Consider the following 144,179-nt stretch of genomic DNA (forward strand, 5'->3'; position numbering starts at 1 on the left):
ACCCGCATGCAGGCCGCTTGAGCCTATTACAGGTGTCGCTCCTTCTTGGCGGCTCCAGGCTCTGGGATGCTGCTGTGCCGCTGGGTGTCAGTTGGGCCAGGAGACCTGCAGTCTCCTGCCCTCCGGATTTAGCTGCCGGGACTTCAGTATCCGGGCAACCACGGACTCTGGTGTCTGGTTTTTAGTGCTCAGCTCTGGGTTGAGCTTGGTTACAGCTCCACTCCCCAGGTTCTCATCGACTTCTCTCCTCTCCTCTCCCAGACTCAGACTGACTAACTCTGCCTCCAGGCCAGAACTTATAGGGAAGCTCCCCTGAAACCGGGTGTTAGAGCTCCCCCTTCTGGTCTGGAGTAAGGAAAAGTGTTGGATGCTGGAATTACCTGGTAAAGGGAACCCTTCTTGCTTCCAGGCATGACATCACCCCCTGTGAGGGAGGCAATGCCACTGTGGCAACCGGACTCCTGGGGTGCCACAAGCACATCTCCACAGACTAACATTGGTCTTAGTTAAATCTAGACCTGTTTTGTCCTCAATAGAACAACTTGAAGTCAGGTGTCCACTGATCTTATAACTCAGTTTGAAAGTCTGACATTTCCATTAAGGTAAAGTCAAAATATTTTTCCATGACTGACAAAGTAAAAGCCTTCTTTCCAAACTAGTTCTTATTTGGAAAGTGAAAATTTCACAGCAAATAAGCAGCTGCATTCCATTGAACAAACACTATGGGTCTTTTGATAATTTTGTTCTTTTTAATTCTTATGTGCATCTCAGACTCAGAATGCTTGAGTAAAACAAACTCATAAATCTAAATTTGCATCCACTTCTGACAGACTTTTATGCTGTGATACAAAATTGCATGCAAGTACTAATGAGTATACAGCAATGGGTGGCTTCTTCACAATATGCCTGGTATTAACATTTTTAGAAAATAAATGGTTATGGAAGAATTATATGATATCTTTCTTTTGGCATTAGAAATACTGGCATCAAACAATCCCTGGTATCTTAGCGAAGGTAGAATAGAAGAGCTGTTACTGGTACTTTTTACAAGGTAGAGACATGGATCTAGAGCAGGAATAGGAAATTTCTGGGAACGTCCTATTCTCCATCTCCCAGGCAGATTCCTGGGGAGAGCAATACTTGGGCCAACCCGTTAATTGCTCCTGACACTGTGTGTCACTACTGTACTCTGCGGCTTGTGGAATGAAGGATTACATCTTGACGCTTCCATGTACCCCTGTGCTCTCCATTCCCTCTGACAAGAGCAGCGGCAGCCCCAGACCCTACTGTAATGTGTATATGCCCCAGCATCTCCTCTAATATATACTTGCATCCAGTCCCCTGTTGTGAACTCTGCTCTTGGGTTCCCTCCGGTGGTTGTTGGTAGTAATGCAGTTGTCCCTGGGTTGCAATCCTGGGCAGGTGTCCCTGCTGATTGCAGCTCTGACTGGGATATTTAGGTGTGCAGGATTCACTAGCCCTTGCCAGTTGTCCATTGTTCTTGGAGGTTTTGCATCTCTGTCTGGTTCCTCCTGCCCTGCTGCCAAATCAGCAAAGATAAGTGTCTGGTTTTGTTTCTACAGCACACATGCTGTGTGCTTTACAATTCAGTACTATTCAATGTTTTTTCTTGTCCAGCTTAGACTATGTTTGGATATTTAAGTCAAGTTGGATTCTCAGGAGATGCAGATATACATTCCATGTCTTTAGTTAGATGATGGAATTTTTGTATTATCTGCTGTGGAGATTTTTAGGGTTTTAATACTGACCGCTTAGTATTCTGTCCTATCCTTTCCTATTTAGCTAGCGTGGCCTCTTTTGCTAATCCTGATTTCTGCCTGCGTGTGTCTTTCCTCTAATACTCACAGTCAATATTTGTGGGGGGCTGCCTATCCTTTGGGGTTCTGCTCTGAGGCAAGATAGAATTCCCATTTCCATCTTTAGGGGTATTTAGTCCTCCGGCTGTGTCGAGGTGTCTAGGATGTGTTAGGTACACCCCACGGCTACTTCTAGTTGCGGTGACAGTTTAGGGTTTGCGGTCAGTACAGGTTCCACCTACTCCTGAGAAAGTCTCATGCGGCTCCAAGGTCACCGGATTATAACAGTACAACTGGCCAACAATGAGTTAAATGCATCTCAGAAGAAGGGAAGAAAGAGCCATTTTTTTTCTGTAGCCTGCTTTGTCTTTTCTTCCCTCTTTTCCTCTGGGTGGCTGAGGAGCCTTGTGCTAGCATGGATGTTCAGGAATTAGCTTCTCGTGTAGACCAGCTTGCTGCTAGGGTACAGGGTATTTCTGATTATATTGTTCAGACTCCTGCTTTAGAGCCGAAGATTCCTACTCCTGATTTGTTTTTTGGTGACAGGTCCAAATTTTTGAGTTTTAAAAACAACTGTAAACTGTTTTTTGCTCTGAGACCTCGATCCTCTGGTGATTCCATTCAGCAGGTTAAAATTGTCATCTCCCTGCTGCGTGGCGATCTTCAGGATTGGGCATTTTCCCTGGAATCTGGGAATCCGGCCTTGCTTAATGTAGACGCCTTTTTTCAGGCTTTAGGATTATTATATGATGAACCAAATTCTGTGGATCAAGCGGAGAAGACCTTGTTGGTCCTGTCTCAGGGTCAAGAAGCAGCAGAATTGTATTGTCAGAAATTTAGAAAATGGTCTGTGTTGACTAAATGGAATGATGATGCTTTGGCGGCAATTTTCAGAAAGGGTCTTTCTGAATCCGTTAAAGATGTTATGGTGGGGTTTCCCACACCTTTCGGTCTGAGTGATTCTATGTCTCTGGCCATTCAGATTGATCGGCGCTTGCGGGAGCGCAGAACTGTGCGCGTTGTGGCGTTGTCCTCAGAGCAGATGCCTGAGTCAATGCAGTGTGATAGGATTCTGTCTAGAACGGAACAACAGGGATTCAGACGTCAGAATAGGTTGTGTTTTTATTGTGGCGATGCTTCTCATGTCATTTCAGTCTGCCCTAAGCGTACACAGAAGATCGCTGGTTCATTTACCATCAGTACTGTACAACCTAAATTTTTATTATCTGTATCCTTGATCTGCTCATTGTCATCATTTTCTGTCATGGCGTTTGTGGATTCAGGCGCCGCCTTGAACTTAATGGACTTTGAGTTTGCCAGGCGTTGTGGTTTTCCCTTGCAGTCTTTGCAGAACCCTATTCCGTTAAGGGGCATTGATGCTACACCTTTGGCTAAAAATAAGCCCCAGTTCTGGACACAGGTGACCATGTGCATGGCACCAGCCCATCAGGAAGATTGTCGATTTCTGGTGTTGCATAATTTACATGATGCTATCGTGCTGGGTTTTCCGTGGTTGCAGGCACATAATCCTGTGTTGGATTGGAAGTCTATGTCTGTGACTAGTTGGGGATGTCAGGGGGTTCATAATGACGTTCCTTTGATGTCAATCTCCTCTTCTTCCACTTCTGAAATTCCAGAGTTTTTGTCTGATTTTCAGGATGTATTCGATGAGCCCAAGTCCAGTTCCCTTCCACCGCATAGGGACTGTGATTGTGCGATTGACTTGATTCCAGGCTGTAAGTTTCCTAAGGGCCGACTTTTCAACCTGTCTGTGCCTGAACATACCGCCATGCGGAGTTATGTTAAGGAGTCTTTGGAGAAAGGACATATTCGGCCATCTTCTTCACCATTGGGAGCGGGATTTTTTTTGTTGCTAAGAAGGATGGCTCCTTGAGACCCTGTATTGATTATCGCCTCTTGAATAAGATCACGGTCAAGATTCAATACCCTTTACCTCTGCTTTCCAATTTGTTTGCTAGGATTAGGGGGCTAGTTGGTTTACGAAGATTGACCTTCGGGGGGCATATAATCTTGTTCGTATTAAGCAGTGTGATGAATGGAAAACTGTGTTTAATACGCCCGAAGGCCATTTTGAATACCTTGTGATGCCATTCGGGCTCTCTAATGCTCCATCTGTTTTTCAGTCCTTCATGCACGATATCTTCCGGACTTATCTTGATAAATTCATGATTGTATATTTGGATGACATTTTAATTTTTTCCGATGATTGGGAGTCTCATGTGAAACAGGTCAGGATGGTATTTCAGATCCTTCGTGATAATGCTTTGTTTGTGAAGGGGTCTAAGTGTCTCTTTGGAGTGCAGAAGGTTTCTTTTTTGGGCTTCATTTTTTCTCCCTCATCTATAGAGATGGATCCGGTTAAGGTTCAGGCCATTCATGATTGGATTCAACCCACATCTGTGAAGAGCCTTCAGAAATTTTTGGGCTTTGCTAATTTTTATCGCCGTTTCATTGCTAACTTCTCCAGTGTGGTTAAACCCTTGACCGATTTGACGAAGAAAGGCGCTGATGTGACGAATTGGTCCTCTGCGGCTGTCTCTGCCTTTCAGGAGCCTAAACGCCGATTTACTTCTGCCCCGGTGTTGCGTCAACCGGATGTTTCTCTTCCGTTTCAGGTTGAGGTTGACGCTTCTGAGATTGGGGCAGGGGCAGTTTTGTCTCAGAGGGATCCTGTTGGTTCCTTGATGAAACCGTGTGCTTTTTTTCCCATAAGTTTTCGACCGCTGAACGCAATTATGATGTCGGCAATCGGGAGTAGTGTTGAGCATTCCGATACCGCAAGTATCGGGTATCGGCCGATACTTGCGGGTATCGGAATTCCGATACCGAGATCCGATACTTTTGTGGTATCGGGTATCGGTATCGAAACAACATTAATGTGTAAAATAAAGAATTAAAATAAAAAATATTGCTATACTCACCTCTCCGACGCAGCCTGGACCTCACCGAGGGAACCGGCAGCGTTGTTTGCTTAAAATGCGCGCTTTTACTTCCTTCCGTGACGTCACGGCTTGTGATTGGTCGCGTGCCGCCCATGTGGCCGCGACGCGACCAATCACAGCAAGCCGTGATGTAATTTCAGGTCCTGATGCCTATTTCTGCATTCAGGACCTGAAATTACGTCACGGCTTGCTGTGATTGGTCGCGTCGCGGTCACATGGGCGGCACGCAACCAATCACAAGCCGTGACGTAATTTAAAAAATGCGCGCGTCTCCTGCCTCCCGTGACGTCATGGCTTGTGATTGGTCGCGTCGCCCATGTGACCGCGACGCGACCAATCACAAGCCGGAACGTAATTTTAAAATCATGAATGCCTAGAATTAGGCATTGAGGACCTGAAAATTACGTCACGGCTTGCTGTGATTGGTCGCGTCGCGGCCACATGGGCGGCACGCGACCAATCACAAGCCGTGACGTCACGGAAGGAAGTAAAAGCGCGCATTTTAAGCAAACAACGCTGCCGGTTCCCTCGGTGAGGTCCAGGCTGCGTCGGAGAGGTGAGTATAGCAATATTTTTTATTTTAATTCTTTATTTTACACATTAATATGGATCCCAGGGCCTGAAGGAGAGTTTCCTCTCCTTCAGACCCTGGGAACCATCAGGAATACCGTCCGATACTTGAGTCCCATTGACTTGTATTGGTATCGGGTATCAGTATCGGATTAGATCCAATACTTTGCCGGTATCGGCCGATACTTTCCGATACCGATACTTTCAAGTATCGGACGGTATCGCTCAACACTAATCGGGAGTTGTTGGCTATGAAGTGGGCGTTTCAGGAGTGGTGACATTGGCTCGAGGGAGCTAAGAACCGTATTGTGGTCTTGACCGATCATAAAAATCTGATTTACCTCGAGTCTGCCAAGTGGCTGAATCCTAGACAGGCTCGATGGTCTTTGTTTTTTTCCCGTTTTGATTTCGTGGTCTCGTATCTTCCGGGTTCTAAGAATATTAAGGCTGATGCCCTCTCTAGGAGTTTTTTGCCTGATTCTCCTGAGGTCCTTGAACCGGTCGGCATTCTGAAAGAAGGGGTGGTCCTTTCTGCCATTTCCCCTGATTTACGACGGGTTCTTCAGGAATTTCAGGCTGACAAACCTGACCGCTGTCCAGTGGGGAAACTGTTTGTTCCTGATAGATGGACTAGTAGAGTGATTTCTGAGGTTCATTGTTCTGTGTTGGCTGGCCATCCTGGTATTTTTGGTACCAAAGATTTGGTTGGTAGGTCCTTTTGGTGGCCTTCTTTGTGACGTGATGTGCGTTCTTTTGTGCAGTCCTGTGGGACTTGTGCGCGGGCCAAGCCTTGTTGTTCCCGTGCTAGTTGGTTGCTTTTGCCTTTGCCGGTCCCTGAGAGGCCCTGGACGCATATTTCTATGGATTTTATTTCTGATCTTCCGGTTTCCCAGAAGATGTCTGTCATCTGGGTTGTTTGTGACCGGTTCTCTTAGATGGTCCATTTGGTGCCTTTGCCTAAATTGTCTTCCTCTTCTGATTTGGTTCTGTTGTTTTTTCAGCATGTGGTTCGTTTGCATGGTATTCCGGAGAATATTGTGTCCGACAGAGGTTCTCAGTTTGTTTCTCGGTTTTGGCGGGCCTTTTGTGCTAGGCTGGGCATTGATTTGTCTTTTTCTTCCGCATTTCATCCTCAGACAAATGGCCAGACCGAGCGAACTAATCAGACTTTAGAAACTTATCTGAGATGCTTTGTGTCTGCTGATCAGGATGATTGGGTGGCTTTATTGCCATTGGCCGAGTTTGCCCTTAATAATCGGGCTAGTTTGGCTACCTTGGTTTCACCCTTCTTTTGTAATTTTGGTTTTCATCCTCGTTTTTCTTCGGGGCAGGTTGAGCCTTCTGACTGTCCTGGTGTGGATTCTGTGGTTGACAGGTTGCAGCAGATTTGGGCTCATGTGGTGGACAATTTGGTATTGTCTCAGGAGGAGGCTCAACGTTTTGCTAACTGTCATCGGTGTGTTGGTTCCCGGCTTCGGGTTGGGGATCTAGTCTGGTTGTCTTCCCGTCATGTTCCTATGAAGGTTTCTTCCCCTAAGTTTAAGCCTCGCGTTATTGGTCCTCATAGGATTTCTGAGATTATTAATCCGGTGTCTTTTCAATTGGCCCTTCCGGCTTCTTTTGCTATCCATAATGTCTTCCATAGATTTTTTTGCGGAAATATGTGGTGCCCGTTGTTCCCTCTGTTGATCCTCTGGCCCCTGTGTTGGTTGATGGGGAGTTGGAGTTTGTGGTTGAGAAGATTTTGGATTCTCGCTTTTTGAGGCGGAGGCTTCAGTACCTTGTCAAATGGAAGGGTTATGGCCAGGAGGATAATTCTTGGGTTTTTGCCTCTGATGTCCATGCTGCTGATTTGGTCCGTGCCTTTCATCTGGCTCGTCCTGATCGGCCTGGGGGCTCTGGTGAGGGTTCGGTGACCCCTCCTCAAGGGGGGGTACTGTTGTGAATTCTGCTCTTGGGTTCCCTCCGGTGGTTGTTGGTAGTAATGCAGTTGTCCCTGGGTTGCAATCCTGGGCAGGTGTCCCTGCTGATTGCAGCTCTGACTGGGATATTTAGGTGTGCAGGATTCACTAGCCCTTGCCAGTTGTCCATTGTTCTTGGAGGTTTTGCATCTCTGTCTGGTTCCTCCTGCCCTGCTGCCAAATCAGCAAAGATAAGTGTCTGGTTTTGTTTTTGTAGCACACATGCTGTGTGCTTTACAATTCAGTACTATTCAATGTTTTTTCTTGTCCAGCTTAGACTGTGTTTGGATATTTCAGTCTAGTTGGATTCTCAGGAGATGCAGATATACATTCCATGTATTATCTGCTGTGGATATTTTTAGGGTTTTAATACTGACCGCTTAGTATTCTGTCCTATCCTTTCCTATTTAGCTAGCGTGGCCTCTTTTGCTAATCCTGATTTCTGCCTGCGTGTGTCTTTCCTCTAATACTCAAAGTCAATATTTGTGGGGGGCTGCCTATCCTTTGGGGTTCTGCTCTGAGGCAAGATAGAATTCCCATTTCCATCTATAGGGGTATTTAGTCCTCCGGCTGTGTCGAGGTGTCTAGGATGTGTTAGGTACACCCCACGGCTACTTCTAGTTGCGGTGACAGTTTAGGGTTTGCGGTCAGTACAGGTTCCACCTACTCCTGAGAAAGTCTCATGCGGCTCCAAGGTCACCGGATTATAACAGTCCCCACTGTAACGTATATATTTCCCCAGCTCCGCCTGTGGTGCATATGGCCCCAACCACTCATGTAATGTATGTGCCCTCAGCATCTCATGTGATGTATATGCCCCAATGTATCCTGTGATGTATATGCTAGCAGCACCAGTGTCTCCTATGACACAAAGTTAGGAGGGATAGCTCATACTAGAGAAGAGAGAGAGAGGATTCACAAATATATAAATAAACTGGAGCAGTGGGCCGAAACTAACAGAATGGTCTTTAACAAGGAAAAATGCAAAGTACTACATCTGGGCAATAAAAATGAAAAAAGCATATACAGAATGGGAGGACTAGGGCTAAACAACAGCACATGTGAAAAAGACTTGGGTATACTAATAGATCACAGACTGAACATGAGTCAACAGTGATGCAGCAACAAAAAAAAGCAAATGCATTTCTGGGTTGTATTAACAGAAGTGCAGCGCCCCAGAGTCCTGGTCGTTGCAGTAGCATGGTTCAGCCACTAAGGGGGGCCATGCTGCGTTCGATGGCACTGAAGGAGTTCTCTGAGCAGGTATCACAGTCACCAATACATTTCACAGCTGGGCCTCCGGGGGGAGCTAAGGGTGCTATTCATTAGGCCACTCCCCACCATAGTGGGTAAACTGGGGGTCAGGCAGGAAGTTAGAAAGAACGCTGACGGGATTGAACGGAGCAACACCCTGTGGCAGGGGGTGTTGTGAAGGGAGAGACTGTAGGGTCTCTGCCAGGGGTGGGATCCTGGCAGAGGCTTGGCATGGAAAGAACGTAAAGGGACCGTGCCTGCTCAGCATAGCGGCGGTGCCCAAGAAAGGACTAAGAAGCGAGATAGATGGTGCTGAGTGAGAAACGAGATCAAGCAGAAGGAGAATACCAGCAGGGGTTGTGCTGAAAGAGGCAGCACCTTGCTGAGGCGCAATACCGGTGGCCGGAACGCCGAGGGAGTGGATTAGAATACAGCTTCAAGCCATACTCCAAACAGCGGCAGGACAGTCGGTCTTAGGCGGGCTGTCTACCACATATCACCTATGAAGTCTTGGGGGGCAATTGCGGGAGAGGGGCGTCTCTAGGGTCCCGGAAGAACTCCAGGCCTACCTGACAAACGGGTGCCATTCCAACCTGAATACAGGGAAGGGGTGGATTACAGAGGAACATCAAATCGAGTTGTGAGGGAACTTAAGAAACAGACACAACCGTTGTGGGGTCACTTTCCGTGAGCACAGCAGGGAAGGACTACAACACATAGCGCTAAGAAGGAAGGCACAGATTTCCACCTGAGAGGAGAACTCTGGAGGTGCCATTGGACCGGCCGAACTTGCGTAGCCTGGTGAACCGTACTCTGGACTGAGGACTCAGAGATCTCCAGTAAAGAGGTAAAGAGACTGCAACCTGGTGTCCTCGTTATTTACCGCGACCTGTACCTCACAACTACACCGCTACATCGCTACCATTACTACCACCCCTTACACCGGACGTCCCCCACTGACGGACAGGGCCACGGACCGGGTCTAGCCACCGTGACAACCCCAGGACTGAGACCTAGAGGCCCGGCTCCGGGTACCCCTCGGCCCTGCGGCGGTGTGGGGGCGCTCCAACTTGGCGTCACGAACAGGATCTACTTAAGCCTGAAGAATCAGGTCATGTGTGCCTTGGAACTGTGATTTATCGTGCTTGGACTGTGCTTTATTACAAGGACTGTATGTTGCCACTTGCCGCCAGAAGTTCCCGCCAAAACCGCCGCCATTACAGCGCTAAGGAGAGCGCAGGAGAAGAAGAAGGGCGTGAAAGTGGGCGTGAACAAGCTGAAGAGCGCGAAAGACAATGGCCGCCCAGTCTAAATATCCCGGCCCCCTGAGGACGTGTCCGTCAGCAGCCGAGATCCGCCTCCTGATCCTTAATGGTGGGCAGAGACAGAGAAAGCGGAACCGCCCACGAAGGAGAGAGCGGGAAAAGGACCAGGAAGAAGAAGCGAGCAACATGGAGGACGCCATGGCCAGCCGCCCGGAGCCGGAACGTGGGGTCGGAGCTGAGGACTCCCCCAGTTACCCGGAGAGGCACCGCAGCCAGACCTCCACAGTTGACGCTGACCTCCTGCAGACCGAAGCGGACGAGCTGATCCACCAACCCCGGCGGATGCAGCCGAGCACTGAGGCCGGGTGGAAGAAGACCATCATCGGGAGCCTTGTCAGACGTCTGTCGGCAGCCTCGCTTGGTCCGGAGCAGGGCAGAAGGACCGGAGCTCCGAAGCTGGAAAGCAAGGCCCTGCCGGAAAGTGAGGTGCTGCAAGCGGAGATGACAGCGTCGCAGCACAAGGCCCCGCAACCAGCGTTCCAGACCCCAGCGGAGACGGAGCAGACCGGCACCGGAGGAACCGCATCTGAAGCAGGTAGGAAGAACGACCCTGCCCTGATGATTGACACCACTCCGGTGACTGCTAGTGCTACCGCTACTGACTCCGTTCCAGTGACTGAACTTGCAGCAGCGCTACCTGCTGCCCTGATTAAGACTACCTCTGAACCGACGAGTCCCAGCACTACTACTACAGAGTGCATTATCTCTATCACTGAATTTACTACCAAAATTGACATTCGAACCCAGATTATACCTGAAAGACTGATTAGTGACATTGATACCGCATCGGATGAGAAGTTGAACGCAGATCTTCCCAGGCCAGGAAGTGTTCACTACCAACTGATGCCTTGCAACCTACTACAAGAATAAACCTCGGAAACCTGAAACTGTAAATAGTTAACTGTTTATTTCCTTGCTGTTTTGCTGCTAAAACCCGTCCTGGGTTAACTCTTAAAGGGATCCCTTTGTTTACCCGGGATCCCTATTGCTTTTTATTTTTGCTTTCACTTTCATTTTTGCTTTTTTGTTTCCTGTTGAAAAGAACTGCAGTAATCATGGACTGTGCATGATTTGAACTTCCTTGTAAATAGTTTGCACTTTCTTAAAGGTGCTCCCTACTGGTTTTAGCCAAGGACACTTTGCGAAGATATTGGCCCTATTTGTTTGAGCCAAAGACACTTTGTGAAGATACCTTTCCTACCGGTTCTAGTTAAAGACACTTTGCGAAGATACCATGCCGGAACCTTTGCATGGACTGGTAGGCTGAGAAGACGAGCTACCTTAGAAAGACTTGGTCTCCTCTTAAAGGGGATGTGAGAAATTGAACTTGAGAGAGATACTGTTGCAGAACAGTAATGCCATAATGATGCCTTGAAAAGAAATGTAACTGTTTTACATGCTAAGTTATATGTGTTGAATTTGTTGAAATGTCTAAATAATGTTTTGCAGAAAGAAAAGATGCAGAGAGCCCGTAGGGGTAGAGATAGAGGTCTGCATAGTTGAAAGTAAGCAAAGTAATAATGAAGGTGAGGATAGAAGGTAAACCCTGCGTCCCCATTGAAAAGTTACTTTATTGCTAAGGACAGAGAGTGAACCCGTAGGGGTTAGAGAGTGAGTCCTTAAAGGAGCCGAGTAGAGCTGGCTCAGAGTTCTTCAACCGAAAGGAATGTTATGTCTATACTGTGTATAGTAGCGAAAGGCAGTAGGCCCTGGCTGAACGGGGCGGTCCTGTAAAAGAAAGGAGAGGCAGTAGGTCTGGTGCCATAGGGACAGGCGGTCCTGCAGGTTCACAAGAAGGAGAATGTAAAGTTGAAATGCCTTATAATGTGATTATAGGAAGGCCTTTGATAGACTAAGAGTGTGAGTTTCTTAAAGGCAATGTTAAGTTATTATTTAAAAATTTGCACTAAGTAGAATACCCGGTTGGGTAACAGGAGTTATGCATAGCCTGTAATTTATAATGTTGACCATGTTTGTAACGTTACAAGTGTCCTCACCTCCCATAAAGGGAAGCCTACTTAAGTATACTTATTGTTAATTGCACTCAACAAAATTGTATGTCTTTTTGCTAACCTGTATTGTTGTTTTTCTTCCCAGTCCCGGAGTACTGTGTTTAACCAGGGGGGAGTGCAGCGCCCCAGAGTCCTGGTCGTTGCAGTAGCATGGTTCAGCCACTAAGGGGGGCCATGCTGCGTTCGATGGCACTGAAGGAGTTCTCTGAGCAGGTATCACAGTCACCAATACATTTCACAGCTGGGCCTCCGGGGGGAGCTAAGGGTGCTATTCATTAGGCCACTCCCCACCATAGTGGGTAAACTGGGGGTCAGGCAGGAAGTTAGAAAGAACGCTGACGGGATTGAACGGAGCAACACCCTGTGGCAGGGGGTGTTGTGAAGGGAGAGACTGTAGGGTCTCTGCCAGGGGTGGGATCCTGGCAGAGGCTTGGCATGGAAAGAACGTAAAGGGACCGTGCCTGCTCAGCATAGCGGCGGTGCCCAAGAAAGGACTAAGAAGCGAGATAGATGGTGCTGAGTGAGAAACGAGATCAAGCAGAAGGAGAATACCAGCAGGGGTTGTGCTGAAAGAGGCAGCACCTTGCTGAGGCGCAATACCGGTGGCCGGAACGCCGAGGGAGTGGATTAGAATACAGCTTCAAGCCATACTCCAAACAGCGGCAGGACAGTCGGTCTTAGGCGGGCTGTCTACCACATATCACCTATGAAGTCTTGGGGGGCAATTGCGGGAGAGGGGCGTCTCTAGGGTCCCGGAAGAACTCCAGGCCTACCTGACAAACGGGTGCCATTCCAACCTGAATACAGGGAAGGGGTGGATTACAGAGGAACATCAAATCGAGTTGTGAGGGAACTTAAGAAACAGACACAACCGTTGTGGGGTCACTTTCCGTGAGCACAGCAGGGAAGGACTACAACACATAGCGCTAAGAAGGAAGGCACAGATTTCCACCTGAGAGGAGAACTCTGGAGGTGCCATTGGACCGGCCGAACTTGCGTAGCCTGGTGAACCGTACTCTGGACTGAGGACTCAGAGATCTCCAGTAAAGAGGTAAAGAGACTGCAACCTGGTGTCCTCGTTATTTACCGCGACCTGTACCTCACAACTACACCGCTACATCGCTACCATTACTACCACCCCTTACACCGGACGTCCCCCACTGACGGACAGGGCCACGGACCGGGTCTAGCCACCGTGACAACCCCAGGACTGAGACCTAGAGGCCCGGCTCCGGGTACCCCTCGGCCCTGCGGCGGTGTGGGGGCGCTCCAGAAGCATACAGTCTAGATCACGTGATGTCATTATTGCCCTCTACTCCTCTTTGGTCAGACCTCATCTGGAATACTGTGTCCAGTTTTGGACACCACATTTTAAAAAAGACATCAACAAACTGGAGCAAGTTCAGAGAAGAGCGACCAGAATGGTGACCGGTCTGCACACCATGTCCTATGAGGAATGGTTACAGGATTTGGGAATGTTTAGCTTGCAAAAAAGAAGACTGAGAGGAAACTTAATAGCTGTCTACAAATATCTCAAGGGCTGTCACATTGTAGAAGGATCATCTCTATTCTCATTTGCACAAGGAAAGACTAGAAGCAATGGAATGAAACTGAACTGGAGGAGACACAGATTAGATATTAGAAAAACCTTTTTGACAGTGAGGGTGATCAATGAGTGGAACAGGCTGCCACGAGAGGTGGTGAGTTCTCCTTCAATGGAGGTCTTCAAACAGAGGCTGGACATCTGTCTGGGAAGATTTAATGAATCCTGCTTTGAGCAAGGGGTTGGACCAGATGACCCAGGAGGTCTCTTCCAACTCTACCATTCTGTGATTCTATGATTCTATGTAATATATCTACAGCAGACCCCACTGCTTGAGTTCTAGAAATGTGAATGAGCAGTGATTCAGTGTAATGTGCATCTGTGTTGACAGCTTACTGCTGCAAGTTCTTTTCAAAATTCAGTGCAGAGTCGCCTGCGTTCCAGACAGATGCAACCTGGAAAACCAATTGCGAGTGACATTATGACCCATACCACATCACATCATCTCACCAAAGATGCAGTTCCAGCCGTCACATTAGGGGGTTCAGGGAGGGAGTTAATTAGACATTTGACTAAGTATAGCAGGATAATTTTTCAAGTTAATAATTTTTCCTTGGTCCCAAAGTGGTGCTATTAAATATCCAAATGGCCTCTAGCACAAAAAGGTTCCCCACCCCTGATCTAGAGTCTCTGGCTCCATATTATGGAGCAGAGTACACAGTGTCGGACTGGGGTGCCAAGGGCCCACCAGTAATATTGACTTTGGGGGGCTCACTTTTCACCTGCATACAAATATTACATGACCCTGGATCACAAATTTATCTATGTCTCTATATAATAATACACTGGGTAGTTCGGTTAATGAATGATGAGATGCTGCTTTTTTCTGAACAGAGTGAATAAAGTGAATTATGACAAATACTGCCCATACAATAAGGTTGGAGGCCCAGATCTGCACAGGGGCCCACCAGGGGATTCTCCTGTTCCCCGACGGGCCAGTCTGACCCTGAGTGTACATCATATGGTATTCTACATCTGTGCGGGGCATTGTATTGTGGGGAAATCCTGCATAGAAAAACTGTAATGTCATATTGCATCCAACACAGCATGTAACTATATTAGGATACTGATACGTAACATAGAGCTCCGCATGCTGTAACGATTCAGAAGTCTATATTCGCATAGAGTTACTGCAGACTTTGCTCTCATACTTTGAAAACCTCTATAAAGTAAAATCTTATAAAAAAATTTGATTTGTGTCTACATATTTTGAGATAACTGACATATCCATGACCATGTTTTGTGCACGTATATGTAAACTTATTTTTTCAGGGTCAGCTTTAGTTTTTATTGATATCATTTTATGGTACATATCTATTTTGATAATATTTTGTAATTGACTTATTTATTTTTCCCAATCACAGAACATCATTTTTGTCAATTTTCTTCTGACATTCATAGCACTGGATGAATAAACAGTTTGGACTTTTGAATTCGCTTTGATGGCACTTTTACTCACTTGTCCTAGAACTGGGCTTTGCTTCTTTCTTTCTTTGCAGCCGGCTCCCTCTGTGCTACTGCACATCAGGTGTCTTTGGTAACCCACAGGCACCTATAATGTCAACATCTACAGAGCTCTTCTTCGGCGCAATTCACAAACCCAGCTCTGCTATAACAAGGTACCTGACTGTCTATTCAGAGCTGCTTCTCTTGAGTGCTATCTGCACACCCAGCTTAGCTACAACAAAGTGCCTGATGCTTTATTCAGCTCTGCTGTTCCTGAGTGCTATTGACGCGCCTGCCAGGGCCATGGGGTACCCGAAATCGGATCTGACAGTTCTATGAGGGAGGTCACAGGGCCGTGATCTGTTTCCGTGGCCCTGGCCGTGTCATAAAATGGAGGATAATTATGTGGTGTTTGGTCGTGACGCCACCCGTGGTGTTCGGCAATGGGTGGCCGACGCTGTGGTTTAGGTCCACTGGGGCTGATAGTGACGTAGCAAAGATGGTACAGATGGTGGTGAACGTTAGGGTGCAGAGAATAAGTGAAGGACACAGAGAGGTGCAGTTTTCTTTACCTTCTTTACTTGAAAGTAGATGCAATCTGGGGTACCAATTACGGATGACGGATTGAGTCTGGCTTGCCTTTAGGCTTCCAGGGGATCCACCCTGCCAGGTGGGGTTGGAAACTTTCCTTCTGCGCTCTCTTTTAGGTTCTCTGCTGCTTGTAGCTAGGCTGCGGCCCTCTCCTGCGTGATAATTTCTAACCTGTATGGCAGACAGGGTGAGAGTATTTCATGGGCACTGTCCTTTTCACTGTCAGCTCCGGGCTCTTGGTCTGCTACCTTGCCTTCAGGTGTTTGGTGTGGCCAGAGAACTTGCAGTCCTCTGCCCTCCATATTCGGCTGTCAGGCTGTACAGCACCCACCTAGAGAAGGACTCTGGCGACTCTTTTTATCAGCGCTCTGCTCTGGTCAGCTATACGCAGTTTTTATTCCCCTGAGCTCTTGTCTCTGCTCCTTTCCCTCCCCTCTCCACAGACCAACTACCAACTCTCCTCTCTCACTGTCCGCTCAGGAGCTCCAGCTGGCTCCCGTTTCCATGACAACTCCCCTGCTTACTCTCAGTTGACTTCTTTCTAGCTCTCTAACCTCACCTGCTGGCCAGAATTTATAAGGAAGCTCCCCTTTCTGGCCTGGAGCAGGAATTGACATATACACTGTGTTACCTGGCATGGGGACCTTCCTTCTTGCCTCCAGGCATGACATCACCCCTTATAGGGAGGCAATGTCACCGTGGCAACCGTACTCTGGGGTGCCACATTATAAATACATCCTGCTTTCCAACTACAAAGTACCTGATTATCTAGTCAGTTCTCTTGCTCCTTAGAGCTATCCACACATATAACTCTGCTACATCAGGGTACTTGATTTCATATTAATCTCTGGTGATTCAAGGTGCCATATGCACACTCAATGCTACTACATCAAGGTATCTGCCTGCCTGTAGATCTCTAATGATTCAAGATGTGGCCTTCAAACTTAAAGGGGTATTATCATGCCATTAAATTTCTTTTGTTAATTAGATAGCTTGAAAATAAGCAAGTTTGCAATTGACTTGCTTTTTCTATCTGCCGTTGTTCCTCTTCTGTGATGAATTTTGGCTTACAGGTATTCAGCTAGTTTCCTTTGAGTTCAGCCATTAGCATCTGCTCAGACCCTTGTCAAGTGTGCACATTAGTTACATTTCACGAAAGGAGTTAAAGGGAATCTGTCACCAGTTTTATGGCATAGCAGCTAAAAATGTCGCCTTATTAAGCATCTGCTATGCATTCCCTACATCGTTACAGAACCTCCTGTGAAGCTGTGGCCTCTGATACAGCTAGGGGGTGCTGTTTGTTCTCCCCAGAATGTGCATGCAGACGGATGAAGACCATAGGTGTGCATGAGAGTCACGGATTTCCGGTCCGGGTTTTCCATGTGGCTGAAGGCCACAGGTTTGTGTGTGTTTAAAAACCCTGCAGTAAGGGGTGTGGGTGTCAGGTCAGGTCAGGTGTGCGAGGTGCACATCAGTGTCAGTCTGGTGTGTGCTGGTCTGCAGAGTGCATGGAGGCACAGGCCAGCAGAGCCAGCACCCAGGGCAGCTGAATAGCCTGGCACCCGCAGCGTACACAGTGATGCAAGTCGTCCATGGTACTGGTCTCGGATGTGGACAGTCCTGTGCCTGGAGGTAGATGTCCTGTGCCCAAAAGAGTCGGTTGTGGACAGTCCTGTGCCCGGAGGTGGATGTCCTGTGCCCGAAAGAGGACTAGCATGTGCAACGATTGCAAACAAGTGGATATGGTGCCCGGCTGCTATCCGGAGGATATCCTGAACTGTGTACGACTGTGTGAGTAAAGAGTCTGTAAGGAGACAGTGATACAGCGATGCAGGGCACCCATGAGAACTAATCAGAGGAGGGCTGGCATGTGCAGTGTCTGCAACATATGAGGCTGTGTGTATGGAGATGTATAGAGACTGTGAGATGGTGTGCGGTCGCCCAGAGAAACTGGACAAGAGAAGTCTGGACTGTTTAGGGACCGCAAATCTAAAGCCATGTGATATGTATTGCTTTGAACTGGTGTAAACTGGTCACTGATAATATCCACTGAAGTTATATGCATTTATGTGAATTGGAGTTTAATGCTGTGAAGAAACACATTAAAAGAGACTTTTGTGTTTGAATTTGTGGGTCACTGCTTCTTCAGTGCGTACGATGCTACTGCAGCTTTACACCCCTGATTCCCCTTGTATACTCACAAAAATGTTTTTTAATGTGTCCCGCACTGTATGTTAATTTATCAGTCCGGTGCAATGGGCATGGTTTCGGGTTTCTACATCACACCCATCGGCTGTTGGTCGCCGTCATACATCATAGATAACGCCTCTTGCCCCGTGCAACATCTTGCAGATCATCCCACAAGCACACCATCACAGCAGCAATGGCCACCACACAACACCAACATCAAGTGAATAGATCTGATAACCTCACCTTCCACTTGTTCTCAGACTGTCTTCTGAGAACAAAAGATAGGTGGAATCCCTGTATACTTTTTATGTCCTCCATGTAACTGCTGCTTATGAACATGTCCTACAGAAATACTGAGGAATAGGAATCCCTTATGACCCAGTTGCATTGTGTATGGAAGTCATCAAAACAGCTAGTATTCTCTCCACTAAGGCTACGTTCACATTTGCGTTGTTGGGCGCAGTGTCATCGACGGATACCGACACATGCGTCATGCGCTCCTATCTTTAACATGGGGGGTGCATGGACATGCGCCGGTATGCGTTGTAATGCGTTTTACGACGCATGCGTCATATTGACGCAGAAGACAGGGTGCAGAGGATGCTACTTGTAGCGTTTTCCCTGCGCCAAAACTCCTGATCTTTACTATCTTATGACAACGCATGCGTCGTAAAATGCTGCGTTGTGTACATGCGTTGTTGGTTGCGTCGCCGATGCTGTGCCCAACAACGCAAATGTGAACGTAGCGTAACTTAGAAACAACTGAAAATTAAAGTTTAAGCATTCAGAGAGCTAAATGGGTGACAAATTGAGGATGTAAACTGTATTTTAAGCATTTTTCTACATATTTATAGACTCCTTAGAAAATTTGATACTGAGATCTCTTGGTTTTTAGTACAACATAATACAAAACTTCTGTTTTGCAGTGTATTGTGTTTATCATAATGTCCTGCTAAGCCTGGCCACAGCAGACATTAATAGTTCCAACATGGCAGGTCTGGGACCTTAATTAAGACCGCTTCTGATAACCCATTGACAGTCAAGAATTCACTCGAGTAGGGGGTGATGAGTAGTGATAAGCGAGTATACACGTTCCTCGGGTGGTCTCCGAGTATTTGTTAGTGCTCGGAGATTTAGTTTCCTTGCCACAGCTGCATGATTTACTGCTGCTAGATAGGCTGAATACATGTGAGGAATGTCTGTTTGCTAGGGAATTCCCACAAGTGATCAGGCTGTCCAGACGTAAATCATGTAGCTGAGGCAACGAAAACCAAATCTCCGAGCACTAACAAATACTCGGAGATCACCCGAGCGTGCTCGGGAAAACCCGAGCAACGAGTATACTCACTCATCACTAGTGATGAGTGAACAGGTGTAAAGAAGGGGCTGTTGAATGTGCAGGTTACCGATAGCTGGTTTTACACAGCTGAGACCTATGTCCAATGTGTATGTATCAGGCTTAGAAACTACACCTGCTCCACACAATACCTCCTGCAAACAGGATGTTTTCTTCACATTCTTTTGTGGGAAGGGGAGTTAACAATAGGTAATGGAATTTTATGCAGTGAATCTGCAGAAATAAATGAAGAGTGCAATAGGCACATTAATCAGTTCATAGGCACTGCAAACACTATTCATTTTTCAAATGTACTGGTGTAGGGAATGCTCTGAAATGATTACCAAATCCAAAATACACGGATAACAAAGTCCAGAGATTGCCTTGTGCTTTCTTATATTGTTTTCTTTGGTGGTAGCATTATAAATGTCGTCAGTTTTATTTCTTATCTTTCTTTCATTAAAGAAACTACTCATTGGACAGATGCCATCTCTCAAGTAGATTTAACCTGTACTACCTTTTCCAGATATTAATTATATCAATCAAACACTAGATATAAAACTGTCTTATGTGATGCACAATCAAGTACAAGAAAAAGAACTGCTTTTGATGTTAAAATTGAAATCCTTTAGGACTTGATGAAAGAGCAGCAGAAATGAAGCTCTCAACAGGAGTGAGGATGACTTTTCAGGATGCATAGCACTTTATTTTTTTGTCTATGATACTGTCAGCTTCATTCATACTGCAGTGCAATAATAACAGCACTTCAATCCCGACTGTTAAAGAGATCATTCTCATTATGAAATATGACCTTGAGTGTATACGGTAAATCATTTTAGTTATACTGCACATTCCTCTGTATCATAATCAGAAGGTAATTCCACAAAATACTCTTGGCTAGATTTCTTTTTAATGATTGTATGTTAATTTAAATTACTAATTTGGTCTCGTATTTCAACATGACATATTGTTTTTACCATTATCAAACATTAGACTTTCGAAAGATGTAATCAAAAGTTTTTGTTGTAAGGGTGTGTTACAGTTGCAATTTTTTGATGTTTTTTTAATGCATTTTTTAAGCATTTTTTATGCATTCAAAAGTAAAGGAAGAATCTGCTCCAGTAAGGGGGAAATTACTGCATGGCAGGCCAGACAAGTGCTGGTAGTTTGGAAAACACACAAACAGTGCAATCGGTTTGGCACATTATTGTTCAGTTTGACAAATTACTGGAAGAGGTTAGTGAGGATCCAGTGGTCACAGTGAACATCGACAGCAATGAATAAGTTAAAGGTAGATGGAAGGTCCTTTAAAAATTATTTTATTTTTCAGATTATAAGATGCACTTTTTTCCCCAAAATTTTGGGGGAAAATGGGGGTGCGTCTTATAATGTGGATATACCTTACCGGTTGTGGTGGAGCAGGGTCCCAGGGTCGCTGTTGGAGGAGGCAAGAGTGGAGAGTTGCTGCAGGCCGCAGGCTGGGATGAAGGGGTGTTCGAATGTGTGGTGCGCCGCTGTGGGTGTTCAGTGCTGGGGGGACTCTGACGACATTTTGTGAAAGGTCAGAGCCCCCCACAGTTACATGGTTTCCTATGCAGTGGACTCTGGGAAAATGGCTGCCAGGGGCGGCGCATGCGCAGATGGAGAGCTCGACACCAAGATCTCAGCACAATTTTCCTCCTGTGGCCACCTCCAGGGAGGTTGGCTACAGTCCCATGGCTTTTAAATTTCTGAATAATATGTGCAACTGTAGTCACAGGAACATCAAGCTGGTTGGAGATGGTCTTATAACTTTTACCTTTAATGTTTGTCTATAATTTTCTTTCTAATCTCCTGAGACAACTCTTTCCTTCGCTTCCTCTGGTCCATGTTGACTGTGATACACACCATGTCACCAAGCAGCACAGTGAGTATCTGTAGCCCTATATACAGGCCCACTCACTGATTACAAGATTGTAGACACCTGTGATGCTAGTTAGTGGACACACTATGATTTAACACGTCCCTTTTGTCACATTATTTTCAGGGGTACCATCATTTCTGTCCTGTCCAGGTCTATTTCATGAGTTTTTTTTTAAATTCCGTGGAAGCATGGTTGAAAAGCAATGTCTGACTTTCAATTGTTCATTTTCATAGATTATTTATTTCTTATTACTTTGGTTAGATTCAAGTTATTTCTGTGACCATTGTGGGTTTTCCTGTCATCAAATGAGGGGTACCAACAATTTTGACCACGTGTGTACCCTGAATGTCCTTAGCAGCTGCAACAAATGCAATCTACAGCACAGTGAATTAATTCAGCAAAGTGTATCACCAGCAGGAAACACCAGTAGGAGAAGGTATTTAAAGCAGCACCGAACGGTGATAGGGCAGACAAAAAGAATAAATGAAAAACACCTGTTACCCCAAACCGACAGAAACAAAGACAACAGAAAAAAAACATGGTGAGGACATTGTACACAAGAATTGCCTTTGCCATCTGACAGATTTGGAGCACTATTGCAGGGAAGAGTGATCAATTCTTGATGTGTTATGCTGATTGACTCCTACCCAAAAAGAAAACTAAAGAGCTGTTAAAAAGTTACATGCTCAGATTCAGATCTCATCCCGAGATCTCGGGAGACGAGATCTGAATCTGAGCATGTGCCGCCCCCAGCGGCCATTTTCCCGGAGGCCACCGCATCGCAGCAATGGAGCTGCCGGTGCCTCCGGGCTTTGAAAAGATGCCGGAGGAGCCCCGACTCTGCACTAAGATCCGCCGCCGCCCCACAGCACAGAGGCCTGACGCTGCGCGAAGAAGAGCCGCCGCCCCACAGCACCCACGCGGCACAAAGAGGAGCAGCCGCCGCCGCTCCCCAGCACCCCAAGCTGACACTGCAGCTACAATGAGGTAATGGGGCATACTCCACTCACACTTTCCTGTGATACGCCCCCTCTTCGTCATCGGGACCACTCCCCCCCACCCACCCACCATATACACCCGGCATACAAGACGATACCCGGCGTATAAGACGACCCCCGACTTAAGAAGATTTTCAGGGGTTAAAAAGTTGTCTTATATGCCGGAAAATACGGTATCTATCTTACCTTGTGTATATTACCATCGGGACCACTACCCCCCCAAAAGGCACATTAGTCACCGGCCCTATAAGACGACATACAGCGTATAAGACCACCCCGACTTTTAAGAAGATTTTATATTTTAACTGGAAAAGTTGGGGGGTCGTCTTATACGCCGGAAAATACTGTAAATATAATGCACATATATAGCTAAAAAGTACGTTGATGCTGATATTTATATCAATTGACTACAACTTCTACAATAATTAATAGCGTCATTATAAAATACAATGGGGAGCAATCAAAGTACGAATAGAGGCATCATTAATTTGTGCATACCAATTTAATACAAGAGGTGCTGCTGATGGTGTGGCGCCGAACCCCAGGCAAGGTCTGAAACTTACGTTGGGGTTCGACACCACACCATCAGCTGCTTTTTAGACTCTCTTCCAGTCACATTATTCAGGAAGTGGATTTCACAATGAAAGCCTATGGAGCGACAGAATGAGGCTTCATAAACGTACATTATAAAAGAGACTTCCGGCTCATACATAAAGCATAGAGTTAGTCTGAAGAGCCATGCTGTCACTCAGAACAGGACCAAAATGGAGTTGAATATTGTAAAAGGTAGGTAGATATATTAACATACTGACAATACACTACATGCACAGATTTAGAGAAAACAAGTTTCATAGGAGGCCTTCTTTACATTGCATGCTGCTCCATCGACATTGCATATAGACCTTTGAGCTTGCCATTATCTTGATTTCAAAATTATAACAAATTCAAAGTCATATTGAGAGTCATGATGTATTGCTCACACATCATCCATTATCCAGTCAATTTAGATTTCTCCTATCGTTAAGCTTTATTTTTTTATGCCTGCATGTGTTTTAAAGCAACAAAAGAATACTCAGCACTTCTTTCCCGCAAGTCCAGCTTTGATTCTTCTATTGTTCTCCTAGTCTTTGTTTACAAGTGTCTGCCATTTGATCACTGTAGTTAAAGGGAATCTGTCACGTGAAAAAAGCGCTATTAACCTACAGATATGGGGTTTACCTGCTGGTAAATAGTGTTTTGAACCTGCCCTATGCCTGCCATTAGACCCCCTCTACTGGGAGGAAATTAACTTTATTCCTCACGGCAGCATTCCAGTTTCAGTCACGGGGGTGGCACTGGCGTGGGTTCAGTCGCTGCTCTGTGTATAGAGATTGGTGGCTGTAATCACACCCCCAGCACTGACTGAAAGCAGATTATAATTAGAGCCAGCTGTCAGTCAATGTCGAGGGAGTCGTTACAGCCAACGCTCACTAGGGCGTAGAGTGAACTTGTACCGGCACCACCCTCGTAACTGAAACCAGAACGCTACACGGAGGAATAAAGAAAATTTCCTCCCATTATCAGGGGTTTAAGTGCAGATACTGGATAGGTTCAAAACACTGTTAACCTGCAGATTAACCCCATATCTGAAGGTTAATAGTGTTTTTCATGTGACAGGTTCACTTTAAACAGTGGCATCATTGCCAATAGTGCTGAGAATGTCATAATGCTGATAATAATGCCAATAATTCAGCCCATGCGTGGTTGCAGTGGTCATGAGCTGAACATTTCTAAACAAAATATGGGAGGACTCCAGGTGTAGCAGTGATGGATAGACAGTCAAAAAAAGATGTGAGTGTAGTTCCTTATATTTTATAACATTTGCACCTGTTTTTGAAAATTTGTTGACTAATCCTTCACCATTTGAAACTGCTTTTGCATGGATCAGTACACAAGTTATGAATTTTTATAATTTTATTGCCATAGTTAAGATACTAACTACCATATTTACATTTTATTCCCCATTTTCTGCATTAATGTAAAATCACAATGAACTGTTATTGGATTGATCCGTCAGTCTATGAAATGTGTACTTTAAAGCATCTGCCTGAGTTTCTTTCAGTCACAGGGCCTTATTGATTTTTTTTACACAATGTATTCACTCAATTTCCACATTTGTAACACTTATGTCATAAAGACACATTTCTTTCTAAGCTCACAATCCAGACAAACTTATCATCTTAGGATCAAAGCAAAAATGAATATACAAATCTATTTCTCTTAAATAAACATTTCACCATGGTTTTTTTTAAATGACATATTGATATTCATTTTTTTCACATTTTTGAAAACTTTCAAAGCCAACTAGTTCGTTGACTAAGGAAGAGAAACGAATTACTGTAAATTCCACTATTAAAATGGTTGTACAGTAACAACACTTTGATTATCTAGCCATTGGATTGGTCTTTAGTATCAGATCAGTGGTGATCCAACACCTAGGACCACTAAAACTTGATTGTTATTTGCTCTAGAGGCCCTGGATTTAAACACTGTAAATGGAGCTGTACTGTGCAGCTCCAATGAATGTGCAATGGCTGCTACTGGGCTCTGTAGCATAGCTTGCTGTCTACAAATGGTCACATGCCAGGGACCTGTAAACAAAGAGAAGTTCTGCAGTACCCAGCAGTGGTAACTACACATTAAATGGAGCTGCACACTTCATCTGTGTTCAAACAGTTTACATCCGATGGTCACCAGAGCAAATATTAGATGATCTTTAAGGGTGCCGGATGTTAGGCACCCACTGATCTGATAATGTTGACCTATCCTATGTTTAGGTAAACAATTTGTTGTGATCAGACAAACCCATTAACATCATTAAATTATTTTCATGTTTCTTTGCATATGTCATTGTTAAAAGCAGATGCGCTAATGTAGGGACAATGTAGTGACATGATTACGTCAAATGACTACATGGACATGGTTTACTTAAAAGAGTTGTCCGCTACTATGACAACCCCTTTTTGATCTGAATATTTGGCCCCCTGCAAATAAAACCACTTATACTCACCTCCAGCCGGCACTGGAATGTCAACACTCATGTTCCCGGCTCACGTATGGTTGTTATGTCAGATCAGCGCTGGCATCACTGTTCCTGCCTTCTGATGTATAACTAATCAAGAGGAAGTTAGTGCTGTGGATTGCCACTTACTGCCTCTTGATTACTTACGCCTCTAAAGACTGGGACAGTGAAACTAATGCTGATTGGGTGCAGGGCTCACACGTCATAACATCTGCACATAACCAGATGCTCCTGATTCATTCAAGGGTGCATGTTTGACCAGTGGAGTGTGCCTCCATGCACCACAAATCTTACTCCCATCCCTAACAGGACTTCTGACATAAGGAAACCACAGCTCATCATGGATTAGGCTACGTTCACATTTGCGTTGTGCGCCGCAGCGTCGGCGCCGCAACGCACAACGCAAACAAAAACGCGGCAAAACGCATGCACAACGCTGCGTTTTGCGCCGCATGCGTCCTTTTTTCTATTGATTTTGGACGCAGCAAAAATGCAACTTGCTGCGTCCTCTGCGCCCGGACGCGGGCGCCGCAGTGACGCATGCGGCGCAAAACGCAAGTGCACCGCATGTCCATGCGCCCCCATGTTAAATATAGGGGCGCATGACGCATGCGGCGACGCTGCGGCACCCGACGCTGCGGCGCACACCGCAAATGTGAACGTAGCCTTAGACGAGCTGTGGCATCATGCTGCCGATGTACCCTGTTCCTTAAGCTGCACTCGTTCTGGCAGACCTGGGAAAAACGCCAAAAGTGGGAACACTTTTGTGAAACAAAAAATTTGGTGATTTTTCAACGTTCACATTTGCGTTGTTGGGCGCAGTGTCATCGACGGATACCGACACATGCGTCATGCGCCCCTATATTTAACATGGGGGCGCATGGACATGCGTTGTGCTGCGTTTTGCGCCGCATGGCCGCAAGCGTTGGACGCAAGAAACGCATCAAGTTGCATTTTTTTTGCGTCCAACTTTCGGCCAAAAACTACGCATGCGGCGCAAAACGCAGCGTTTTAGCGTGCGTTTTGCCGCGTTTTTGTTTGCGTTGTGCGCTGCGGCGCCGACGCTGCGGCGCACAACGCAAATGTGAACGTAGCCTTAGGTTTAGTTTTCAGTCCAGCATAATTGAGTTGTCCTGCATCTGGATACATCAGCATTCTAATAAATACATACTCCGAAAGTGTATTTCATGCTGTTCAAATATTGGTGGGATAGTAAATGAGGCACTGTGCCTGATAATTTGATTAAAGTCACAGCAGCAATTAGCATTTATCCTCAGCACTGCCACATTCACCGTGTGGTTTCTCCTCATGGCAGGCCATGCCGCTGAACTTGTTTCTCCCTGTACTCCTCTGTGTTGCTGCTTTTGCATGCGGTAACCACCTAATCTTAAAGGGGCATGGCTAGTCTCTGCAAGAATTTAACCCTACTGTGTCCTACAGATTTGGTTCCCTGGCCTCTCTCTTGCCAACAGGTCCTATTTTAGGCAGCTCCACACACTGCTCTTTGCTCGAACACAGTTCCTGCTGTTAGCCCATGTGCATGCATCCTTCTGTATTGAACTGTCCCTTAATGAATTGGCTTGTTTACCCGTCCTGTCTGACCTCTTTATTCCTGACATCCTGACCATGTATCTATGGCTCTGACCCTTCGGTCAGCTGCTGCATTCCCAGAGAATGTTCTAGAGTGGTACCTGCCTGGCTACTACCCAACCTCACCACCAAAGGCTCTAGTGAACCCCAGGTAGTCATTTACTAAAGCCCATCCAGGATAAGTCTGGTTTCACACCCATCAGCATTACAATAACTGATACAAATCTTCAAATCCATTGAAAAGACATAGATTTACAAAGTAACATGCTGACTGTTTATAGGTGATATTAGAGAGAGTTTATAAAACAAACTGTTAAAAGGGTTTCCCACTACTTAGATAACCCCTTCTTAAATGCTATACTTCCTAGCGCTGCAGAAAATCATTGGCCGCTAACGGGCTGAAGTTCTCACATTTCCCTTCCACGGGTTGTTTTTTTCCGGGAGGTATGAGCTAAGCAACCCATTAGCGATTGCTGATTGGTAGAAGCACTCATGTGGCATAACAAAATCAAGTAAGCATTGGGGACCCGAAGCCGAGATTGCTGAAGCGGTGATGTTGCGGGATCTGTTTGTTTTGGAATTTTGCAATGAGGAATTTAAGAAGGGGTTGTCGAGTAGTAGACAGCCCCTTTAATCGCTAGTCCTTGTTCTAAGACAGTAGGCAGTCTGTTCAAGTGCTTCCTCTAGTTGTGGCTGCAGAATGCTACAATTTTATAATTTATATACCGTATATACTCGAGTATAAGGCGACTGACTATAAGCCGAGACCCCTAATTTTGCCACAAAAAAATGGGAAAAGTTATTGACTCGAGTAAAAGCCTAGGGTGGAAAATTCAGCAGCTTCTGGTATATTTCAAAAATAAAAATAGATGCGGTACCAATAAAAGTAAAATTAATTGAGACATCAGTAGGTAAAATGTTTTGGAATATCCATATTGAATCAGGAGCCCCTTAAGATGTTCCATACAAAAATATGCCCCATATAATGCTGCACAAAGGTTAATGATGGCCCCATAAGATGCTCCATATTAAAATATGCCCCATATAATCTATATATATAATTGTCTAAGGGTTTTTCCGTCTGTCTGTCTGTCTGTCTGTCCTGGAAATCCCGCGTCTCTGATTGGTCAGCGACGGGCACAGTATGGCGACGATGATGTCATAAAGGTTGCCTCGACCAATCAGCGACAGGCACAGTCTGCCGCAAATTCGCCTTGACCAATCAGCGACGGGCACATGGTTGCCATGGCGACGATGATGTCATAAAGGTTGCCTCGACCAATCAGCGACGGGCACAGTCTGCCGCGAATTCTGGAATCATCATTGTCCATATACTACGGGGACATGCATATTCTAGAATACCCGATGCATCAGAATCGGGCCACAGTCTAGTACTGCATAAAAGGTTAATGATGGCCCATAAGATGCTCCATAGAATAATATGCCCCATATGCTGCTCCATAAAGGTTGATGGCCCCACAAGATGCTCCACAGAATAATATGCCCCATATGTTGCTCCACAAAAGTTGATAGCCCCATAAGATGCTCCATGGAATAATATGCCCCATATGCTGCTGCGATTAAAAAAAAATACATATTCACCTCCGCCGTTGGGTGCCAGGTGCCGATGTCCTGAGCAGGCGGGGACACTGGCACAGGAAGAGCTGCAGGCACCAGAGACCATCTGAGAAGCAGGGACATGCAGAGAATGCATCGGGAGGGGGTGAGTATGATGTGACAGCCGCCACTCCTGCCGCTTCCTCTCCCCCACCGACTCCCTGGGTCAATGACTCAAGTATAAGCCGAGAGGGGCACTTTCAGCCTAAAAACATATAGAGTATATATGGTAGCTGTTTAGGCAGAGGATTTTGAGCCTGAGAAAAATATGGATATGACTATTATAAAAATATATTAAAAAATAATCAACAGCAAATTTGAGACCTAAAATGACAGGACGTGAAAAAGCAGGTGATTTATTTTAAGATCATATCATTCAAGTGCAATTATCTATCCACTACCGGCAGGAGAACTGATTATTTAATGAGGATTTTGTGGTCCCCGATCAATCTACTGGCTGATCATGGCAGATGTCGTCTGTTATAACGGAGCATGTAATTTTAGTTACTTGAAATCCTATAATATTATTGTCATTTTATTATACACTAGTGCTGCTTTTTATGCTTAACCTTATGTCCTAACAAGTTAAATAAAGGATAATTAAAATAAACAGATTTAAATGGATTGGATGGAAAATAGTTAGTCATCTATATTATGAGCTGTTGTCATTATTGTCCATGTTGTTTATAATTTTATAACCCATTTCTAAAGTTGCTGACATTAAGTGCTCCTGTATTTACTAATTATGATAAAAAAATTCTGTCTTTGACAATAAAAGAATGAACTGATACAAACACTTTGAGTTCATTTATTTTTATTTTCATGGTGCACAGAAATTGTTACATTAATGTTGAATATATCTCTTTTAAAATACAAAATCCTAAAAGTAAATATCTTACTGGTGTTAACTTCTTCCTGACTCTTAAAGAAACACACTGGACAAATCTGATGCAGGGCCTTAGGGACCGGGTGCACAAATGAATTTTATGTCTTTTGGATTAGGTCCTGGCCTGAAAAGTTCATTAGCTTTTCCTTAGGATATTAGGATGGCAAAGAAATATCTTCAAAGAAAAGAAGGAAGAATAGGTCCCTATCCATGAAATAAAATCTTTATTCGATCATGTTAAAATCTTGAAATACATCCAAATAATATCCATAGATAAAACACCTTACTTTCACCTATTTTATACCTGTTTCATTTAATTGTTAATTTGATCCTACCCTGCCTCACAGTGCTATACCATATACCTTATATACTTGAGCATAAGCTGGCCCGAGAACAAGCCAAGGCACCTAATTTTGTCACGAAAAACTGGGTAAGCTTATTGACTCGAGTATAAGCCGGGTATACATTGTCCCCCTCATACCTGTCCTGGTATGCATGGCTCCCCCAGCCGCTGTCCTGGTATGCATGGCTCCTCCCGTCACTGTCTTTGCCAATGGTAGAAAAAACGCCAAAGCACTCACCGATCTTGCAGTTGCAGAAATGCTTTATTACTTCATACAAAAATCATCTTCACGGCATACGGGAGGACGGGCAAAGTGCAGGAGTGCAGCGGACGAGACAACGGCCGTTTCGCGCCCAATAGCGGCGCTTCAACGGGTCTCGTATGTCTTTGTATGTATGACTCCCCCCATCACTGTCCTGGTTTGCATGGCTCCCCCAGTCACTGTCTTGGTATGCATGGCTCCCCCAGTCACTGTCCTGGTATGCATGGCTCCCCTATTGCTGTCCTGGTATGCATGGCTCCCCCATCGCTGTCCTGGTATGCATGATTTCCCCATCACTGTCCTGGTATTCATGGCTCCCCCGTCGCTGTCCTGGTATACGTGACTCCACCATCACTGTCCTGGTATGCATGGCTCCCCCAGTCACTGTCTTGGTATGCATGACTCCACCATCACTGTCCTGGTATGCATGGCTCCCCTATTGCTGTCCTGGTATACATGGCTCCCCCATCGCTGTCCTGGTATGCATGATTTCCCCATCACTGTCCTGGTATTCATGGCTCCCCCATCGCTGTCCTGGTATACGTGACTCCACCATCACTGTCCTGGTATGCATGGCTCCCCCAGTTGCTGTCCTGGTATGCATGACTCCCCAAGTCGCTGCTGGTATGCATGGCTCCCATTCCCCCCCAAAAAAACAAAACATCCTACTCACTTCCCTGCGTGCCCTGCATCTCGTTGGTTCTGGCATCCAGCAGCTTTCCCTGTGCAGAGTGATCACGTGGCATGCCTATGGGAGTGCATATTCATTACCTTAATGAGCAGGGCCACATGATTGCTCGGGACAGGAAGAGCTGCTGGATGCCGGAACCATCGAAATGCAGGGCATGCAGGGAGGCGAGTAGGATGTCTTCTGGAAGCTGGCGGCTGCGGGTGCCACTGTGCACATTATAAGAGAAATGAATGTTAATTTCTCTTTTGCAGTGGGCACAGTTACGGGCGCAGCCGCCGGCTCCTGCCTCAGTCACCCGCTGCTCCACCGCTCCCCCTCCCCCGCCGACTTTCCGAGACAATTGACTCGTGTAAAAGCCGAAGGGGGGCGTTTTCAGCAAAAAATTAAGAGACCACTACAAAATGTTCAGTTTGTCTGATTTTTCTCTTTATAGGTAAATTTTTTAGTAAAATGTAAATTGTTGATTTATTCTATAAACTTCTGACAACTAGTGTTGAGCGATACCTTCCGTTATCCAGAAGTATCGGTATTGGATTGGATCGGCCGATATCCCAAAAATATCGGATATCGCCGATACCGATAGCTGATACCAATGCAAGTCAATGGGACACAAATATCGGAATGTAAATAAGCCCTTTCTGTGCTTCTACATCCTGTTCCGGAAGGGGGAGAGTGTGGGCGGTGCATGGGTGGACACTGTGTGTGTCTGTGTGCGGGCGGGGTCAGTGCGGGCCTGCCGGGGATCTGTACGGGCGTCTTGGGGCTATGTGCGGGCTGCCGGGGCTCTGTATGGGCCTGCCGGGCCTCTGTGCTGCCTGCCGGGGCTATGTGCGGGCTGCCGGGGCCCTGTGTGTACCTGCCGGGGCTATGTGCGGGCTGCCGGGGCTCTATGCGAGCCTGCTGGGGCTCTGTGCTGCCTGCCGGGGCTCTGTGCTGGCTGCCGGGGCTCTGTGCGGGCCTGCCGGGGCTCTGTGCTGCCTGCCGGGGCTCTGTGCGGGCTGCCGGGGCTCTGTGCGTGTGTGCAGGCATCGTCCAATGGGACTACAAGTCCCATCAGACTATGTCTGCTACAGTGACAGTGATTGACACATTAGCAAATGATGGGACAGTAGTAGTCCCATTATCCGGCTAATGTGTTAAATGTAAAAAAAAATACTACATACATACTACATACATACATACTACATACCACATACATACTACATACATACATTCATACATACTACATACAACATACTACATACATATATACATACTACATACGTACTACATACATACATACTACATACATACTACATACATACTACATACATGCTACATACATACATACATGGGAACTCATGCAAATGAAAAGCACCATGAATACCAATAAGATACAAAAGTTTATTGAAATATTAAAAACAAGAGGAGTACAACAACGTATAATAGGGATGTGAGACGGTCAACCAATAGTAGATGGCACCACAGGCAAGAACAGAGCAACAACCAGGCATATATTAAAGATACAAAGTGCATGCTCACATAGTAGACAAACCAGCAGGTGTGCAACCAAGCATAGAGAGCAAGTAAAAGGTAGAGGAGCTGTATACCCCCCTGCCCGTTATGAGCAAGCAGAGCAGTAAAGTGACTAAATGCAAAGTAGTAATATAATGGTATACCTGAATGTGCTCTGGAGCTCTGAGGTGCCACCGTCCCCAACGCGCGTTTCGGCGCTTAAGCCTTCTTCCGGGGGATGGCACCTTAGCAGAACCAGAGTCTTTAAATAAAAAACCATACCCAATCAGAGGGATCCAGCTGTCCATGACGCTGTATTGTAGTGGCGCATGTGAACGCCGAATCACCGGAAGTGGAGGCGAGCGAGGGCGTCAGCAGGCGTGCCCGCCCAGTCGCGAAGTCCCGCCCACATGAACCACGTGAGCGGAGACCCGCGCCCAGGACAGAGCAAGCCGGGAGGGACGCCATCGCCTGCGTCCAGTTGCCAGGACACAGCGCACATGCGCACAACAGCGAAAGGCAGATAGTACACATGGTAGGAAAATGTTGTGCTGAAAGCTTTATGCTAAGTGCTGTATATAAAAGGTGTAAAGTGCGGTGCATATATTACACAATAAGTAATGATACAAAGCATCAAAATACAAATAATAATATGAGTATATAACCATAATAAGTAAGACATATTAATATTTATAATCATAAATATGGATTAACAATTATCCACTTAAAAAGTGCATAAGAAAAACAAAGAACAGACACCACAATTATAAAATATACAAAAACAAAATTGCGCAGGTGAGTCCATAGTGAATCCATTCGGACAGCTGAAAGATTTCCTCCAAAACTAGATTTAGGGCTGGTATTGATGGGAAAACTAAAACATATAAGGTAAAAAAGAAACATTTAAGACACTAGATAAAAAGATACCATAAAAACAATCAAAGTAGATCAGGGGGTTTGCAAAAAAGGAACAAAACTTAGGACCTCATTAAGTCCCTGTGGATGGACAGTACGGAGTTTCCAAATCCAGAAAGCTTCTTTTTGCGCCAATAGGCGACTCAGGTTACCCCCGCGGAGGCTGGTAACAATGCGGTCTATGCCCTTTACAACAAAGCCGGAAGGGTCACAGTCATGAAATTTTCTGAAATGGCGCGGAATGGTTTTTAAGGCCTCAATGTTTTCTTCTTTGGCCGCAGCTAAAATGTCCCGAACATGCTCCCTTGTCCTCACTTTGAGAGCTCGTGTGGTAAGACCCACATATATTTTATTACACGGGCACGAAGCATGGTACACCACCATTGTGGTTGTACAAGTAATCGTTTGCGTGATGGTAAAAGAACGGCCATCTGAAGAGGAAAAATCACGGGCCGTGGTAATGTTGGGACACGCCACACATCTACCACAAGGTTGGCAGCCCCACGGTTTTATCCGAGGAGGTGGGCATGAAGGAAATAATGGAGGAGTAGGACTGGGGGCTAAATAACTCCTAACTAGGTGGTCACCCAAATTCTGGGACCTACGAGCCGTAACAGACGGTTTGGATGGTAAATACTACTTTAAGACTGGGTCTGCCAGAAGAATTGGCCAATATTTAGAGACTGCATTAAGCATGTGTCCCCACTGAGAATGATATTGTGTGACCAATCTTACCTGTGAACCCTCAGCCTTTGTACCAGAAGAATAGAGAAGTTGGTGCCTCCCCGTATTCCTAGCTCTATTGTAAGCTCTTTTGAGACATCTCCTACTATAGCCTCTTTCCAGGAAGCGGTCCGTCATTTCCCGAGCCTGTACCTCGAAATCTTCATTAGTCGAGCATATCCTCCTAATTCGAAGGTACTGGCCTACAGGAACAGAATTAATCACATGGGGTGGATGGGAAGATGTAGCATGCAGTACAGAATTGACTGCTGTATCCTTACGGAAAGCATCGGCGATAAGGATCCCATCCCTACCCCTCCTCACAGTGACATCTAAAAAATCAATAGAGTTTAAATCAAATTTATAAGTTAGATGAATATTCAACTCATTATTATTTAAAACAGAAAAGAAAGTCTGTAACTCAAAAGAAGTACCGCGCCAGATCAGAAAAATATCGTCAATGTAGCGGGCCCAAAAAATGACCCGCTCCATTGACGAACCCTGATCTGACGAGAATAGGTCCCTCTCCCACAGCCCCAGGAACAAATTAGCGTAAGCCGGCGCACAAGCCGCGCCCATCGCGGTTCCTTGGAGCTGCAGGTAGAAGGACCCATTAAATAAGAAAAAATTATGAGTAAGTAGGAATTGTAAAAGAACAAGCAAAAAGTCATTGTCACTGGAGGAGAAGCTAGTCATGGAAAGAAAGTATTGGACTGCCCTCAAGCCATCCTGGTGGCGGATATTGGTGTACAAAGACTCTACGTCACATGTCACGAGGATCATGTCCTCATCAATGTGAACGGAGTCTATTTTCCTAAGAAAGTCAGAAGTATCCTTCAAATAGGAAGGAATAGTCTCCACCAGGGGCTTGAGGAACGAGTCAATATACCTACCGATGCCCTCCGTAAGTCCACCCACCCCAGAAATGATAGGCCTACCTGGAGGGTTGCGGATGTTTTTGTGCACCTTCGGTAGAAGATACAGTGTAGATATTCGAGGGTCCTTAACCAGAAGAGCATCACGTACTTGTATGGTAATGGTACCATCATCCAAGGCCCTCTGTACAATTTTAGACAATTCCCCTTTATAAGAAGCAAGAGGGTTAAAGGTTAATTTCTTATAGCACGAGGCATCCCTCAACATGCGGTGAGCCTCTGCAAGGTACATTTTAATAGGCCAAATCACAACATTCCCGCCCTTGTCAGCCGGCTTGAAGACTACATCTCTGAGTTTTTTGAGTCTATTCAAGCCCATGTTTTCAGCCCTAGTAAGATTATTACCATGGATAGAAGAAGGGATCATGTCAAACTCATTAGAAACAAGCCCTACAAAAATATCCACATTTGGGCATAGTGACAAGGGCGGGAATTTAGTGGACCTAGGGCGTAAGGATGACGGTAACCTACCCAGAACTGGACCGACGTGCTCCTGTGCCAACTCCTCCAACATTCTCAAAGTTGCCTGCTCCTCTGGTAACGGAAAGGCCTGTTGGATTTCCTCGCTATGGTGCCACTTCTTGAAGATTAGGGACCTAGCAAACATGTGCAGGTCCTTCAGTGCTACAAAAGGATCAAATCGCATGCTAGGAGAAAATGAGAGACCTTTAGCAAGTAGGCTAATCTCATCCTGACTCAAAATGTGTTCGGACAGGTTAATTACCTTAAGAGCATCCTTTTTACCATTAGGACGCTCAGGGCCACGTTTATTGCTGTTAATTTTTTGGTCCCACTTTCTCTTACCAGAATTGCCAAAACGGGTTTGCATAGACCGTTGAGATGTGTCCGATGCCTCCCCAATAGATGAAATAGAAGACGCAGAGGGGGATCTCTGACCCCTATTAGTAGACACAATTCTTCTCCATCTATAAACTGTTTTATGTTGGAAGTTGGTGCTATCCCGGAGTAATTTTTTAGCATGTGTAGTTCTAATCTGAGTTTCCCAATCAACTGAATTTTTCTCCAAGATGTCATTAAATGCCGAGATATTCTCCATTGTTGCCACCTTTCTATACTCCACAAAAAGGCCATCAATCTCAGTCTCCAATAGGGAAACAGATTTTTTATTATACCAGCAGTTCCATAAATTGTACAGAGGCCTTGGTGCAAACCTCCTCCCATTTAGTAGTAAAAGTGTCATCAGTAACCGGAAAAGAGGGAAACACCTGAATACGTAACCCTCGTGGTATTAGGTTCTTCTTGAGGTAATTTTCTAAAAAAGCCCTATTCCACCATATTTTGGTCCGTTTATGCAAAAGTTTTTTAATTTGCACTTGAAGTGCTAAAATATCCCCTTGATCACCAGATGTATTACTAATGGGACCTTTGTCAAAAACCTGTGCAACTTGTGTTTGCCAGGCAACATCCCTGGATTTGTAATCCATTAGACCTAGAGAAAATCTGTGAAAATACACAGGGTAAGTATAAATCAAAATAAACAAGGCCTGCACCCACAACCACAATAGGAATGGTGCAAAAATAAAGGTAAAGTGCCAATGATAATGGGAACATGGGATCATGCAAATGAAAAGCACCATGAATACCAATAAGATACAAAAGTTTATTGAAATATTAAAAACAAGAGGAGTACAACAACGTATAATAGGGATGTGAGACGGTCAACCAATAGTAGATGGCACCACAGGCAAGAACAGAGCAACAACCAGGCATATATTAAAGATACAAAGTGCATGCTCACATAGTAGACAAACCAGCAGGTGTGCAACCAAGCATAGAGAGCAAGTAAAAGGTAGAGGAGCTGTATACCCCCCTGCCCGTTATGAGCAAGCAGAGCAGTAAAGTGACTAAATGCAAAGTAGTAATATAATGGTATACCTGAATGTGCTCTGGAGCTCTGAGGTGCCACCGTCCCCAACGCGCGTTTCGGCGCTTAAGCCTTCTTCCGGGGGATGGCACCTTAGCAGAACCAGAGTCTTTAAATAAAAAACCATACCCAATCAGAGGGATCCAGCTGTCCATGACGCTGTATTGTAGTGGCGCATGTGAACGCCGAATCACCGGAAGTGGAGGCGAGCGAGGGCGCTATGTGCGGGCTGCCGGGGCTCTGTATGGGCCTGCCGGGCCTCTGTGCTGCCTGCCGGGGCTATGTGCGGGCTGCCGGGGCCCTGTGTGTACCTGCCGGGGCTCTGTGTTGCCTGCCGGGGCTATGTGCGGGCTGCCGGGGCTCTATGCGAGCCTGCTGGGGCTCTGTGCTGCCTGCCGGGGCTCTGTGCTGGCTGCCGGGGCTCTGTGCGGGCCTGCCGGGGCTCTGTGCTGCCTGCCGGGGCTCTGTGCGGGCTGCCGGGGCTCTGTGCGTGTGTGCAGGCATCGTCCAATGGGACTACAAGTCCCATCAGACTATGTCTGCTACAGTGACAGTGATTGACACATTAGCAAATGATGGGACAGTAGTAGTCCCATTATCCGGCTAATGTGTTAAATGTAAAAAAAAATACTACATACATACTACATACATACATACTACATACCACATACATACTACATACATACATTCATACATACTACATACAACATACTACATACATATATACATACTACATACGTACTACATACATACATACTACATACATACTACATACATACTACATACATGCTACATACATACATACATACTGCATTCTTACTACATACATACATACATACTACATACTACATACATACTACATACATACTACATAAATACATACTACATACATACTACATACAATACATTCATACATTACATACAATACATACATATAGACATATAGTACATTAAACATAGATTACATACTCATCATTACTTGTCATTTTGATCCCCGAAGCCAGTGTCATTGCAAAAAAGATTAAAATAACAAACAACCAATATACTCCCTGATCCGCAGAAATCCATGAGTGTCCCACGATGATCTCCCATGGAGAACGGCAGCATCAGCTGATGCGACCGCTCTCCAGGGGCACCAGGAACACAATGACGGGAGGAAGGTATCCTTCCGCACTGTATTCCTCTGCCGCTGTAAAAAAAATAGTCCCTAGTCTTACTTTATGCCATTGCTGTGTGAGAAATTTTCCCACGCAGCAATTGCCATAAAGTGAGACTCAGAGGTTACTATAGTTCAGTGATGCACTGCAGGAGCCATTGTCTCCTGTCAGTGTGTCACTGAAGGTCCTATAGAGCAGTGACATCACCCGATGTCACTGTTCTATAGGGGAGTTCGTCGTGGGACACTCGTTATTAATTGGACTATGGCGGATAGGTAGTATACGGTTTATTATTTTACGTTTTTTGCAGGTGCTGAAGTTTGGTAAGTATGGTGAAAAGAAGAATATTAAAATACTTTTTTCCTAATGTGTGTGTTTTATTAACCCTTTACTAGTATTGGATTAATAATGGATAGGCGTCTTATTGACGCCTCTCTGTTATTAACCCGGCTTAATGTCACCTTACGATAGCAAGGTGACATTAACCCCTTATTACTAGGGTTGAGCGACTTTCATTTTTTTAAGATCGAGTCTGGTTTTGTGAAACCCGATTTAGTCCAGAGTCGAGTCGAGTGAAGTCGGCCGATTATCGCTAAAAGTCGGGGATCGACCGAAACACGAAACCCAATGCAAGTCAATGGGGAAGCATAGCCGACAGTGAGTGGAGGCCAGGAAAGCACCTACAGTGCCCATTTTACTGCCAAAAACATCCATTCTTGTTTTCTGAAGCTTGTCAATCTTAATTAACTTTATAATAATAGTTGGGCACTGGAAATTGGGGGTCATTTGGCAAAAGTTGTGGGGGGTAGGGCTGGTTCAAGGTTTTAGTGGGCCCAGGAAACGTGGACTACGTCATGGCGGTGGAGCAGGGAGAGGTAAGTATTTCAACGTTGCAAGTGCTGTGATCCTGAGCAAGCAGGGGGGGCCCACTCGTTCGCATTGGCACTGGCACAGGGCCCCTCAAAGTACGGCGGTGTGTTTGCATGGCGGGGGCGCCTCCCACCAGCAGCGACACTTTTGCGTACTCTGAATGGCCCTGTGCCAGTGACGTCGCCAACGAGTATGCCCCCCCCACCTGATGAAGGAACCTGCACTTTCATCTGCACCTTCCTCTTTGTCCCTGTGTAAGGTGGTATAATATGCGGGAAGGGGAACCTTACTTTCAGCAGGGTCAGATTCTGGCTGTGTAGAGTACAAGGGGAATGTAGTGGTCTAGGTCAATGTACCAGCAGACTCATCTAGCAGTGGCTGGGCAATGGGCAGGATGAGGAGGAAACAGATATAGGGCCAAAGAATAAAGTAGGCTAAATGCAGATCAAAATTGGTAACAGGACTAAACAGGCGGCATTGCTTTGTTCAGTGGAGTAGCAAACCCAAGAGCAGCAGACACTGTTTCAAGGGCCTAACCACACTAGTAGGCCAAATGCAGTTTAATATCTGATAGTATAGGCCGAAAGCCAGAATGTGGAAGCTCAGCTTTGTTCAGTTGAGGACAACACCAGGGAGGGGCAGAAACCGTTAGTAGGTCCTAACCACCATTTTGTTTTTTAAAAAACACTTAATGAGAGCCAGAAGGTTGAAGCTCAGCTTTATTCAGTTGAGGGCAACACCAGGGAGGGGCAGAAACCGTTAGTAGGCCCTAAACACCATTTTGTTTTTTAAAAAACACTTAATAAGAGCCAGAAGGTTGAAGCTCAGCTGTATTCAGTTGAGGACAACACCAGGGAGGGGCAGAAGCCGTTAGTAGGCCCTAAACACCATTTTGTTTTTTAAAAAACACTTAATGAGAGCCAGAAGGTTGAAGCTCAGCTTTATTCAGTTGAGGGCAACACCAGGGAGGGGCAGACACCGTTAGTAGGCCGTAACCAAAGTTGAAGGCCAAATGCAGTTTAATATCTGATACTATAGGCTGAAAGCCAGAAGGTTGAAGCACAGCTTTATTCAGTTGAGGGCAACACCAGGGAGGGGCAGACACCGTTAGTAGGCCCTAACCACCATTTTGTTTTTTAAAAAACACTTAATGACAGCCAGAAGGTTGAAGCTCAGCTTTATTCAGTTGAGGGCAACACCAGGGAGGGGCAGACACCGTTAGTAGGCCGTAACCAAAGTTGAAGGCCAAATGCAGTTTAATATCTGATACTATAGGCTGAAAGCCAGAAGGTTGAAGCACAGCTTTATTCAGTTGAGGGCAACACCAGGGAGGGGCAGACACCGTTAGTAGGCCCTAACCACCATTTTGTTTTTTAAAAAACACTTAATGAGAGCCAGAAGGTTGAAGCTCAGCTTTATTCAGTTGAGGGCAACACCAGGGAGGGGCAGACACCGTTAGTAGGCCGTAACCAAAGTTGAAGGCCAAATGCAGTTTAATATCTGATACTATAGGCTGAAAGCCAGAAGGTTGAAGCACAGCTTTATTCAGTTGAGGGCAACACCAGGGAGGGGCAGACACCGTTAGTAGGCCCTAACCACCATTTTGTTTTTTAAAAAACACTTACTGAGAGGCAGAAGGTTGAAGCTCAGCTTTATTCAGTTGAGGCCAACACCAGGGAGGGGCAGAAACCGTTAGTAGGCCCTAAACACCATTTTGTTTTTTAAAAAACACTTAATGAGAGCCAGAAGGTTGAAGCTCAGCTTTATTCAGTTGAGGGCAACACCAGGGAGGGGCAAACACCGTTAGTAGGCCGTAACCAAAGTTGAAGGCCAAATGCAGTTTAATATCTGATACTATAGGCTGAAAGCCAGAAGGTTGAAGCACAGCTTTATTCAGTTGAGGGCAACACCAGGGAGGGGCAGACACCGTTAGTAGGCCCTAACCACCATTTTGTTTTTTAAAAAACACTTAATGAGAGCCAGAAGGTTGAAGCTCAGCTTTATTCAGTTGAGGGCAACACCAGGGAGGGGCAGAAACCGTTAGTAGGCCCTAAACACCATTTTGTTTTTTAAAAAACACTTAATGAGAGCCAGAAGGTTGAAGCTCAGCTGTATTCAGTTGAGGACAACACCAGGGAGGGGAAGAAGCCGTTAGTAGGCCGTAACCAAAGTTGAAGGCCAAATGCAGTTTAATATCTGATACTATAGGCTGAAAGCCAGAAGGTTGAAGCACAGCTTTATTCAGTTGAGGGCAACACCAGGGAGGGGCAGACACCGTTAGTAGGCCCTAACCACCATTTTGATTTTTAAAAAACACTTACTGAGAGGCAGAAGGTTGAAGCTCAGCTTTATTCAGTTGAGGCCAACACCAGGGAGGGGCAGAAACCGTTAGTAGGCCCTAAACACCATTTTGTTTTTTAAAAAACACTTAATGAGAGCCAGAAGGTTGAAGCTCAGCTTTATTCAGTTGAGGGCAACACCAGGGAGGGGCAAACACCGTTAGTAGGCCGTAACCAAAGTTGAAGGCCAAATGCAGTTTAATATCTGATACTATAGGCTGAAAGCCAGAAGGTTGAAGCACAGCTTTATTCAGTTGAGGGCAACACCAGGGAGGGGCAGACACCGTTAGTAGGCCCTAACCACCATTTTGTTTTTTAAAAAACACTTAATGAGAGCCAGAAGGTTGAAGCTCAGCTTTATTCAGTTGAGGGCAACACCAGGGAGGGGCAGACACCGTTCGTAGGCCGTAACCAAAGTTGAAGGCCAAATGCAGTTTAATATCTGATACTATAGGCTGAAAGCCAGAAGGTTGAAGCACAGCTTTATTCAGTTGAGGGCAACACCAGGGAGGGGCAGACACCGTTAGTAGGCCCTAACCACCATTTTGTTTTTTAAAAAGCACTTACTGAGAGGCAGAAGGTTGAAGCTCAGCTTTATTCAGTTGAGGCCAACACCAGGGAGGGGCAGAAACCGTTAGTAGGCCCTAAACACCATTTTGTTTTTTAAAAAACACTTAATGAGAGCCAGAAGGTTGAAGCTCAGCTTTATTCAGTTGAGGGCAACACCAGGGAGGGGCAAACACTGTTAGTAGGCCGTAACCAAAGTTGAAGGCCAAATGCAGTTTAATATCTGATACTATAGGCTGAAAGCCAGAAGGTTGAAGCACAGCTTTATTCAGTTGAGGGCAACACCAGGGAGGGGCAGACACCGTTAGTAGGCCCTAACCACCATTTTGTTTTTTAAAAAACACTTAATGAGAGCCAGAAGGTTGAAGCTCAGCTTTATTCAGTTGAGGCCAACACCAGGGAGGGGCAGAAACCGTTAGTAGGCCCTAAACACCATTTTGTTTTTTAAAAAACACTTAATGAGAGCCAGAAGGTTGAAGCTCAGCTTTATTCAGTTGAGGGCAACACCAGGGAGGGGCAGACACCGTTAGTAGGCCGTAACCAAAGTTGAAGGCCAAATGCAGTTTAATATCTGATACTATAGGCTGAAAGCCAGAAGGTTGAAGCACAGCTTTATTCAGTTGAGGGCAACACCAGGGAGGGGCAGAAACCGTTAGTAGGCCCTAACCACCATTTTGTTTTTTTAAAAACACTTAATGAGAGCCAGAAGGTTGAAGCTCAGCTTTATTCAGTTGAGGGCAACACCAGGGAGGGGCAAACACCGTTAGTAGGCCGTAACCAAAGTTGAAGGCCAAATGCAGTTTAATATCTGATACTATAGGCTGAAAGCCAGAAGGTTGAAGCACAGCTTTATTCAGTTGAGGGCAACACCAGGGAGGGGCAGACACCGTTAGTAGGCCCTAACCACCATTTTGTTTTTTAAAATACACTTAATGAGAGCCAGAAGGTTGAAGCTCAGCTTTATTCAGTTGAGGACAACACCAGGGAGGGGCAGAAGCCGTTAGTAGGCCCTAAACACCATTATGTTTTTTAAAAAACACTTAATGAGAGCCAGAAGGTTGAAGCCCAGCTTTATTCAGTTGAGGGCAACACCAGGGAGGGGCAGACACCGTTAGTAGGCCCTAACCACCATTTTGTTTTTTAAAAAACACTTAATGAGAGCCAGAAGGTTGAAGCTCAGCTTTATTCAGTTGAGGGCAACACCAGGGAGGGGCAGACACCGTTAGTAGGCCGTAACCAAAGTTGAAGGCCAAATGCAGTTTAATATCTGATACTATAGGCTGAAAGCCAGAAGGTTGAAGCACAGCTTTATTCAGTTGAGGGCAACACCAGGGAGGGGCAGACACCGTTAGTAGGCCCTAACCACCATTTTGTTTTTTAAAAAACACTTAATGAGAGCCAGAAGGTTGAAGCTCAGCTTTATTCAGTTGAGGGCAACACCAGGGAGGGGCAGACACCGTTAGTAGGCCGTAACCAAAGTTGAAGGCCAAATGCAGTTTAATATCTGATACTATAGGCTGAAAGCCAGAAGGTTGAAGCACAGCTTTATTCAGTTGAGGGCAACACCAGGGAGGGGCAGACACCGTTAGTAGGCCCTAACCACCATTTTGTTTTTTAAAAAACACTTAATGAGAGCCAGAAGGTTGAAGCTCAGCTTTATTCAGTTGAGGACAACACCAGGGAGGGGCAGAAGCCGTTAGTAGGCCCTAAACACCATTTTGTTTTTTAAAAAACACTTAATGAGAGCCAGAAGGTTGAAGCCCAGCTTTATTCAGTTGAGGGCAACACCAGGGAGGGGCAGACACCGTTAGTAGGCCCTAACCACCATTTTGTTTTTTAAAAAACACTTAATGAGAGCCAGAAGGTTGAAGCTCAGCTTTATTCAGTTGAGGGCAACACCAGGGAGGGGCAGACACCGTTAGTAGGCCGTAACCAAAGTTGAAGGCCAAATGCAGTTTAATATCTGATACTATAGGCTGAAAGCCAGAAGGTTGAAGCACAGCTTTATTCAGTTGAGGGCAACACCAGGGAGGGGCAGACACCGTTAGTACGCCGTAACCAAAGTTGAAGGCCAAATGCAGTTTAATATCTGATACTATAGGCTGAAAGCCAGAAGGTTGAAGCACAGCTTTATTCAGTTGAGGGCAACACCAGGGAGGGGCAGACACCGTTAGTAGGCCCTAACCACCATTTTGTTTTTTAAAAAACACTTAATGAGAGCCAGAAGGTTGAAGCTCAGCTTTATTCAGTTGAGGGCAACACCAGGGAGGGGCAGACACCGTTAGTAGGCCGTAACCAAAGTTGAAGGCCAAATGCAGTTTAATATCTGATACTATAGGCTGAAAGCCAGAAGGTTGAAGCTCAGCTGTATTCAGTTGAGGACAACACCAGGCAGGGGCAGACACCGTTAGTAGGCCGGAACCACCAATGTGTTTAAAAACAGCAGTTAATCAGAGCCGGAAGGTAGAAGCTCAGCTTTATTCAGTTGAGGACAACTTGAATTAGGGACTGCAGACAGACTGAGCAGGCTGTCCCCTGTGTGGACCATGCATCCAATACATTAACCCATTGAGCCACAAAGGACACGTAACCTTCCGTGGCCATGCCTACAGGTCCATGTGTCTGTTGTCAGGTGTACCTTTGTCAGTGTAGGCCTAGTGGAAGGAGGGACCGCAGACAGGCTTCGAAGGCCTAACACAATAAAATGGGCTGGCTGTAGGCACTTTAAATTTGGTTCCAGGGGTACACGGGCAGCAGTGGTCAGGTCAGTGGAGGCCTAGTGGAAGGAGGGACCGCAGACAGGCTTCCAAGGCCTAACATAATAAAATGGGCTGGCTGTAGGCACTTTATAATTGGTTCCAGGGGTACACGGGCAGCAGTGGTCTGGTCATTGGAGGCCTAGTGGAAGGAGGGACCGCAGACAGGCTTCGAAGGCCTAACATAATAAAATAGGCTGGCTGTAGGCACTTTATAATTGGTTCCAGGGGTACACGGGCAGCAGTGGTCAGGTCAGTGGAGGCCTAGTGGAAGGAGGGACCGCAGACAGGCTTCCAAGGCCTAACATAATAAAATGGGCTGGCTGTAGGCACTTTAAAATTGGTTCCAGGGGTACACGGGCAGCAGTGGTCTGGTCAGTGTAGGCCTAGTGGAAGGAGGGACCACAGACAGGCTTCGAAGGCCTAACATAATAAAATAGGCTGGCTGTAGGCACTTTATAATTGGTTCCAGGGGTACACGGGCAGCAGTGGTCAGATCAGTGGAGGCCTAGTGGAAGGAGGGACCGCAGACAGGCTTCGAAGGCCTAACACAATAAAATGGGCTGGCTGTAGGCACTTTAAAATTGGTTCCAGGGGTACACGGGCAGCAGTGGTCTGGTCAGTGTAGGCCTAGTGGAAGGAGGGACCGCAGACAGGCTTCGAAGGCCTAACACAATAAAATGGGCTGGCTGTAGGCACTTTATAATTGGTTCCAGGGGTACACGGGCAGCAGTGGTCTGGTCATTGGAGGCCTAGTGGAAGGAGGGACCGCAGACAGGCTTCGAAGGCCTAACATAATAAAATAGGCTGGCTGTAGGCACTTTATAATTGGTTCCAGGGGTACACGGGCAGCAGTGGTCAGGTCAGTGGAGGCCTAGTGGAAGGAGGGACCGCAGACAGGCTTCCAAGGCCTAACATAATAAAATGGGCTGGCTGTAGGCACTTTAAAATTGGTTCCAGGGGTACACGGGCAGCAGTGGTCTGGTCAGTGTAGGCCTAGTGGAAGGAGGGACCGCAGACAGGCTTCGAAGGCCTAACATAATAAAATAGGCTGGCTGTAGGCACTTTATAATTGGTTCCAGGGGTACACGGGCAGCAGTGGTCAGATCAGTGGAGGCCTAGTGGAAGGAGGGACCGCAGACAGGCTTCGAAGGCCTAACACAATAAAATGGGCTGGCTGTAGGCACTTTAAAATTGGTTCCAGGGGTACACGGGCAGCAGTGGTCTGGTCAGTGTAGGCCTAGTGGAAGGAGGGACCGCAGACAGGCTTCGAAGGCCTAACACAATAAAATGGGCTGGCTGTAGGCACTTTAAAATTGGTTCCAGGGGTACACGGGCAGCAGTGGTCAGGTCAGTGGAGGCCTAGTGGAAGGAGGGACCGCAGACAGGCTTCCAAGGCCTAACATAATAAAATGGGCTGGCTGTAGGCACTTTATAATTGGTTCCAGGGGTACACGGGCAGCAGTGGTCTGGTCAGTGTAGGCCTAGTGGAAGGAGGGACCGCAGACAGGCTTCGAAGGCCTAACACAATAAAATGGGCTGGCTGTAGGCACTTTAAAATTGGTTCCAGGGGTACACGGGCAGCAGTGGTCAGGTCAGTGGAGGCCTAGTGGAAGGAGGGACCGCAGACAGGCTTCCAAGGCCTAAAATAACAAACAATAGGCTCATGGCAGTTTTACAGCGGTTACATGGATACACGGCAGGCAGCTTGGTGGTCAGTGGTGGAGTATTTAAAGTAGGGACCGCAGACAGGCTATCAAAGGCCTAAAATAACAAACAATAGGCTCATGGCAGTTTTACATCGGTTACATGGATACACAGGCAGCTTGGTGGTCAGTGGAGGAGTATTGCAAGGAGTGTCTGTCCCAGTACTCCCAAAATATAAATAGATGTTAATGTCTCGCAAAACAACCAAAACAAAAAAAAAGGTGGCATACTTAGGTACAGGGGTGGGCTCATCTGCTGAGTTTCTGACATAGTAATTTGGCGGTAACTATTTAATGGTGCCAATATAGGACACAGACACAGACTACTTTAAGTTGCATCATAGATGTCTACAAATTTGTATTGTCAGTGCCAGACATTGAATCATGTCAGCGAATAGACTAAAGATTGGTGGAGCTGTGCGACATAATTTTGCACGTGGTACAGCACATTTTGAGCTGGGGGAGGGGGGAACTCTCTTGAGGCCGGCGGGACCGCCCCAGGGCCCCTCATGTTACAACGGTGTGTCTGACGTTGGGTGCGCACCACCACCGCCAGAGACACTACATTGTACTATGAGGGACCCAGTAGCAATGCCGTCAACCAAAAGTGAGCACACCCACCTCTTCAGACAAACAGCAGTCTCACGGGTGCTTGCGCCAAGTCGCGATACCACGGCCCCGTGTGGGGAGTTTGGCCATTTAGGGAGGTGTAAACATGTCGTATGCTGTACAATCAGCTGCAGCAAATTAGACATTAGAAAAGTAATTCACAGGCAAGAGCTTTTCATAGGAAAGCTAGGTGTCGGCCGGGCAAGGTGGGGCAAAAGATTTCGAAATCCAGTTGTGGTTCATTTTAATGAATGTTAGATCGTCAACATTTTGGGTAGCCAGACGAGTCCTTTTTTCGGTTAATATTGAACCTGCAGCACTGAATACTCTTTCTGATAGGACACTTGCTGCCGGGCAAGCAAGCTCCTGCAATGCATATTCTGCCAATTCTGGCCAGGTGTCTAATTTGGAGGCCCAGTAATCAAATGGGAATGACGGTTGAGGGAGAACATCGATAAGGGATGAAAAATAGTTAGTAACCATACTGGACAAATGTTGTCTCCTGTCACTTTCAATTGATGCAGCAGTACCTGTCCTGTCTGCGGTCATAGCAAAATCACTCCACAACCTGGTCAGAAAACCCCTCTGTCCAACGCCACTTCTGATGTGTGCACCCCTAACACTCCTAGTCTGCTGCCCCCTGGAGCTCGTGTGAGAAAGATCACGTGCGCTGTGTGCTGGGAATGCCTGAAGCAAACGGTCAACAAGAGTTGATTGTTTGGTTGCTAATATTAGTTCCAAGTTCTCATGTGGCATAATATTTTGCAATTTGCCTTTATAGCGTGGATCAAGGAGGCAGGCCAACCAGTAATCGTCATCGTTCATCATTTTCGTAATGCGTGTGTCCCTTTTTAGGATACGTAAGGCATAATCCGCCATGTGGGCCAAAGTTCCAGTTGTCAAATCTCCGGTTGTGATTGGTTGAGGGGCAGTTGCAGGCAAATCTACGTCACTTGTGTCCCTCAAAAAACCAGAACCCGGCCGTGACACGCAACCAATTTCCAGTGCCCCCGGGAAAGGTTCCGCATTAAAAATATACTCATCCCCATCATCCTCCTCGTCCTCCACCTCCTCTTCGCCCGCTACCTCGTCCTGTACACTGCCCTGACCAGACAATGGCTGACTGTCATCAAGGCTTTCCTCTTCCTCTGGTGCAGACGCCTGCTCCTTTATGTGCGTCAAACTTTGCATCAGCAGACGCATTAGGGGGATGCTCATGCTTATTACGGCGTTGTCTGCACTAACCAGCCGTGTGCATTCCTCAAAACACTGAAGGACTTGACACATGTCTTGTATCTTAGACAACTGCACACCTGACAACTCCATGTCTGCCATCCTACTGCCTGCCCGTGTATCCTCCCACAAATAAATAACAGCACGCCTCTGTTCGCACAGTCTCTGAAGCATGTGCAGTGTTGAGTTCCACCTTGTTGCAACGTCTATGATTAGGCGATGCTGGGGAAGGTTCAAAGACCACTGATAGGTCTGCATGCGGCTGGCGTGTACAGGCGAACGTCGGATATGTGAGCAAAGTGCACGCACTTTGAGGAGCAGGTCGGAGAACCCAGGATAAGTTTTCAATAAGCACTGCACCACCAGGTTTAAGGTGTGAGCCAGACAAGGAATGTGTTTCAGTTGGGAAAGGGAGATGGCAGCCATGAAATTCCTTCCGTTATCACTCACTACCTTGCCTGCCTCAAGATCTACTGTGCCCAGCCACGACTGCGTTTCTTGTTGCAAGAACTCGGACAGAACTTCCGCGGTGTGTCTGTTGTCGCCCAAACACTTCATAGCCAATACAGCCTGCTGACGCTTGCCAGTAGCTGGCCCATAATGGGACAACTGGTGTGCAACAGTGTCATCTGCTGATGGAGTGGTTGGCCGACTGCGTTCTGTGGAAGAGCTGTAGCTTCTGCAGGAGGACGAGGAGGAGGGGGTGCGAACGCCTACAGCCAACTGTTTCCTAGACCGTGGGCTAGGCACAACTGTCCCTAAATTGATGTCGCCTGTGGACCCTGCATCCACCACATTCACCCAGTGTGCCGTGATGGACACATAACGTCCCTGGCCATGCCTACTGGTCCATGCATCTGTAGTCAGGTGCACCTTTGTACTCACAGATTGCCTGAGTGCATGGACGATGCGCTGTTTAACATGCTGGTGCAGGGCTGGGATGGCTTTTCTTGAAAAAAAGTGTCGACTGGGTAGCTCGTATCGTGGTTCAGCGTACTCCATCAGGGCTTTGAAAGCTTCGCTTTCAACTAACCGGTAGGGCATCATCTCTAACGAGATTAGTCTAGCTATGTGGGCGTTAAAACCCTGTGTACGCGGATGCGAGGATAAGTACTTCCTTTTTCTAACCAGAGTCTCATGTAGGGTGAGCTGGACTGGAGAGCTGGAGATCGTGGAACTTTCGGGTGTGCCGGTGTACATGGCAGACTGAGAGACGGTTGGAGACGGTATTGTTTCCGCCGGTGCCCTAGATGCAATATTTCCTCCTACAAAACTGGTGATTCCCTGACCCTGAATGCTTTTGGCTGGCAAAGAAACCTGCACAGAATCTGCCGGTGGTGCGGAAAATGGTGGCCTTACAGTGACGGAAGGGATGTTGCGTTGCTGACTAGCTTCATTGGCCGAGGGTGCTACAACCTTAAGGGATGTTTGGTAGTTAGTCCAGGCTTGAAAATGCATGGTGGTTAAGTGTCTATGCATGCAACTAGTATTTAGACTTTTCAGATTCTGACCTCTGCTTAAGCTAGTTGAACATTTTTGACAGATGACTTTGCGCTGATCAGTTGGATGTTGTTTAAAAAAATGCCAGACTGCACTCTTCCTAGCATCGGATCCCTTTTCAGGGATTGCAGACTGAGCTTTAACCGGATGGCCACGCTGTCCTCCAACAGGTTTTGGCTTTGACACGCGTTTTGGGCCAGATACGGGCCCGGCTGATGGAACCTGTTGCGATGTTGATGCCTGCTGTGGCCCCTCCTCCACCTCCGCTTCTGAACTACTGCCGCCTGCACCCTGTTCCCCCAATGGCTGCCAATCGGGGTCAATAACTGGGTCATCTATTACCTCCTCTTCGAGCTCGTGTGCAACTTCGTCTGTGTCACTGTGTCGGTCGGTGGTATAGCGTTCGTGGCGGGGCAACATAGTCTCATCAGGGTCTGATTGTGGATCTGTACCCTGAGAGGGCAATGTGGTGGTCTGAGTCAAAGGAGCAGCATAGTACTCTGGCTGTGGCTGTGCATCAGTGCACTCCATGTCAGAATCTACTTGTAATGGGCATGGCCTGTTAAATGTTTCACTTTCTAAGCCAGGGACGGTATGTGTAAAGAGCTCCATGGAGTGACCCGTTGTGTCGCCTGCTGCATCCTTCTCTCTTGTTGTAGTTTTTGCTGAGGAGGACAAGGAAGCGACTTGTCCCTGACCGTGAACATCCACAAGCGACGCGCTGCTTTTACATTTACCAGTTTCTGAAGAGGAGGCAAAAGAGCTAGAGGCTGAGTCTGCAATGTAAGCCAAAACTTGCTGTTGCTGCTCCGCCTTTAAAAGCGGTTTTCCTACTCCCAGAAAAGAGAGCGTTCGAGGCCTTGTGTAGCCTGATGACGAAACTGGCTCCACAGCTCCAGACTTAGGTGGAATATTTTTATCCCCACGACCACCTGATGCTCCACTACCACTACCATCATTACCAGCTGACAATGAACGCCCACGACGACCTCTTGCACCAGACTTCCTCATTGTTTTAAAATCTTAACCAAAGTAACTTTATTTGTTGCTGTCAAACAACTTACACGGTGAGCTATAACTTCAGTATGATTTCAATATCCCTTAACAGGTTGGTGAGACCACAAGGAAAATCAGGCACAATGTTACACACTCTGTTTTCTGTGGCACCAAATCACAGAGATGACACACAAGCAGGACTGTCACTCAAGCACTAATGTCAATATTAATCTCCCACCTAATTTATATATTTTTTTTTTTCAGGGAGACTTTAGAAACCAAATAATATTTAAAAAAAAAAAAAAAGGCTTTCTATGGCCCACTGAATGAGAGATGGCACGCACAGGAGTGGCACACAAGCCCTGACTGAGGCCAATATTTTTCTCCCACTGATTGATGTAGTGTTTTTGTGTTGAGGTAGATTTTAAAACACAAATGAAGGAAAAAAATAAATAGGCTTTCTATGGCCCACAATTAGAGAGAGAGAGGTGGCACACCCAGGAGTCAAGACTGGCGCACAAGCTGAAAGGGCAATATTACTCTCCCACTGTTTTTTTAAGTTTTTTTTTTTTTTTTTTCAGGGAGACTTTAGAAACCAAATAATATTAAAAAAAAAACAAAAAAAAAGGCTTTCTATGGCCCACTGAATGAGAGATGACACGCACAGGAGTGGCACACAAGCCCTGACTGAGGCCAATATTTTTCTCCCACTGATTGATGTAGTGTTTTTGTGTTGAGGTAGATTTTAAAACACAAATGAAGGAAAAAAATAAATAGGCTTTCTATGGCCCACAATTACAGAGAGAGAGGTGGCACACCCAGGAGTCAAGACTGGCGCACAAGCTGAAAGGGCAATATTAATCTCCCACTGTTTTTTTTTTATGTTTTAATTTTTCAGGGAGACTTTAGAAACCAAATAATTAAATAAAATAAAAAAAAGGCTTTCTATGGCCCACTGAATGAGAGATGGCACACACAGGAGTGGCACACAAGCCCTGACTGAGGCCAATATTTTTCTCCCACTGACTGATGTAGTGTTTTTTTATTAAGGTAGATTTTAAAACCCAAATCAAGGAAAAAAATAAATAGGCTTTCTATGGCCCACAATTAGAGAGAGAGAGGTGGCACACCCAGGAGTCAAGACTGGCGCACAAGCTGAAAGGGCAATATTAATCCCAAATCAAGGAAAAAAATAAATAGGCTTTCTATGGCCCACAATTAGAGAGAGAGAGGTGGCACACCCAGGAGTCAAGACTGGCGCACAAGCTGAAAGGGCAATATTACTCTCCCACTGTTTTTTTAAGTTTTTTTTTTTTTATTTTCAGGGAGACTTTAGAAACCAAATAATATTAAAAAAAAACAAAAAAAAAGGCTTTCTATGGCCCACTGAATGAGAGATGACACGCACAGGAGTGGCACACAAGCCCTGACTGAGGCCAATATTTTTCTCCCACTGATTGATGTAGTGTTTTTGTGTTGAGGTAGATTTTAAAACACAAATGAAGGAAAAAAATAAATAGGCTTTCTATGGCCCACAATTACAGAGAGAGAGGTGGCACACCCAGGAGTCAAGACTGGCGCACAAGCTGAAAGGGCAATATTACTCTCCCACTGTTTTTTTAAGTTTTTTTTTTTTTATTTTCAGGGAGACTTTAGAAACCAAATAATATTAAAAAAAAACAAAAAAAAAAGGCTTTCTATGGCCCACTGAATGAGAGATGGCACGCTCAGGAGTGGCACACAAGCCCTGACTGAGGCCAATATTTTTCTCCCACTGATTGATGTAGTGTTTTTGTGTTGAGGTAGATTTTAGAACACAAATCAAGGACAAAAATAAATAGGCTTTCTATGGCCCACTCAGTGAGAGATGGCACACACAGGGATGGCACTGTAGCAGAAATGCCAATCTTAATCTCCCACAAAAAAAAAAAAAAAAAAACAGGGACTGTCCTACAATTACTATCTCCCTGCAGTAATCTCAGCCAGGTATGGCAGGCAGCAATAGGAGTGGACTGATGCACAAATTAAATAAAAAGTGTGGACAAACAAAAAAGATAGCTGTGCAGAAAGGAAGGAACAAGAGGATATGTGCTTTGAAAAAAGCAGTTGGTTTCCACAGTGGCGTACACACAGCAATACAGCTATCAGGGAGCCTTCTAGGGCAGCCCAATGAGCTACAGCGCTGAGGGAAAAAAAAAACAAAAAATTGCTTTCACTGTCCCTGCACACCGAAGGTGGTGTTGGACAGTGGAAATCGCTACAGCACAAGCGGTTTGGTGGTTAGTGGACCCTGCCTAACGCTCTCCCTGCTTCTGACGAAGCGGCAGCAACCTCTCCCTAAGCTCAGAGCAGCAGCAGTAACATGGCGGTCGGCGGGAACGCCCCTTTATAGCCCCTGTGACGCCGCAGACAGCAAGCCAATCACTGCAATGCCCTTCTCTAAGATGGTGGGGACCAGGACCTATGTCATCACGCTGCCCACACTCTGCATTCACCTTCATTGGCTGAGAAATGGCGCTTTTCGCGTCATTGAAACGCGACTTTGGCGCGAAAGTCGCGTACCGCATGGCCGACAAGCACAGGAGTCGGATCGGGTTTCATGAGACGCCGACTTAGCCAAAAGTCGGCGACTTTTGAAAATGAACGACCCGTTTCGCTCAACCCTACTTATTACCCCATATCCCACCGCTACACCTGAGTGGGAAGAGAGGGGCTAAGTGCCGGAATTGGCACATCTTACAGATGTGCCATTTCCAGGGCAGCTGCAGACTGGTATTTGTAGCCGGGGGGCCAATATCCATGGCCCCTCTCTAGGCTATGAATATCATCCCGCAGCTGTCTGCGTAGCTTTTCTGGGTATAAAATATAGGGGGACCCCACATCATTTTTTTTGGCCCCCGGCCGTCGGCTTTCCCCCTCTGGTGCAGAAAATTGCACAGGAGCCCACGTCGTTTTTTTCCGGGTTTTTTTGGGATGGGATGAGGAGGTAGTGTGGGAGTGGGTGACGCTGAATGTGCAGTTGGAAAGGTATGAGGAGATCCAGGATAGGGTGAGGTCTTTGATGCCAAAGGAGGAGAGGATCTGTAGTAGAAGGCAATGGGCAACTGTGTCGAAAGCAGAGGACAGGTCTAGAAGGAGGAGTATAGAGTATTAGAGTATATAAGTAATCAAGTATTGTGGGTGCTCAGGCAGCATGCTTCCATATTTTGCAGCTGTTAGACAGCCAATAAACATGCAGGGATTGCCTGCCATAGATGGTAATGCCATAGCATTCCTGGCTACTGGCATTACTGTGATTGACCATGTGCATCGAGTCATCAGGTGTTATAGAACACTTGATGATGTGATGCTCAGCACACTCTCCTCTATAAGGAAAGGAAAATCACTTCTTAGCACCTGTAAAGAGTTTTACTATTACTTACCTGGCGCCCAGAGCAATAAATGTTACATATCATAAAGGAGCTAGGGCAGCCCTATTTCAGGATGCCAGTAGATTAGTACAAAAAAATCACATGACCGATTTCTTTTAACATATTCAATAAACAAATAAATAGATTAAAAAAATGACGTGGGGTCCCCTATCAGGTAGAGAAGGTCCATAGTTAAAAAAATCACTTACCGACAATTTCCCTCTTTCACCAATTTATTAAAATAAAAAATTCCAGTGACTGCCAAGTCTCAAGTTGCACTCCTCAATACACGGTGGCTGCTATGAGCGGTGACACCAGTAAGATTACTGCAGCCATCGGGTCACACAGAGGGAAGTGCGAGAGCCAGCCCGGAATGATAACATTTCATCACCGCTCGTCACAGCTGCCAGCTTTCTCACTGCCCTCTGTGTGATCCAGCGATGCTGATAAACTTTACGTTGGGCGGGATTATGGGCGTGGTGAGCAGGGAATATTCATTTTGAATTTACATCTGCTTGACTGGCCAGTGCATCATTGAGGTCTGTTTCCAACCATTTCAGTGATTTCCCCCCAGCCCTCTGGGTAGTGTCTGCCAGAAAAATGCTTGAGTTTCCCATTGACTTCCATTATGCTCGATTCTCAAGTCTATCTCATCTGAGCGTTTGACCTGCTCGATTCGACTACCGAGCACTCAAGCATTTTATTGCTTGCTCCTCACTAGTAGCAATGTCTTCAGAGGGTGTCAGCCATCATCTCACTCCTTTACAATCAGATATGAAATTTTAGAAATCCCACTGTATATTTTACTGGTTACACTGTATACATTCCTGTTCTAATTTCAGGTAATAGCAGTTACTTGTCTGTGTCCCTCAAAACAGTACAGGGCTCATATACTTCTAATTTAAAATTTGTATGTGATGTGTGTGTTTCCACTTTCATTTACTTTTTAGTTGCCAAAAAAGCCCAAAGCGGTTTTGCTGACAGCTGAGGTAATATGAAGAGTGATTGTTCAGTTCAATACCATGGAGGAGAGAACATTTACAACTTGCACAAGCTAATTGAATCTGAATACAAACGCTAATGCTGTCAGCAGCTTCATTTGAAGCCATGCAACATCTTTTTCTAACACTTTACTGCACATATTTCATGTTTTATGGTAGAACGTCTATATATAAAATGATGAAACAGCATTATAACAACAAAGGTGGACTGCATTATCCTTCAAGATTAGATCCAATTCAGGATTAAAAAGGATGTTCTAAACAGAAGCATTTATCACCTACACAGTCCACTAATAAATGCTAGTTTGGCTGGAGTTAACTGCTAGGGGAAATATGCTGACTCTTTCTATCAATACCATAGACTTTGGGATTGTTCACAAGACTGTATTATCGGTCCAAGTGCTGTCCATGAAAAAATGGAAAACACTTAGAGCAATATTATTTAATGGGGCAGTGTAGATGACCGATTTTTTTTCAGGGACCGAATCTGTGATGTCATCGCTCATCATTTCACCTCTTGTGCTGTCCTCATGACATCTGGTGTCTGTGAACTGAGGTAACATTTCAAACATCACCTCAGTTCACAATGGTGGGGTCTTGCGGAGTACAGCGTGAGACCTGTCAGTGGTTGCTGCTCCAGTCTATGGAGCTTTGTTCTTTGAATGTATGAATGAATATCCATGCCCCTTCCCAACCTATTAATATCAGTGCCCAACTGTCTGCTTTGCTTTAGCTGGCTATTAAAAATAGGGGGGACCATGCATAATGTTTTTTTAATATCCATAAAAGGCAAAGCAGGCAGCTGTGGGATGATATTATTAAGCTTGGAAAGGTCCATGAAAATTGTCACGTTCCCAGCATAAAAAGACCAGCTCACAGCTGTCTGCTTTTCTTTGGCTGGTTATAAAAATATGGGGGTTCTCATGTCTTTTAAAAAAAATGTTATTTATTTATTTTACACTGTCAGGATGGGTCACGCGGTGCACCTGCCAATCACAGCCATGCCATTACTTAGCATGGCAGTGATGGGACCAGAAGTGCCCACCCACAGCCTTAAAGTTTGTTGTTTGGCTGCAGTGCAGCCTTTCAACAAGCTTTGGTAGGCTGCTGAACCAGAACAGTAACGTGGACGTGCACTAAGAAGTCCATGTTCGGGGTTCAGTACCAAACACTGGGTATCCGATACGAATCCCGAACTTTACAGTTCAGGTTCGCGCAGTCATAGTTTGATTAATAAGTAGACTCAAAGTGAACCTGGCAGTTGATACATGCTGCCCAATTCAGGTAGTGGCTGCATTATCTAGGCAACTCTGCGGTGTTTCAGAGAAAAACATACTTTTTTTCTGAGACCAAGCTGTAGACTAGCGGCATAGATTGGGCGGCATTGATCAGATGTCAGATTCACTTTAACCCCTTTACACCCAAGGGTGGTTTGCATGTTAATGACCGGGCCAATTTTTACAATTCTGACCACTGTCCCTTTATGAGGTTATAACTCTGGAATGCTTCAATGGATCCCGGTGATTCTGACATTGTTTTCTCGTGACATATTGTTCTTCATGGTAGTCATAAAATTTCCCTGACATTACTTTAGTTTATTTGTGAAAAAAATTGAAATTTGGGGAAAATGTTGAAAATTTTGCAATTTTCCAACTTTGAACTTTCATGGCCTTAAATCACAGAGATATGTCATGCAAAGTACTTCATAAGTAACATTTTTTCCACATGTCTACTTTATATCAGCACAATTTTGGAACCAACATTTTTTTTTGTTAGGGAGTTATAAGGGCTAAAAGTTGACCAGCAATTTCTCATTTCTACAACACCATTTTTTTTTTAGGGACCACATCACATTTGAAGTCACTTTGAGGGGTTTATATGATAGAAAATACCCAAGTGTGACACCATTCGAAAAACTGCACCCCTCAAGGTGCTCAAGAACACATTCAAGAATTTTATTAACCCTTCAGGTGTTTCACAGGAATTTTTGGAATGTTTAAAAAAAATGAACATTTAACTTTTTTTCACAAAAAATTTAATTCTGATCCAATTTGTTTTATTTTACCAAGGGTAGCAGGAGAAATTGGATGCCAAATGTTGTTGTCCAATTAGTCCTGAGTACGCCAATACCCCATATGTGGGGGTAAACCACTCTTTGGGCGCATGGCAGAGTTCGGAAAGGAAGGAGCGCCATTTGACTTTTCAATGAAAAATTGGCTGGAATTGAGATGGGACGCCATGTCTAGTTTGGAGAGCCCCTGATGTGCCTAAACAGTGGAAACCCCCCAAAAGTGACCCCATCATGGAAAGTAGACCCCCTAAGGAACTTATCTAGATGTGTGGTGAGCACTTTGAACCCCCAAGTGCTTCACAGAAGTTTATAATGTAGAGCCGTGAAAATTAAAAAATCCTTTTTTTCCACAAAAATGATTTTTAGCACCCAGTTTTGTATTTATCCAAGGGTATCTGGAGAAATTAGACCACAAAAGTTGTGGTGCAATTTGTTCTGAGTACGCTGATACCCCATATGTGGGAGAAAATTACTGTTTGGGCACATGGCAGAGCTCGGAAGGGAAGAAGTGGAGTTTTGGAATGCAGACTTTGATAGAGTAGTCTGCGGGCATCATGTTGCTTTTGCAGAGCCCCTGATGTGCCTAAACAGTAGAAACCCCCCACAAGTGACCCCATTTTGGAAACTAGACCCCCCAAGGAACTTATCTAGACGTGAGGTGAGCACTTTGAACCCCCAAGTGCTTCACTAAAATTTATAACGCAGAGCCATAAAAATAAAAAAATCCTTTTTTTTTCTACAAAAATGACTTTTTAGCCCCCAGTTTAGTATTTTCCCAAGGGTACCAAGAGAAATTGGACCCCAAAAGTTGTTTTCCAATTTGTCCTGAGTACGCTGATACACCATATGTGGGAGAAAACTACTGTTTGGGTGCATGGCAGAGCTTGGAAGGGAAGAAGAGGCATTTTGGAATGCAGACTTATGGAATGGTCTGTTGGCATCACGTTGCGTTTGCAGAGACCCTGATGTACCTAAGCAGTAGGCCGCCCCCACAAGTGACCCCATTTTGGATACTAGACCCCCCTAAGGAACTTATCTAGATTGTGGTGATCACTTTGAACCCCCTAGTCTTTCACTAAAGTTTAAAATGCAGAACCGTGAAAATAAAAAAATCCTTTTTTTTCCACAAAAATGATTTTTTAGCCCATAGTTTTGTATTTTCCCATGGGTAGCAGGAGAAATTGGACCCCAAAAGTTATTGCTCAATTTGTCCTGAGTACGCTGATACCTCAGGTTTTTAGGATTGGCAGCTGTCACACACTAAAAGACGCTTTTTATTGCAAAAAAAAAATTTTTTGTGTTACCACGTTCCGAGAGCTATAATTTTTCCATATTTTGGTCCACAGAGTCATGTGAGATCTTGTTTTTTGTGAGACGAGTTGATGTTTTTATTGATATCATTTTCGGGCACATGACATTTTTTGATCGCTTTTTATTCCAATTTTTGTTAGGCAGAATGAACAAAAAACAGCAATTTATGAATTTCTTTTTTTGGGGGGGGCGTTTATACCTTTCCGCGTTTGGTAAAATTGATAAAGAAGTTTTATTCTTCGGGTCAGTGCGATTATAGTGATAACTCATTTATATCATTTTTTTATGTTTTGTCGCTTTTATACAATAAAACTATTTTATAGAAAAAATAATTATTTTCACATCGCTTTATTCTGAGGGCTATAACTTTTTTTTTATTTTTTCGCTGATGACGCTGTATTATGGCTCGTTTTTTGCAGGACAAGATGACATTTTCGGCGGTACAATGTTTATTTATATACGTCTTTTTGATCGCGTGTTATTCCACTTTTTGTTCGGCGGTATGATGATAAAGCATTATTTTTTGCCTAGTTTTTTTTTTTACGGTGTTCACTGAAGGGGTTATCTAGTGGGACAGTTTTATAGGTTGGGTCATTACGGTCACGGCGATACTAAATATATGTACTTTTATTGTTTTTTTTATTTACATAAAGAAATGTATTTATTGGAACAATATTTTTTTTATTATTTATTTATTTAGGATATTTTTTTTACAAATGTAAATATTTTTTTTTTTACTTTTTTACTTTGTCCCAGTGTGGGACATCATGTTATAGTGTCAGATCGCTGATCTGACACTTTGCAGTGCACTGTGTCAGATCAGCATTCTGACAGGCACTGCAGGAGGCTTGCAGACGCCTGCTCTGAGCAGGCGCTTGAAAGCCACCTCCCTGCAGGATCCGGAAGGAGCCATCTTGGATCTGGGGCCTGCAGGGAGGAGGACGGAGGAGACACTCACTTCAAGGGTCTCAGGGAAGCACGCAGGGAGCCCCCTCCCTGTGCGATGCTTCCCTATGCCGCTGGAATGCTGCAATCATGTTTGATCGCAGTGTTCTGGGGGTTAATGTGCCGGATGTCAGCTGTGATAGTCAGCTGACACCCAGCCGCGATCGCCCGCGCTTCCCCCGTGAGCGCGGCTGATCGCGTTAGACATATTATCCCGTCGGTGGTCATACGGGCCCATACCACCTTGACGGGATAGAACATCTTATGTCAGAAAGGGGTTAAGAGATAAAAGTTTGAATTTGAGTTCCCATGTATGTATTACAGCATTCTATTATTGAACATTTTTTGTGTTTGTCGACATCACTGTGTATGTGTACCCTAAACCATGCACTTGCATTCAATATACTTGGTTAACCTCACTTTGTGTTTTGCCCATTTGGTAATGCTTGGAATAGGTTTTATAAATTAGGCCCAATGTTCCTTAATAATTTAGCCTGGAACAAATCTTGATAGCAAATTTATAACAAAAATGAAAATATTTTTTTATATTTCAAAAACAATAAAAAAAAAATATTGGAACTTTTTTTAACTTCTTCACCACAAAACCTGTTTTCACCTTCGTGACCAGGCTAATTTTTTCAATTCTGACTACTGTCATTTTATGACGTCATAACTCTGGAATGCATAAATGGATCCCACTGATTCTGAGACTGTTTTTTCATGACTTATTGTACTTTATGATAGTGGTAAAAAATTATTTGATATGATTAACAATTGTTTGTGAAAAAAATAGGAAATTTGGAGAAAATTTTTAACATTTTGCAATTTTCAAACTTTTATTTTTTTATGTCTTTAAATCAGAGAGTCATGTCTCACAAAGTAGTTAATAAATAACATTTTCCACATGTCTACTTTACATCAGCACAATTTTTGAAACATATATTTTTTGCTAGGAAGTTAAAAGGGGTAAAAGTTGATCAGCAATTTTTCATTTTTAAAACAAAATTTGCAAAACCATTTTTTTTAGGGACCACCTCACATTTGAAGTAATTTTGAGGGGCCTATATGACAGAAAATATTCAAAAGTAACACCATTCTAAAAACTGCATCCCTCAATGTGCTCAAAATCACATTCAAGAAGTTTTTAAACCATTTAGGTGCTTCACAGGAATTATTGGAATGTGGGAGGAAAAAATAAACATTTATCTATCTTTTACAAAAAATTTCCTTTTGACCTAATTTATTTATTTGTTTGCAAGGGTAACAGGAGAAAATTGAACATATAATTTCTAGTGCAATTTCTCCTGAGCATGCTGATAACCCATATGTGGGCACACAGTGTAAGGGGTTACAGAGACTGTTTTATGCCCTAAAGGTTGCTAAATACCGAATGTCTCACTTTGCATATATTGTTATGTACCTCAATGCTGCTATTTGTATATTAAATATAGGGAAAGTGTAGTGATTAGTTTAGCCCACTAGACAGGGCACATTAGGACCAAATAGTAATAAGATAGGAACCAGTTAAACTTAGGAAGGACCAACTGTGGGTAAGGCAGAGAATTTCCTGTATTTGAGTCAGTAGGGCCAGGGAGCCCAGACAGCCCAGTAGAGCCAGGGAGCCCAGACAGCCCAATAGGCACAGGGAAACCAGACAGCCCAATATGGCCTAGAGCCCGGGGCAACACAGTGGGAAGCTGGGAGCCCAGATGTCCAGAGCTTAAGAACTGAAGAAGCAGCAGTAATGGAATGCAGAGCAGCACCAAGATGTAGCAGCTTACTACTTGAGCAGATGCCCTTATGTCTGTGCAAAACAGACAGGGGAACTCCTAAAGGTTTTGAATCTGGAGAGAGGAAACGCTGCGGTACCAGACAAAACGGTGTGACCTGGGAGAATTCTAGAAGAAGTAGGGAAAATCACAGTAATAGACAAGGATGTGTACTGAGATGTTTCCTGTAAAGTTGCTGTAACTGAACTGGATGTACTGTGAAAGAATTCACGTAAAGTTGCCTGTTATAAGTTGAAACTGGACTGTCTCTGTGTGAAACCAGTAGGAGAGAACCCACAGCAGATCAGATGGGACCTTGATGGTGCAAAAGACATTACAGAAGGTACGCTGCACATGGGACAGTATATGTATGTGTCGGGTGACCAGGGTGCGCAATAGCAGCTATCAATGCGGGCCCTGACTATGGCCCTGGCTACCATCAGAACAGCAGAGCTTGGAAGGGAAGGAGCACAATTTCACTTTTTGAATGAAAAATTTGCTGGCATAGTTAGTGGACTTAATACAAATAGAGAACAAAACCAGCACATCTACGCTAGTGTGAACAGGCGCCAACCGAAAAAACATATAAGTTGAAAAACGATAAAGGTTGCACCATTATTTACCAAGAATGATTACTCTAGAACATTGAAAATGCATTCCTGCCATGGAAAATAGGACAAAAGTGCTATATAATGTACACATGAAATATTTATCTGCAAAAATTGCTATGAAAAAAGGAAGGTAAATGTTTTTTGGTTGGTGCCTGTTCACACTAGCTTGGGTGTGCTGGTCTTGTTCTCTATTTGTATTAAGCCTTTTTGGATATGTGCACTCCCACTCCCAATTGCCACAGGTGATTTTAAGTAGTTAGCTGGTCAACTCCTGACCCATAAATTGCAGGCTTTTTTGCCCAGGAGAGGTGACAAAACAGTACAGGGACCCAATTATGAAGGACGCCTTGACGTGGCAATTGGGCTCACATACATTGGCCAATTTATGTGTGAAGTACCTTCCTTTTTTCATAGCAATTTTTGCAGATAAATATTTCATGTGTACATTATATAGCGCTTTTTTTTCCTATTTTCTATGGCAGTAATGCATTTTCAATGTTCTAGAGTAATCATTTTTGGTAAATAATGGTGCAACCTTTATTGCTTTTCAACTTACATGTTTTTTTTGGTTGGCGCCTGTTCACACTAGCTTGGGTGTGCTGGTCTTGTTCTCTATTTGTATTAAGCCTTTTTGGATATGTGCACTCCCACTCCCAATTGCCACAGGTGATTTTAAGTAGTTAGCTGGTCCACTCCTGACCCATAAATTGTAGGCTTTTTTGGTCAGAAGAGGTGACAAAACAGTACAGGGACCCAATTATGAAGGACACCTTGACGTGGCAATTGGGCTCACATACATTGGCCAATTCATGCGTGAAGTACCTTCCTTTTTTCATAACAATTTTTGCAGATAAATATTTCATGTGTTCATTATATAGCGCTTTTTTTCCTATATTCTATGGCAGCAATGCATTTTCAATGTTCTAGCGTAATCATTCTTGGTAAATAATTAATGGACTGCTTGGGCATACAGCAGAGCTCAGAAGGGAAGGAGCACTATTTCACTTTTTGAATGTAAAATTTGCTGGCATAATTAGCGGACGCCATGCCATGTTTAGAGAGCCCTTGATGTGCCTAAAAAGTGAAACCCCCCTAGAAATGACACCATTTTTGAAACTAGATCCCTCAGGGAACTTGTCTAGATGTATGATGAGCACCTTGAACCCCCAGGTGCTTCACAGAAGTTTATAACATTGAGTGATGAAAATAAATAAATCAGAATTTTTCCACACAAATGGATTTTAGCTCCACATTTTGCATTTTCATAAGAGTAACAGGAAAAATAGCACTATACAATTTGTTGTGCAATTTCTCCTGAGTACGCTGATACCCAAAATGTGGAGAAAAACTATGATTTGGGTGCATGGCAGGGCTTGGAAGGAAAAGAGCGCCATTTGACTTTTTGAATGCAAAATTTGCTGGAATAATTAGCGGATACCATATCCTGTTTGGTGAACCCCTGATGTGCCTAAACAGAAGAAACCCCCCACAAGTGACACCATTTTGGAAACTAGACCCCTCATGGAACTTATTTAGATGTGTATTGGGCACCTTGAACCCCCAGGGGGTTCACAGAAGTTTAGCTGTTGAGCTGTGAAAATAAAAAAAAAATCTTATTTTTCCCAGAAAAATCTTTCTTAGCTCCATTTTTGCAATGCATTTTGCATTATCATAAGGGTAACAGGAGAAATTGCACTATTACAAATACAATAAGTATTTGATCCCTTGCTGATTTTGTAAGTTTGCCCACTCACAAAGACATGAACAGTCTATAATTTAAAGGGTAGGTTAGTTTTAACATTGAGAGATAGAATATCAAAAATAAAATCCAGGAAATCACATTGTATAAATTATATAAATTTATTTGCATTTTGCAGTGAGAAATAAGTATTTGATCCCTTTGGCAAACAAGACTTAATACTTGCAACAGCTTTTAAAAAAGGGCTGGATGATTTTCTCAGCAGAAATGACATTGTCGTATATAGATACGGTAATTTAGAATGTATAATTGGTGGAGAAATGTCTAACTTGATGGTCCCATTTTTTAAACCTATGTATTATTTAATTTGTACTATACGTAAGTCATAAATACCACAAAACATAATGCACCTGTGTTCACTTATCAACAAAGTATAATTGCATTTCCGTAAACCATATTTGCAGCTATTTTAGTACAGTAATGAATGTTATCTCCTCTTTTGTTATGACTGCTTTTTTTAATTTACTTCAAGACTCCCTCAATTGACATAATTAAAGTAGAGATGATGCCTTATTAGCATAATAAAGGCATAATAAGAGATCAAACGATAAACTAGCTACATTAATTAGTTTTGATTCTGTCGTAGTTTGCTAGCAGGTTTTTAGATAATCCTTGTAAATGCTTTCACACTAGGCTGCCAAATATTAAATTATTTACTTTTAATCTCAGGATTTCTTCATTACATACAGACTTTATTTTTGAACTTAATGGAACTTAAGTTTCTTTTCCTTAAAAGAGCCAACATATGGAGTTAACCACATTTACTCCATATTTTGCCTCCATTTTTATATTCAAAAAATGCAATTTGAAAAAAAAGTAGCTGTTATGGCACTTGAAAGAGCGGGAGGAAAAAAACAAAACTAAAAAATGAAAAATGTTCTGTCAAATAATGGCTAATATTAGGTAACTTTAATGCCGGTAAACTCAAAATACTGTTATTATAATAAACTAATAGTTTTTCCAATATGCTTTAATTAATCATTCTTTACCAGACCCTCTCTAATCTAACTGGGTTTTTTTTTTACCTGTTGTAAAGAAAAATTAAAAATCAGTAAAGATATTTCTGGAGAAGGGGCATATCACACTCGCATTGAACATATGGGATTAATTACAGCTGGGGAAGTGAGAAAGAACCGACACTTCAACCTCCATTGAAGAAAGACTTCACGTTGAACGCATTAATTATAACTGGGGAAGAGAGAAACTAATTTATAACTTTTTCAAACTCCATTAACCCCTTCCCGACATGCGCCATATATATACTGCTCTGCGAGAGCTGCGTTCCCGCAAACAGCAGTAGATATACAGCACCGAGATCATGCGGCCTCACGCTGAGCAGCGTGGTGATCGGGTGCCGGTGTCAGCTCTATGTGAGAGCTGAAACCTTGCAGCAATGCCCATGATCGGTGCTAGAACCGAAAAAAAGTGTAAAAAAAATAATCCCCAAATAAAGAACAAAAAAAGAAACAAATATTATTCCAATAAATACATTTATTTATGTAAAAAAAAAATAAACAAAAAAGTAAACATATGTCCAAAACAACCAGTTCTATTGCTGGACCAAAAAAACTAATTTTCAGCAGACCCACAGCTGCCAAGAATGCCTTAATGATTCGTGACAGAAACTGCATAATCCTATCTATATATTCTGAGAGACTGTGTGTGAGGGATTCTATGCCTGAAATTATAGGTCTCCCAGGAGGCTCTATCAGACTTTTGTGTATCTTAGTTAGATGGTTAAAAAAGGGGGTCTTTGGATTTTTTACTGATAGAAATGTTTTCTCTTGGGAATTCAATATATTATCCGCAGCAGCTTTATTAATCAATGTGTAGTAGCAAAGTAGCAATCATATTCTGAGGTATGTTCGGAGATGTGAGTTTATAGTAATTCATATCTTACAGGATTGGTGTGCTGCTTTGATGTACTCATCAAAATGTTGTATGACTCCTCCTCCTCCTTTATCAGCTGACCTGATTGCAATATCCAGGTTTCTACTGAGTGATTGGATAGGTTCCGTCTCTGTCTTGTTTACGTTATGGGGAGTTTTTCCTTGTAATGTAGGTTTTTCAGTTATGGATTTAAAATTGTGTTGCATTAGATCACTAAAAGTGATGGCCTTTATTTTCGGTAGGATGAAAATGTTATTTTGATTTAACACTAATCTTGTTTAAAAGTGAATCCGTGAGATCTAGTCCTTCATGCTCACTAATGTTTTTACACTCCATTATAATTATTTTAATTTATATAAACCATCACAATACACGAACACACATTTACATCTTTATTTTTCCAATTTCAATGCATATTACTTTATGATTAATGTGCAATGATACATTTTTTAGCCTTTTATTGTCATTATTTTTCTTTATTCAGTTTTGTAATAACGAAATGCCCAAGATGAACTTTGACACCTCAGGTGACCTTCTTTTGAAGCCACATTTTTTAAAATTTCACCAGTATATATGGCTGTAAACTGCCGATTGCCATATGTTTTTTGTCCTGAAGAAGAAGTATTACACTTCGAAATGTGTAGACAGAATAAGAAAATGCACATTATCCTAGTGTGTACCTGGATTTATTCCCATTCACCAGCACTTTTTCCTTTAAAATTCCTTGAAGCATCTTGTGGGTTAAAGATGTTTTACACACTTATAGATAAATTCCATGAAGGGTGTATTTTCTAAAATGTGGTCACTTATAGTGGGTTTCCACTCTTTAGGCGCATCTGAGGCTCTGCAAACGCGACATGGTGTCTGCCATTCCAGCCAATTTTGAGCTCCAAAAATAAAAGCAAAACAAAAAACAACACATACTCACCTTGTTCCTGTTTCCCTGATGCTTTGCTCCTGTCTCTGGTGCTCTCCACACAGCAGAAGCAATGAAGTGACATCATCGCATCTGCTGACTCAGTCACATAAGCTGATTGGTGGAAGAAGGAGCCAGTGGATAGCGGTGGCAGCGAGTGGTGACATATAGATAATGGGCGAGGTTAAAGTGCAGTCTGCGAGCCAGGCTAGAACAGCCAAAGAAATGGATGTGGCCTGTGGATGACAGTTTGCCCAGCTCTGAGCTAAGGGCTACTGGAAGATGGTCCATTTCTTTGGAATAATGTATGTAATGTATGTAAGCCCTATTGAAGATGGAAGCCGCAATCATGGGAATTACCATTTGTGTATATTTTTTTAAGTATGTCTACAAATATTACTTATCATGAATAATTGTGTAACGACTATAAATTCTAAATTGAAATATTAAACTACAGAATTATTGCAAATGTTCAGCCTATGCTGGAGAACCAGAGTCATTTCCCAGTCAATATGTGCTCTGGGTGGCTACAGTAAGCACAAGATAACACCGACAATGAAATTTACAAGAAATTAGTTAATCAAGTAAAACTCTAAATGGACGCCAGAACGTCTTATCCACTGCAGTTTTCTGTTTCAGGGAGGGGTTTAAGTAGGCCATTAATCATTTGTGTACAATTTTCAAAGGTGGTAAGGAGGAGATAAATGATGCTTGTTCTTCTATTCACTCTGTAACTTATTCTATATATTCAGTACCATAATTCTGTGGTTAACTGGTTATTTTAAAAAAACAACTGTAATTTGCTTTTTTTGTTCAATAAATACACAAATTTGAATATGCAGTTTTGATCATTACCGTATGTTGTTTTTCATAGAGACATTGCCACTTCTTTGTACTGTTGGATAAGACGTTTTGTAAAAGTGGCAAAAAGAAGTGCAATCATTTTAACTCTATGAATAAGTCTCTGTCTGCACTAGCTTCATAGATTTCATTTTTGCAGAAACTATGACAGAACCACGTTTTATTGATCCCTATGGATTCTGATGAATCTCTTTGGGTTATTTTTAAATGATCAGATCTGCACCAGGTTTGGCTACTTTTATGGCAGGAGTAACACAGACTAAGTTATTCTTGTCATTTAAAGACAACCACACGCAGGCCCGTATTTGGCATTCATGCTGCCCTACTGATCAGTCAGACTATGGCCTAAGTCACATTAGCATATGGCATCTGATGCGGGAGCATAGGATGCTATATGCTAATGACACTGCTTCAGTTTTGCTGCAAGCTTGAGCCGTGTGTCAGTGCTCTGTGCTTCGATCCTGACGCATGAGAGAATTGGAGCACCAGTGCGGAGGAGATGGAGAAAGTAATTTCTCCATCTACTCCACTGCTGGTGTCTGCAGGGATCGCATTGCACTCAGGTGATATCTAAGTGCAGTGCAATGTTTCACACATACCCATAGACTTGTATGGGTGTGTGCAATCTGGATGCAATTGCAGCATGCTGCGATTTTTTTCGCATGCCGAATCGGCATGTGAAAATAATCGTAGGTGTGAGGTGCCCCATAGTTTAATACTGCAAGGTAATAGGATAAGTGCAATCTAATAAAAATCGGATTGCACTCATCCGATTACATCCCAAGTGTGAGCGAGCCCTAAGAGTATGTACACACAGAGTGTTTTCTGGCAGATCTGCTCTGCAACCCACTTGAAAAAGTGCTAAACATATGCTAACAAGAATGAACTCATACACTGCACTGTAAAGACTACTCGCTATTCATATAATAAGTCTTTTTGATTTTTTTTAACCACTTCAGGTTTCCTAAGACATGAAGTGGATAAAAGTGACTGTTTCATTTAAAATAAATAAATAATTAAATAAACAAAAGCTGATGGCTAACAGATGTTGGCAAAGATGACCAAAAAGAAGCAAAAAAAAGTTAGTTCAGGACAAAATAACTATTGTGTGTCAAAGAGCATCTTCAATCTGGAAAACTCCACGGATTTGCAGAAATCTAAAAGAAGTTGTGTACACATGCCCTGACAGTGCCCATACCCTTCAGATACAAGTTAAGACCCCCATATACATTGGACTAAATTTGGCTCCTTTGACAGTGCAATGTGAATGGGGGCCTCTGACTGATAATTGTCAGGGGAGGTAATCCAATATGTCCAATTTCGGCCTTTACGTCCTTTTGTTCTCTAAGTTATTAGCTGCACAGGAACACTCGGCCGCGTGAGCAATCCTGTATAAGGGAGAGCTGGGCGAGATAACTGCCAGCCAAACAATCAGACAGCTGTCTACAGGGTGGGGCATTTATATGGATACATCTAAAAAAGTGGGAATGGTTGGTGCATCATATTATGGGTGTCAGGTCCGAGCATTCCTACATGAACAGTTTCCTGTAAAGTGGATTGGTTGTTGTGGGCCAGTTGAATGGCCACCAAGGTCTCCCAATCTGACCCCTTTAGACTTTTATCTTTTTTTTTTTTAAATTCGTTTATTAAACATAAAAAATAACACAAAAAACAAGCATACATTGGCATATAACCACATCCTGCATACAAAATGATCATGAAAAATTGTTTAAACACGGTTCAGAATTATACGTGTATACACAGGTATGGTTGTGAATAACACAGAATTATACAATAAATCTTAGATAGGAAAAAACTAAAGTTACAACTAAACAACAACAACCACCTTGCTGCCGAGAACCAACAACCAAATTATTGATGTCCCTTATACTGGAATAAAGTGTGAATCAATGTACTCTATACCACCGCTAATAAATGATATCAGAACACTTCATTTGTTAATATAGTAAGATGTGATGAATTCCATGCGTCCCATATTTTATTAAACTTCCCCAGGCATCCCCTATTCTGATACAAGGTTCGCTCATAGGGTACAACGGAATTAACTAGCTCAATCCAGGCTCTACAAGATGGATTTAAACCACTCATCCACCGCAGAGCCAAAATCTTTCTAGCCAATAAAAGTGTCTCTCGCAGAAATTTTTTTTCGTAATACCCCCATGTTTCTTCCTCCAGAGCACCAAACAAACACACTAATGGATTTAGAGGAACTGGAATATGTATGAGGGAGGTCAACAGCGAGATTACTTTGTTCCAATAGGATGATATAACTGGACATCCCCACACCATATGTATGAAATCTGCATCTATTGTATGACATCTTAAGCACTCTGAGGATTGAGATCGTCCCATTCTAAACAACCGCAACGGGGTCAAATATGATTGATGTATAATATATAATTGGGTCATTTTATTATTAGCCGAGGGGGACACCTTAGTTGGGGATTCAAGAATCTCTTCCCAATCCTCGTCTTGAATATCAGGAATAAGAAGTTTCCATTTTCCCCTAGCTGGTAATAAAACAGAGTCCGTGCCTACTGATAACATATACGAATATAAGGTAGAGATAAGACCTTGAGGGCCCTGCGACTTAAGAATCCCTATTAGAGGGAAGGTCGATATCATATGAGACACATTAGTATTGTGTAGAAAAGATTGGACCGCTGATCTGAGCTGCAAGTAACGAAAAAATTGGGATCTGGGTAACTCATATTTGGTCTGCATTTGCTCAAAGGACATTAGGACATTGTGGTCATATAGATCACCGATCGAGGTAACACTATGTGAGATCCAGAATTGAGTAGAAGGGTGGTTCACCAGCATTGGAAAGTAATTATTATTCCACAAGGGCATTTCGGCTATGATACCATCAAAGTGAGTCACCTTTTTAGTTTGTCTCCAGACTGCACGTGCCAAACGGAGTAAGGGTAATAGTCTAAGAACATTAGGTTTATCCATTTCCAAAAAACCCGAATAGCCAATTGAGCTTCGCAGCATATGCCAGATGGCCTTCCGAATTAGGAAGGTGATTATTGGGCATCCACTTACTTAAAGCCTTTAATTGTCCAGCCAAGTAAGTAATAAAAAAAAAATCCGGCAATGCTGCTCCACCCATCTGTTTAGATCTATGTAGAGTAGATAGTCTTAGTTTGGGTCTAGATTTCCCCCATATAAAAGACGAAATTAATGAATTTAACTTTGAAAAGAAGGATTTGGGGATTAATACTGCACTGTGCTGTAGGGAGTAACTCAACTTCGGAAGCAGAATCATCTTAATCAAATTTATACGCCCGGAGACAGAAAGTGGTAATTTGCTCCAAATGGTGAACTTAGACTTGGCAAGTTCTAACAGCGGAAGAATATTAGATTGTAAGTCCAATTCACTATGTTTTAATATATTTATCCCAAGATATTTAAAATTGGCTACAACAGACAGAGGAGACAACGTTTCAAGATGATCTGTAGGACCGAGAGAGAGAGGCATCAAAGCGGATTTTTCCCAATTTATACATAACCCGGAATATTTACTAAATTTATCTATGGTGTCAATTATATGTGGTAAAGATTCTTCCGTTTTATCCTAAATATCACCATATCATCGGCATATAAACCGATAGTCTCCAAACGGTCTGCTATACCTATGCCCTTAATAGATGGCGTGGATCTTAGACGTATTGCCAGTGCCTCAATCGCAAGAGCAAATAAGGCCGGAGAAATAGGATATCCTTGACGAGTCCCTCTTGTCAAAGAAAATGGTTTCGATGCAACATTATTTATAATTATTCGAGCTTTGGGTTTCATATAAATTATCTCAATCCACTTCTGAAATTTAGGACCAAATGCGAATTTCTGTAGGCAAGCAGACAGAAAAGACCGTTCAAGAGAGTCAAAAGCCTTAGCTGCATCTAATGAAGCCAAAGCCCATTTACTATCCGGTACCAAGGAGCTATATTGAACTATAGTCTGAACCCTCTTAATATTAATGGACGTACTCTTTCCAGGCATAAAACCAGTTTGGTCTGGATGTATGATATCCAGTATCACCGAATTCAGTCTAGTGGCCAGGATTTTAGTAATAATTTTATAATCTACATTTACCAATGATATAGGGCGATATGACCCACATTCTAAAGGATCCTTCCCCTCCTTCTTAAGTATTATGATATTCGCTTCATAGAAGGAATCCGGTAAAGGGCCCCCTTTCCAAATTTCCTGAAACACCTTCAAGAGAAGTGGTATCAAAATGTCCCGATACTTCCTATATACTTCTATGGGGAATCCGTCTGGTCCTGGGGCCTTCTCAGAGGCCATATCCATCATAGCTCTATCTATCTCCTCTACAGGAGAGGAGGGGGCTGGAATAGGCAGAGATAAATGGAGGCCCCCCATGACCGTGCTTGGGTCATGGGCTCTCTTTTAAAAATAATTGTTCTGCAGGGATTGGCCGTTCCTGTGGTGTGGGAGGGGTTTGTAAGGTGTGGGGGGGTAGGGGCTATATAAGTAAAAGTACAGGAAAATCAGGTACATTGCCAGTTAGGAAGCCCTGGAAAGAGAGAGCGCACCCCCCCACCCACAAATTGTGACTACCTTAGAGTCCTGCAGCGTTTGTCATGGAGTCGGTGGATACGCTGGTGGGGCGACTCAGGGAGGCAGTCAGGTCCAGGAGAGGAGGGTGGTTAGAGGAGCAGCTCTCAGCGCTGCTCGGCACAGCAGGAGCACCGGAGTCCAGCAGCAGGAGAGGCCGGCGCACGAGGCCCCCACAACGTCTCTCACCAGAGGTGAGCGCGCGCGGTCGGCGCAAGTGCAGCGCCCCAGAGTCCTGGTCGTTGTAGTACTGTGGCTCCCCCACTATGGGGAGCTATGGTGCGTCCGATGGCACTGAAGGAGTTCATCTGATCAGGTATCACAGACACCAATACATTTCACAGCTGGGCCTCCGGGGGGAGTTAAGGGTTCTATTCATTAGGCCACTCCCCACCATAGTGGGTAAACTGGGGGTCAGGCAGGAAGTTAGATCAGAAAGCTGACTGGATTGGACGAAGCAACACCTAGTGGCAGAGGGTGTTGTGGAGGAAGAGACAGTAGGGTCTCTGTCAGGGGTGAGATCCTGACAGAGGCTTGGCATTGGAAAGAACGTAACGGGTCCGCGCCAGCTCCGGGAAGCGGCGGGGCCCAAGAAAGGACTAGAAGCGAGATAGATTGTGCTGAGTGAGAAACGAGATCAAGCGATAGGAGAATTCCAGTAGGGGTCGTGCTGTAAGACCGGAGCAACACCCTACTGAGGCGCACTACCGGTGGCCGGAACGCCGAGGGAGTATTATAACATTCAGCTTCAAGCAATACTCTAAACAGCGGCAGGACAGTCAGTTTAAGGCGGGCTGTCTAACACATATCACCTATGAAGTCTTGGGGGGCAATTGCGGGAGAGGGGCGTCTCTAGGGTCCTGGAAGAACTCCAGGCCTACCCGACAAACGGGTGCCATTCTAACTGTAACATCAGGAAGGGACGGACGATTAGAGGAACATCATTTAATCGAGTTGTGAGGGAACTTAAGAAACAGACACAACGGTTGTGGGGTACTTTCCGTAAGCACAGCAGGGAAGGACTACAACACATAGCGCTAAGAAGGAAGGCACCGATTTCCACCTGTGAAGTGAACTCTGGAGGTGCCATTGGACCGGCCGGACTTGCGCAGCCTGGTGAACCGTATTCTGGACTGAGGACTCAGAGATCTCCAGTAAAGAGGTAAAGAGACTGCAACCTGGTGTCCTCGTTATTTACCGCGACCTGCACCCCACAACTGCACCGTTACAACACCACTTATTGCACCGGACGTCCCCCACTGACAGACAGGGCCACGGACCGGGTCTAGCCGCCGTGACAACCCCAGAACTGAGACTCAGAGGCCCGGCTCCGGGTACCCCTCGGCCCTGCGGCGGTGTGGGGGCGCTCCACAGGCTTAGGAGCCCCTCCGGGGACCCTGCGGAGGCTGGGTGCAGCGGTGCGGCGTCCCCCCACTGTGCCCCCTCCGGCAGGAATCCTCCTTGCCGGCCGGCTGGCGCTGCTACAAGGAGTGGTGCGCAGCTAAGAAGAGCTGCGCCGGAAGTGAGGGCTCCAGCAGTGCGGTCCATGGCACAGAGGAGCGGAAGAGCAGCGGTGGCAAGACCGGAGCCCAGGAGCAGCGTCATGGCGGCCAGGCAAGATGGGAGCGGTTCTGAAGTGGCAGTCTCCAGTGGCAGGGAGGAAGATGCGGTGAGCGGTGGGCGTTCGACGGCAGGAGCAGGACCGTGCAGTGGGCGCACAGGACGTCGGCGGGCGGCGGACGCCGCAGGGCAGGCGGCGTCTGAGCTAAGGACAGCGACAGACGAGCTTCGGTCAGGAAGAGCGGCGGGCAGTGGGGCTCCACTGCCTGGCAGGAGGAGTGGTCGGGTGCCAGAGAGGGAGCATTTGCATATTTCCAATAAGGGATTGGGGCAGTGTTTTGGATCACTGCGTTGAGAAACACGTGATGGTGTCTCCGCGGTGTTGGATGTTTTGGTCTCCCCGAGGCCAATCATCTGTTCCTTCACAGCCTTTTACTAGGCACTGCTCCTAATAGCCAGATTCCTACTCCACACTGATGAGGGGCAAACACCCCGAAACAGCTGTCTGTGGATGGATACCATGCTTGGCATAGGTGGTTTTCCTGTATTGGATGTTTTCCTTTATTGGATGCTGCCCTTCCCGTGGTTGTTCCTTCCCGGGGAAAGGTCTGGCTATTCACTGCTTGCGTTGAGAAACACGTGATGGTGTCTCCGCAGCTATCCTATATGCATTTGCATATTTCCCATAAGGGATGGGGGCAGTGTTCTGGATCACTGCGTTGAGAAACACGTGATGGTGTCTCCGCGGTGTTGGATGTTTTGGTCTCCCCGAGGCCAATCATCTGTTCCTTCACAGCCTTTTACTAGGCACTGCTCCTAATAGCCAGATTCCTACTCCACACTGATGAGGGGCAAACACCCCAAAACAGCTGTCTGTGGATGGATACCATGCTTGGCATAGGTGGTTTTCCTGTATTGGATGTTTTCCTTTATTGGATGCTGCCCTTCCCGTGGTTGTTCCTTCCCGGGGAAAGGTCTGCCTATTCACTGCTTGCGTTGAGAAACACGTGATGGTGTCTCCGCAGCTATCCTATATGCATTTGCATATTTCCCATAAGGGATGGGGGCAGTGTTCTGGATCACTGCGTTGAGAAACACGTGATGGTGTCTCCGCGGTGTTGGATGTTTTGGTCTCCCCGAGGCCAATCATCTGTTCCTTCACAGCCTTTTACTAGGCACTGCTCCTAATAGCCAGATTCCTACTCCACACTGATGAGGGGCAAACACCCCGAAACAGCTGTCTGTGGATGGATACCATGCTTGGCATAGGTGGTTTTCCTGTATTGGATGTTTTCCTTTATTGGATGCTGCCCTTCCCGTGGTTGTTCCTTCCCGGGGAAAGGTCTGGCTATTCACTGCTTGCATTGAGAAACACGTGATGGTGTCTCCGCAGCTATCCTATATGCATTTGCATATTTCCCATAAGGGATGGGGGCAGTGTTCTGGATCACTGCGTTGAGAAACACGTGATGGTGTCTCCGCGGTGTTGGATGTTTTGGTCTCCCCGAGGCCAATCATCTGTTCCTTCACAGCCTTTTACTAGGCACTGCTCCTAATAGCCAGATTCCTACTCCACACTGATGAGGGGCAAACACCCCGAAACAGCTGTCTGTGGATGGATACCATGCTTGGCATAGGTGGTTTTCCTGTATTGGATGTTTTCCTTTATTGGATGCTGCCCTTCCCGTGGTTGTTCCTTCCCGGGGAAAGGTCTGGCTATTCACTGCTTGCGTTGAGAAACACGTGATGGTGTCTCCGCAGCTATCCTATATGCATTTGCATATTTCCCATAAGGGATGGGGGCAGTGTTCTGGATCACTGCGTTGAGAAACACGTGATGGTGTCTCCGCGGTGTTGGATGTTTTGGTCTCCCCGAGGCCAATCATCTGTTCCTTCACAGCCTTTTACTAGGCACTGCTCCTAATAGCCAGATTCCTACTCCACACTGATGAGGGGCAAACACCCCAAAACAGCTGTCTGTGGATGGATACCATGCTTGGCATAGGTGGTTTTCCTGTATTGGATGTTTTCCTTTATTGGATGCTGCCCTTCCCGTGGTTGTTCCTTCCCGGGGAAAGGTCTGCCTATTCACTGCTTGCGTTGAGAAACACGTGATGGTGTCTCCGCAGCTATCCTATATGCATTTGCATATTTCCCATAAGGGATGGGGGCAGTGTTCTGGATCACTGCGTTGAGAAACACGTGATGGTGTCTCCGCGGTGTTGGATGTTTTGGTCTCCCCGAGGCCAATCATCTGTTCCTTCACAGCCTTTTACTAGGCACTGCTCCTAATAGCCAGATTCCTACTCCACACTGATGAGGGGCAAACACCCCGAAACAGCTGTCTGTGGATGGATACCATGCTTGGCATAGGTGGTTTTCCTGTATTGGATGTTTTCCTTTATTGGATGCTGCCCTTCCCGTGGTTGTTCCTTCCCGGGGAAAGGTCTGGCTATTCACTGCTTGCGTTGAGAAACACGTGATGGTGTCTCCGCAGCTATCCTATATGCATTTGAATATTTCCCATAAGGGATGGGGGCAGTGTTCTGGATCACTGCGTTGAGAAACACGTGATGGTGTCTCCGCGGTGTTGGATGTTTTGGTCTCCCCGAGGCCAATCATCTGTTCCTTCACAGCCTTTTACTAGGCACTGCTCCTAATAGCCAGATTCCTACTCCACACTGATGAGGGGCAAACACCCCGAAACAGCTGTCTGTGGATGGATACCATGCTTGGCATAGGTGGTTTTCCTGTATTGGATGTTTTCCTTTATTGGATGCTGCCCTTCCCGTGGTTGTTCCTTCCCGGGGAAAGGTCTGGCTATTCACTGCTTGCGTTGAGAAACACGTGATGGTGTCTCCGCAGCTATCCTATATGCATTTGCATATTTCCCATAAGGGATGGGGGCAGTGTTCTGGATCACTGCGTTGAGAAACACGTGATGGTGTCTCCGCGGTGTTGGATGTTTTGGTCTCCCCGAGGCCAATCATCTGTTCCTTCACAGAGAGGGAGCAGAGACCTTCAGAGAAACTACGGTCCAGGTCTGGGAGAAGGTCGGTCGAGGGAAGTGCAGCTGACGCTCCGGTCCCCCCTGGTGATGTGGAGGCCAGGGGCGCGGGCCGGGAGCAGCACGATGGTGCAGAAGAATCGTTTTCCGATGGTGAACTGGACGTTGGGGAAGATCGGCGGGATGCAGGACGCACGGCTGGCAGGGACACAGCACCTGTGCAGCTCGGTGAGTATCACCCTATGTCTAATTTGTCGCCCGGAGGGGCTTTTTGTGGGGAGGTTATAGCTGATCAGGCGGCAGGAGGGCGCGCGTCTGATATCAGGGGGAGCGGTGGTTTGTCGGAGCCTGCATTGAGGGATGTATTGGCGAGTGTTTCACAACTTTTGAGCAGTTTACAGAGCGGGGCAGGTAGAGAGACGGGGGTATCACCGGCCAGGGCATGGACCCCTGGGTCTGGGGTTGTGGGCCCATCCATAATTGATGCGGGGAGTTTGTTAATGGGCGAGCAGTCGCCATCGGCGTCTGGTGTGTCAGTATCCGTGCAAACGGAGAAGAATAAAGGGGACACTGTGAAGTTGGACGATAGAGCTAAAGGCGAGGTGTACGTCTGCTTTGAGGGGCCGTTGGGGGCTCATTTAAAAAAGGAGGTTAAAGAAAAGATCTGGCGCGATGATTATGTGGAGATATTTTCCTTACTCCCGCTAGATAAATTTAATCTTGATAAAGGGAAAAAGGATGATAGTAAGAAAGAGGAAGAGGAGAAGAGGAGGTGGCGACTTATACCGCAGACGTTTGTTAACTGGTTACAAGCGTTTGCAATACTAGCGAGTGTGATAGGTGAGAAGGCCCCTGAGAATTGTTCAGGCTTATTTTGTTATCTGGATGCGATTGGGGAGGCGCAACGTACATATGGCGGACAAGCATGGTTGCGCTATGATGAACAGTTCAGGCAGAGGAAGGCGGTTAGGCCTGAGATACGTTGGGATCAAAAGGACATAGGGCTCTGGTTAAAAGAGATGGCTCCAAGCAGGTACGGGCAGTCCTTTCATGGGAGCGGAAGTAATGCCGGACAGCAGGCAGGACATAGCAGCAGTGGTCAGGGAGGACAGGGATCTAAAGAGAAAACGGGAACGTGCTGGCAATTTAATGAGGGCCAGTGTAAATTCGGGAACACCTGCAAATTTAAACATGTGTGTTCCCATTGCAACGGAGTTTCACACGGGGCTTCCAAGTGCTTCAAAAAAGCAAGAGGCAAATCGGCAGTGGGTGCCGGTCAAGGGGGTGATGCCGGTGAGACTGGAAAAGATGGCCCCCTTTCTAAGTAGGTATACGGATCGGGAGAAGGCTGGTGTGATTACTCAGGGTTTTGCTGACGGTTTTCGTATCCCTCCCCCTGAACATGTTGTTCCGTTTGTGATTAAAAATTTGAGGTCGGCTGTGGTTCATGCAGGTGTGGTGGATGACAAGTTAAAAAAAGAGGTGGAGTTGGGGCGAATGGCTGGGCCGTTTCCTTGTTTACCGGTTGAGGGGATGATCATTTCCCCGTTGGGGGTGGTCCCCAAAAAAGAGCCGAATAAATTTCGTCTGATTCACCACTTGTAATATCCGAAGGGGTTGTCTGTGAATGATGGCATTTCGCAGGAGTTGTGTTCAGTTGTTTATACGTCATTTGATATGGCAGTTCACTGGGTGCATTGTTATGGGACGGGAGCTCTGTTGGCTAAGACGGACGTAGAGTCTGCTTTTCGTTTGCTTCCTATTCATCCGGACAGTATACCGTTGTTGGGTATGTTTTGGAATGATGGTTATTACGTGGACAGATGTCTACCGATGGGTTGTGCTATTTCGTGTTCCTTGTTCGAGACTTTCAGTACCTTTCTGGAATGGGTTGTTAGAGAGGTGGCTGGTGTTTCATCTGTCATTCATTATTTGGATGATTTTTTGTTCATAGGTCCTCCGGATTCGAATGTGTGTAGGAATTTGTTGGCGGCCGTGGAGTGGGTGGCGGATCATTTTGGGGTTCCCCTTGCGAAGGAAAAAACCGAGGGCCCTTGTACGGTCTTGAGTTTTCTTGGGATCTTGATAGACTCAGAAAACATGGAATGCCGGTTGCCTGAGGATAAATTGTTGGCTCTGAAGCAAGAGGTTGGCCGCGTGGTCAGGCTCAAGAAGGTCACATTAAAAGAATTGCAGTCTTTGCTTGGTCGGCTGAACTTTGCGTGTAGGATTATGCCCATGGGACGCATAATTTGTCGGAGGTTGTCCAGGGCGACGGCGGGGGTGCGTGCTCCGCATCATTTCATTCGACTGAGTCGGGAGCATAAGGACGACTTGTTGGTTTGGCACGACTTTTTGGTGCATTATAACGGTCGCTCTTTGATACAGCAGCAGGTGGTCAACAATTTTGACAGTGAAATTTACACGGATGCAGCAGGCAGTGTGGGTTATGGGGCCTATTGCGCTGGTCAGTGGAGTGTTGGAGCGTGGCCAGACTCCTGGCGCGCGAGTGGTTTCACAAAGAATCTGGCGTTGTTGGAGTTGTTTCCCATTGTGGTGGCAGTTTTCATTTGGGGGGACGCTTTTGCTAATCGCAGGATTAGATTCCATTGTGACAACATGAGTGTGGTGTCGGTGATCAATTCGCTGTCGGCATCGTCTCCGCCGGTGATAAAATTGGTAAGAGAACTTGTTTTAAGGTGCTTGAGGATCGATACGTGGATTTCAGCGGTGCATGTTCCGGGCGTTCAAAATTCGTTAGCGGATGCACTATCTCGTTTACAGTGGGAGCGTTTCCGGGAGCTGGCACCAGAGGCGGACGCGGCAGGAGCAGTATGCCCTTCTCACTTGTGGCGGATTCCTATGGAGGAGCGGGACGGTTGATTCGGGCTACGAGTCAGACTTGGGAGGCATATGAAGCTTCCTGGCAGGTTTGGCAGAGTTCGGTTTTGGAACGGTGGGACTTGGAGTCTGACGAGGACAAGTTGTTAGCCGTTTTGTTTTTGGTCGGAAGAGCGGCTGAGGCAGGTTGGTCGGTTTCTAAAGTTAATAAGTTCATGACTGGGTTAGCGTTTGGCTTTAAGCTGGAGGGCTCGGTAGATGTGACGAAGAATTTTCTGGTGCGTCAAGCATTGAAAGGTTACCGTAGGGATATTAGAACGGTTGATGGGCGCAGGCCTATATCGTTTCAGGTCCTGGAACGTTTGGGTGGTGTTTTGGTAGATTTGTGCAGCTCTCATTTTGAAGCGGTGTTGTTTCGGTTGGCTTTTTCTCTGGCCTTTTTCGGGGCATTACGAGTTGGGGAGTTGGGGAGTTGGTGTCACGCAGCAGGGTTAATGCTGGTGGTTTATTGGCCCAAGATGTTGATTTTTGGACGGGAGGCATTGTATTTTGGATCCGGCGTTCCAAGACGGATCAAATGGGGGTTGGTAAACGGGTGGTGTTAGGAAGAGTTACGGGGTCATTCATGTGCCCGGAACAATGTTTACGGGATTATTGGAGTTTATGGGCCGGTCGTTCTGGCCCACTGTTGTGCCATCAGGACGGAGTTTTCTTGTCCCGTTTTCAATTTATTGCGATTCTACATAGAAGTTTGAAGGCCTTGGGTTTTTCGCGGGACGAATTCGGATCGCATTCCTTCAGGATAGGGGCAGCGTCAGAGGCTTATGGCTTAGGTTTGGGGCCTGATGTTATAAAACGTATTGGTCGCTGGAGTTCAAGCCGTTATCGGTCTTATATTCGGCACTAACGGGTTGGTTGTGTAATTGGCATTTTTTGTTAACGGTTACTGTTATTATATATTGCAGGTCAGGATCCATATCTGGTCTGGATATTCGGACATTCCTTTGTTTATTGGGGGGCGCTTTGGGCGGACGCCAGGCCGGACGGTGGGCAATTGGGTTTCTGCCGTAAGGAAGCGTTAATTCGGTGGCTCGGTTTCCGGGGTATGGCTTGGAGTAGGGCGATTCATTATTTTTCCCGTGCCGCCCGCTTGAATGGAGCACCAGATATTGTGGTGTTTCATTTGGGTGGGAATGATTTGGGGTCAAAACCGGTGAAGGACTTGATACGGGATATTCGTTCCGATTTTCTACGGTTGTGGATGTCATTTCCTAAGGTTCTGACGGTGTGGTCGGATATTGTCCCTCGTAAAAAATGGAGGGGTGCGTGTTCCGTCAAGGGGATCAACAGGGCGCGAGTGAAGTTAAATAGGGCTATTACCAAGTTTGTATCCAGAAATGGAGGTATATGTGTTCGGCATTTCGAGTTGGAGTCAGGTGTTGGCGAATTTTGGAGGGACGATGGGGTGCACCTGAACGAGATTGGCATTGATTTATGGGCCTTGTCTATTCAAGAAGGAATTGAGAAAGCATTGTTGGCTTTGGGGCACTCGCAGGCCTGAGGTGTTCAGGGCTGCGAGTTTGTGGCGGGGGGTGGGGTTCTTGGAGTTTATGCGGATTCAGCGGCTAAGGAATTTGAAGGAAATTCCGGACAGTTAAACGGGTTTGGTGTTCTGGCATTTTGGTTACAGGCTCTGGACGGGGTGTTTACCCTGGGAGCTGGTGGTGGTTAATTTCTTCCCAAAACAGGAATTATGGTGCCCTCGAGCTGGTGGTACGGCTGGGGGTACATTGAGGTGTTTTATGTTTTTTGGTTTTGCCAAAATATTTTAAGCCAGAATTTTCCCGTTGGGCTCCAAGAACCCTCCCTTCTAATTTTTTGCATAAAATTATGCTAATGTTTAATAAAATGTTTTTGTTGTTTGTTAATAAACTGGCCGCTGTGGCCATAATTATCCAAAATTGAAATTGGTGTTACGTTTTTATTTGTATTATTGATTGGTTATCAAAAAAATGGTGGGTGAGGTTGGGATATTAGGGGGAGCCATATTGACCATACACGGTCAAGTAAAATCGGCATCTAAAAAAGTTTGTTGAGTGGGACTTATCGTAGGAAAGCTAATGTCTGATAAATAATTTAAACATTCCAGGATATTAGAATCAACCTTGGAGCTATATAGTGATTTGTAATAATCATGAAAACATTGGAGTATGTCATCCGTTACAGTTGCTATCGAATTGTCTGGCTTCCGAATTTGAAGTATGGTATTAGAAGTATTGTGCTGACGTACGATAAATGGCAGTAATTTACTGGACTGGTTTCCCAATTCAAAGTATGACTGACGGGTAAAAAATAATTTACGCTTAGATTTAGTATCCATATATTGGTTATATAACCTCTGGGAAGACAGCCACTCCATTCTATTTTCGTTTGTTTGATTAGCTATATATGATGCCTCAGAGTCTCTCAGTCGTTTTTCAATATCATCATCCTCTTTAGCGGTTACCCGTTTAATATAAGAAACTGTAGAAGCCAAACACCCTCTCAAATACGCTTTCAAGGTATCCCAAAAGAGATTAATATTCTGGGGTTCAGGGTGAGATGAAACAAAACAAACTAGTTGGTCTACAGTTCTGTCATTGGGGCCTATCAACTTCAACCAAAATGGGTTCAGCTTCCAAAATAAACTGCGCTTTTCTAGATCAAACTTGACTGTAAGTATTATTGGACTATGGTCTGAGATACACTTACTCCCATGCTCCACCCCACCCACCCACATTGCCAAGTTACTGGAACCAAATATATAATCTATACGGGACAAAGTACGCTTGGTGAATGAGTGGCAGGTATATACTTTCGTATCAGGGGGACGCATTCTCCATAAATCCAGCCAACCACTACTTTCCATAATCATTGATAATCGAGACGAGGAGGGGGTAACACAGGGGGTATCATCATCTATTCTGAGTCTATCAAGAGAATGATCCATGACAAGGTTAAAATCTCCCATACACAGAACATGTGCATCCAGATAATTAAGTGCAAAGCTCATCGCCATTTTGATAATTGCCAGATTAGCAGGAAGTGGGTTATAGACACATATTATGACATATTCTTTCGAGTTAACCAAAGCGTGTACAAACACAAAACGGCCCTCCGGATCCCTCCGAGCCTCTTTAACTTCCCATCTAACATCTTTATGTATCAATAAGGACACCCCCCTAGAATAGCTAATGTGAAATGAATGTATAAACCATTGTACCCAAGATTTTTGTACATAGCGGGCCGAGTCTCTAGTCAAGTGAGATTCGATCAAGGCCACAATGTGGGGATGGTATCGTCTAATCTGAGAAAAAACCTTAATTCTTTTTCGGGGAGAACCGAGACCCCTCACATTCCAGGTCATACATATAATTTCCGATCCCATATCACCCCGTCCAGACATGGTATACATTGTCACACCTTAACCACTCTTCAGCCTCAGCCAGGGTCATAAAAAACACGGTGGATTCCCCATGGAAAACTCGGAGCTTAGCTGGGTAGAACATTGAATATTTAATGTTTCTCTCTCTAAGAAGTTTCTTGATCTCTGTGAATTGAGCTCGTTGTTTCTGAAGCTCCATAGAGAAGTCTGGAAAGATTGAAATTGTGGCATTATTGAATTTAATGGGACTTTTCTGCCTTGCCATACGGAGAATGGTGTCTCTGTCTCTGTAGTTTAGGAGGCGCGCCAAAAAAAGCCGTGGCGGACTGCCCGGGGGAAGAGATCTTGTTGGAACTCTATGAGCTCTTTCTACAGAAAAAGTTGAGGAAAATTCATCTCCCAGGTTATCCTTGAGCCATCCTTCCAGAAATTGTTCAGGCCGTTGCCCTTCTGAGCGTTCTGGTAATCCAATGATTCGGATATTATTGCGGCGCATTCTATTCTCCAAGTCATCCGCTTTCTGACTCCAAGCGTTTATTGAGCCAGACACCTTTGCTAATTTAGCCTCCATAGGTGTAAGGTTGTCTTCCAGGTGGGATACTCTCGATTCAACCTCCGTGATACGCCCCTTTTTAGTGTGCATGTCCTGTCGAAGGAGTCCCACCTCAGAATGTACCTCATCTATTTTCCCAGTTAAAAATGTCCTGGTTAAAGATATGGCCTGCATTAATTGTTCAGATGCCTGCCTCAAAGTTAAATCCTCATAATCACCACTCTCTTCACTGTCGGAGGCATGATTTCCACGTTGCCCTGCAGCTTTAGCTGCTCCAGTTTTTGGAAATGCTGGAGGTCCAACAACCTGTGGATAGAGGATCATTTTTTAGCTTGAAATAACCCCTTTAATGAGCATTAAAAGGTTTGTTCAGTCTAAAACTACAAATCTGCACTCACTCTATGTGACTGCAGAGTAGTGAATTTTCCCAGTGTAAACGTCGGCAACAGCAGTCATGTGACTGTAATTATGCAATATGCATACTCCCAGCCACAATCGTACTAGATGGATACAGCCTCACTTAATTTACCTTTATAGTCAGATTGTGGCTGGAAGTATGTGTAAGGGGGTTGACCGGACCGCGGGTACCTGCGTGCCGGGTCCGGAACTAGATAGGCTGCATCTCCTATTCCTGGGGGTAAGCCTGAGTGAGTCGGACCTTCTCTTTTGCCTGGGGGAAGCGATAGAGAGACGGACCTTCCTGCTGTCCCAGGAGGGCGGGCAGATAGAGAAGAAAAGGTTATTTATATCTTTTTGAATCCTCTCTCTTCTCTAGTATTAGCTATCCCTCCTAGATTTGTGTCTACAGCAAAATGTAATCAGTTTACTCTCAATTAGTGTTGAGCATTCCGATACCGCAAGTATCGGGTATCGGCCGATACTTGCGGTATCGGAATTCCGATACCGGGATTCCGATACTTGCCGCGTATCGGATACCGGAATCGGAAGTTCCAAGATTCAAAATGCAGAAATTCAGCCAATGAGAATGATTCCAAGTGTGGGCACATCCTGTTTAGCATGGAGGGCATGAAACTACTGGCAAGGCTGTGATTGGCTGCTGAAATGATGTCATGATGAAGTTTAAAAGTCGCTGGCGCCATTTTGCGATCACTCTGCTGTGAATTCAGTTAGTGACAGGACGCTGTTTGCTGACTGAGGGACAGTTTAGAGATAGCGATTTGCTTCTTTGTGCTTTCCAAAGGCTAATTTAGCAACCGCTGTGTTCACCTACTAATCACCTAGCTTTTGCCTTGTAGCGCTGTTTTCACAGCGATCTGCAAGGTCTGTGTGTGTGTGTGTGTGAGTGCAGCCCACTCTCTAGTCTGAGTGCAGCCACATAGGCCATCCATAGCTGGTTGTATTCAGTTCAGGGAGGGTGGTTCATTGCCTCATACTGTTCTTTTTTTTTTTTTTTTTCAAGTAGTGTAGTCTGCTGCTAATTTATTCAAAAAAATCCTATTAGTGTCTTTCCACCCGTCTCCAGCTAATTTGTGGAAAAACACTACATAGGATAACGTAGAGGAGGGTTTTTGGGCCTTGCAGCGCCGTTTACGGCTGTCTGCACGGTCTCCGTGTGACTGCAGCTCGCCCTGTAGTCTGTGAGCAGCCATAGCCTGGTTGTCTCCAGCTCAGGGTTGTTCACTGCGTCATACCGCCAAATCAATTTTCATTTTGTTTTAAGTAGTGCAGGCTAGGGTTGAGCGAAACGGGTCGATCATTTTCAAAAGTCGCCGACTTTTGGCTAAGTCGGCGTCTCATGAAACCCGATCCGACCCCTGTGCTTGTCGGCCATGCGGTACGCGACTTTCGCGCCAAAGTCGCGTTTCAATGACGCGAAAAGCGCCATTTCTCAGCCAATGAAGGTGAACGCAGAGTGTGGGCAGCGTGATGACATAGATCCTGGTCCCCACCATCTTAGAGAAGGGCATTGCAGTGATTGGCTTGCTGTCTGCGGCGTCACAGGGGCTATAAAGGGGCGTTCCCGCCGACCGCCATCTTACTGCTGCTGATCTGAGCTTAGGGACAGGTTGCTGCCGCTTCGTCAGAAGCAGGGAGAGCGTTAGGCAGGGTCCACTAACCACCAAACCGCTTGTGCTGCAGCGATTTCCACTGTCCAACACCACCTTCGGTGTGCAGGGACTGTGGAAGCTATTTTTTTTTTTTTTTCCCCTCAGCGCTGTAGCTCATTGGGCTGCCCTAGAAGGCTCCGTGATAGCTGTATTGCTGTGTGTACGCCACTGTGGAAACCAACTGCTTTTTTCAAAGCACATATCCTCTTGTTCCTTCCTTTCTGCACAGCTATCTTTTTTGTTTGTCCACACTTTTTATTTAATTTGTGCATCAGTCCACTCCTATTGCTGCCTGCCATACCTGGCTTACATTACTGCAGGGAGATAGTAATTGTAGGACAGTTTTTTTTTTTTTTTTGTTTTTTTTTTGTGGGAGATTAAGATTGGCATTTCTGCTACAGTGCCATCCCTGTGTGTGCCATCTCTCACTGAGTGGGCCATAGAAAGCCTATTTATTTTTTCCGTGATTTGTGTTCTAAAATCTACCTCAACACAAAAACACTACATCAATCAGTGGGAGAAAAATATTGGCCTCAGTCAGGGCTTGTGTGCCACTGCTGTGTGTGCTATCTCTCATTCAGTGGGCTATAGCAAGCCTATTTTTTTTTTTTTTTTTTTAATATTATTTGGTTTCTAAAGTCTCCCTGAAAAAAAAAAAAAACCTAAAAAAACAGTGGGAGAGTAATATTGCCCTTTCAGCTTGTGTGCCAGTCTTGACTCCTGGGTGTGCCACCTCTCTCCCTCTCATTCAGTGGGCCATAGAAAGCCTATTTATTTTATTTTTTTAATATTATTTGGTTTCTAATTCTCCCTGAAAAAAAAAAAAAAAAACCTAAAAAAACAGTGGGAGAATAATATTGCCCTTTCAGCTTGTGTGCCAGTCTTGACTCCTGGGTGTGCCACCTCTCTCCCTCTCATTCAGTGGGCCATAGAAAGCCTATTTATTTTATTTTTTTAATATTATTTGGTTTCTAATTCTCCCTGAAAAAAAAAAAAAAAAACCTAAAAAAACAGTGGGAGAATAATATTGCCCTTTCAGCTTGTGTGCCAGTCTTGACTCCTGGGTGTGCCACCTCTCTCCCTTTCATTCAGTGGGCCATAGAAAGCCTATTTATTTTTTCCGTGATTTGTGTTCTAAATTCTACCTCAACACAAAAACACTACATCAATCAGTGGGAGAAAAATATTGGCCTCAGTCAGGGCTTGTGTGCCACTGCTGTGTGTGCTATCTCTCATTCAGTGGGCTATAGCAAGCCTATTTTTTTTTTTTTTTTTAATATTATTTGGTTTCTAAAGTCTCCCTGAAAAAAAAAAAAAACCTAAAAAAACAGTGGGAGAGTAATATTGCCCTTTCAGCTTGTGTGCCAGTCTTGACTCCTGGGTGTGCCACCTCTCTCCCTCTCATTCATTGGGCCATAGAAAGCCTATTTTTTTTTTTTTTTTAATATTATTTGGTTTCTAATTCTCCCTGAAAAAAAAAAAAAAAACCTAAAAAAACAGTGGGAGAATAATATTGCCCTTTCAGCTTGTGTGCCAGTCTTGACTCCTGGGTGTGCCACCTCTCTCCCTCTCATTCAGTGGGCCATAGAAAGCCTATTTATTTTTTCCGTGATTTGTGTTCTAAATTCTACCTCAACACAAAAACACTACATCAATCAGTGGGAGAAAAATATTGGCCTCAGTCAGGGCTTGTGTGCCACTGCTGTGTGTGCTATCTCTCATTCAGTGGGCTATAGCAAGCCTATTTTTTTTTTTTTTTTTTTTTTTTTTTAATATTATTTGGTTTCTAAAGTCTCCCTGAAAAAAAAAAAAAACCTAAAAAAACAGTGGGAGAGTAATATTGCCCTTTCAGCTTGTGTGCCAGTCTTGACTCCTGGGTGTGCCACCTCTCTCCCTCTCATTCAGTGGGCCATAGAAAGCCTATTTATTTTTTTTTTTTAATATTATTTGGTTTCTAATTCTCCCTGAAAAAAAAAAAAAAAACCTAAAAAAACAGTGGGAGAATAATATTGCCCTTTCAGCTTGTGTGCCAGTCTTGACTCCTGGGTGTGCCACCTCTCTCCCTCTCATTCAGTGGGCCATAGAAAGCCTATTTATTTTTTTTTTTAAATATTATTGGGTTTCTAAAGTCTCCCTGAAAAAACAAAAAATACATAAAAAAACAGTGGGAGAGTAATATTGCCCTTTCAGCTTGTGTGCCAGTCTTGACTCCTGGGTGTGCCACCTCTCTCCCTTTCATTCAGTGGGCCATAGAAAGCCTATTTATTTTTTCCGTGATTTGTGTTCTAAATTCTACCTCAACACAAAAACACTACATCAATCAGTGGGAGAAAAATATTGGCCTCAGTCAGGGCTTGTGTGCCACTGCTGTGTGTGCTATCTCTCATTCAGTGGGCTATAGCAAGCCTATTTTTTTTTTTTTTTTTAATATTATTTGGTTTCTAAAGTCTCCCTGAAAAAAAAAAAAAACCTAAAAAAACAGTGGGAGAGTAATATTGCCCTTTCAGCTTGTGTGCCAGTCTTGACTCCTGGGTGTGCCACCTCTCTCCCTCTCATTCAGTGGGCCATAGAAAGCCTATTTATTTTTTTTTTTTAATATTATTTGGTTTCTAATTCTCCCTGAAAAAAAAAAAAAAACCTAAAAAAACAGTGGGAGAATAATATTGCCCTTTCAGCTTGTGTGCCAGTCTTGACTCCTGGGTGTGCCACCTCTCTCCCTCTCATTCAGTGGGCCATAGAAAGCCTATTAATTTTTTTTTTTTAATATTATTGGGTTTCTAAAGTCTCCCTGAAAAAACAAAAAATACATAAAAAAACAGTGGGAGAGTAATATTGCCCTTTCAGCTTGTGTGCCAGTCTTGACTCCTGGGTGTGCCACCTCTCTCCCTTTCATTCAGTGGGCCATAGAAAGCCTATTTATTTTTTCCGTGATTTGTGTTCTAAATTCTACCTCAACACAAAAACACTACATCAATCAGTGGGAGAAAAATATTGGCCTCAGTCAGGGCTTGTGTGCCACTGCTGTGTGTCCTATCTCTCATTCAGTGGGCTATAGCAAGCCTATTTTTTTTTTTTTATTTTTTTTTTAATATTATTTGGTTTCTAAAGTCTCCCTGAAAAAAAAAAAAAAACCTAAAAAAACAGTGGGAGAGTAATATTGCCCTTTCAGCTTGTGTGCCAGTCTTGACTCCTGGGTGTGCCACCTCTCTCCCTCTCATTCATTGGGCCATAGAAAGCCTATTTTTTTTTTTTTTTTAATATTATTTGGTTTCTAATTCTCCCTGAAAAAAAAAAAAAAAACCTAAAAAAACAGTGGGAGAATAATATTGCCCTTTCAGCTTGTGTGCCAGTCTTGACTCCTGGGTGTGCCACCTCTCTCCCTCTCATTCAGTGGGCCATAGAAAGCCTATTTATTTTTTCCGTGATTTGTGTTCTAAATTCTACCTCAACACAAAAACACTACATCAATCAGTGGGAGAAAAATATTGGCCTCAGTCAGGGCTTGTGTGCCACTGCTGTGTGTGCTATCTCTCATTCAGTGGGCTATAGCAAGCCTATTTATTTTTTTTTTTTTTTTTTTTTTTAATATTATTTGGTTTCTAAAGTCTCCCTGAAAAAAAAAAAAAAACCTAAAAAAACAGTGGGAGAGTAATATTGCCCTTTCAGCTTGTGTGCCAGTCTTGACTCCTGGGTGTGCCACCTCTCTCCCTCTCATTCAGTGGGCCATAGAAAGCCTATTTATTTTTTTTTTTAATATTATTTGGTTTCTAATTCTCCCTGAAAAAAAAAAAAAAAACCTAAAAAAACAGTGGGAGAATAATATTGCCCTTTCAGCTTGTGTGCCAGTCTTGACTCCTGGGTGTGCCACCTCTCTCCCTCTCATTCAGTGGGCCATAGAAAGCCTATTTATTTTTTTTTTTAAATATTATTGGGTTTCTAAAGTCTCCCTGAAAAAACAAAAAATACATAAAAAAACAGTGGGAGAGTAATATTGCCCTTTCAGCTTGTGTGCCAGTCTTGACTCCTGGGTGTGCCACCTCTCTCCCTTTCATTCAGTGGGCCATAGAAAGCCTATTTATTTTTTCCGTGATTTGTGTTCTAAATTCTACCTCAACACAAAAACACTACATCAATCAGTGGGAGAAAAATATTGGCCTCAGTCAGGGCTTGTGTGCCACTGCTGTGTGTGCTATCTCTCATTCAGTGGGCTATAGCAAGCCTATTTTTTTTTTTTTTTTTAATATTATTTGGTTTCTAAAGTCTCCCTGAAAAAAAAAAAAAACCTAAAAAAACAGTGGGAGAGTAATATTGCCCTTTCAGCTTGTGTGCCAGTCTTGACTCCTGGGTGTGCCACCTCTCTCCCTCTCATTCAGTGGGCCATAGAAAGCCTTTTTTTTTTTGGGTTTTTTTAATATTATTTGGTTTCTAAAGTCTCCCTGAAAAAAACAAAAAAAACATAAAAAACAGTGGGAGAGTAATATTGCCCTTTCAGCTTGTGCGCCAGTCTTGACTCCTGGTTGTGCCACCTCTCTCTCTCTAATTGTGGGCCATAGAAAGCCTTTTTTTTTTTTTTTTTTTAAATATTATTTGGTTTCTAAAGTCTCCCTGAGAAAAAAAAATAAATAAATTAGGTGGGAGATTAATATTGACATTAGTGCTTGAGTGACAGTCCTGCGTGTGTGTCATCTCTGTGATTTTGTGCCACAGAAAACAGAGTGTGTAACATTGTGCCTGATTTTCCTTGTGGTCTCACCAACCTGTTAAGGGATATTGAAATCATACTGAAGTTATAGCTCACCGTGTAAGTTGTTTGACAGCAACAAATAAAGTTACTTTGGTTAAGATTTTAAAACAATGAGGAAGTCTGGTGCAAGAGGTCGTCGTGGGCGTTCATTGTCAGCTGGTAATGATGGTAGTGGTAGTGGAGCATCAGGTGGTCGTGGGGATAAAAATATTCCACCTAAGTCTGGAGCTGTGGAGCCAGTTTCGTCGTCAGGCTACACAAGGCCTCGAACGCTCTCTTTTCTGGGAGTAGGAAAACCGCTTTTAAAGGCGGAGCAGCAACAGCAAGTTTTGGCTTACATTGCAGACTCAGCCTCTAGCTCTTTTGCCTCCTCTTCCGAAACTGGTAAATGTAAAAGCAGCGCGTCGCTTGTGGATGTTCACGGTCAGGGACAAGTCGCTTCCTTGTCCTCCTCAGCAAAAACTACAACAAGAGAGAAGGATGCAGCAGGCGACACAACGGGTCACTCCATGGAGCTCTTTACACATACCGTCCCTGGCTTAGAAAGTGAAACATTTAACAGGCCATGCCCATTACAAGTATATTCTGACATGGAGTGCACTGATGCACAGCCACAGCCAGAGTACTATGCTGCTCCTTTGACTCAGACCACCACATTGCCCTCTCAGGGTACAGATCCACAATCAGACCCTGATGAGACTATGTTGCCCCGCCACGAACGCTATACCACCGACCGACACAGTGACACAGACGAAGTTGCACACGAGCTCGAAGAGGAGGTAATAGATGACCCAGTTATTGACCCCGATTGGCAGCCATTGGGGGAACAGGGTGCAGGCGGCAGTAGTTCAGAAGCGGAGGTGGAGGAGGGGCCGCAGCAGGCATCAACATCGCAACAGGTTCCATCTGCCGGGCCCGTATCTGGACCAAAACGCGTGTCAAAGCCAAAACCTGTTGGAGCACAGCGTTGCCATCCGGTTAAAGCTCAGTCTGCAATCCCTGAAAAGGGATCCGAGTCTAGGAAGAGTGCAGTCTGGCATTTTTTTAAACAACATCCAACTGATCAGCGCAAAGTCATCTGTCAAAAATGTTCAACTAGCTTAAGCAGAGGTCAGAATCTGAAAAGTCTAAATACTAGTTGCATGCATAGACACTTAACCACCATGCATTTTCAAGCCTGGACTAACTACCAAACGTCCCTCAAGGTTGTAGCACCCTCGGCCAATGAAGCTAGTCAGCAACGCAACATCCCTTCCGTCACTGTAAGGCCACCATTTTCCGCACCACCGGCAGTATCTGTGCAGGTTTCTTTGCCAGCCAAAAGCAGTCAGGGTCAGGGAATCACCAGTTTTGTAGGAGGAAATATTGCATCTAGGGCACCGGCGGAAACAATACCGTCTCCAACCGTCTCTCAGTCTGCCATGTACACCGGCACACCCGAAAGTTCCACGATCTACAGCTCTCCAGTCCAGCTCACCCTACATGAGACTCTGGTTAGAAAAAGGAAGTACTTATCCTCGCATCCGCGTACACAGGGTTTTAACGCCCACATAGCTAGACTAATCTCGTTAGAGATGATGCCCTACCGGTTAGTTGAAAGCGAAGCTTTCAAAGCCCTGATGGAGTACGCTGAACCACGATACGAGCTACCCAGTCGACACTTTTTTTCCAGAAAAGCCATCCCAGCCCTGCACCAGCATGTTAAACAGCGCATCGTCCATGCACTCAGGCAATCTGTGAGTACAAAGGTGCACCTGACTACAGATGCATGGACCAGTAGGCATGGCCAGGGACGTTATGTGTCCATCACGGCACACTGGGTGAATGTGGTGGATGCAGGGTCCACAGGCGACATCAATTTAGGGACAGTTGTGCCTAGCCCACGGTCTAGGAAACAGTTGGCTGTAGGCGTTCGCACCCCCTCCTCCTCCTCCTCCTCGTCCTCCTGCAGAAGCTACAGCTCTTCCACAGAACGCAGTCTGCCAACCACTCCATCGGCAGATGACACTGTTGCACACCAGTTGTCCCATTATGGGCCAGCTACTGCCAAGCGTCAGCAGGCTGTATTGGCTATGAAGTGCTTGGGCGACAATAGACACACCGCGGAAGTTCTGTCCGAGTTCTTGCAACAAGAAACGCAGTCGTGGCTGGGCACAGTAGATCTTGAGGCAGGCAAGGTAGTGAGTGATAACGGAAGGAATTTCATGGCTGCCATCTCCCTTTCCCAACTGAAACACATTCCTTGCCTGGCTCACACCTTAAACCTGGTGGTGCAGTGCTTATTGAAAACTTATCCTGGGTTCTCCGACCTGCTCCTCAAAGTGCGTGCACTTTGCTCACATATCCAACGTTCGCCTGTACACGCCAGCCGTATGCAGACCTATCAGCGGTCTTTGAACCTTCCCCAGCATCGCCTAATCATAGACGTTGCAACAAGGTGGAACTCAACACTGCACATGCTTCAGAGACTGTGCGAACAGAGGCGTGCTGTTATTTATTTGTGGGAGGATACACGGGCAGGCAGTAGGATGGCAGACATGGAGTTGTCAGGTGTGCAGTGGTCTAAGATACAAGACATGTGTCAAGTCCTTCAGTGCTTTGAGGAATGCACACGGCTGGTTAGTGCAGACAACGCCGTAATAAGCATGAGCATCCCCCTAATGCGTCTGCTGATGCAAAGTTTGACGCACATAAAGGAGCAGGCGTCTGCACCAGAGGAAGAGGAAAGCCTTGATGACAGTCAGCCATTGTCTGGTCAGGGCAGTGTACAGGACGAGGTAGCGGGCGAAGAGGAGGTGGAGGACGAGGAGGATGATGGGGATGAGTATATTTTTAATGCCGAACCTTTCCCGGGGGCACAGGAATTTGGTTGCGTGTCACGGCCGGGTTCTGGTTTTTTGAGGGACACAAGTGACGTAGATTTGCCTGCAACTGCCCCTCAACCAATCACAACCGGAGATTTGACAACTGGAACTTTGGCCCACATGGCGGATTATGCCTTACGTATCCTAAAAAGGGACACACGCATTACGAAAATGATGAACGATGACGATTACTGGTTGGCCTGCCTCCTTGATCCACGCTATAAAGGCAAATTGCAAAATATTATGCCACATGAGAACTTGGAACTAATATTAGCAACCAAACAATCAACTCTTGTTGACCGTTTGCTTCAGGCATTCCCAGCACACAGCGCACGTGATCGTTCTCACACGAGCTCCAGGGGGCAGCAGACTAGGAGTGTTAGGGGTGTACACATCAGAAGTGGCGTTGGACAGAGGGGTTTTCTGACCAGGTTGTGGAGTGATTTTGCTATGACCGCAGACAGGACAGGTACTGCTGCATCAATTGAAAGTGACAGGAGACAACATTTGTCCAGTATGGTTACTAACTATTTTTCATCCCTTATCGATGTTCTCCCTCAACCGTCATTCCCATTTGATTACTGGGCCTCCAAATTAGACACCTGGCCAGAATTGGCAGAATATGCATTGCAGGAGCTTGCTTGCCCGGCAGCAAGTGTCCTATCAGAAAGAGTATTCAGTGCTGCAGGTTCAATATTAACCGAAAAAAGGACTCGTCTGGCTACCCAAAATGTTGACGATCTAACATTCATTAAAATGAACCACAACTGGATTTCGAAATCTTTTGCCCCACCTTGCCCGGCCGACACCTAGCTTTCCTATGAAAAGCTCTTGCCTGTGAATTACTTTTCTAATGTCTAATTTGCTGCAGCTGATTGTACAGCATACGACATGTTTACACCTCCCTAAATGGCAAAACTCCCCACACGGGGCCGTGGTATCGCGACTTGGCGCAAGCACCCGTGAGACTGCTGTTTGTCTGAAGAGGTGGGTGTGCTCGCTTTTGGTTGACGGCATTGCTACTGGGTCCCTCATAGTACAATGTAGTGTCTCTGGCGGTGGTGGTGCGCACCCAACGTCAGACACACCGTTGTAACATGAGGGGCCCTGGGGCGGTCCCGCCGGCCTCAAGAGAGTTCCCCCCTACCCCAGCTCAAAATGTGCTCTACCACGTGCAAAATTATGTCGCACAGCTCCACCAATCTTTAGTCTATTCGCTGACATCATTCAATGTCTGGCACTGACAATACAAATTTGTAGACATCTATGATGCAACTTAAAGTAGTCTGTGTCTGTGTCCTATATTGGCACCATTAAATAGTTACTGCCAAATTACTATGTCAGAAACTCAGTAGATGAGCCCACCCCTGTACCTAAGTATGCCACCTTTTTTTTTTGTTTTGGTTGTTTTGCGAGACATTAACATCTATTTATATTTTGGGAGTACTGGGACAGACACTCCTTGCACTACTCCTCCACTCACCACCAAGCTGCCTGTGTATCCATGTAACCGCTGTAAAACTGCCATGAGCCTATTGTTTGTTATTTTAGGCCTTTGATAGCCTGTCTGCGGCCCCTACTTGCAATACTCCTCCACTGACCACCAAGCTGCCTGCCCGTGTATCCATGTAACCGCTGTAAAACTGCCATGAGCCTATTGTTTGTTATTTTAGGCCTTTGATAGCCTGTCTGCGGTCCCTACTTTAAATACTCCTCCACTGACCACCAAGCTGCCTGCCCGTGTATCCATGTAACCGCTGTGAAACTGCCATGAGCCTATTGTTTGTTATGTTAGGCCTTTGATAGCCTGTCTGCGGTCCCTACTTTAAATACTCCTCCACTGACCAGACCACTGCTGCCCGTGTACCCCTGGAACCAATTATAAAGTGCCTACAGCCAGCCCATTTTCTTATGTTAGGCCTTTGAAGCCTGTCTGCGGTCCCTACTTTAAATACTCCTCCACTGACCAGACCACTGCTGCCCGTGTACCCCTGGAACCAATTATAAAGTGCCTACAGCCAGCCCATTTTCTTATGTTAGGCCTTTGAAGCCTGTCTGTGGTCCCTACTTTAAATACTCCTCCACTCACCACCACCAAGCTGCCTGCCCGTGTATCCATGTAACCGCTGTGAAACTGCCATGAGCCTATTGTTTGTTATGTTAGGCCTTTGATAGCCTGTCTGCGGTCCCTACTTTAAATACTCCTCCACTGACCAGACCACTGCTGCCCGTGTACCCCTGGAACCAATTATAAAGTGCCTACAGCCAGCCCATTTTCTTATGTTAGGCCTTTGAAGCCTGTCTGCGGTCCCTACTTTAAATACTCCTCCACTGACCAGACCACTGCTGCCCGTGTACCCCTGGAACCAATTATAAAGTGCCTACAGCCAGCCCATTTTCTTATGTTAGGCCTTTGAAGCCTGTCTGCGGTCCCTACTTTAAATACTCCTCCACTCACCACCACCAAGCTGCCTGCCCGTGTATCCATGTAACCGCTGTGAAACTGCCATGAGCCTATTGTTTGTTATGTTAGGCCTTTGATAGCCTGTCTGCGGTCCCTACTTTAAATACTCCTCCACTGACCAGACCACTGCTGCCCGTGTACCCCTGGAACCAATTATAAAGTGCCTACAGCCAGCCCATTTTCTTATGTTAGGCCTTTGAAGCCTGTCTGCGGTCCCTACTTTAAATACTCCTCCACTGACCAGACCACTGCTGCCCGTGTACCCCTGGAACCAATTATAAAGTGCCTACAGCCAGCCCATTTTCTTATGTTAGGCCTTTGAAGCCTGTCTGCGGTCCCTACTTTAAATACTCCTCCACTCACCACCACCAAGCTGCCTGCCCGTGTATCCATGTAACCGCTGTGAAACTGCCATGAGCCTATTGTTTGTTATGTTAGGCCTTTGATATCCTGTCTGCGGTCCCTACTTTAAATACTCCTCCACTGACCAGACCACTGCTGCCCGTGTACCCCTGGAACCAATTATAAAGTGCCTACAGCCAGCCCATTTTCTTATGTTAGGCCTTTGAAGCCTGTCTGCGGTCCCTACTTTAAATACTCCTCCACTGACCAGACCACTGCTGCCCGTGTACCCCTGGAACCAATTATAAAGTGCCTACAGCCAGCCCATTTTCTTATGTTAGGCCTTTGAAGCCTGTCTGCGGTCCCTACTTTAAATACTCCTCCACTCACCACCACCAAGCTGCCTGCCCGTGTATCCATGTAACCGCTGTGAAACTGCCATGAGCCTATTGTTTGTTATGTTAGGCCTTTGATAGCCTGTCTGCGGTCCCTACTTTAAATACTCCTCCACTCACCACCACCAAGCTGCCTGCCCGTGTATCCATGTAACCGCTGTGAAACTGCCATGAGCCTATTGTTTGTTATGTTAGGCCTTTGATAGCCTGTCTGCGGTCCCTACTTTAAATACTCCTCCACTGACCAGACCACTGCTGCCCGTGTACCCCTGGAACCAATTATAAAGTGCCTACAGCCAGCCCATTTTCTTATGTTAGGCCTTTGAAGCCTGTCTGCGGTCCCTACTTTAAATACTCCTCCACTGACCAGACCACTGCTGCCCGTGTACCCCTGGAACCAATTATAAAGTGCCTACAGCCAGCCCATTTTCTTATGTTAGGCCTTTGAAGCCTGTCTGCGGTCCCTACTTTAAATACTCCTCCACTGACCACCAAGCTGCCTGCCCGTGTATCCATGTAACCGCTGTAAAACTGCCATGAGCCTATTGTTTGTTATTTTAGGCCTTTGATAGCCTGTCTGCGGTCCCTACTTTAAATACTCCTCCACTGACCACCAAGCTGCCTGCCCGTGTATCCATGTAACCGCTGTAAAACTGCCATGAGCCTATTGTTTGTTATTTTAGGCCTTTGATAGCCTGTCTGCGGCCCCTACTTGCAATACTCCTCCACTGACCACCAAGCTGCCTGCCCGTGTATCCATGTAACCGCTGTAAAACTGCCATGAGCCTATTGTTTGTTATTTTAGGCCTTTGATAGCCTGTCTGCGGTCCCTACTTTAAATACTCCTCCACTGACCACCAAGCTGCCTGCCCGTGTATCCATGTAACCGCTGTGAAACTGCCATGAGCCTATTGTTTGTTATGTTAGGCCTTTGATAGCCTGTCTGCGGTCCCTACTTTAAATACTCCTCCACTGACCAGACCACTGCTGCCCGTGTACCCCTGGAACCAATTATAAAGTGCCTACAGCCAGCCCATTTTCTTATGTTAGGCCTTTGAAGCCTGTCTGCGGTCCCTACTTTAAATACTCCTCCACTGACCAGACCACTGCTGCCCGTGTACCCCTGGAACCAATTATAAAGTGCCTACAGCCAGCCCATTTTCTTATGTTAGGCCTTTGAAGCCTGTCTGCGGTCCCTACTTTAAATACTCCTCCACTCACCACCACCAAGCTGCCTGCCCGTGTATCCATGTAACCGCTGTGAAACTGCCATGAGCCTATTGTTTGTTATGTTAGGCCTTTGATAGCCTGTCTGCGGTCCCTACTTTAAATACTCCTCCACTGACCAGACCACTGCTGCCCGTGTACCCCTGGAACCAATTATAAAGTGCCTACAGCCAGCCCATTTTCTTATGTTAGGCCTTTGAAGCCTGTCTGCGGTCCCTACTTTAAATACTCCTCCACTGACCACCAAGCTGCCTGCCCGTGTATCCATGTAACCGCTGTAAAACTGCCATGAGCCTATTGTTTGTTATTTTAGGCCTTTGATAGCCTGTCTGCGGTCCCTACTTTAAATACTCCTCCACTGACCACCAAGCTGCCTGCCCGTGTATCCATGTAACCGCTGTAAAACTGCCATGAGCCTATTGTTTGTTATTTTAGGCCTTTGATAGCCTGTCTGCGGCCCCTACTTGCAATACTCCTCCACTGACCACCAAGCTGCCTGCCCGTGTATCCATGTAACCGCTGTAAAACTGCCATGAGCCTATTGTTTGTTATTTTAGGCCTTTGATAGCCTGTCTGCGGTCCCTACTTTAAATACTCCTCCACTGACCACCAAGCTGCCTGCCCGTGTATCCATGTAACCGCTGTGAAACTGCCATGAGCCTATTGTTTGTTATGTTAGGCCTTTGATAGCCTGTCTGCGGTCCCTACTTTAAATACTCCTCCACTGACCAGACCACTGCTGCCCGTGTACCCCTGGAACCAATTATAAAGTGCCTACAGCCAGCCCATTTTCTTATGTTAGGCCTTTGAAGCCTGTCTGCGGTCCCTACTTTAAATACTCCTCCACTCACCACCACCAAGCTGCCTGCCCGTGTATCCATGTAACCGCTGTGAAACTGCCATGAGCCTATTGTTTGTTATGTTAGGCCTTTGATAGCCTGTCTGCGGTCCCTACTTTAAATACTCCTCCACTGACCAGACCACTGCTGCCCGTGTACCCCTGGAACCAATTATAAAGTGCCTACAGCCAGCCCATTTTCTTATGTTAGGCCTTTGAAGCCTGTCTGCGGTCCCTACTTTAAATACTCCTCCACTGACCAGACCACTGCTGCCCGTGTACCCCTGGAACCAATTATAAAGTGCCTACAGCCAGCCCATTTTCTTATGTTAGGCCTTTGAAGCCTGTCTGCGGTCCCTACTTTAAATACTCCTCCACTCACCACCACCAAGCTGCCTGCCCGTGTATCCATGTAACCGCTGTGAAACTGCCATGAGCCTATTGTTTGTTATGTTAGGCCTTTGATAGCCTGTCTGCGGCCCCTACTTGCAATACTCCTCCACTGACCACAATGCTGCCTGGAGTGCCTGCCTGTGTATCCATGTAACCGATGTAAAACTGCCATGACTGCCTACTGTTTGTTATTTTAGGCCTTTGATAGCCTGTCTGCAGCCCCTACTTGCAATACTCCTCCACTGACCACACCAATGCTGCCCGTGTACCCCTGGAACCTATTTAAAAGTTCATAGAGCCTAGTTATATATTTTATTTACTATTAATAAGGCCATGATGGACTACGCTGTACCACGCTACAAGCTAACCAGTCGACACTTCTTTTGCGAGAAAAGCCATCCCAACCCTCCACCAGCATGTAGAAGACCGCATTGTCCATGCACTCTGGCAATCTGTGAGTACAAAGGTGCACCTGACAACAGACGCATGGACCTGTAGGCATGGCAACGGAAGATTACGTGTCCATTACGGCGCAATGGGTTAATGTGGTGGATGCATGGTCCACAGGGGACAGCCTACTAAGTCTGTCTGCAGTCCCTAATTCAAATTGTCCTCCACTGTCTAAATCGGAACTTCCACCTTCTGGCTTTCGGCCTATAGTATCAGAAATTAAACTGCATTTGGCCTTCAACTTTGGTTAGGGCCTACTAACGGCTTCTGCCCCTCCCTGGTGTTGCCCTCAACTAAATAAAGCTGAGCTTCAACCTTCTGCTCCAAATTACCATTTTGAAAAATGCAATAGGCTTTTCAGGCCTACAAAAGGTGTCTGTCTGTGTGCCCCTCCCTGGTGTTGTCCTCAACTAAATAAAGCTGAGCTTCAACCTTCCGGCTCTCATTATGTGGTTTTAAAAAAAAAATGGTGGTTAGGGCCTACTAACGGCTTCTGCCCCTCCCTGGTGTTGTCCTCAACTAAATAAAGCTGAGCTTCAACCTTCCGGCTCTCATTATGTGGTTTTAAAAAAAAAAATGGTGGTTAGGGCCTACTAACGGCTTCTGCCCCTCCCTGGTGTTGTCCTCAACTAAATAAAGCTGAGCTTCAACCTTCCGGCTCTCATTATGTGGTTTTTAAAAAAAAAAAGGTGGTTAGGGCCTACTAACGGCTTCTGCCCCTCCCTGGTGTTGCCCTCAACTAAATAAAGCTGAGCTTCAACCTTCTGCTCCAAATTACCATTTTGAAAAATGCAATAGGCTTTTCAGGCCTACAAAAGGTGTCTGTCTGTGTGCCCCTCCCTGGTGTTGTCCTCAACTAAATAAAGCTGAGCTTCAACCTTCCGGCTCTCATTATGTGGTTTTAAAAAAAAAAATGGTGGTTAGGGCCTACTAACGGCTTCTGCCCCTCCCTGGTGTTGTCCTCAACTAAATAAAGCTGAGCTTCAACCTTCCGGCTCTCATTAAGTGGTTTTAAAAAAAAAATGGTGGTTAGGGCCTACTAACGGCTTCTGCCCCTCCCTGGTGTTGTCCTCAACTAAATAAAGCTGAGCTTCAACCTTCCGGCTCTCATTATGTGGTTTTTAAAAAAAAAAAGGTGGTTAGGGCCTACTAACGGCTTCTGCCCCTCCCTGGTGTTGCCCTCAACTAAATAAAGCTGAGCTTCAACCTTCTGCTCCAAATTACCATTTTGAAAAATGCAATAGGCTTTTCAGGCCTACAAAAGGTGTCTGTCTGTGTGCCCCTCCCTGGTGTTGTCCTCAACTAAATAAAGCTGAGCTTCAACCTTCCGGCTCTCATTATGTGGTTTTAAAAAAAAAAATGGTGGTTAGGGCCTACTAACGGCTTCTGCCCCTCCCTGGTGTTGTCCTCAACTAAATAAAGCTGAGCTTCAACCTTCCGGCTCTCATTATGTGGTTTTAAAAAAAAAAATGGTGGTTAGGGCCTACTAACGGCTTCTGCCCCTCCCTGGTGTTGTCCTCAACTAAATAAAGCTGAGCTTCAACCTTCCGGCTCTCATTATGTGGTTTTAAAAAAAAAAATGGTGGTTAGGGCCTACTAACGGCTTCTGCCCCTCCCTGGTGTTGTCCTCAACTAAATAAAGCTGAGCTTCAACCTTCTGGCTCTCATTAAGTGGTTTTAAAAAAAAAATGGTGGTTAGGGCCTACTAACGGCTTCTGCCCCTCCCTGGTGTTGTCCTCAACTAAATAAAGCTGAGCTTCAACCTTCCGGCTCTCATTATGTGGTTTTTAAAAAAAAAAAGGTGGTTAGGGCCTACTAACGGCTTCTGCCCCTCCCTGGTGTTGCCCTCAACTAAATAAAGCTGAGCTTCAACCTTCTGCTCCAAATTACCATTTTGAAAAATGCAATAGGCTTTTCAGGCCTACAAAAGGTGTCTGTCTGTGTGCCCCTCCCTGGTGTTGTCCTCAACTAAATAAAGCTGAGCTTCAACCTTCCGGCTCTCATTATGTGGTTTTAAAAAAAAAAATGGTGGTTAGGGCCTACTAACGGCTTCTGCCCCTCCCTGGTGTTGTCCTCAACTAAATAAAGCTGAGCTTCAACCTTCCGGCTCTCATTAAGTGGTTTTAAAAAAAAAATGGTGGTTAGGGCCTACTAACGGCTTCTGCCCCTCCCTGGTGTTGTCCTCAACTAAATAAAGCTGAGCTTCAACCTTCCGGCTCTCATTATGTGGTTTTAAAAAAAAAAATGGTGGTTAGGGCCTACTAACGGCTTCTGCCCCTCCCTGGTGTTGTCCTCAACTAAATAAAGCTGAGCTTCAACCTTCCGGCTCTCATTATGTGGTTTTTAAAAAAAAAAAGGTGGTTAGGGCCTACTAACGGCTTCTGCCCCTCCCTGGTGTTGCCCTCAACTAAATAAAGCTGAGCTTCAACCTTCTGCTCCAAATTACCATTTTGAAAAATGCAATAGGCTTTTCAGGCCTACAAAAGGTGTCTGTCTGTGTGCCCCTCCCTGGTGTTGTCCTCAACTAAATAAAGCTGAGCTTCAACCTTCCGGCTCTCATTATGTGGTTTTAAAAAAAAAAATGGTGGTTAGGGCCTACTAACGGCTTCTGCCCCTCCCTGGTGTTGTCCTCAACTAAATAAAGCTGAGCTTCAACCTTCCGGCTCTCATTATGTGGTTTTAAAAAAAAAAATGGTGGTTAGGGCCTACTAACGGCTTCTGCCCCTCCCTGGTGTTGTCCTCAACTAAATAAAGCTGAGCTTCAACCTTCCGGCTCTCATTAAGTGGTTTTAAAAAAAAAATGGTGGTTAGGGCCTACTAACGGCTTCTGCCCCTCCCTGGTGTTGTCCTCAACTAAATAAAGCTGAGCTTCAACCTTCCGGCTCTCATTAAGTGGTTTTAAAAAAAAAAAATGGTGGTTAGGGCCTACTAACGGCTTCTGCCCCTCCCTGGTGTTGTCCTCAACTAAATAAAGCTGAGCTTCAACCTTCCGGCTCTCATTAAGTGGTTTTAAAAAAAAAATGGTGGTTAGGGCCTACTAACGGCTTCTGCCCCTCCCTGGTGTTGTCCTCAACTAAATAAAGCTGAGCTTCAACCTTCCGGCTCTCATTATGTGGTTTTAAAAAAAAAAATGGTGGTTAGGGCCTACTAACGGCTTCTGCCCCTCCCTGGTGTTGTCCTCAACTAAATAAAGCTGAGCTTCAACCTTCCGGCTCTCATTATGTGGTTTTAAAAAAAAAAATGGTGGTTAGGGCCTACTAACGGCTTCTGCCCCTCCCTGGTGTTGTCCTCAACTAAATAAAGCTGAGCTTCAACCTTCCGGCTCTCATTAAGTGGTTTTAAAAAAAAAATGGTGGTTAGGGCCTACTAACGGCTTCTGCCCCTCCCTGGTGTTGCCCTCAACTAAATAAAGCTGAGCTTCAACCTTCTGCTCCAAATTACCATTTTGAAAAATGCAATAGGCTTTTCCGGCCTACTAAAGGTGTCTGTCTGTGTGCCCCTGCCTGGTGTTGCCCTCAACTAAATAAAGCTGAGCTTCAACCTTCTGCTCCAAATTACCATTTTAAAAAATGCAATAGGCTTTTCCGGCCTACTAAAGGTGTCTGCCCCTCCCTGGTGTTGTCCTCAACTGAACAAAGCTGAGCTTCCACATTCTGGCTTTCGCCCTATACTATCAGATATTAAACTGCATTTGGCCTACTAGTGTGGTTAGGCCCTTGAAACAGTGTCTGCTGCTCTTGGGTTTGCTACTCCACTGAACAAAGCAATGCCGCCTGTATAGTCCTGTTACCAATTTTGAACTGCATGTAGCCTACTTTATTCTTTGGCCCTATATCTGTTTCCTCCTCATCCTGCCCATTGCCCAGCCACTGCTAAATGAGTCTGCTGGTACATTGACCTAGACCACTACATTCCCCTTGTACTCTACACAGCCAGAATCTGTCCCTGCTGAAAGTAAGGTTCCCCTTCCCGCATGTTATACCACCTTACACAGGGACAAAGAGGAAGGTGCAGATGAAAGTGCAGGTTCCTTCATCAGGTGGGGGGGCATACTCGTTGGCGACGTCACTGGCACAGGGCCCCTCAGAGTACGCAAAAGTGTCGCTGCTGGTGGGAGGCGCCCCCGCCATGCAAACACACCGCCGTACTTTGAGGGGCCCTGTGCCAGTGGCAATGCGAACGAGTGGGCCCCCCCCCTGCTTGCTCAGGATCACAGCACTTGCAACTTTTAAATACTTACCTTTCCCTGCAACACCGCCGTGACGTAGTCCGCATTTCCTGGGCCCACGAAAAACTTGAGCCAGCCCTACTCCCCCCACAACTTTCCCCCAATTCCCTATGCCCAACTATTATTATACAGTTAATTAAGATTGGCAAGCTTCAGAAACAAGAATGGATGTTTTTGGCATTAAAATGGGCACTGTAGGTGTTTTCCTGGCCTCCACTCACTGCCGACTATGCTTCCCCATTGACTTGCATTGGGTTTCGTGTTTCGGTCGATCCCCGACTTTTAGCGATAATCGGCCGACTGCACTCGACTCGACTCTGGACAAAATCGGGTTTCCCAAAACCCTACTCGATCTTAAAAAAATGAAAGTCGCTCAACCCTAGTGCAGGCTGCTGCACATTTTTTCAAAAAATTCCTATTAGTGTCTTTCCACCCGTCTCCAGCTAATTTGTGGAAAAACACTACATAGGATAACGTAGAGGAGGGTTTTTGGGCCTTGCAGCGCCGTTTACGGCTGTCTGCACGGTCTCCGTGTGACTGCAGCTCGCCCTGTAGTCTGTGAGCAGCCATAGCCTGGTTGTCTCCAGCTCAGGGTTGTTCACTGCGTCATATCGCCAAATCAATTTTCATTTTGTTTTAAGTAGTGCAGGCTGCTGCACATTTTTTCAAAAAATTCCTATTAGTGTCTTTCCACCCGTCTCCAGCTAACTTGTGGAAAAACACTACATAGGATAACTTAGAGGAGGGTTTTTGGGCCTTGCAGCGCCGTTTACGGCTGTCTGCACGGTCTCCGTGTGACTGCAGCTCGCCCTGTAATCTGTGAGCAGCTGTAGCCTGGTTGTCTCCAGCTCAGGGTTTTTCACTGCGTCATACCGCCAAATCAATTTTCTTTTTTTTCAAAGTAGTGTAGTCTGCTGCTAATTAATTTAAAAAAATCCTATTAGTGTCTTTCCACCCGTCTCCAGCTAATTTGTGGAAAAACACTACATAGGATAAAGTAGAGGAGGGTTTTTGGGCCTTGCAGCGCCGTTTACGTCTGTCTGCACGGTCTCCGTGTGACTGCAGCTCTATCCGTTGTCAGTTCAGCCCCCCAAAAATAAATAAATAATAAAGTTCACCAAACACACCAGTTACACCACTTTACATTTGTGTAGGCCACATTAGCTCATATTAAAGTCTAGTCCACACTTTAGAAAATTAGTGTTTCTTATACCTGTTAGGAGGAGTTGCTCAGGAATAAGCACACAAAGCCGTTAGTACTTTTCTGCTTATCTTTATCAGTCAACCAAGATGAAGAAGGCAGTGAGTAAGGCACGTGGGCGTGGGCGTGGGCGTGGAGCAGGGAGGGGACGTGGGGATTCTGTGCCTGCTGCGGGCACCGGTGACTCATCAGCACCCACATTCACCAGGCAACAGTCGTTCATGCGCAGCTTTGTGTCAGAGCGCCGTACACCGCTGCTGCGTGAAGAACAAATTGAAGCCGTTGTCGGATGGATGGCAGCTAATGCATCAACTTCAATTAGTGCCACATCCTCTCAGACACAGAGCACTGGAGAGCAGCCATCTGTCTCTTCACCACCTGCCAAATTGCCCAGGCAGACAGAGAGCCCAGGACAGGAGCCGTCTCTACTTCTGTTCTCTGAATCTCTTGGCTTGGAAACAGGGGGCCAGCCAAGCAGCATTGGAGAAATGGAAGAAGAGGCAGGGTGCAGTGATGCCCAACAGCTTTTTCTCTCTTCCTCTGAAGAGGCGGGTGGGCCAGTGGCTCCGGTCACCACATCGCAGGCCGCATCAGCTGATGATGACACTCAGGTGCCACTTACTGGTGTGTGCTCTGCTGCTGAGACTACCCAGGAGGAGCAGTTGGGGGCAGAGGGTAGTGTAGATGATGAGGTCCTTGACCCATCTTGGCGTGAGGGACAGGAAGGTGGTGGGAGCAGCTCTGAGGAAGAGATTCCCCGTACGGCCCAAAGAGGGAGAGGGAGGGGGAAGACTGCGGATCCTGCAGCCTCCGCTTTGGCACCCGTTAGGAGCACGTCTCTTCCAAAAGCCAAAAAGGGCGCTCCCAAGATTTGCAGTGCCTGGTCCTTTTTTGACACAGTTGCAGATGACATTTGCTATGTCAGATGCAAGGTGTGTCATCAAAAAGTCAAAAGAGGTCGAAATGTCAGCAACCTCAATACCTCCAACATGTGGAAACATGTGCGCAACAGGCACCCGGCGGAGTTAGAAAAACACACTGAAGAGCTAGGCCAACCAACAGCGGCAGCTACCACCTCTTCAGCTCGTGTTGCCTCTTCCTCTAGCTCACACGCAGCTGGTTCGGCTTCCTCCCAGGATCGCCGTGGAAGAACCTCTGGCCCTGTTGTCCAGAGACCCGCTGTAATTCCACCCGCAGCACCACTTTCCCAGTCATCCACACACTCCCAGCCCAGTCTACAGCCATCGGTAGTACAGGCATGGGAGAAAAGGCGGCCTTTCTCGTCAAACCACCCACAAGAACAGGCTCTGACTGCAGGCATTGCCAAACTTCTTTCACTGGAAATGCTGTCATTCAGGCTGGTGGAGACTGACAGCTTCCGTGACTTGATGTCATTGGCAGTGCCACAGTACAATGTGCCCAGCCGCTTTTACTTCAGCAGGCAAGCCGTCCCTGCCCTGCACAAGCATGTGGAGGGACACATAAAACACGCGCTACTGAACGCCGTCAGTAGCAAGGTCCACCTCACCACCGATGCGTGGACCAGTCAACATGGACAGGGGCGATACCTTTCCCTCACTGCCCATTGGGTTAATGTCGTTGAGCCGGGTACAGACCGTGCGAGTGGCGCAGGACGTGTCCTGCCCACTCCAAGGATTGCAGGAATCCATTCTGTACGCATTGACTCCTCCTCTTACACCAGTTCCTCAGAATCATCGCTGCAGGAGCCGTCACAGTCCACCTCCACATGGAACCGTGATGAACGTGTACCTGTTACGACCAACATGAGCACAGCCGTGGCCAAACGTCAACAGGCCGTCTTGAAATTAATTTTTTTGGGGAATCGTAGCCACACAGCGCAGGAGCTCTGGAATGCCATCAAGCAGGAGAGCGATGTGTGGTTTGTGCCAGCGAATCTCCAGCCAGGCATGGTAGTGTGTGATAATGGCCGAAATCTGGTGGCAGCTCTGGGCCTCGGCAACCTCACTCACATCCCATGTCTGGCACATGTGCTCAATTTGGTCGTGCAGAGCTTTTTGAGGGACTATCCGGATCTTGATGCACTGCTGCACAAGGTCCGCCTAGAGTGTGCTCACTTGTGGCGTTCCAGCACGGCAAAAGCGCGCATTGCGGCTCTGCAGCGCCGACACCGCCTGCCGGAACATCGCATCATATGTGACCTACCTACCAGGTGGAATTCCACGTTACATATGTTGGAGCGGTTGTGTGAGCAGCAGCAAGCTGTAATGGAGTACCAGCTGCTTCAGGCGCAAAGAAGTCGCAGTCAGCGCCGTACAGACTTCACAACCACAGAGTGGGCCACTATGAATGACGTCTGCCAGGTTTTGCGTCCCTTTGATTATTCCACGCGGATGGCGAGTGCAGATGATGCACTAGTCAGCATGACTGTCCCCCTTATCTGCCTGCTTGAAAAATCACTGCAAGCGTTAAGGGATGATGTTGTGGAAGAGGTGGAGGATGAGGATTCACCATTTCCATCATCTTCTGGACAGTCAGCGCCACGTGGTTCCTCACAAACGCGTAGGCAGGGGACAGTTTGTGAGGAGGATGAGGAGGAGTCAATGGAGGAGGAAGACATCCGTCCAGAGGAGGGAGTTACCGAATTGTCCAGTACTCAGTGTGTACAGCGAGGGTGGGGTGATGACGAGCGGGCAGAGACCACGCCTCCAGCAGGGGACAGCGTTTCTTGGGCAGTTGGCAGTCTGCAGCACATGGTGGATTACATGCTGCAGTGCCTGAGAAACGACCGCCGCATCGCCCACATTCTCAACATGTCTGATTATTGGGTGTTCACCCTCCTCGATCCTCGCTACTGGGACAACGTAGAAAGCCTCATCACACCGTTGAACCGGGAGCGAAAAATGCGGGAGTACCAAGACACACTGGTCAATTCCATCATCTTCTCCATTCCAACTGAGAGAAGTGCTGCTAGTGCATTCCAAAGCAGCTCAGTGCATCGAGGCAGTGGAGGAGGCTCTGCACAAAGAGGGAGCAGAAGCAGTGCCTCTGCCCAAGGCAAGACCAGTATGGCCCAACTGTGGCACAGTTTTCTGTGCCCCCCACAAAAGTCTACACCATCACAGACGGCTCCAGTCAGCAGGAGGCAACGGTTCCGTCAGATGGTGACAGACTACATGTCTTGCCCTCTTGCTGTACTCCCAGACGGCTCTTCCCCTTTCAAGTTTTGGGTCTCAAAGCTGGATACATGGCCAGAGCTAAGCCAGTATGCATTGGAGGTGCTGTCTTGCCCTGCGGCCAGTGTATTATCGGAACGTGTCTTTAGTGCTGCAGGTGGTGTACTAACTGACCGTCGCATGCGACTATCCTCCGATAACGTTGACCGGCTTACTTTCCTGAAAATGAACAAGGCCTGGATCTCGCAGGAATTTGCCACTCCTCCTCCTGATTAAATAATTAGGTCACTGAATACGTTATCCAGGTCTCCTGTTGTGTTCATCTTTCTACCACCTGAACTTAAATTCCTGGGCTCCAACACCGCCAGTTGAGGCTCAGAAGTGCCGTCTGCACAGTCAAAACATACGACCCAGTGTTATTGGGTTTCAGTAACGTCAGCTGATCCCCAGCTGTGTAGCCGGCAATGTGTCATGCGACCGCCACGCTGACACAACAACTGAAATGTAAGGGAATCTGTCCCCCCCCCCCCCAAGGCGTTTGTTACTGAAAGAGCCACCTTGTGCAGCAGTAATGCTGCACAAGGAAAAGGTAGCTATTTTGGTTTAGCTCCTTGCACACGCAGAACTTAACACTTATAAAATGTGTCCACTGATACCGTAAAACCGTCCCGGAGGTGGGACTTTCCTTCGTAATATGACGCAGCACAGCCGTCATTCCTACCCCCCCGGCGCCGCGCCCCGGCTCCTCAGCGTTGTTTGATTCCATCCCGGAGCCTGCGCTGTTATGTTATCCCGTGGCCAGGCACACTTAGCGCTGCCCGTCTTCTGGCATCATTTGGTGTCAGGATGGCTGCGCCTGTGCGGCCGCGCTGGCCGAGAGCCCGCCTAGCAGTGTCTTCTGATTTAATCCCACTGGGGGCCTGGGATCCATGGACATGCGCATTGCATATCTGAACCTCCACCTCTCACTCATCTCCCTATGGCTTCTTCAGACTGTTCGGTGTCAGCTGGTCCCTAATAGCATGCCACGGTCGTGACACCGCACAGTCTTAAGAAGCCGTAGGGAGGGGAGTGAGAGGCGAGGATATGCACTGCGCATGGCCATGGATCCCAGGCCCCCAGTGGGATAAAATCAGAAGACACTGTGAGGCGGGCTCTCGGCCAGTGCGGCCGCACAGGCGCAGCCAGCCTGACACCAAATGATGTCAGAAGATGGGCAGCGCTAAGTGTGCCTGGCCAAGGGATAACTTAACAGCGCAGGCTCCGGGACGGAATCAAACAACGCTGAGGAGCCGGGGCGCGGCGCCGGGGGGGTAGGAATGATGGCTGTGCTGCGTCATATTACGAAGGAAAGTCCCACCTCCGGGACGGTTTCACGGTTTCAGGGGACACATTTTATAAGTGTTTAGTTCTGTGTTTGCAAGGAGCGTGATGAAAAGAGCCACCTTTTCCTTTTGCATCTTTTGTGCTGCACAAGCTGGCTCTTTCAGCTACAAACGCCTTGGGGGGGGTTAAAGGTTCCCTTTCGACTTTCTCAGGCTTCGGCCTACATTGTGTTCCTCTGCTTTTCCACCTGTCCCTGGGCTCCAACACCGCCAGTTGCCATCCAGAAGTGCTGTACGCACAGTCAACAGTCGCTCCTCTGTTATTGGGGTTCAGTAAAGTCAGCTGTTCCCCTGCTGTGTGTGTGGCAATCCCTCCTACCTCCTCCACCTCCTGCTCCTCCACCTGTCCCTGGGCTCCAACACCGCCAGTTGCCGTCCAGAAGTGCTGTACGCACAGTCAACAGTCCCTCCTCTGTTATTGGGGTGCAGTAACGTCAGCTGTTCCCCTGCTGTGTGTGGCAATCCCTCCTACCTCCTCCTACCTCCTCCTCCTCCACCTGTCCCTGGGCTCCAACACCGCCAGTTGCCGTCCAGAAGTGCTGTACGCACAGTCAACAGTCCCTCCTCTGTTATTGGGGTTCAGTAACGTCAGCTGTTCCCCTGCTGTGTGTGTGGCAATCCCTCCTACCTCCTCCACCTCCTCCTCCTCCACCTGTCCCTGGGCTCCAACACCGCCAGTTGCCGTCCAGAAGTGCTGTACGCACAGTCAACAGTCCCTCCTCTGTTATTGGGGTTCAGTAACATCAGCTGTTCCCCTGCTGTGTGTGTGGCAATCCCTCCTACCTCCTCCACCTCCTCCTCCTCCACCTGTCCCTGGGCTCCAACACCGCCAGTTGCCGTCCAGAAGTGCTGTACGCACAGTCAACAGTCCCTCCTCTGTTATTGGGGTTCAGTAATGTCAGCTGTTCCCCTGCTGTGTGTGTGGCAATCCCTCCTACCTCCTCCTACCTCCTCCTCCTCCACCTGTCCCTGGGCTCCAACACCGCCAGTTGCCGTCCAGAAGTGCTGTACGCACAGTCAACAGTCCCTCCTCTGTTATTGGGGTTCAGTAACGTCAGCTGTTCCCCTGCTGTGTGTGTGGCAATCCCTCCTACCTCCTCCTACCTCCTCCTCCTCCACCTGTCCCTGGGCTCCAACACCGCCAGTTGCCGTCCAGAAGTGCTGTACACACAGTCAACAGTCGCTCCTCTGTTATTGGGGTTCAGTAACGTCATCTGTTCCCCTGCTGTGTGTGTGGCAATCCCTCCTACCTCCTCCTACCTCCTCCTCCTCCACCTGTCCCTGGGCTCCAACACCGCCAGTTGCCGTCCAGAAGTGCTGTACGCACAGTCAACAGTCGCTCCTCTGTTATTGGGGATCAGTAACGTCAGCTGTTCCCCTGCTGTGTGTGTGGCAATCCCTCCTACCTCCTCCACCTCCTCCTCCTCCACCTGTCCCTGGGCTCCAACACCGCCAGTTGCCGTCCAGAAGTGCTGTACGCACAGTCAACAGTCCCTCCTCTGTTATTGGGGTTCAGTAACGTCAGCTGTTCCCCTGCTGTGTGTGTGGCAATCCCTCCTACCTCCTCCTACCTCCTCCTCCTCCACCTGTCCCTGGGCTCCAACACCGCCAGTTGCCGTCCAGAAGTGCTGTACGCACAGTCAACAGTCGCTCCTCTGTTATTGGGGTTCAGTAACGTCAGCTGTTCCCCTGCTGTGTGTGTGGCAATCCCTCCTACCTCCTCCACCTCCTCCTCCTCCACCTGTCCCTGGGCTCCAACACCGCCAGTTGCCGTCCAGAAGTGCTGTACGCACAGTCAACAGTCCCTCCTCTGTTATTGGGGTTCAGTAACGTCAGCTGTTCCCCTGCTGTGTGTGTGGCAATCCCTCCTACCTCCTCCTACCTCCTCCTCCTCCACCTGTCCCTGGGCTCCAACACCGCCAGTTGCCGTCCAGAAGTGCTGTACGCACAGTCAACAGTCGCTCCTCTGTTATTGGGGTTCAGTAACGTCAGCTGTTCCCCTGCTGTGTGTGTGGCAATCCCTCCTACCTCCTCCTACCTCCTCCTCCTCCACCTGTCCCTGGGCTCCAACACCGCCAGTTGCCGTCCAGAATTGCTGTACGCACAGTCAACAGTCCCTCCTCTGTTATTGGGGTTCAGTAACGTCAGCTGTTCCCCTGCTGTGTGTGTGGCAATCCCTCCTACCTCCTCCACCTCCTCCTCCTCCACCTGTCCCTGGGCTCCAACAACGCTAGTTGCCGTCCAGAAGTGCTGTCCGCACAGAGCCAAACACCTCGCCAATGTGTTACTGGGGTTCAGCACCGCCAGCTGTTCCCCTGCTGTGCAGCCGGCAACGTGTACTGCGACCGCCACGCAGGCACAACAAGTTAAATTTAAGGGAACCTGTCCCCCCCCCCCCAGGCGTTTGTTACTGAAGGAGCCACGTTGTGCAGCAGTAATGATGCAAAGGGAAAAAGTGCCTCTTTTCGTGGTGCTCCTTGCACATGCTGATCCTAACACTTATGAAAAGTGTCCCCTCCTACCGTGATACCGTCCGGTTGGTGGAACTTTCCTTTGTGATGTGACGCAGCACAGCCGTCATTCTTACCCCCTTGGCGCCGTGCGCCGCCTCCTCAGCGTTGTTTGAATCAGTCCCGGAGCCTGCGCTGTTAGGTTAGCCCTTGGCCATGCACACATTTTGCGCTGCCCGTCTTCTGACATCATTTGGTGTCAGGCTGGCTGCGCCTGTGCGGCCGCGCTGGCCGAGAGCCCGCCTCGTACTGTCTTCTGATTTAATTCCACTGGGGGCCTGAGATCCATGGACATGCGCAGTGCATATCTGAACCTCCACCTCTCACTCATCTCCCTACGGCTTCTTCAAACTGTGCGGTGTCAGCTGGTCCCTAATAGCATGCCACGGCCGTGACACCGCACAGTCAGAAGAAGCCGTAGGGAGATGAGTGAGAGGTGGAGGTTCAGATATGCACTGCGCATGTCCATGGATCTCAGGCCCCCAGTGGGATTAAATCAGAAGACAGTACGAGGCGGGCTCTCGGCCAGCGCGGCCGCACAGGCGCAGCCAGCCTGACACCAAATGATGTCAGAAGACGGGCAGCGCAAAATGTGTGCATGGCCAAGGGCTAACCTAACAGCGCAGGCTCCGGGACTGATTCAAACAACGCTGAGGAGGCGGCGCACGGCGCCAAGGGGGTAAGAATGACGGCTGTGCTGCGTCACATCACAAAGGAAAGTTCCACCAACCGGACGGTATCACGGTAGGAGGGGACACTTTTCATAAGTGTTAGGATCAGCATGTGCAAGGACCATAATTAAAAGAGCTAAGTTTACCTTTTCCAGCATTAGTGCTGTACACGATGGCTCTTTCAGCTACAAACGCCTGGGGGGGGGGTTAAAGTTTCCCTTTCAACTTGCTCCAGTGCAGGCTTCGGCCTACACTCTGCTCCCTCTCCTCCTCCTGCTGACCCTGGGCTCTAACACCGCCAGTTGGGGCCCAGATGTGCTAGCTGCACAGAGCCAAACACCAGCCAATGTGTCAGTGGGGTTCAGCACCGCCAGCTGTTCCCCTGCTGTGTAGCCGGCAACGTGTCCTGCAAAAGCCACGCAGACACAAGAACTGAAATTGAAGGAAACCTGTCCCCCCTCCCCCAGGCGTTTTTACGTTTTACAGCCACCTTGTACGACAGTAATGCTGCATGTGTGCAAGGTGGCTCAGAAACTTATTCTCCTTGCCCATGTTGAAGTGAACACGTCTAAAAATGAGTCCTCTGCGACCATTAAAACGTCCCTCAGGTGTGATTTTCCTTTGTATTGACACGCAACAAGCTCCTTGGTAGCGCTGCCCGTCTTCTGATATCATTGTTTGGCTGCCTGCGCCTCTGCGGCCGCCTTGCCCACACAACGCCCCTCGGTGTCTTATTTCTTTGGACTGCGAGGGTGTGATTGATGGGCATGAACGGTGCATTTCTTCGCCTGTCCCTCATCTCCTTCCGCCTTCTTCGGACTGTGCGTCTTCATGGCCGTGGCATGCGATAAGGGATCAGCTGACGCCGCATAGTCTGAAGCGGGTGTAAGAACCCAAGCGAGAGGCGAACATATGTACTGCGCCAGGCCATAAATCCCAGCCCCGCAGTGTTTTAACAATGTTAAGACACTGGGGGGCTGGGATTCATGGTCATCGCAAACCGCAACAGCCGACATAACATGATGTCAGAGGATGGTCAGCGCTAACAGCGCAAGGCCAAGGGATAACACAAAAGCGCAGACTCCTGTGCAACAAATAACGATGCTCAGGAGGCCGCGCAAAGCACCAAGGTGGCATTTTTGCCAGCTGTACTGCGTCTCTTTATGAAGGGAACTCACGCCTCAAAATCAGTTTGACTGTGTAAGGGCCTAAATGTTATACGTGTTCCTTTCAGCGTGTGCAAGGAGCAAAATTAAAAGAGCAACCTTTGACTTGTGCAGCATTACTGCTGCATAAGCTGTGGCTCTTCTACTTTGTAACCCCTGAGGGGGGGTTAAAGGTTACCTTTGAAATTGGTTCAAGTAGGCTTCGGCCTACACTCTGCTCCCCCTGCAGAGCCCGGGCTCCAACACCGCCAGTTGGGGCCCGGTACTGCTAGCTGCACAGAGCCAAACACCAGCCAATGCGTCAGTGGGGTTCAGCACCGCCAGCTGTTCCCCTGCTGTGCAGCCGGCAACGTGTCCTGCAACAGCCACGCAGGCACAACAGACCCAAAGCTGCCGCCAGTGCAGGCTTCGGCCTACACTCTGCTCCATCTCCTCCTCCTGCTCACCCCGGGCTCTAACACCGCCAGTTGGGGCCCGGTACTGCTAGCTGCACAGAGAAAAACACCAGCCAATGTGTCAGTGGGGTTCAGCACCGCCAGCTGTTCCCCTGCTGTGCAGCCGGCATCGTGTCCTGCAAAAGCCACGCAGACACAAGAACTGAAATTGAAGGGAACCTGTCCCCCCTCCCCCAGGCGTTTGTACGTTTTTAAGGCCACCTTGTACAGCGGTAATGCTGCATGTGTGCAAGGTGGCTCATAAACGTATTCTCCTCGCACATGTGGAACTGAAAACACGTCTGAAATGTGTCCTCTGTGTGACCATTTAACCGTCCCGGGGGTGTGACTTTCCTTTGTAATGACACGCTGCAACCCCCTTGGTAGCGCTGCCCGTCTTCTGGCATCATTGTTTGGCTGCCTGCGCCTCTGCGGCCGCCCTGACCCACACAACGCCCCTCGGTGTCTTATTTCTTGGGACTGCGAGGGTGTGATTGATGGGCATGAGCAGTGCATCAGTTCGCCTGTCCCTCATCTCCTTCCGCCTTCTTCAGACTGTGCGGCTTCATGGCCGTGGCATGCGATAAGGGATCAGCTGACGCCGCACAGTCTGCAGCGGGTGTAAGGACCCGAGTGCGAGAGGCGAACATATGTGCTGCGCCAGGCCATGAATCCCAGCCCCGCAGTGTTTTAACAATGTTAAGACACCGCGGGGCTGGGATTCATGGTCATCGCGAACCGCAGCGGCCGACATTAAATGAGGTCAGAAGATGGGCAGCGCTAACAGCGCTAGGCCAGGGGATAACACGACAGCGCAGACTCCTGTACAGCAAATAACAACGCTCAGGAGGCTGCACCCAGCACCAAGGTGGGATTCTTGACATCTGTGCTGCGTCTCATTACAAAGGGAACTCGCGCCTCCAACACAGTTTGACTGTTTAAAGGGCTAAATGTTATACGTGTTTCATTCAGAGTGTGCAAGGAGCAAAATTAAAAGAGCAACCTTTGACTTGTGCAGCACTACTGCTGCATAAGCTGTGGCTCTTCTACTTTGTAACCCCTGAGGGGAGGTTAAAGGTTACCTTTGAAATTGGTTCAAGTAGGCTTCGGCCTACACTCTGCTCCCCCTGCAGAGCCCGGGCTCCAACACCGCCAGTTGGGGCCCGGTACTGCTAGCTGCACAGAGCCAAACACCAGCCAATGTGTCAGTGGGGTTCAGCACCGCCAGCTGTTCCCCTGCTGTGCAGCCGGCAACGTGTCCTGCAACAGCCACGCAGGCACAACAGACCCAAAGCTGCCGCCAGTGCAGGCTTCGGCCTACACTCTGCTCCATCTCCTCCTCCTGCTCACCCCGGGCTCTAACACCGCCAGTTGGAGCCCGGTACTGCTAGCTGCACAGAGAAAAACACCAGCCAATGTGTCAGTGGGGTTCAGCACCGCCAGCTGTTCCCCTGCTGTGCAGCCGGCATCGTGTCCTGCAAAAGCCACGCAGACACAAGAACTGAAATTGAAGGGAACCTGTCCCCCCTCCCCCAGGCGTTTGTACATTTTTAAGGCCACCTTGTACAGCGGTAATGCTGCATGTGTGCAAGGTGGCTCATAAACGTATTCTCCTCGCACATGTGGAACTGAAAACACGTTTGAAATGTGTCCTCTGTGTGACCATTTAACCGTCCCGGGGGTGTGACTTTCCTTTGTAATGACACGCTGCAACCCCCTTGGTAGCGCTGCTCGTCTTCTGGCATCATTGTTTGGCTGCCTGCGCCTCTGCGGCCGCCCTGACCCACACAACGCCCCTCGGTGTCTTATTTCTTGGGACTGCGAGGGTGTGATTGATGGGCATGAGCAGTGCATCAGTTCGCCTGTCCCTCATCTCCTTCCGCCTTCTTCAGACTGTGCGGCTTCATGGCCGTGGCATGCGATAAGGGATCAGCTGACGCCGCACAGTCTGCAGCGGGTGTAAGGACCCGAGTGCGAGAGGCGAACATATGTGCTGCGCCAGGCCATGAATCACAGCCCCGCAGTGTTTTAACAATGTTAAGACACCGCGGGGCTGGGATTCATGGTCATCGCGAACCGCAGCGGCCGACATTAAATGAGGTCAGAAGATGGGCAGCGCTAACAGCGCTAGGCCAGGGGATAACACGACAGCGCAGACTCCTGTACAGCAAATAACAACGCTCAGGAGGCTGCACCCAGCACCAAGGTGGGATTCTTGACATCTGTGCTGCGTCTCATTACAAAGGGAACTCGCGCCTCCAACACAGTTTGACTGTTTAAAGGGCTAAATGTTATACGTGTTTCATTCAGCGTGTGCAAGGAGCAAAATTAAAAGAGCAACCTTTGACTTGTGCAGCACTACTGCTGCATAAGCTGTGGCTCTTCTACTTTGTAACCCGTGAGGGGGGGTTAAAGGTTACCTTTGAAATTGGTTCAAGTAGGCTTCGGCCTACACTCTGCTCCCCCTGCAGAGCCCGGGCTCCAACACCGCCAGTTGGGGCCCGGTACTGCTAGCTGCACAGAGCCAAACACCAGCCAATGTGTCAGTGGGGTTCAGCACCGCCAGCTGTTCCCCTGCTGTGCAGCCGGCAACGTGTCCTGCAACAGCCACGCAGGCACAACAGACCCAAAGCTGCCGCCAGTGCAGGCTTCGGCCTACACTCTGCTCCATCTCCTCCTCCTGCTCACCCCGGGCTCTAACACCGCCAGTTGGGGCCCGGTACTGCTAGCTGCACAGAGAAAAACACCAGCCAATGTGTCAGTGGGGTTCAGCACCGCCAGCTGTTCCCCTGCTGTGCAGCCGGCATCGTGTCCTGCAAAAGCCACGCAGACACAAGAACTGAAATTGAAGGGAACCTGTCCCCCCTCCCCCAGGCGTTTGTACGTTTTTAAGGCCACCTTGTACAGCGGTAATGCTGCATGTGTGCAAGGTGGCTCATAAACGTATTCTCCTCGCACATGTGGAACTGAAAACACGTCTGAAATGTGTCCTCTGTGTGACCATTTAACCGTCCCGGGGGTGTGACTTTCCTTTGTAATGACACGCTGCAACCCCCTTGGTAGCGCTGCCCGTCTTCTGGCATCATTGTTTGGCTGCCTGCGCCTCTGCGGCCGCCCTGACCCACACAACGCCCCTCGGTGTCTTATTTCTTGGGACTGCGAGGGTGTGATTGATGGGCATGAGCAGTGCATCAGTTCGCCTGTCCCTCATCTCCTTCCGCCTTCTTCAGACTGTGCGGCTTCATGGCCGTGGCATGCGATAAGGGATCAGCTGACGCCGCACAGTCTGCAGCGGGTGTAAGGACCCGAGTGCGAGAGGCGAACATATGTGCTGCGCCATGCCATGAATCACAGCCCCGCAGTGTTTTAACAATGTTAAGACACCGCGGGGCTGGGATTCATGGTCATCGCGAACCGCAGCGGCCGACATTAAATGAGGTCAGAAGATGGGCAGCGCTAACAGCGCTAGGCCAGGGGATAACACGACAGCGCAGACTCCTGTACAGCAAATAACAACGCTCAGGAGGCTGCACCCAGCACCAAGGTGGGATTCTTGACATCTGTGCTGCGTCTCATTACAAAGGGAACTCGCGCCTCCAACACAGTTTGACTGTTTAAAGGGCTAAATGTTATACGTGTTTCATTCAGCGTGTGCAAGGAGCAAAATTAAAAGAGCAACCTTTGACTTGTGCAGCACTACTGCTGCATAAGCTGTGGCTCTTCTACTTTGTAACCCGTGAGGGGGGGTTAAAGGTTACCTTTGAAATTGGTTCAAGTAGGCTTCGGCCTACACTCTGCTCCCCCTGCAGAGCCCGGGCTCCAACACCGCCAGTTGGGGCCCGGTACTGCTAGCTGCACAGAGCCAAACACCAGCCAATGTGTCAGTGGGGTTCAGCACCGCCAGCTGTTCCCCTGCTGTGCAGCCGGCAACGTGTCCTGCAACAGCCACGCAGGCACAACAGACCCAAAGCTGCCGCCAGTGCAGGCTTCGGCCTACACTCTGCTCCATCTCCTCCTCCTGCTCACCCCGGGCTCTAACACCGCCAGTTGGGGCCCGGTACTGCTAGCTGCACAGAGAAAAACACCAGCCAATGTGTCAGTGGGGTTCAGCACCGCCAGCTGTTCCCCTGCTGTGCAGCCGGCATCGTGTCCTGCAAAAGCCACGCAGACACAAGAACTGAAATTGAAGGGAACCTGTCCCCCCTCCCTCAGGCGTGTGTACGTTTTTAAGGCCACCTTGTACAGCGGTAATGCTGCATGTGTGCAAGGTGGCTCATAAACGTATTCTCCTCGCACATGTGGAACTGAAAACACGTCTGAAATGTGTCCTCTGTGTGACCATTTAACCGTCCCGGGGGTGTGACTTTCCTTTGTAATGACACGCTGCAACCCCCTTGGTAGCGCTGCCCGTCTTCTGGCATCATTGTTTGGCTGCCTGCGCCTCTGCGGCTGCCCTGACCCACACAACGCCCCTCGGTGTCTTATTTCTTGGGACTGCGAGGGTGTGATTGATGGGCATGAGCAGTGCATCAGTTCGCCTGTCCCTCATCTCCTTCCGCCTTCTTCAGACTGTGCGGCTTCATGGCCGTGGCATGCGATAAGGGATCAGCTGACGCCGCACAGTCTGCAGCGGGTGTAAGGACCCGAGTGCGAGAGGCGAACATATGTGCTGCGCCAGGCCATGAATCACAGCCCCGCAGTGTTTTAACAATGTTAAGACACCGCGGGGCTGGGATTCATGGTCATCGCGAACCGCAGCGGCCGACATTAAATGAGGTCAGAAGATGGGCAGCGCTAACAGCGCTAGGCCAGGGGATAACACGACAGCGCAGACTCCTGTACAGCAAATAACAACGCTCAGGAGGCTGCACCCAGCACCAAGGTGGGATTCTTGACATCTGTGCTGCGTCTCATTACAAAGGGAACTCGCGCCTCCAACACAGTTTGACTGTTTAAAGGGCTAAATGTTATACGTGTTTCATTCAGCGTGTGCAAGGAGCAAAATTAAAAGAGCAACCTTTGACTTGTGCAGCACTACTGCTGCATAAGCTGTGGCTCTTCTACTTTGTAACCCGTGAGGGGGGGTTAAAGGTTACCTTTGAAATTGGTTCAAGTAGGCTTCGGCCTACACTCTGCTCCCCCTGCAGAGCCCGGGCTCCAACACCGCCAGTTGGGGCCCGGTACTGCTAGCTGCACAGAGCCAAACACCAGCCAATGTGTCAGTGGGGTTCAGCACCGCCAGCTGTTCCCCTGCTGTGCAGCCGGCAACGTGTCCTGCAACAGCCACGCAGGCACAACAGACCCAAAGCTGCCGCCAGTGCAGGCTTCGGCCTACACTCTGCTCCATCTCCTCCTCCTGCTCACCCCGGGCTCTAACACCGCCAGTTGGGGCCCGGTACTGCTAGCTGCACAGAGAAAAACACCAGCCAATGTGTCAGTGGGGTTCAGCACCGCCAGCTGTTCCCCTGCTGTGCAGCCGGCATCGTGTCCTGCAAAAGCCACGCAGACACAAGAACTGAAATTGAAGGGAACCTGTCCCCCCTCCCCCAGGCGTTTGTACGTTTTTAAGGCCACCTTGTACAGCGGTAATGCTGCATGTGTGCAAGGTGGCTCATAAACGTATTCTCCTCGCACATGTGGAACTGAAAACACGTCTGAAATGTGTCCTCTGTGTGACCATTTAACCGTCCCGGGGGTGTGACTTTCCTTTGTAATGACACGCTGCAACCCCCTTGGTAGCGCTGCCCGTCTTCTGGCATCATTGTTTGGCTGCCTGCGCCTCTGCGGCCGCCCTGACCCACACAACGCCCCTCGGTGTCTTATTTCTTGGGACTGCGAGGGTGTGATTGATGGGCATGAGCAGTGCATCAGTTCGCCTGTCCCTCATCTCCTTCCGCCTTCTTCAGACTGTGCGGCTTCATGGCCGTGGCATGCGATAAGGGATCAGCTGACGCCGCACAGTCTGCAGCGGGTGTAAGGACCCGAGTGCGAGAGGCGAACATATGTGCTGCGCCAGGCCATGAATCACAGCCCCGCAGTGTTTTAACAATGTTAAGACACCGCGGGGCTGGGATTCATGGTCATCGCGAACCGCAGCGGCCGACATTAAATGAGGTCAGAAGATGGGCAGCGCTAACAGCGCTAGGCCAGGGGATAACACGACAGCGCAGACTCCTGTACAGCAAATAACAACGCTCAGGAGGCTGCACCCAGCACCAAGGTGGGATTCTTGACATCTGTGCTGCGCCTCATTACAAAGGGAACTCGCGCCTCCAACACAGTTTGACTGTTTAAAGGGCTAAATGTTATATGTGTTTCATTCAGCGTGTGCAAGGAGCAAAATTAAAAGAGCAACCTTTGACTTGTGCAGCACTACTGCTGCATAAGCTGTGGCTCTTCTACTTTGTAACCCCTGAAGGGGGGTTAAAGGTTACCTTTGAAATTGGTTCAAGTAGGCTTCGGCCTACACTCTGCTCCCCCTGCAGAGCCCGGGCTCCAACACCGCCAGTTGGGGCCCGGTACTGCTAGCTGCACAGAGCCAAACACCAGCCAATGTGTCAGTGGGGTTCAGCACCGCCAGCTGTTCCCCTGCTGTGCAGCCGGCAACGTGTCCTGCAACAGCCACGCAGGCACAACAGACCCAAAGCTGCCGCCAGTGCAGGCTTCGGCCTACACTCTGCTCCATCTCCTCCTCCTGCTCACCCCGGGCTCTAACACCACCAGTTGGGGCCCGGTACTGCTAGCTGCACAGAGAAAAACACCAGCCAATGTGTCAGTGGGGTTCAGCACCGCCAGCTGTTCCCCTGCTGTGCAGCCGGCATCGTGTCCTGCAAAAGCCACGCAGACACAAGAACTGAAATTGAAGGGAACCTGTCCCCCCTCCCTCAGGCGTTTGTACGTTTTTAAGGCCACCTTGTACAGCGGTAATGCTGCATGTGTGCAAGGTGGCTCATAAACGTATTCTCCTCGCACATGTGGAACTGAAAACACGTCTGAAATGTGTCCTCTGTGTGACCATTTAACCGTCCCGGGGGTGTGACTTTCCTTTGTAATGACACGCTGCAACCCCCTTGGTAGCGCTGCTCGTCTTCTGGCATCATTGTTTGGCTGCCTGCGCCTCTGCGGCCGCCCTGACCCACACAACGCCCCTCGGTGTCTTATTTCTTGGGACTGCGAGGGTGTGATTGATGGGCATGAGCAGTGCATCAGTTCGCCTGTCCCTCATCTCCTTCCGCCTTCTTCAGACTGTGCGGCTTCATGGCCGTGGCATGCGATAAGGGATCAGCTGACGCCGCACAGTCTGCAGCGGGTGTAAGGACCCGAGTGCGAGAGGCGAACATATGTGCTGCGCCAGGCCATGAATCACAGCCCCGCAGTGTTTTAACAATGTTAAGACACCGCGGGGCTGGGATTCATGGTCATCGCGAACCGCAGCGGCCGACATTAAATGAGGTCAGAAGATGGGCAGCGCTAACAGCGCTAGGCCAGGGGATAACACGACAGCGCAGACTCCTGTACAGCAAATAACAACGCTCAGGAGGCTGCACCCAGCACCAAGGTGGGATTCTTGACATCTGTGCTGCGCCTCATTACAAAGGGAACTCGCGCCTCCAACACAGTTTGACTGTTTAAAGGGCTAAATGTTATATGTGTTTCATTCAGCGTGTGCAAGGAGCAAAATTAAAAGAGCAACCTTTGACTTGTGCAGCACTACTGCTGCATAAGCTGTGGCTCTTCTACTTTGTAACCCCTGAAGGGGGGTTAAAGGTTACCTTTGAAATTGGTTCAAGTAGGCTTCGGCCTACACTCTGCTCCCCCTGCAGAGCCCGGGCTCCAACACCGCCAGTTGGGGCCCGGTACTGCTAGCTGCACAGAGCCAAACACCAGCCAATGTGTCAGTGGGGTTCAGCACCGCCAGCTGTTCCCCTGCTGTGCAGCCGGCAACGTGTCCTGCAACAGCCACGCAGGCACAACAGACCCAAAGCTGCCGCCAGTGCAGGCTTCGGCCTACACTCTGCTCCATCTCCTCCTCCTGCTCACCCCGGGCTCTAACACCACCAGTTGGGGCCCGGTACTGCTAGCTGCACAGAGAAAAACACCAGCCAATGTGTCAGTGGGGTTCAGCACCGCCAGCTGTTCCCCTGCTGTGCAGCCGGCATCGTGTCCTGCAAAAGCCACGCAGACACAAGAACTGAAATTGAAGGGAACCTGTCCCCCCTCCCTCAGGCGTTTGTACGTTTTTAAGGCCACCTTGTACAGCGGTAATGCTGCATGTGTGCAAGGTGGCTCATAAACGTATTCTCCTCGCACATGTGGAACTGAAAACACGTCTGAAATGTGTCCTCTGTGTGACCATTTAACCGTCCCGGGGGTGTGACTTTCCTTTGTAATGACACGCTGCAACCCCCTTGGTAGCGCTGCTCGTCTTCTGGCATCATTGTTTGGCTGCCTGCGCCTCTGCGGCCGCCCTGACCCACACAACGCCCCTCGGTGTCTTATTTCTTGGGACTGCGAGGGTGTGATTGATGGGCATGAGCAGTGCATCAGTTCGCCTGTCCCTCATCTCCTTCCGCCTTCTTCAGACTGTGCGGCTTCATGGCCGTGGCATGCGATAAGGGATCAGCTGACGCCGCACAGTCTGCAGCGGGTGTAAGGACCCGAGTGCGAGAGGCGAACATATGTGCTGCGCCAGGCCATGAATCACAGCCCCGCAGTGTTTTAACAATGTTAAGACACCGCGGGGCTGGGATTCATGGTCATCGCGAACCGCAGCGGCCGACATTAAATGAGGTCAGAAGATGGGCAGCGCTAACAGTGCTAGGCCAGGGGATAACACGACAGCGCAGACTCCTGTACAGCAAATAACAACGCTCAGGAGGCTGCACCCAGCACCAAGGTGGGATTCTTGACATCTGTGCTGCGTCTCATTACAAAGGGAACTCGCGCCTCCAACACAGTTTGACTGTTTAAAGGGCTAAATGTTATACGTGTTTCATTCAGCGTGTGCAAGGAGCAAAATTAAAAGAGCAACCTTTGACTTGTGCAGCACTACTGCTGCATAAGCTGTGGCTCTTCTACTTTGTAACCCCTGAGGGGGGGTTAAAGGTTACCTTTGAAATTGGTTCAAGTAGGCTTCGGCCTACACTCTGCTCCCCCTGCAGAGCCCGGGCTCCAACACCGCCAGTTGGGGCCCAGTACTGCTAGCTGCACAGAGCCAAACACCAGCCAATGTGTCAGTGGGGTTCAGCACCGCCAGCTGTTCCCCTGCTGTGCAGCCGGCAACGTGTCCTGCAACAGCCACGCAGGCACAACAGACCCAAAGCTGCCGCCAGTGCAGGCTTCGGCCTACACTCTGCTCCATCTCCTCCTCCTGCTCACCCCGGGCTCTAACACCGCCAGTTGGGGCCCGGTACTGCTAGCTGCACAGAGAAAAACACCAGCCAATGTGTCAGTGGGGTTCAGCACCGCCAGCTGTTCCCCTGCTGTGCAGCCGGCATCGTGTCCTGCAAAAGCCACGCAGACACTTGCTCTTGTACCTTCTGCTCCCCATCCTGGTTCCAGTACCGTCAGCTGGTTCCGGGCAGAGCCTTTGGCTTAGGTGCCTCCCTCTGGGTATCCGAGTTCCACCAACGTCAGGTGGCCCTTGGTAGTGCTTTCAGGCACGGGTACCTACTGCTTAGTAACCGGGTTCCAGTAACGTCAGCTGGTCTTCGGTAGTTCCATTGGCTCTTGGACCTTCGGCTACCCATCCGGGTTCCAGCACCGTCAGCTGGTTCTCGGCAGTGTCTTTTGCTCTTGTACCTTCTGCTCCCCATCCTAGTTCCAGTACCGTCAGCTGGTTCCGGGCAGAGCCTTTGGCTTAGGTGCCTCCCTCTGGGTATCCGAGTTCCACCAACGTCAGGTGGTCCTTGGTAGTGCTTTCAGGCACGGGTACCTCCTGCTTAGTGACCGGGTTCCAGTAACGTCAGCTGGTCCTCGGTAGTTCCATTGGCTCTTGGATCTTCGGGTAGCCATCCGAGTTCCAGTTCCATCAGCTGGTTCTCGGCATTTTCTCAGCCTTCTTGTACCTTCTGCTACATTTCCAAGTTCAAGAGACTAAACACGATGACCCGGAAGACCACCCCTAAGATGACGACGACACCAGAGACGACAACCACCGTGATGACGACGACCCTGGAGACGATGACCCCGAAGACCACCCCGATGACGACGACCCCGGAGACGACGACCCTGAAGACCACCCTGATGACGACGACCCCGGAGACGACGACCCTGGAGACGACGACGACCTGGAAGACCGAGAAGCAGATGAACAAGAGGCTGCAGAACAAAGAGCAGAAGAACATTAAGCATAACACTAAATATCAGAGCAAAAAATATTATCTAAATTATAAGCAGAAGAAGACTAAGCAGTGTATGGGGGTGAGTCCGTTCCTCCTCGTGGTGCCCCTGGATAAAGCCTGATGCTGCAGGCCAAACTGAACGCGGACAAATGTAACTCTTTTGTGACAGGCAGAACGGAAGGTGTAATCTTCAAACTTTTATAGATAACAACTACGGGAATGCCTGTCACAAATAAGAATATGATGAAGAAGTAGAATATGATGAAGATAATAGTAAAATAAAAAGAAGATGAACAATGTAAGAAAAAAAATAATAGGTAGAAGATGAAGAAGAAGATGAATAAGGTAAAGAAGTTGATGTCAAAGAAGCTGATGATGAGGATAATGAAGAAGAAAGTGTGGGAGAAGTAAAAAAGAAGGTGAAGGGTGTGGAAGTAGTGAAACATCAATATCTGACAAAAAAAAAAAAAAAATTAACATAGTCAAAATCTTTCTACCGCCGAACGTCATAAAAAAAATAAAAAACCTGCTATTCTATTACATTGGGCTAAACCTCTGTGCCTTTAATGTCTCCGCCACGTCCCCCAATACATCCTACATTATTCTTAGTTGTTTTCCTTCATGTAGAATGAACCTACAAGTTTATAAAGGGTTTATTTTAATTCCGATATTTTCGTCCCATTGACTTGCATTGGGATCGGGTATCGGTATCGGATTAGATCCGATATTTTAACGGTATCGGCCGATACTTTCCGATACCGATACTTTCCGATATCGGAAAGTATCGCTCAACACTACTCTCAATTCCTTCATCTAGATCATTGATAAAGATGTTGAACAATACAGGGCTCAGGACAGAGCCCTGTGGTACTGCACTTAAGACATTCTTCCAACTGGATGTGCGACCATTTACGACCACTCTTTGGGTCCGATCACTAAGCCATTTATGAATCCACCTAACAGTTGCCTTGTCCAGTCCATACTTAGTCATTTTTTCAATAAGGATTGTGTGAGATACTTTGTCAAATGCTTTGCTGAAGTCAAAATATACTATATCTACAGCATTTCCCTTATCTGGTTTTGCACGAACGGAGGGCAACGCACAGACAGGCGAGCGGTGCGCTCCGCTTCCCCTGCTCCCACCACAGAGTACCAGTGCTGAGATGGTCCACAGAGTGAGATCCCCGTCACCTGCATAGGGACCGCTGCAGAACAGAGCAGAGCCGTGCACACAGAGCAGAGCTGCGCACACCAAGCAGACCAGAAGGACAGGGACTGCTGTGCTGAGGGGAGCTGTGTCTCTAGCAACAGCAGCAGCAGTCAGAGTGAGGAGTGCCCCTTCTGGGGAGTACCAGCATCGTGCAGGCCAGCGTCTGCCATCTCCTGTCATCAGCAGCGAGGATTAGAGAGGGAGTTTGATGTGCTGTGTACCAGTGACTACCAGAAAGCAAGGTGCCAAATGCACCATGTCCATGAGTGCAACACATATGCCCCATAAGAGTGACCGGGGACAGGACAGAGCCTTGCACACTGACTGTGCCATTATAGATTTGCCGAGCCACGTTGGGCTCATACAGGACTGTGGCCCGTACCCTTGTCAGACACTACAGCAGGGACCAGTGAGTACGTCAGTCCCAGAGCATCCATACAGCGTAAGCCTGTGCCCAAGCACCACCACCGCTGACAGAGACTGTGAGAAGAGTCATGACGGGGCCAAGTCAGGTTCAGACAGTGCCGTGGCCCACGCTCTTCTAGCCACATCAGGGCTCAGTGGAAGGTACTGGAGACCGACCGCTGCCGCCAGTAGATGGGGTATTGATGCCCACAGGACCTTCAGGATTACGATACATGCCAGCTGTTGTTGGCGCAAACCATTTCATAGACTTAAGAATCATTGACTTATCAAAACTGCCTTTACTAGTACCGCTATTATTCACCTCACCATATCCTTTGCAATTGAACTGTTTTATTCCGTTTAACCCTTTACCTCCCTGCATGGCGTATTCCCCTGTTAATGAACTTGTTAATCTTTGCTCTACCTCCTGTCCATCACTGCATCCGGCACCTTGCTTACATATGCAAATCGCATACTTTCAGTCACTTGACTGCCATTCCCAACGCTGACACCACAGAATTCTCACAGCAAGCAGTGCGTGATGTGAAAATTCACAAGTCTGCAGTCACATACATTTGTAGTTATAGACCAGACAACCCCTTTAACACTGCAGCTAATAATGGGAAACTATCTAAGCAGGCTGTCAAATACCCGATGTACAAGCATTCGTTGGGGAAAATGAATTGTAAGCTTACTGAAAGGGAGTCCGTCACCACAAAATTCCAATTAGACTGCATAAAGATTTATATAGGGGACATAACCTCTAATAAATAAAATACCAGGCTTATACAGTTCAGCATAATATTTGCTGAAAAAACTCAACATTTATTTAATATGCACATGAAGACACTTCTGTGCACCCTTGGCGTGACCTAAGTCTTGGTGCACCGATTTGACCTAACATTTGGAAATTAAGGGGAACTTGTCACCATATTTTCTACAAATAATGTATGGCCAGCACCTATAAGCCCTCTGTTATAGCATGTGGATAGCTGTACATATGTCCCCAGTCTCCTTTGCAAGGCACAAAAAAGAGCTTTAATTTAACCCACAGATGGTGCAGTCCGGTCGAATGGGCATCTCTGGCCTGGATCTGGCACTTCCTATCTTCTTACAATCGCTGTCCTCCTTCCCTGCTTCATATGTATGACGCATCCAATGTCTTCATCATGATGTCCCCCAATCGCGCTCCTGCACATGCACACGTCTCTCTGCCAGAAGCAAAATACTGTAATGCTTATGAGCCAAAAGACAAAAGAGCACTCATGAAAAATAAGTAAAGCTGGTGCATACTCACTACCGAAATTTGCTTTGCCCTAGGCAGGGCAGAGGGAAGTGCAACTGTTCAGGAGCGCAATGGGGGACACCATGTGTATGTCATAGGATGCATCATCTACAGGAAGCAGGAAAGGAGGGCAGCAATTGTAAGAAGAGAGGAGGCCCGCATGAAGACAAGAGCCACCCAACAGACCAGACCGAGCCATTTGAAGGCATAATAAATGCCCTAGGGGTGACATCATTGAGGTTTCTGCCTGTCACTGAGGCTCCTAAACTGTGGTGACCTCAGTGAGATCAGTTCTGCACCATGAGACTTTTTCTCCCTGTGCTAAAAAAGGAAAAGTGTGTTTTGTTTTTATTTAACCCCTTCACCCCGAAGCCTGTTTTCACCTAAGTGACACGGCCAATTTTTACAATTCTGACCACTGTCACTTTATGAGGTCATAACTCTGAAACGCTTCAACGGATCCTGGTGATTCTGACATTGTTTTCTCGTGACATATTGTACTTTATGATAGTGGTAAAACTTCTTCAATATGACTTGCATTTATTTGTGAAAAAAACAGAAATTTGTCAAAAATTATGAAAATTTAGCAATTTTCAAATTTTTCATTTTTATGCCCTTAAATTAGAGAGTTATATCATATAATATAGTTAATAAACAACATTTCCCACATGTCTGCTTTACATCAGCACAATTTTGGAAACATAATTTTTTTTTGTTAGGGAGTTATAAGGGTTAGAAGTTGACCAGCGATTTCTCATTTTTGCAACAAAATTTGCAAAACCATTTTTTTTACGGACCACCTCACACTTGAAGTGACTTTGAGGGGTCTATATGACAGAAAATACCCAAAAGTGACACCATTCTAAAAACTGCACCCCTCAAGGTACTCAAAACCACATTCAAAATTTTTATTAACCCTTCAGGTGCTTTACAGGAATTTTTGGAATGTTTAAAAAAAATTGAACATTTAACTTTTTTTTCACATAATTTTAACTTCAGATCCAATTTGTTTTATCTTAACAAGGGTAACAGGAGAAATTGGACCACAAAAGTCGTTGTACAATTTGTCCTGAGTACGCCAATACCCCACATGTTGGGGTAAACCAATGTTTGGGCACATGGCAGAACACGGAAGGGAAGGAGCGCCATTTGACTTTTAAATGCAAGATTTGCTGGAATTGAGATCGGAACCCATGTCGCGACTGGAGACCCCTGACGTTCCTAAACAGTGGAAACCCCCACAAGTGACACCATTTTGGAAAGTAGACCCCCTAAGGAACTTATCTAGATGTGTGGTGAGCACTTTGAACCTCCAAGTGCTTCACAGAAGTTTATAATGTAGAGCCGTAAAAAAATTTTAATATTTATTTTCACAAAAAATGATCTTTTCGCCCCAAATTTTTTATTTTCCCAAGGGTAACAGGATAAATTGGACCACAAAAGTTGTTGTGCAATTTGTCCTGAGTATGCTGATACTTCATATATGGGGATAAACCACTGTTTGAGCGCATGGCAGAGCTCGGAAGGGAAGGAGCGCCATTTGACTTTTCAATGCAAAATTGGCTGGAATCGAGATCGGAACCCATGTCGCCTTTGGAGAGCCCCTGATGTGCCTAAACAGTAGAAACCCCCCACAAGTGACACCATTTTGGAAAGAAGACCCCCTAAGGAACTTATCTAGATGTGTTGTGAGAACTTTGAGCCAACAAGTGTTTCACTACAGTTTATAACGCAGAGCCGTGAAAATAAAAAATATTTTTTTTCCACGAAAATGATATTTTAGCCCCCACATTTTTTTCCCAAGGGTAACAGGAGAAATTGGACTGCAAAAGCTGTTGTCCAATTTGTGCTGAGTACGCTGATACCCCATATATGGGGGGGAACCACTGTTTGGGCGCACGGCAGAGCTCGGAAGGGAAGGAGCGCCGTTTGAAATGCAGACTTAGATGGATTGGTCTGCAGGCATCATGTTGCATTTGCAGAGTCCCTGATGTACCTAAACAGTAGAAACCCCCCACAAGTGACCCCATATTGGAAACTAGACCCCCCAAGGAACTTATCTAGATGTGTTGTGAGAACTTTGAACCAACAAGTGTTTCACTACAGTTTATAACGCAGAGCCGTGAAAATAAAAAATATTTTTTTTTCCACGAAAATGATATTTTAGCCCCCACATTTTTATTTTCCCAAGGGTAACAGGAGAAATTGGACCACAAAAGTTGTTGTCCAATTTGTGCTGAGTACGCTGATACCCCGTATATGGGGGGAACCACTGTTTGGGCGCACGGCAGAGCTCGGAAGGGAAGGAGCACTGTTTTACTTGTCAAAGCAGAATTGGCTGGAATTGAGATCGGACGCCATGTCGCGTTTGGAGAGCCCCTGATGTGCCTAAACAGTGAAAAAACCCCAATTCTAACTGAAACCCTAACCCCAGCCCTAACCCTAGCCCTAACCCTAGCCCTAACCCTAACCCTAGCCCTAACCCTAGCCCTAACCCCAACCCTAACCCTAGCCCTAACCTAACCCCAACCCTAACCCTAGCCCTAACCCTAGCCCTGACACTAACCCTAACCCTAATGGGAAAATGGAAATAAATACATTTTTTTAAATTTTATTATTTTTCCCTAACTAAGGGGGTGATGAAGGGGGGTTTGATTTACATTTATAGTGGGTTTTTTTGCGGATTTTTATGATTCGCAGCCGTCACACACTAAAAGATGCTTTTTATTGGAAAAAATAGTTTTTGCATCACCACATTTTGAGAGCTATTATTTATCCATATTTTTGCCCACAGAGTCATGTGAGATCTTGTTTTTTGCGGGACGAGTTGACATTTTTACTGGTACTATTTTCCAGGATATGACATTTTTTGATCGCTTTTTATTCCGATTTTTGGGAGGCGGAATGAACAAAAACCAGCAATTCCTGAAATTCTTTTAGGGGGGGCGTTTATAGCGTTCCACGTGTGGTAAAATTGATAAAGCAGCTTTATTCTTCAGGTCAGTATGATTACAAGCGATACCTCATTTATATAATTTTTTTATGTTTTGGCGCTTTTACACAATAAAAACTATTTTATATAAAAAAATAATTGTTTTTGCATCGCTTTATTCTGAGAGCTATAACTTTTTTATTTTTCTGCTGATAATTCTGTATGGCAGCTTTTTTTTTGCGGGACAAGATGTCATTTTCAGCGGTACCATGGTTATTTATATCCGTCTTTTTGATCGCGTGTTATTCTACTTTTTGTTCGCCTGTATGATAATAAAGCGTTGTTTTTTGCCTTTTTTTTTTTTTGCGGTGTTCACTGAATGGGTTAACTAGTGGGATAGTTTTATAAAGCGGGTCGTTACGGATGCGGCGATACCAAATATGTGTACTTTTATTGTTTTTTTTAATTTACATAAATAAATGGATTTACTGGGAAATGTATTTTTTTTCCTTTATTTGGGGCCTTTTTTTTTTTTTTTTTTTATACATTCTATATTTTTTTTTTTACTTTTTACTATTGTCCCAGGGTGGGACTTCACTGTATTAGATCAGATCGTTGATCTGACAGTGTGCATAGCACTCTTTCAGATCAACGATCTGACAGGCAAGTTTAGGAAGCTTTCCGGCGCCTGCTCTCTACAGCTCTCAGCAGGCGCCGGCTAGCCAGGTCATTTCATGACCCGGAAGGAGTCCCGCGGCCATCTTGGATCCGGGGACTCCTTCCCGATCACCGGAGCAACGCGATCTCATCGCGTTGCTCCAGTGGGAGAGCGCAGGGAGCCCCCGTCCCTGCGCGTTCCCCCTCTATGCTGCTGTCACTACTGACAGCGGCATCAGAGGGGTTAAATTCCCGCGATCGGCGCTAGCGCCGATCGTGGGCACTGCTGCGGGGTGTCAGCTGTCATATACAGCTGACACCCGCACCCGATCACCGCGGCGCTCAGCGCGAGACCGCGGTGATCGGTGCGCCGTACTAGTACTGCTGCTGGCACAAATGCAGTGCCGGCAGCGCAGTACTAGTATGGTGCATGTCGCAAAGGGGTTAAAATAAAGACTTTATTTTGGCTGTGTGTTTATTTACAATATAATTAAATAATTATTAATGGCTAAGTGTCTTATAGACGCCTGTCCATTACTAAGCTATGGGCTTGATTTCTCTGGACAATACAAAGGTGACATCAACCCCAGCCCCTTACCAGCCTGAGAATACCAGACCCCAGCTGTCTTCTTTAGCTTGGCTGGTTGTAAAAAATGGGTTGCCATGCCTTTTTTAAATGATTTATATAATTAAAAAATACAGCATGGGGACCCCTCTATTTTTGCTAACCAGCCTTGCTGAAGCTGACAGCTGAGGATTGCAGACTCTAGCTGTCAGTTTTACCTGGCTGGTTGTCGAAAATACAAGAGAACCCCATGTATTTTTTTGTTTTTATTTATTTAATGTATTTATTTATAGTGCAGGCGGCTGATCAGCCACTGCCTGCTCTTGCTGTTAACAGATGAATACAACTCTCAACATTGTCCCCTGCTAGCACTGATTGCAGCACAAGCAGAAGACAGTAATGTGAGCTGTATTCACTTAAGCACCCGGCACTGAGGAACATTGCAAACAGTACTGCTGATTTCCAGGCACCGTTACGTGTCACATTGATGATACGGTGATGTCATCCATGTGCGGGATGTTTTGCGGACCATGCTGCTACAGGAAACACTGACGTTTGAAAGAACCCTTAGTGAACTCAATCATTTATTGAAATTGACCAACTTTTGCCAATTTTTAGGAAAAAAGCTGGGGAATCCGAACACAAATTCGAATGAGCTCGTTCATGCCAAATAGATCTATATATTTTCACCATTAGGTGGCAACATCCCCTTCAATGTGCTGCCCTAGGCACCTGCCCTCCAGTGACTAATGGTAAATATGGCCCTGATCATACCTGAAAAAGAATTTGAAGAAATCCCAACGTTAACTGTCATGATCTCAATGGCAAGAGAACATAGCATCAGCATATACAGGAACTAGCTCTTGGAAGATGGGAACTGAGCTGACCATGAACTAAACCTACCGCACAACTAGCAGTGGCCGGGTAGCATGCCTACGTTGATTCTAGATGCCCAGCACCAGCCGGAGGACTAAATAAAGCTAGCAGAGGAAAATATAAGTCCTAGCTCACCTCTAGAGAAATACCCCGAAAGGAGACAGAGGCCCCCCACATGTATTGGCGGTGAGTTAAGATGAAACAACAAACGTAGTATGAAAATAGGTTTAGCAAATTTGAGGTCCACTTACTACATAGCAGAAGACAGAAAGGACACTTTCATGGTCAGCTGAAAACCCTATCAAAACACCATCCAGAAATTACTTTAAAACTCTGGCACTAACTCATAACACCAGAGTGGCAATTCCTGTTCACAAGAGCTTTCCAGACACAGTAACGAAACTACAGCTGTGAACTGGAACAAAAATGCAAAAACAAACATGGACAAGAGTCCAACTTATCTAGTAGTTGTCTAGGAGCAGGAACAAGCACAGAGAGGCTTCTGATAACATTGTTGACCGGCAAGCAACTAACAGAGCAGCAAGGTTATATAGCGACTCCCACATCTTGATGGGAACAGGTGAACAGAGAAGATGAGGACACCAGTTCAATTCCACCAGTAGCCACCGGGGGAGCCCAGAATCCAAATTCACAACAGTACCCCCCCCTCAAGGAGGGGGCACCGAACCCTCACCAGAACCACCAGGGCGATCAGGATGGGCCCTATGAAAGGCACGAACCAGATCAGAGGCATGAACATCAGATGCATTCACCCAAGAATTATCCTCCTGGCCGTATCCCTTCCACTTGACCAGATACTGGAGTCTCCGTCTGGAAACACGAGAGTCTAGGATTTTCTCCACAACGTACTCCAACTCACCCTCAACCAACACCGGAGCAGGAGGCTCAACGGAAGGCACAGCCGGTACCTCATACCTGCGCAATAATGACCGATGAAAAACGTTATGAATAGAAAAGGATGCAGGGAGGTCCAAACGGAAGGAAACAGGGTTAAGAATCTCCAATATCTTATACGGGCCGATGAACCGAGGCTTAAACTTAGGAGAAGAGACCCTCATAGGGACAAAACGAGAAGACAACCACACCAAATCCCCAACACAAAGCCGAGGACCAACATGACGGTGGCGGTTGGCAAAAAGCTGAGTCTTCTCCTGGGACAACCTCAAATTGTCCACCACCTGCCCCCAGATCTGATGCAATCTCTCCACCACAGCATCCACTCCAGGACAATCCGAAGATTCCACCTGACCAGAGGAAAATCGAGGATGAAACCCCGAATTACAGAAAAACGGGGACACCAAAGTGGCAGAGCTGGCCCGATTATTGAGAGCGAACTCCGCCAATGGCAAAAAAGCAACCCAATCATCCTGGTCAGCAGACACAAAACACCTCAGATATGTCTCCAGGGTCTGATTAATCCGCTCGGTCTGGCCATTCGTCTGAGGATGGAAAGCGGACGAAAAAGACAAATCTATGCCCATCCTAGCACAGAATGCCCGCCAAAATCTAGACACGAATTGGGTCCCTCTGTCAGAAACGATATTCTCAGGAATACCATGCAAACGAACAACATTTTGAAAAAACAGAGGAACCAACTCGGAAGAAGAAGGCAACTTGGGCAGAGGAACCAAATGGACCATCTTAGAAAAACGGTCACACACCACCCAGATGACAGACATCTTCTGTGAAACAGGCAGATCTGAAATAAAATCCATCGAGATGTGCGTCCAAGGCCTCTTAGGAATAGGCAAGGGCAACAATAATCCACTAGCCCGAGAACAACAAGGCTTGGCCCGAGCACAAACGTCACAAGACTGCACAAAGCCTCGCACATCTCGTGACAGGGAAGGCCACCAGAAGGACCTTGCCACCAAATCCCTGGTACCAAAAATGCCAGGATGACCTGCCAACGCAGAAGAATGAACCTCAGAGATGACTCTACTGGTCCAATCATCAGGAACAAACAGTTTATCAGGTGGGCAACGATCAGGTCTATCCGCCTGAAACTCCTGCAAGGCCCGCCGCAGGTCTGGAGAAACGGCTGACAATACCACTCCATCCTTAAGGATACCTGTGGGCTCAGAGTTACCAGGCGAGTCAGGCTCAAAACTCCTAGAAAGGGCATCCGCCTTAACATTCTTAGAACCCGGTAGGTATGACACCACAAAATTAAACCGAGAGAAAAATAATGACCAGCGCGCCTGTCTAGGATTCAGGCGCCTGGCGGTCTCAAGATAAATCAAATTTTTGTGGTCAGTCAATACCACCACCTGATGTCTGGCCCCCTCAAGCCAATGGCGCCACTCCTCAAAAGCCCACTTCATGGCCAAAAGCTCCCGATTCCCAACATCATAATTCCGCTCAGCGGGCGAAAATTTACGGGAAAAGAAGGCACAAGGCCTCATCACGGAGCAGTCAGAACTTTTCTGCGACAACACTGCCCCAGCTCCAATCTCAGAAGCGTCGACCTCAACCTGAAAAGGTAGAGCAACATCAGGCTGACGCAACACAGGGGCAGAGGAAAAACGGCGCTTAAGCTCCCGAAAGGCCTCCACAGCATCAGGGGACCAATCAGCAACATCAGCACCCTTCTTAGTCAAATCGGTCAATGGCTTAGCAATATCCGAAAAACCAGCAATAAATCGACGATAAAAGTTAGCAAAGCCCAAAAATTTCTGAAGACTCTTAAGAGAAGAGGGCTGCGTCCAATCACAAATAGCTTGAACCTTGACAGGATCCATTTCAATGGAAGAGGGGGAAAAAATATATCCCAAAAAGGAAATCCTCTGTACCCCAAAAACACACTTAGAACCCTTCACACACAAAGAATTAGACCGCAAAACCTGAAAAACCCTCCTGACTTGCTGGACATGAGAGTCCCAGTCATCCGAAAAAATCAGAATATCATCCAGATACACAATCATAAATTTATCCAAATAATCGCGAAAAATATCATGCATAAAGGACTGGAAAACTGACGGAGCATTTGAAAGACCAAAAGGCATCACTAAATACTCAAAGTGGCCCTCGGGCGTATTAAATGCGGTTTTCCACTCATCCCCCTGCCTGATTCGCACCAAATTATACGCCCCACGAAGGTCAATCTTAGAGAACCACTTGGCCCCCTTTATGCGAGCAAACAAATCAGTCAGCAACGGCAATGGGTATTGATATTTAACAGTGATTTTATTCAAAAGCCGATAATCAATACATGGTCTCAAAGAGCCGTCTTTTTTTGACACAAAGAAAAAACCGGCTCCTAAGGGAGATGACGATGGACGAATATGTCCCTTTTCCAAGGACTCCTTTATATATTCTCGCATAGCAGCATGTTCAGGCACAGACAGATTAAATAAACGACCCTTTGGGTATTTACTACCTGGTATTAAATCTATGGCACAATCGCACTCTCGGTGCGGAGGTAACGAACCAAGCTTGGATTCTTCAAAGACGTCACGATAGTCAGACAGGAACTCAGGAATTTCAGAGGGAATAGATGATGAAATGGAAACCACAGGTACATCCCCATGAGCCCCCTTACATCCCCAGCTCAACACAGACATAGCTCTCCAGTCGAGGACTGGGTTGTGAGATTGCAGCCAAGGCAATCCTAGCACCAAATCATCATGTAGATTATACAGCACCAGAAAGCGAATAATCTCCTGGTGATCCGGATTAATACGCATAGTTACTTGTGTCCAGTATTGTGGTTTATTATTAGCCAATGGGGTGGAGTCAATCCCCTTCAGAGGAATAGGAGTCTCCAAAGGCTCTAAATCATACCCACAGCGTTTGGCAAAGGACCAATCCATAAGACTCAAAGCGGCGCCAGAGTCGACATAGGCGTCCGTGGTAATAGATGACAAGGAGCAAATCAGGGTCACAGATAGAATAAACTTAGACGGTAAGGTGCAAATGGAAACAGATTGACCAAGCTTTTTAGTGCGCTTAGAGCATGCTGATATAACATGAGTAGAATCACCACAATAGAAACACAACCCATTTTTCCGTCTAAAATTCTGCCGCTCGCTTCGGGACAGAATTCTATCACACTGCATACTCTCTGGCGACTTCTCAGTGGACACCGCCAGATGGTGCACTGGTTTGCGCTCCCGCAAACGCCTATCGATCTGAATAGCCATTGTCATGGACTCATTCAGACCCGCAGGCACAGGGAACCCCACCATAACATCCTTAATGGCATCAGAGAGACCCTCTCTGAAAGTCGCCGCCAGGGCGCACTCATTCCACTGAGTAAGCACAGACCATTTACGGAATCTTTGGCAGTAAATTTCCGCTTCATCTTGCCCCTGAGATAGGGACATCAAAGTTTTTTCTGCCTGAAGCTCCAAATGAGGTTCGTCATAAAGCAACCCCAAGGCCAGAAAAAACGCATCCACATTGAGCAACGCAGGATCCCCTGGTGCCAATGCAAAAGCCCAATCTTGAGGGTCGCCCCGGAGCAAGGAAATCACAATCCTGACCTGCTGTGCAGGGTCTCCGGCAGAGCGAGATTTCAGGGACAAAAATAATTTGCAATTATTTCGAAAATTCTGAAACCCGGATCTATTCCCCGAGAAAAATTCCGGCAAGGGAATTCTTGGCTCAGATACAGGTGCATGACAAACAAAATCCTGCAAATTTTGTACTTTCGTGGCGAGATTATTCAAACCTGCAGTTACACTCTGAAGATCCATTACAAACAGGTGGACACAGAGCCATTCAAAGATTAGAAGGAGAGAAAGGAAAAAAAAAAAAAAGGCTGCAGCATAGACAGACTGGCAAGAGGTCCAATTAAGAGCACACTCAAGAGGAAAAAAAAAAATCTCAGCAGACTTCTTATTTCTCTCCCTTCTCAGCCAAGGACTTTAACCCTTTAGTGGTCCGGTCAAACTGTCATGATCTCAATGGCAAGAGAACATAGCATCAGCATATACAGGAACTAGCTCTTGGAAGATGGGAACTGAGCTGACCATGAACTAAACCTACCGCACAACTAGCAGTGGCCGGGTAGCATGCCTACGTTGATTCTAGATGCCCAGCACCAGCCGGAGGACTAAATAAAGCTAGCAGAGGAAAATATAAGTCCTAGCTCACCTCTAGAGAAATACCCCGAAAGGAGACAGAGGCCCCCCACATGTATTGGCGGTGAGTTAAGATGAAACAACAAACGTAGTATGAAAATAGGTTTAGCAAATTTGAGGTCCACTTACTACATAGCAGAAGACAGAAAGGACACTTTCATGGTCAGCTGAAAACCCTATCAAAACACCATCCAGAAATTACTTTAAAACTCTGGCACTAACTCATAACACCAGAGTGGCAATTCCTGTTCACAAGAGCTTTCCAGACACAGTAACGAAACTACAGCTGTGAACTGGAACAAAAATGCAAAAACAAACATGGACAAGAGTCCAACTTATCTAGTAGTTGTCTAGGAGCAGGAACAAGCACAGAGAGGCTTCTGATAACATTGTTGACCGGCAAGCAACTAACAGAGCAGCAAGGTTATATAGCGACTCCCACATCTTGATGGGAACAGGTGAACAGAGAAGATGAGGACACCAGTTCAATTCCACCAGTAGCCACCGGGGGAGCCCAGAATCCAAATTCACAACAGTTAACCTTTCAAATTGACAGTTTTACTATCAGATGAGTACATACAAAATCTATTAATGGATTGTAGCATTGGTGTATACACAAGAGTTTGGGGCTTAAAACCTCCACCTTACACTCACTCTTTTTGGCTAATACCAGAGGCTTGCTTTCTTCCCCTTTTGTACCTGTATACAGGTTTGTTTGAATCTATATTTATAACTACATATACAGTTATATGAAAAAGTTTGGGCACCGCTATTAATCTTAAGCTTAATGTTTTATAAAAATTGTATTTTTTTGCAACAGCTATTTCAGTTTCATATATCTAATAATTGTTGGACACAGTAATGTTTCTGCCTTGAAATGAGGTTTATTGTACTAACAGAAAATGTGCAATCTGCATTCAAACTAAATTTGACAGGTGCATAAGTATGGGCACCCTTATCATTTTCTTGTTTCATGTAACTGTACATTTGTGTGACACAGTATATAATTTTATTCATCATTTATTTTACTCACTTATATAGTACCATCATATTCCACAGTTCTTTACAGACATTATCATTGCTGTTTCCAATGGGGCTATCAATCTAATTTCCCTCTCAGTATGTCTTTGTAGTGTGGGAGGAAACGGGAGAACCCAAAGAAAACCCACACAAACACAGGGAGAACATACAAACTACTTGCAGATGTAACCACTGAGCCACCATGCTTTTTCTCAACATATGCATGTAGTATGCATGCATTCTGGTGAACTTTCTTTACAGCACCTGCTGTAGATAATATTGTTTCAGAGTGGCAGCTCTTCATCAGAAAAGAGTAGAGTTAAGCAAAAGATCTGCAGGACCCTGGCCCAGTGGCCATGTCGCATTCTGTGACAGCTTGACCAAAGCACTGGGAACTTTCTACTCTTTGTTACTCCCCAATGCTTTTTTAATTTAAATTTATAAAGATGCCAGAGAAGACCCCAAAAATCATATATCAAGAAACAAAATATAGTTTTATTAATTATTAAATATAGCTGGAAAACCAAGGATAAAAATCAACACCAAGACACAAGACTAATTAAAAATAAAAAAAGGTGGAGAATCACAGCATGTATACAATGTAATGTATGTTGGGTACTGGACATGAGAATAAGCACAAGCAAATGTTAAAATAAAACTCAAGCGAGTAACAATGCAAATAATGAGAAATATGTGATATAAAGACATGGCCCACAACAAGTGCTATAAAGTTCAATAAATGCCATGTACAAAATGAAATAAAAGTGTCCTCAATTAAAGAATTAAATAGAAATGCAGACCATACAAAGGTAGATAAAAAATTAACAAAAGATTTGAGTGAAAATAACCATAATCCATAATAAGAACTAGCCAGGGGATTCCATGCCCAAGTACAGTGAAGCTTCCACCTCACACTCCAATGCACGTTTCGCTAATGCTTCCTCAGGGAATGATCAGGTGGAAGAAGGAAACTCACTTTTTAAGGAGGGAGGAAGGTGAAAGCCATTAGCTAATTAGTAAGCCACCGGGTTCCCATGCATGCATTACGCTACAATTTAATGATCGTGCTGTCAGAAACAGGCCTGAGGTTGGCGCATGTAGTTTGATGTTTGCAGTCCTATGGTACAGTAGCCACAGACATCAGATGTGACCGCTGGACTAGAGTCTTGAGAATCTTTTTTCTCTCTAACAGAGTATGATATTCTTTTTTTTGCTGTGAGAAGCCATGTGAACTGCCTCACTAACTATTGATGCAAAGATTTTCCCAAGTAGACTTTACCTAAAGACTGCCTACCAGCTAGATCTTCAGTACTCAGAGATTCAGTACCTTCTGCTGAGTAGAATTTTTAATAATTTTAAGAGAATGATTTTTCTTTATGAGCAATATTCCAATTAGGTTGAAAGGCTCTTTAATCAATGTTGGTTGTTATTGGCAGTATGTGAACTACAATCACATTATATATGGTCACATTCATATATAAATTCTATTAACTAACATATCATTTGTATTTTCCTAATGGCTTGTTGCATCAGTTTCTACATAAATCATTAGCTGCTTATAAGAAAAGGTTATAGGTGAAGATTCTAGTGTTTTCAGTAAAGTATTCCCGAAACATTCTTTTTGAATTCTGCCCTGAAAAACAAGGTGTTTCCTGTAGTATTGGTTTCACATAATGATATTTGATATTTGTTAATGTGTTTCTCTTTTCACCTTGCAGAAGCCGTAGTAGACATATTTCTGCCTTCACAATGCTTAAGTCTGATAAATTCTTTATGAAGGTAATGAAGACTTACAGTGTGTCAAACCACTAAGCCAAAAATCTGCACGTTATTAAAATATTTTATTGTATACAGATGGAAACAAATGCAGTATCAAACGTGTCATATACCCAAATCTGTCATATACCCATTGACCAAATTGTCATATATAACTTTAAACCCAATTGTCAGATCTTCTTCGGTCCCTACTTCACTTTATGTAGCGACTTTTAATAACTTCAATAATTCCTTTCTGATATGAGTTCCAAAACCTCTATATAAAAAAATTAAAATACATAGGTTTTTCCAATGCACTACCACTACCTTTCTGGCATTGACAGCTCGTGATGTGGGGTGCAGGTCTGACAGCTCATGGTGTGCGATGCAGGGCCGACAGCTCATGGTGTGGGGTGCAGGGCCGACAGCTCATGGTGTGGGGTGCAGGGCCGACAGCTCGTGGTGTGGGGTGCAGGTCCAACAGCTCGTGTCGTGGGGTGCAGGGCTGACAGCTCGTGGTGTGGGGTGCAGGGCTGACAGCTCGTGGGGTGATGAGCATTTTTCCAATGCACTACCACTACCTTTCTGGCATTGACAGCTCGTGGTGTGGGGTGCAGGTCTGACAGCTCATGGTGTGCGGTGCAGGGCCGACAGCTTGTGGTGTGGGGTGCAGGGCTGACAGCTCATGGTGTGGGGTGCAGGGCTGAGAGTGGTGTGGGGTACAGGACTGACAGCTCATGGTGTGGGGTGCAGGGCCGACAGCTCATGGGGTACAGGGCTGACAGCTCGTGGTGTGGGGTGCAGGGCTGACAGCTCGTGGGGTACAGGGCTGACAGCTCGTGGTGTGGGGTGCAGGGCTGACAGCTCGTGGTGTGAGGTGCTGGGCTGACAGCTTGTGGGGTGTAGAGCATGGTGTGAGGTGCAGGGCTTACAGCATGTGGGGAGGGGTGCAGGGCTGACAGCTCATGAAGTGGGGTGCAGGGCCGACAGCTCATGGTGTTGGGTGCAGAGCCGACAGCTCGTGGTGTGGGGTGCAGGGCCGACAGCTCGTGGTGTGGGGTACAGGGTCAACAGCTTGTGGTGTTGGGTGCAGGGCCGACAGCTCGTGGTGTGTGGTGCAGGGCCAACAGCTCGTGGTGTGGGCAGGGCCGGCGTTAAGCACAGGCAGACCAGGCAGCTGCCTGGGGCCCCCGCTCCTCCAAGGGCCCCCTGCTGGTTCCATGACCACAATGGAGCTTGCTTACAATTAAAATAGCACAAGGCAGTGCTTTGCTTTGCAGAAGAGGCAGACATAAGTGCATCTGTCTCTTATCTGTTCTGCAATTGTGAGTGTTTCCTGGTGGGCGGCGGCGCTGCACTGCCTTGTCTGTGTTATCTATGTCGGCTCAGCGGCTGCAATCCCTGAGGCAGGAGCAGTCAGGCGTGTTATACTGACCTGACCTGCGCTCTGCATGTTCTCCTGTTCTTCCGCTGTGGCCGTCCATCCTCACTGTGCAGCAGGCTTCAGGTTATAATTTATACTGTGTCCTGGGCTGGCAGCTGCTGTTCAGCGGCAGGACCTTCCTATGTGACACGGTCACCTGACCACTGATGTTGTCCTGACGCTGCACAGCATTCAGCAGCCCCTGTCAGGGACACAAAAATGCAGGAGCTGTGCTGCCACCCAGAAGACAAGTGTTCCCATATCATATAGAAGACACTTCACTGCCTCCTGGTGAGTTTTTTTCAACTGTCTGCACTACCACACCAGTCACACACTGCAGTCTGCGCAGTCAGCAACGCAACCAAAACTACAATGTAATTAACGTAAAAAAGAAATGAAAAAAAAAGTGATATAAAAAAATGAATGATACCTACTGTCACTTGTCAGCATCCTTCACAGGCCGCTCTGCAGTGTGCGCTGGCACCAGGAGTGATGATGTCACTGATCGCTAGCCACGGGACCACTTTGTTCTGTGAGGCTATACGTGCACACTTTGAGGATTTCATTGCGGATTTTTCCGCGTGGATTCTGAAGAATCAGCAGGTAAAACCCCTGCGTTTTATCTGCAGATTCACCGCGGATTATCTGCGGATTTTATGCAGATTTTGTTCGGATTCCACCTGCGTTTTTACACCTTTGTATTCCTATTATGGAATACGTGTAAAACGCTGCAGAATCCGCACAAAGAATTGGCATGCTGCAGAAAATAAACCGCAGCATTTCCGTGTGGAATTTTTCACAGCATGGGCACAGCGGATTTGGTTTTCCATAGGTTTACATAGTACTGTACACCACATGGAAAACTGCTGCGAATCTGCAGGGCCAAGTCCGCTGCAGATCCGCAGCCAAATCCACAACGTGTGCATATATCCTTATAGGGGTCGCTCACAGTAGTGTATATTCTCTCATGCAAGATAATTGCGATGATTATCCTAATGACACCACATTGGGCCCCATCTCTTCTGCTCCCGGCCCCAGTGGCAGGTTTCTGCCTGTGCAGTAACTGAACCTGCCTCTGAGACGCAGGTTCAGTTACTCTATCGCTGTGCGGGCCCGCACCATGTTTTACTCCTTGGAGAGAAATTTTGTCTTTGTTATTTAGTGGCTTCTTGGGGGTTAAAGATGTTGCTACTAGTTAAAAACTCACTTCAATGCACTGAATTGACTGTAGTGTGGTTGTTAGTGCAATGTTTCAGAATTTGGGGCCCCACTTTGAATTTTGCCTAGGGCCCCACTTTGTCTAAAACCGGCCCTGGGTGTGGGGTGCTGGGCCGACAGCTCGTGGTGTGGGGTGCAGGGCCGACAGCTCGTGGTGTGGGGTGCAGGGCCAACAGCTCATGGTGTGGGGTGCAGGTCCGACAGCTCATGGTGTGGGGTGCAGGGCCGGCAGCTCGTGGTGTGGGGTGCAGGGCTGACAGCTCATGGTGTGGGGTGCAGGGCTGACAGCTCGTGGTGTGGGGTGCAGGGCTGACAGCTCGTGGTGTGGGGCAGAGGTGTGTACGTTGTGCCTGAGCCTTAGACCCCAGCATATGCTCCATACATGTCCAAATGGAGGATGGAAGCATCTCTTTTTCGTGTCAGGCCCTGATCATGAGCCACTTCATACATCGGCTCCTGGCCTGTAACGTACATGCACCTCAATGGTTGGGAATGTATTAAAGGCACAACAGGAAATAGCAATGGGCAGAAACATCACAGTGACCCCAACACATCAGACTCTGGACTGTGATAGAAACCTTCAAAAAGAACCTGAAGACTCACCTCTTCCGACAAGCCTACAGCCTGCAGTGATCCTCAATCTACTGAACCACCGCCCAACCAGCTTTACCCTCTCCTAGTGTATCCTCACCCATCCGTTGCAGACTATGAGCCCTCGCGGGCAGGGTCCGCCCTCCTTGTGTACCTGTTAGTGCCTTGCTTTTTGCTCATGTTTAATGTATTTGTCTATATTTGCCCCCTTTTCACATGTAAAGTGTAGCGCCCCCACTGCCACAGGGCCGAGGGGTACCCGGTACCGGGCCTCTGAGTCTCTGCTCTGGGGTTGTCACGGCGGCTAGGCCCCGGTCCGTGACCCTGCCGTGGGGCACACAGGGGATTACTAGGAGTGGATGGTGTAGATGGGGGTGAGGCTGTAGTGGTGCGGTGCAGTAAATAACGAGGACACCAGGTTGCAGTCTCTTTACCTCTTTACTGAAGATCTCTGGGTCCTCAGTCCGGAATACGGTTCACCAGGCTGCGCAAGTCCGGCCAGTCCAATGGCACCTCCGGAGTTCTCCTCACAGGTGGAAATCGGTGCCTTCCTTCTAGCGCTATGTGTTGTGGTCCTTCCCTGCTGTGCTTACGGAAAGTCCCCACAACCGTTGTGTCTGTTTCTTAAGTTCCCTCACAACTTGATTAAATGATGTTCTTCTAATCCTCCGTCCCTCCCTGTTGTTCTGGTTGGGACGGCACCCGTATGACGGGTAGGCTCGGAGCTCTTCCGGGACCCTAGAGTCGCCCCTCTCCACAAGTTGCCCCCCAAGACTGCATAGGTGATTTAAGTTAGACAGCCCGCCTTAGACTGACTGTCCTGCCGCTGTTTAGAGTATTGCTTGAAGCTGAATGTTATGATACTCCCTCGGCGTTCCGGCCACCGGTAGTGCGCCTCAGTAGGGTGTTGCTCCGGTCTTACAGCACGACCCCTACTGGTATTTCTCCTTTTGCTTGATCTCGTTTCTCACTCAGCACAATCTATCTCGCTTCTAGTCCTTCCTTGGGCACCGCCGCTACCCGGAGCAGGCGCGGTCCCGTTACGTTCGTTCTAGTTGCCAAGCCTCTGTCAGGATCCCACCCCTGACAGAGACCCTACTGTATCTTCCCCCACAACACCCTCTGCCACAAGGTGTTGCCTGGTTCCAACCCAGTCAGCTTTCTCATCTAACTTCCTGCCTGACCCCCAGTTTACCCACTATGGTGGGGAGTGGCCTAATGAATAGAACCCTTAGCTCCCCCCGGAGGCCCAGCTGTAAAATGTATTGGTGTCTGTGATACCTGGTCAGATGAACTCCTTCAGTGCCATCAGACGCACCATAGCTCCCCATAGTGGCGGAGCCACGGTACTGCAACGACCAGGACTCTGGGGCGCTGCACTCCCCCCTGGTTAAACACAGTACTCCGGGACTGGGAAGAAAACAACAATACAAGTTAGCAAAAAGACATACATTTTTGTTGAGTGCAATAACAATAAGTATACTTGAACAGGCTTCCCTTTATGGGAGGTAAGGACACTTGAACGTTACAAACATGGTTAACATTATAAATTACAGGCTATAAATAACTCCTGTTACCCAACCGGGTATTCTACTAAGTGCAAAATTGTTGGACAATAAT

This window comes from Ranitomeya variabilis, chromosome 2 (assembly GCF_051348905.1).
Source record: "Ranitomeya variabilis isolate aRanVar5 chromosome 2, aRanVar5.hap1, whole genome shotgun sequence".
Taxonomy (NCBI): Eukaryota; Metazoa; Chordata; class Amphibia; order Anura; family Dendrobatidae; genus Ranitomeya; species Ranitomeya variabilis.